This window comes from Mustela erminea, chromosome 3 (assembly GCF_009829155.1).
Source record: "Mustela erminea isolate mMusErm1 chromosome 3, mMusErm1.Pri, whole genome shotgun sequence".
Taxonomy (NCBI): Eukaryota; Metazoa; Chordata; class Mammalia; order Carnivora; family Mustelidae; genus Mustela; species Mustela erminea.
This window is the reverse complement of record NC_045616.1, coordinates 135,680,540-135,824,718: the sequence shown is the minus strand read 5'-3', so window position 1 is coordinate 135,824,718 and position 144,179 is coordinate 135,680,540. Positions and strand designations below refer to the sequence as shown.

The following is a 144,179-nucleotide window of genomic DNA, read 5'->3' as shown; positions in this document are numbered from 1 at the left end:
TGATTTTCCAAGTAATTCTTCAAAAAGTTGAAACATTTATAAGACTCACTGATGATGCATGACTGAGAGAAAATACCTACTTCTAAGCTGAAGGTTCTATTTTTTAATGCCAGCTTCACTGCACATACAAAACTTTAATTCAGTCCCTCTGTGTATATACATAAGTATTTGTAAAAGGTAACCACTACCAGTTTCTACTTCAATTGGTAAAATATTGAAATTTGTTTGAATGCAATTAAGAGTTGCACCAAAATCAATTCCCATTACATTTCTGCTCCACAGATGTCATAATTAGAACATAATTTTTATCATGGTGCTCTGCTCTGCCACAATATATATTCACAATTTCACCACAGCAACAGATAATTTCACCTTCAATGTTAAATTTTTCTTTTTTTTTTTTTAAAGATTTATTTATTTGACAAAGAGAGAGAGAAAGACAGTGAGAGAGGGAACACAAGCAGGGGGAGTGGGAGAGGGAGAACCAGGCTTCCCACTAAGCAGGGAGCCCAATGCGGGGCTCCATCCCAGGACCCTGGGATCATGACTTGAGCCAAAGGCAGACGCTTAATGACTCAGCCACCCAGGCACCCCTTCAGTGTTAAATTTTTTACTAAATAAATAAATCTGATGATCCTGACAAAAAACCGACGTTATTTAACTGTTCAAAAAATTAATTCTATTGCTAATAGAGCCAACACTTTAACATTACTCTGTAAATACACAAGAAATCCTGAAACTGAATGATTGAAATTAATTTAGAAGAACAGATAGTTGATCTAAATGAAAAGTCACACTTCAAAGACTGATATGTAAACACACCTTTCCGCAACTGCACATGTTAAATTATTTTCTTTGGACACAATCCTTTTAAAACAATTTCTAAGTTTGAAGTAAGTACTGTTGCTTCTTAAGCAGATGTGTGTCTCTGCTTTTCACGTGTTTAATGATGTCACTGAACCCCTGATGTCAACAAACATTCTGTGCAAGTTTTATATTCATCATCAACAAACTTGAGAAATGAAGGTTCACAACCTTCTTTTTCACTAAATATACTCTTTCAGCCTCTTGGGTTTTGTTTGTTTTGTTGTTGCTTTTGTTTTTTAGCTTACTGCTGCTGAATGAACTTATTGCAAGACTTTAAAAAAAAAAAAAAGACTTTTAAATAGAGTTACCAAGTAACAATATCAAATTGTTGATAGCAAGAGAGTTTACACTATTTTCTGGATATCTGTCTGTGTCAGGACTGTTCAGTCTTTATACCCAGCACATATCTTGCATATACCGAACTTACAGTTTCCTGTGTTTCCCACTGATGGACAATCTCAGGGCTTTGTGAATCTCCCTGGCCATGACACATACCTGAGCACACGGGCTGGTAGTCGCTGACCAGCAGAGGCAGTCCCTTGTCAAAGAGTAAAAGAAGTTAGCTCATGTGTGAAAGCATTTCTTGCAACTCTCTTGCATGCTATTTCTGAAAAGGAGGGGTTACTTACATTACATCTGGAAAGAGTTGGGAAAAAGAGATATGAGCTTTCATTATTTCTCTTTCAGATTAACCACATGTTAAAGCAAAAGCTCTGTTCACTGCTCTTGCATATTATGTGTGACCATGGCAGAGACTAAAAGCATGAAGCTGGGCAGGGAGAGGGAAGCACACGCTGGAAAGCTACTCCATTCGTTTTCTATGATGCATGAAAAAACTTCCTCATCCATAAAACAAAATCAATAACAAATCTACTCATGAAGTTGTTGTAAGATATAAAAGAATTAATACATATAAATATGCCTGGGTTAAGGAAACTCTTTTATCAGAATTAAGTGTTATTATTATAATTACTACCACTTTCTAGAAAACAAAACAAAACAAAACACCACTATGATTCCTTCAGTAATTCCTTGTTGTTGAAATTCTTAGAAACAATTAATAACTTGTTAGTATTTTCCAGATCCTTCACTGACATGAATGCTCTCTTAGTGTTCTATTTGCCAGTTCCTCCCTGTTATGGTTGTGTTTCTGTAGATGGTACATTTATGGCCGCAACCACACAGCAGTTGGCTTATATGGGCAGCCGTGCTATATGTTTGTTGGTTCATGTTAAATTTAAATCTAAAAATAGAAAGGAAGGAAGGGGAAGGAAGGAAAGGGAAGGAAGAGAAAGGATAGAAAGAATAGAAAGGACGGACGGATGGACGGAAGGAAGGAAAGGAGCAAGGGAGGGAGGAAGAAAGGAAGGAAGAAAGAACGAATGAACGAACGAACAAACCCACATGCACTTCACACAAACTGTTATTAGGTGATAGTTTCTCCATTTTAAACTCAAACAGCTGGTTTTATAAAGTACATTCAGAAATTCCCATCTATCACCATTTTATCTAGTCTTGTTAGCTCTATGCCTTTTGAGATCTTTCTGATTTTCTAGATCATTAGCTTTGGATTCTTTGTCATTTATATAAGTTTGGACTCAAGTAGTTCTAGGTTTAAATACCAGCTCTACCCTTCATTAATTATGTGGACTTGGGCAATTTCAACCTAAGTCTCCACTTTCTCATCTGTCAAACAAGGATAATAATAAATATTTGGTATCACAGGATCCTTGAGATGACTTTATAACATAATAGCTGGTGTATCTCTCAATAGTTTACTATAGAAATAAAATACTGCTATAATATTAGGTTATTATGACATTAACACTAATATTTTTATTTATCATTTATTATAATAATAAATTATTCTTAAGAAAAACAATTCACCAGGATAAGAATGATCTCTGTGATAGCCCAGTAGAGACCTCTTTCCATGTAGGCAAATGACTATTTAACAGCTGCAAATCGACCTATCAACAACCAATTTTAAATCCCTACAGTAAGAAATGAGATTACTTTGTTAATACAGTAAACACATATTTGGGCTGGTTTTTTATGCTCACATCTTTGTTTTTTGATGCATTATTTTTGTGCCTTATTCCCATCTTATTCTTCAATTCTTTGTGTATATCCAAATCAGCATCTCCACCCCAGAAACTAAGTTACCAGGCAGAAAACGTGTTCAGTTGAGGACCATAAAGAAGCATAGAGCATCATGGACACATGGGGGTTCAGGAAGTATTAGTTATGATGATTTTTCTGACAGCAGTTCACATTTATTAAATACCTTTTAAGAACTAGATTCTTAATAATAACAATAGCCAACACTTCCCTGTTCTTACATGCGCCAGGCAAGTCCTCAATGTCTCACATGCAGAAGCCCATCCTATCCTATTAATAGCTGATACTACTATTATCCCATTTTACAAATGCAAAAACTGAATCCCAGGAAGATTAAGTTCTTGTCCAAGTGGTAGAACCAGAACGTGTGGCACCACAGTCCATGTTTTTAACCAACAGCTATGCTGTAGCTCTGCTTGCATGAGATACTACATGACTTAATCAGTGATCTACCCAGGCACTTCCTGGAGGGAGCTTACTGGGAGAGAAATCTGCCATCACAAAGAGTGTGCATAGGAAACACATTCTAAGATAATACATCCCGAAGGCTTCAAGTCAACCAAATGCTCTTCTGATCAAAAAAGCTGCCTTTTCAACTGCACACATAGAGTGGGCATTCCCCACATGGGGAGGTAATGGTTGGTGCATGGCTTTGTTTGTAGATGTGCTCTCCTGTCCTGGTGCCTTGGGAAGATGCTCTAGGATATCCTGCATTTTTCCTCCCTCTGAGCTCACTTTCTCTCTCTTCTGTGCTTTCAAAGCATCCTATACCAAAATAAATCTCCCCCCTCTCTATCTCCCTCCCCCTCTGTCTGGGTGGACTTTGGAGAGTGGCAGGATGGAAGTTCATGGGGAGGGTTCCATTGGACCTTGCACATTACGTCTGAATTCTGAACAAAGCACAGCACTTCTCAGGGCATTTCTCCCTCCCTGTAAGCCACACTCAATCCAGCTGTCTGTTCACTATTGTCCTGGCAACCCCTGCTTGGCTTATCTTTCCCTTGCCCTATTTTTTTTTTTAACCTTTTCATCACAGCTTTTCCTTTGGAATATAACAAAGAGGGACAGAGGCGGAGAAGTGACAAGCACCATTTGTCACATGCTCCACAGGGCTAGGTGACCAGCACTTCATGAGGAGTCACCCACCCCGAGACGCCACGCTGCCTGAGTGCCCCTTCCCTACTGGCACCTGGGCCAAGTGGGACTGAGATTTAGTCAGCTAGCCCCGTTCCCCTTCCCCTTTGTTCCACTTTCCTTTCTGTCAGTGCTTTCGCCACCACCGTGCAGCATCAGGCCCTGTTCCAACAACTGCTCCTGGACACTGCCTTCTGCCAGTGAGCACAACTCCCTCGTGAATGCCAAAGTCTTCCTTAAAAAGTCTACTGGAGAAGACCGTTCCTCCAGATTCCAGCTCATATCCTTCTTCCAGAACCACAGTGATTGTTGGGCATGTGCCAAATGCCCCTGTACTCATTACTTCACCTATACTCCTTCGGGGAAAAATACTACTCACACCTTTAGGATGTGTAAACAGAGACTCTAAAAGATTAGTAATTGGAGGCAGGAAGAAAGGACCATCTTCTTCAGTGTCTGATATATGCCCCAGATCTACATGCCTTATCTCCAGGTAAGTGTTCCTAGGTCTCTCTACTGATGCTCACTGCTATCAGGCAACTTGTCCTAGACCCTGGAGCTACCTGGCCACTCCAACCCCAAAGCCCACATTCTTTCCACTAAACCAGAAAGAACACTTACCCCAGATCTCTCAGGAATAAAATTGTTCCATCCATAGCTGATTTTTATTACTTCTACACTTACTTTCCATACTGATTACTTCCATAGCTGCTTTTTCTCATCACTATTTAGGAGATAAACACAATGTCTTGCTCGTCTCTATAGTCAACTTCCTTTCTCTCATCTTGGAGTTTCTCAACAATATTTACCTAATGGAGATGTTTTAAGACATAGAATTGTCTCATATCAGGAAAGCTTTCATTAATACTCAGAATCATGTTCATACATAAAAGGGATTAGAAACAGCCTTTGTCCTTTTATGCGATTTGGTAATGGCCCCAATTAAAGAAGTTATCACAGTGTGTTACTATAATTTTTTCCTTGTCCTAGTTCCCTACTAGAGTGGGAGTTTCTCAAGGACTGGAGACCATGTAATTCACCTCTGTGATGGATGAATGGTAGGTGTTGGATAAAACGCTTCCTGAAAAAAAGAAAAATGAATGAAGATTGCACAAACTAAATTCTCCAGTTGAAATAGGAAGTGGGGTAAATTAATATTGGATATGAGGTTGTCATAGTCTAGATTTGAGGATAGTAGCATTTAAGGGACTTTTTTTTCTTTTTTTAGATTTTATTTATTTGACAGAGAGAGACACAGTGAGAGAGGGAATATGAGCAGGGGGAGTGAGAGAGGGAGAAGCAAGCTTCCCACCAAGCAGGGAGCCCAATGCAGGGCTTGATGCAGGGCTCGATCCCAGGACCCTGGGATCATGACCTGAGCCAAAGCAGACGCTTAACGACTGAGCCACCCAGCTGCCCCTTAAAGGAACTTTAGAAGTGAAGCACACTTTCTCCATTTTACCTAAGAAGCAGCCCAGGAAAACTGAGTGACTTGCCCAAAGTCACATACTTGGCCAGTGAGCTGGATATAGACTACAGGTGTTTGCAGTTCAGTAAGTCCCAACCCTCTGAGAATTTGAAACAAAAAAGAGGGAAGACAGAAATCTTCCAAAGGACCTTCCTTTCTCCTTCAGCCCAGGCTCCTCTAGAAGCCATCCTTAAGTTGCTATCCTTTCTCAGAAGCTTTATTGAGGAGTCTGAGCTGAGACGGATGAAGGAAACTCTACCAGCACTGATGTTCTGGTTCCCTTCCCCCAACTATTCCTTCCACTTCCAGGGATTTACCTTCACATGAAATGTAGACAGTTTTATATTCAAGGGACCTTCATCACAAAATTATTGAAAAGGCAAAGTTTTACTCAAAATAAATGCCCCAAATAGGGCAACAGTTAAATAAGTCATGATACTGTTATACAATGACATAATACAAACTCACTGAAAAGGCATGCCTTGATAATATAATGAATTCATGCATGTCATGAAAAAGTATTAGTTAACAGTTAATGAGTGCTTTGCATAAATCAGGTACTAGCTAAGCATTTGACATATACTATCATATTTAGTTCTGCCAGCAGTCTCTGAAGGAAGTACAACTGTCATATCCATTCTACAAATGAGGAAACTGAGGTTCACAAAGGGTAAGTAACTCACCCAAGCTAACACAACAAGCAAAAGCAGAGCTGGAAATTTTAGAAAAATGATTAGAATGACAGGTTTTAAAGATCAGATGTACAACTTCATGCATTATATTATTCCATCTATTTTATTAAAAGGAAACACCATCTAAGGGGGTTTTCTAAGGATGCTCAGTATTTTTCACGTGTTCTACAAGGAATAAATATTTCTCTTATTTGTCTTCTTCACTTATTTTAAGACACAATAAAAGTTTTTGTTTTTGTTTTAACTATTGCTCTCAGGGAAATGGCAATACATAATCAGAATTTGGTGGAGGGGCAGGAGAGAAAGGAAAGAAAAAAGAAGAAGGGAGATCCCTTTAAAAGAGCAAGGGGGAAAGTCAGAGAGTTTGAGCCCCCTTGCTGACTACACCCTGGTCCCACCTACTCCAAGCTCACTCCCCAAGCTCTAGCTCAGGTCCTGCCTTTATCAGTGATAGTCTTCCCAATTCAGGAAAGACCAAGAGGAGGGAAATAGTTGCTGCTTGCCTCATGTTACCAACCACCCAAACACCTATGTTATCCAGCTCATAATTTCCCCAGAAGCACTCTGAATGAGAAATGCTGGAGTCTCTTGTTCTATGCTGCATTTTTAATCAGAGAGTAAGAACCCAGCACCCATCTCAGATCTCTTAACTCCAAGAACTCATTCAACACCAGTACTCAGAATTTCACATATTGCACAAGAGGTTTTATGGAAGAGGCCAGGAAGGTCAGAGGTAAACACAAGAGTCCCTTTCCTGTTTTCTTCTCTGGGAAATATGTGTGAAACAACTGTTTTTAGACAGTGGACAACCAGCATCTGATAACTGTAACCCCCATGAGAAGGGAAAGAAATGAAATTATTCTGATTATGACCTCTATGATATTTTTCCCTGAAGGCATTTACCAGACTCCAGGTCATGGAAGTGGAAAACAAGCAGAGCACAGTGGTCTCACTTAGTGAAAGAGATCTTCAGTGAAGTTTACGTAAGATGAGGTGACTGAAATTTGCAGGTCAGTGAAGACAGAATTATGTGGAGATATAGCTTTAGAATTCTGCACACAGACCTCTTTGAGTATTTGACTAAATACCAACTATGCACATGCACCAGGTACTACTAACCTTGTGCATTCTTTTAGGGCAATACTGCATGAGAACAATCAAAGAAAAATAGAAACTTCACTGAATACCCAAGATTTTTTTTTTTTCCCACTGAAGATCCCATAAAAGGCAGGCCATAGAGTTAGGGCCAGACTAATCCTAGAGCAATGATATTCTGTATTTGCCCTAACAAAAGTTTAAAAACAATTCTCAAAATGATGAAGCTGATCCACAAGTAAATTAATTACATGACAGAACAAATCCATCCACTCTTCTGTTTAAGGAAGATAAAGAGCTCCACAAACTTAAATGCACTGTCCAGCATTGAATCAAAAAACACTAAATATTCAGAGAAACAAGGAAATATGACCCATAATCAGGAGAAAAGTTAATCATAGAAAAACACTCCCCCCAAAAAATGACAGAAATTATGGAATTAGTGGATGATTATGGAATTAGTGGATGATGGATTTAAAACAACTGTTTAAAATATTACAAATATGCTCAAGGATCTAGAGAAAAGCATAAACACAATGATTAGAGAAACAGAATATATAAGAACCAAATGGAACTTCTAGAGATTAAAAATACAAAACTGCAATATCCAAAATGAAAAATTTACTGAATGAGATTAATAGCTGGTGAACACTACAGAAGAAAAGGCCAGTAAACATTTTTAAAAGAGTAATAGAAACTACGCAAAATAAAGCACAAATTAAAAGGGGCTTAAAAAAATTATTGGAGCATCAGTGATATATGGAACAATATCAAGTGGTCTAATATATGTGTAATTGGAGCCCTGGAGAGAGTATAGAAGCACTATTTAAAGAAATAATGATCAAGATGTTTCAAATTTTGATGAAACTCCAAGAAACCCAACAAATCCCAACAGAATAAACAAAAAGAAAACCATGCCAAGGCACATCATAACAGAATTGCTAAAAGCCAATGATGAAGGAAGATTATAAAAGCAGCAAAAGAAGAGAAAATGTCCATTAAACACAAGAAAATAAAAATTAGCACTTATGTCTCATCATGAACAAAGCAAGCCAGAACACAATGGACCAACATCTTCAAAGGTTTAAAGTGGGCCGGGGCGTGAGGGCAACTAACCGAAAAAAAAAAAAAAAACCACCTTCAAAAATGAAGTTGAAATGAATATATCTTCAGAGAAACAACAAAAGCTAAGAGAGTTCCTTACCAGAAGAGATACATTTCAAGAAGTGTTTAAAAGTGCTTCAGGCTGGGGGTGCCTGGGTGGCTCAGTGGGTTAAAGCCTCTGCCTTTGGCTCAGATCATGATCTCAGGGTCCTGGGATCAAGCCCCACATCAGGCTCTCTGCTCAGCAGGGAGCCTTCTTCTCCCTCTCTCTCTGCCTTTCTCTCTGCCTACCTGTGATCTCCCTCTCTCTGTGTCAAATAAATAAAAATAAAATCTTAAAAAAATAATAAAAATAAATAAATAAAAGTGCTTCAGGCTGAAGGACAATAATGTCAGATGGGAACTTATACCTATACAAAATAATGAGTAATGCCGTAAGTGTAAATATACAGATAAATATAAAAGACATTTATTTTTCATTTGCTAATGTCTTTAAATGTTAATTGACCTTTAAAATAAATACACAAGTGACACAGGTTGAGATGGTGGAGGAGTAGCAGATTGAGATGACATCAGGTCACAGGAGTTTAGCTAGAGTTATCAAACCATTCCAAACACCTACAAACCCAACAGAAAATTGAAGAGAAGAAAAGCAGCAATTCTAGAAACAGAAAATGGACCACTTTCTGAAAGTTAGGATGTGCAGAGAAGTGAATCCAAAGCAACAGGAAGATAGACTGCAGAGAAAGGGGCCAGCTCCCAGCAAGCAGTGGAGCAACAAAGCACAAAATCCAAAATTTAAAGTCTGCTCCACTGAAGGGCATTGCTCCAGAGGCTAAACAGAGATGGAGCCCTCACGGGCACAGTGGTCTCAGGTCCCGCAGGGTCACAGAAAGACCGGGGGTGTCTGAGTGTAGCAGAGCTCACAGGTATCAGAGTAGGAGAGATGGAGCTGAGGAGTGAGATCTCAGCTTGGGGTTACCTTAAACTGTGATTCGTGGCACATTCAGGCCACTGCTCTTTGAGCAGGGACCTCAAAAGTGGCAGATCTGGGGAGACCCACCTTCCTTCTCTGGAGGCAGGAATCTGCTGGGTTTGGAGACTCCAAATGGGGCTGTGTGCTAGAGACAGAAACACTTGGTCACAGGCAGGGTGAGATCAGAGCATGGCTGGAGACCAGGGAGGTGGGAGTGACTGAGCGCTTTTCTCCAAGGGCACACTGAGGAGTGGGGCCTGGAGCTCCCGGCTCCTCCAGGCCAGAGACTGTGAGGCCACCATTTTCATTCCCATCCTCCAGAGCTCTATGGAAAGCATTCAGGGAAACAAAGCTCCTGAGTGAACCCAAGCAGATTACTTAGCCCATCCCCTGGCAAGGGCAGCCCAATTCTGCCTCAGGCAAAGACATTTGAGAATCACTACAACAGCCTCCTCCCCAAGAAGATCAGCAAGAACATCCAACCAAGACCAAGCTCACTAATCAAGGAAAACAGCACAATTCCAGAGGAGGGGAAAGCAAAGCATGGAATTCATGGCTTTCTCCCATGATTCTTTAGTCTTACAAAGTTAACTAAATTTTCTTAATTTTATTTTTTTCTTATTCTAATTTTTAAAAACTTTTCCTCTTTCTTCTTTTTATGTTTTTTAACTAGTTTATCTTAACAATAAATTCTTTTTAAAAAATCTTTTAAAACTTCATTATTATAGTCATATGTTATCCTCCATCATATCTAACTTTATTTTTTGTATACATATAGATTTTTTTCTTCTAAAATATTTTGGGATACAATTTCTTCTAATAGATCAAAATATACCCTAAATCTAGCACCAGGCTTTGTTCTAGTTTCTGGCCTGAACAAATTCTCTCCACTTTCTTTTTCTTTCTTTTTCCAACCAATAGATCAATTACTTTTTTAGAATTTTTTTTTAATTTTCATGTTTATAGTCATATTCCATCCCTTGTGTTTACCCTTATTTTTGTATATATATAAGTTTTTCTTTCTTTTGAAATTTGGGAGATAGTTTCCTCTAAGACACCAAAGTACACCAATGGCTCTGCTCCATTCACCAGTCTAATATATATATATATATACATATACATATGTATATATATATATATATAGCTTTATATATATTTTATATTATTATATATATATATATTTTTAAATCTTTAAAAAACATTTTAAATCTTCTTTTTACCCCTTTCTCCTCCCCCCGATTTGGGGTCTTTTCTGATTTGGTTAGCATACATTTTTCTGGGGTCTTTGCCACCCTTTTCATATTTTATTCTCTCATTCATATATTCTTTTTTTTTAATTTGTTTATTTTTTATAAATATATATTTTTATCCCCAGGGGTACAGGTCTGTGAATCGCCAGGTTTACACACTTCACAGCACTCACCAAAGTGCTGTGGGGACCCTCCCCAATGTCCATAACCCCACCCCCCTTCTCCCAACCCCCCTCCCCCCAGCAACCCTCAGTTTGTTTTGTGAGATTAAGAGTCACTTATGGTTTGTCTCCCTCCCAATCCCATCTTGTTTCATTTATTCTTCTCTCATTCATATATTCTTATCTGGATAAAATGACAAAGCAGAAAAACTCACCACAAAAAACAAAACAAAACAAAACAAACAAACAAAAAACAAGAGGCAATATCAAAAGCTAGGGACCTAATCAATATGGACATTGGTAATATGTCAGATCTAGAGTTCAGAATGGTGATTCTCAACGTGCTAGCTGGGTTTGAAAAAGGCAGGAAGATATTAGAGAAACCCTGTCTGGAGAAATAAAAGAACTAAAATTAAGCCAAGCTGAAAGCAAAAAAAGCTATTAATGAGGTGCAATAAAAAAATGGAGGCTCTGGGGCACCCGGGTGGCTCAGTTGGTTAAGCAGCTGCCTTCAGCTCAGGTCATGATTCCAGGTTCCTGGGATCGAGGCCCACATCGGGCTCCCTGCTCAACAGAGAGTCTTCTTCTCTCTCTCCCCTTCTCCCTGCGGCTCTGCTTACTTGTGCTCTCTCTCTAGCTCTCTGTCAAATAAACAAATAATTTTTTTTTTTTAATGGAGGCTTTTACTGCTAGGATAAGTGAGGCAGAAGAGAGAATTAGTGATATAGAAGACCAAATGATGGAGAATAAAGAAGCTGAGCAAAAGAGAGACAAACAACTACTGGACCACAAGGGGAGAATTCAAGAGATAAGTGATACCATAATATGAAACAATATTAGAATAGTTGGGGTTCCAGAAGAAGAAGAAAGAGAAAGGGGGGCAGAAGGTATATTGGAGAGAATTATTGTAGAGAATTTCCCTAATGGCAAAGGGAACAAGCATCAAAATCCAGAAGGCAGAGAGAATCCCCCTCGAAATCAATAAAAATAGATCCACACCCCGTCATCTAATAATAAAACTTACAAGTCTTGGTGACAAAGAGAAAATCCTGAAAGCAGCCTGGAACAAGAAGTCTGTAACATAAAATGGTAAAAGTATTAGATTGGCAGCAGACTTATGCACAGAGACCTGGCAGGCCAGAAAGAACTGGCATGATATAGTCAGAGAACTAAATGAGAAAAACATGCAGCCAAGAATACCATATCCAGTTAGGCTATCTTTGAAAATAGGAGAGAGAAAAAGCTTCCGGGACAAACAAAAACTAAAAGAATCTGCAAATACCAAACCAACCCTACAGGAAATATTAAAAGGGGTCCTCTAAGCAAAGAGAGAACCTAAAAGTAGTAGGCAGAAAGGAACAGAGACAATATACAGTAACAGTCACCTTACAAGCAATACAATGGCACTAAAGTCATATCTTTCAATAGTTACCCTGAATGTGAATGGGCTAAATGCCCCAATCAAAAGACACAGGGTATCAGAATGGATAAAAGAACAAAACCCATCAATATGCTGTCTACAAGAAACTCATTTTAGACCCAAAGACATTTCCAGATTTAAAGTAAGGGGGTGGAAAACAATTTACCATGCTAATGGACATCAAAAGAAAGCTGGGATGGCAATCCTTATATTAGATAAATTACATTTTAAGCCAAAGACTATAATAAGAAATGAAGGACACTATATCATACTCAAGGGGTCTGTCCAACAAGATCTAACAATTTTAAATATCTGTGCTCCTAACATGGGAACAGCCAACTATACAAACCAATTAATAACAAAATCAAAGAAACACATCGACAATAATACAATAATAGTAGGGGACTTTAACACCCCCCTCTGAAATGGGCAGATCATCCAAGCAAAAGATCAATAGGAAATAAAGGCCTTAAATGATACACTGTACCAGATGGACATCACAGATATATTCAGAACATTCCATCCTAAAGCAACAGAATACACATTCTTCTCTAGTGCACATGGAACATTCTCCAGAATATATCACATCCCGGGTCACAAATCAGGTCTCAACTGGTACCAAAATATTGGGGTCATTCCATATTCCATATTGTCAGACCACAATGCTCTGAAGCTAGAACTCAATCACAAGAGGAAAGTTGGAAAGAATCCAAATACATGGAGGCTAAAGAGCATGCTACTGAAGAATGAATGGGTCAACCAGGAAATTAAAGAAGAATTGAAAAAATTCATGGAAACAAATGATAATGAAAACACAACTATTCAAAATCTATGGGACACAGCAAAGGCAGTACTGAGAGGAAAATATATAGCAATAAAGCCTTTCTCAAGAAACAAGAAAGGTCTCAAATACACAATCCAACCCTACACCTAAAGGAGCTGGAGAAAGGCAAAGAAAGCCTAAACTCAGCAGAAGAGGAAATAATAAAGATCAGAGAAGAAATCAATGAAATAGAAACCAAAAAAACAGTAGAACAAATCAATGCAACTAGGACCTGGTTCTTTGAAAGAATTAATAAGATTGCTAAACCCCTGGCCAGACTTATCAAAAAGAAAGGAAGGACCCAAATAAATAAAATCATGAATGAAAGAGGAGAGATAACAACCAACACCAACAAAATACAAACAATTATAAGAACATATTATGAGCAACTATATGCCAGCAAATGTGCAATCTGGAAAAAATGTATCCATTCCTAGAGATACATAAACTACCAAAACTGAACCAGGAAGAAATAGAAAACCTGAACAGATCCATATGCAGTAAGGAGATTGAAGCAGTCATCAAAAATATCCCAACAAACAAGAGCTCAGGGTCAGATGGCTTCCCTTGATCCCAAAACCAGACAAAGACCTCATCAAAAAAGAGAATTACAAACCAATATCCTTGATGACCAGAGATGAGAAAACTCTCACCAAAATACTAGTCAAAATATCCTCTAGTACATTAAAAGGATTATCCACCACGACCAAGTGGGATTTATTCCAGGGCTGCAAGGTTGGTTCAACATCCACAAATCAATCAATGTGATATAATACATTAATAAAAGAAAGGACAAGAACCGTATGATACTCTCAATAGATGCTGAAAAAGCATTTGACAAAGTACAGCATCCTTTCTTGATCAAAACTCTTCACAGTTTAGGGATAGAGTGCACATATCTCAATATCATCAAAGCCATCTTTGAAAAACCCCAGCAAATATCATTCTCAATGGAGAAAAACTGAGACCTTTTCCACTAAGGTGGAACACAGCAGGGATGTCCATTATCACTACTGCTATTCAACATAGTACTAGAAGTCCTAGCCTCAGCAATCAGACAACAAAAAGAAATTAAAGGTTGGGGCGCCTGGGTGGCTCAGTGGGTTAAGTCGCTGCCTTCGGCTCAGGTCATGATCTCAGGGTTCTGGGATCGAGTCCCGCATCGGGCTCTCTGCTCAGCGGGGAGCCTGCTTCCCTCTCTCTCTCTCTGCCTGCCTCTCCGTCTACTTGTGATTTCTCTCTGTCAAATAAATAAATAAAATCTTTAAAAAAAAAAAAGAAAGAAATTAAAGGCATCCAAAGCAACAAAGAAGAAGTTAAACTATCACTCTTTGCAGATGATATGATACTATTTGTGGAAAAGTAAAGACTCCACTCCAAAATTGCTGGAACTCATATAGGAATTCAGCAAAGTGTCAGGATATAAAATCAATGCACAGAAATCAGTTGCATTTCTATACACCAACAACAGGACAGAAGAAAGAGAAATTAAGGAGTCAATCCCACTTACAATTGCACCAAAACCATAAGATATATAGCAATAAACCTAACTAAACAGGCTAAGAATCTAAACTCAGAAAACTATAAAGTACTCATGAAAGAAATTGAGGAAGACACAAAGAAATGGAAAAAATGTCCCATGCTCATGGATTAGAAGAACAAATACTATGAAAATGTCTATGCTACCTAAAGCAATCTACACGTTTAATGCAATCCCTATCAAAATACCATCCTGCATGTGGCTGTCCAATTTTCCCAGCACCATTTATTGAAGAGGCTGTCTTTTTTCACAGACCTGTACGCCTGGGGATAAAAACATATGTTTATAAAAAATAAAAAATTTAAAAAAAAAAACATCCTTTTTTTTTTTCAAAGAAATGGAATAAATAATCCTAAAATTTATATAGAACCAGAAAATACCTCGAATGGACAGAGGAATGTTGAAGAAGAAAGCCAAAGCTGGTGGCATCACAATTCCAGACTTCAAGCTCTGTTTCAAACTGTCATCACCAAGATAATATGGTACTGGCACAAACACAAACACATAGATCAATGGAACAGAATAGAGAGCCCAGAAATAGACCCTCAACTCTATGGTCAACTAATCTTTGACAAATCAGGAAAGAATGTCCAATGGAAAGAAGACAGTCTCTTCAACAAATGGTGTTGGGAAAATTGGACAGCCATATGCAGAAAAATGAAACTGGACCATTTCTTTATAACACACACAAAAATAGACTCAAAATGGATGAAAGACTTCAATGTGAGAAAGGAATCCATCAAAATCCTTGAGAAGAACACAGGCAGCAACCTCTTCAACCTCAGTGGCAGCAACTTCTTCCTAGAAACATTGCAGAAGGCAAGGGAAGCAAGGGCAAAAATGAACTATTGGGACTTCATCAAGATCAAAAGCTTTTGCACAGCATAGGAAACAGTTAACAAAACCAAAAGACAACTGACAGAATGGGAGAAGAGATTTGCAAATGACATATCAGATAAAGGACTAGTATCCAAAATCTATAAAGAACTTAGCAAACTCAAAACACAAAGAACGAATAATCTAATCAAGAAATGGGCAGAGGACTTGAACAGACATTTTTGCAAAGAAGACATCCAGTTGGCCAACAGACATAAAAAAGCGCTCCACATCACTCAATACCAGGGAAAAAAAATCAAAACCACAATGAGATATCACCTCACACCACTCAGAATGGCTAAAACCAACAAGTCAGAAAATGACAGATGCTGGTGAAGATGCGGAGAAAGGGGAACCCTCCTGCACTTTGGTGGAAATGCAAGCTGGTGCAGCTGCTCTGGAAAACAGCATGGAGGTTCCTCAAAAAGTTGCAAATAGAGCTACCCTATGACCCAGCAAATCACACTACTGGGCATTTACCCTAAAGTTACAAATGTAGTAACCCAAAGGGGAATATGCACCGGAATGTATATAGCAGCAATGTCCACAATAGCCAAGCTATGGAAAGAACCTAGATGCCCATCAACCAATGAATGGATAAAGAAGATGTGATATATATATATATATATATATTCCACCATATATATATATATATATATATATGGTGGAATACTATGCAGCCATCAAAAGAAATGAGATCTTGCCATTTGCAATGACATGGATGGAACTAGAGGGTATTATGCTTAGTGAAATAAGTCAATCAGAGAAAGAAAATTATCATATGATCTCCCTGATATGAGGAATTTGAGAGGCAAAGTAGAGGGGTTGGGGCTAGGGAAGGAAAAAATGAAACAAGATGGGATCAGGAGGAAAACAAACCATAAGAGACTCTTAATCTCACAAAACAAACTGAAGGTTGTTGGGAGAGGGTAGTTAGGTTATGGACATTGGGGAGGGTATGTGCTCTGGTGATTGCTGTGAAGTGTGTAAGCCTGAAGATTCACAGACCTGTACCTCTGGGGCTAATAATACATTATATGTTAATAGAAAAAAAAATTTTAAATAAAACAAATACACAAACAGAAAAAGTACTGTGAATATTATACTATACAGAGAAGTGAAATCTATCACAATAATAAATCAAAGAAAGGTTCAGGGAAAAGACATATATTGCTATAAATTTTTAAAATTTTATGGGAAGTTGCATAAAATCAACTTTATACCTCCCTATCTTACCCTTAAACTTTCTTATTCTATTAAATCCCAACAACCTTAATCTTTGTCCTCATCATGACTTCCAATCCCTATTCTTTATCTGTACTAGCATTATTTCCTTTCTTTCCCACTCAGTAGGACCCTGTGGCCACATCATAGAACCACAGATGCTATAGTGCCAGGGGTAGAACATTATTCCCTACAAAACCTTCACCTCTTTTTTTTTCTAGTTGAATTACTTGTACTTTTTAAATTTAAATTCAATTTAGTTAACATATAGTGTATTATTAGTTTCAGATATAGAACTGAGTGATTCATCAGTTGCATATAACACCAGTGCTCCTTGCATCAAGTGCCCTCCTTAATGCCCATCACAGTTACTCCATTCCCCCCACCTACGTGCCTCCAGCAACCCTCAGTTTGTTTCCTAGAGTTAAGAGTCTCTTGTGGTTTCCCTCCTTCTCTGTTTTTATCTTATTTTATTTTTTCTTTCCCTTCCCCTATGATCATCTCTTTTGTCTCTTAAACTCGACATATGAGTGAAATTATATGGTATTTGTCTTTCTCTGATTGACTTATTTTCCTTAGCATAAGACCCTCTAGTTCCATCCACGTTGCTGCAAATGGGAAAATTTTATTCTTTTTGATGCCATAATAATATTCCATTGTGTTTATATCTATAGATATCTACAGATATGTATATATATCTATAGGTATCTATATATGTCTATATCTATGTATCTATATATAGATGTTTATCTATATATGTTTATATATCTATGCATCTTTTATCTATATCTATATATAACACATCTTCCTTAGCCATTCATCTCTCAAAGGACATCAGAGCTCTTTCCACAGTTTGGCTATTATGGACATTGCTGTATAAACATTGCGGTGCAGGTGCCCCTTCAAATCACTATTTTGTACCCTTTGGATAAATTAGTGCAATTGCTGGATTATTGAGCAAAACTCTTATACAGAAGGAGAATTCAGACCTCCAACTTATTTTCCTAAAATAGTCCTCTTACCATGATCCTCTATTTCCATGACCGATGCTGTTTGCCTCACCGAGCTTCATACTATGTGAACACCTGCATTCAATTTCTCCAGCTTCATCTTTTTTCACTCATTGCTGCAACTAATTGCTTAAGAAATTCATTAAGAACATCAAGGGCCTCTAGTGCCATTTTCTGCATCCAACTTAGCCTGGCTTCCAGCATGGCTCCTCACTCCTTTGTTCATATGTGTAATTCCTTGGTAGGATTCATAACTTCAATCTCAGAGTCTTACGTTTTAGTTTTCCTATGTGTTCATTTGTCCATGGTAGACATTTGTAAAGTTTTTTTTATTTCTAATATTGGAACATCCATACACCTTCCTATGTTTGGGGAATTTCCCATTGTGGTAACAGACTTCTAAAATAGCCTTCAATATTCCTAGCCCCTGGTGTACACATACCTCCCAGTTTTTCAGATACTAATACTGCAAACTCCTAGTTATTTGAATACTGATTTCAGATGTAATTAAGTCCCCAAATCAGCTGACCTTAAAATAGTCAGATTATCCAGGTGAGCCTGACCTAATTACACCAGCCCTTTAAATCTGGGTCTGGAGATCAGAGACAGAATGTCAGAGAGATTTGAAACATAAACGAGGGATTCAATGAAAGAGAAATTCTCCATTGCTGGCTTTGAAGATGTGGGAAGGGTCATAGGGCAAGGAATGCAGATAGTCTCGTATCCCTGAGAGTGACCCTTGGCTGACAGCAAGGAAACAGAGACCTTGGTACGACAACCACAAGGAACTAGATTTTTCTACAACCTCATGAGTTTAGAGGAGGATCCTAAGCTTTAGATGAGAATGAAGTCTGACCAACACCTTGATTTGAGTTTAAGAAGACCCTAAGCAGAGAACTCAAGGCTTCTCACTTTCAGAAATATGAGCTAATAAATGAGTGTTGTTTGTGATCATTTTTAATGCATAACAAATTTGTGATTATTTGTTATGCATCAGGAAAAAAAAAAAACTTCTACGTCAATAAATGCAGGCATTTGGTTAAGGTTTTTTAAAAAACAAGACAAGAGGCCCAAAATGAAATAACCTGTGCTAAACCTCAGGTCACCCAACTGAGACTTCACTTGTTACAGTTTGGGTTCTCCTAGAAATGCAGTCTAACTCAGTCGGTCAGGAATCACCTGATGAGCCCTCCTTAGGTAATCTGCCTGACAGAATCCTGTTGCTCCTTAAAGAAAGTAACTTTGCAATAACCAGCCTGCTTTCTGGCTTCATATAACAGTAACTTTACAATAACCAGCCTCCTTTCTGGCTTCATGTAACTTCTTTTTTCCTGCTCCTTTGTGCCTCTAAAAGTCTTTCATTTTATACTGCTCCCCAAAACTCTTTTCTATCTCCTGGACGGGAGGCTGCCCAATTTAAATCAGTTTTTGTTCAAACTCTTAAAATGTTTAATATGCCTCGGTTTATCTTTCAACAGTTTTAGTATCAGAAGAGGGAACAGAGTAGACCCCAAGGGTCCCCGGGAGCCACCGAGCGACCAAACAGAAATACCTGTGGGAGCCCTTGCTTCCTCCCTGCGTCCGGAGGTGGGCTGGCTGGGACACCGGCCAGAGTCAGACTGGGTCCGACTTAGAAACTGGTCCAGGTCAAGCTGGGTCCAACTTGGGATCCAGACTGGGTTTGGGGTGAAACCGGGTCTGACTTAGAAACCAGACTGAGGGGGTGCCTGGGTGGCTCAGTGGGTTTAAGCCTCTGCCTTCGGCTCCGGTCGTGATCCCAGGGTCCTGGGATGGAGCCCTACGTCGGGCTCTCTACTCTGCAGGGAGACTGCTTCCTCCCCTCTCTCCCTCTGCCTGCCTCTCTGCCTACTTGTGATCTCTCTCTCTCTGTCAAATAAATTAAAAAAAAAAAGAAAGAAAGAAAGAAAGAAAGAAAGAAAGAAAGAAAGAAAGAAAGAAAGAAAGAAAGAAAGAAACCAGACTGAGATGCTTAGGCTAAGCCCCATGCCTTCGAACGGAGAATTCTAGTTTGTGCTCTCCGACAAGTGGAATCTTAACTCCATCAGTCAGAAATCACCTGATGAGGGCTAGTTGGGTAATCCGCCTGACAGAACCCTGCCGCTCCCGACAGGAAAGTCGCTTTGTAATAACCAACCCGCTTTCTGGCTTCATACAACTTCTTTGTTCCTGCTCCCTTCTGCCTCTAAAAGGCTTTGGTTTCGTACAGCTCCTCAGAGCTCCTTTCTGTCTGCTAGATGGGCTGCTGCCCATTCGAGCAGATTTTTGCTCAGATCTACCCTTAACATTTTTAATATGCCTCAGTTTATCTTTTAACCACCTTTCAGAGGCACTTGTGCCGTACCGTTCTGGCTCCCCCAGTGGTGTTAGTGGCTGCTGCTGAAAATCGAGTCCCCCCGTGTAGACATGGTGGCCATTCCACCGGCCCGCTGATAACGAACACTAAGAGCCAGCATTCCCTAGTCTTCATCGTGCACAATCTGTGGCACTGAAACACATGGATCCTTCTCTTCATTCAGTTGTTCAACAAATTTTCACGGACCACACCAAATACTACTTTTTCCTAAGCATTGATAATATAGTGGTTTAAAAACCGGCAGGCTCCGGGCCGTGTCCTCACAGACTGTGGGAGCTTAAAACATGCCCCCAAATTGTTCACATTTCTCCCACCCAGCCCTAGAATGAGTGGCCTTAGTAAGTCACTTCTAATGAACGGAATGCTGTCAAAATGCCCCCCGAAAAAGGCAGTGAAAAACAGCCATACAGCTCCTCCATGGCTTGCTCTGGGACCCGTGTTCTCAGAGCCCAGTCCCTGTGCTGTGAGGAAACCCAGGCCACAGGGAGAATCTCTTATAGATGTTCTGGCCGACAGCCCCAGCTGAGACTGATAGCCGCTATCAACCACCAGACACCGGGGTTTTTGAGATGATTCCAACTCCCGTCCTTGTCTGCCTACAACTGAATGAGAGACAGCGATAACCACCCAGCTGAGTCTAGTCAACCCTCAGAACCACGAAAGATAATAACAACAAAAGACCTTTCTTGCTTGTCTCATGCCACAGAGGTTGAGAAGGTTTGTTTTCCAGCTATAGGTGAATTTACAGACTAGTGAAGGAATGAGCAGATATTAAACAATGATCAAAAAATAAATAAAATTTAATTATAAGGGTACCATGAAACCCTTTCACTTGCTCACGAAAACCTTACCTTACCCTAGCTCTTCTCTCCACTCTTCATGGCTTCCCTGCCCTTCTGAATGGCATCACTGTCCCGACGAAAACCAAGGCTGAAAATCTGGGGGGCAGTCCTGACCCATTTTCTTCACACCCATACTCAGTCAGGTCTCCTATCCTGTTGATTCTGTTTCCAAAAATGCCTCCTAGCTGGCTCTGTCTTTGCAATCTCACCACGACCAGGGCCCAGGGTAGGCCCTCGAAATCTTATCCCTGATTTAGTAACATGACTTCTCCAGTTCCTCATTCACCTCCTCCCTAGTCACTGCTGTCCCATCTGTTCTTAAAGTGCATCCCCTGTTTTTCTCCATAGAGAAATCTCTACTATCTCTTCACTGCTGGAAAAATACAGTACAAATGTCTCGGGCCCTTCGTGAGCTGCTGCTATCTATCCTTTGCTCTGGCTTGGCTCCCTACACAGTTCTGTTACTGCACACTACACTCCAGATAATCTAGACTTCTCAATATACTCCCACCAAACCCCCTCTTTGATGTCACTGAGCTCTCTATCCCTCCACTGGATTTGTTTTTTTGTTTGGTTTTGATTTTGGTTTTTGGGTTTTGGGTTTTTTTTTTCCCTAACCCGTATGTCCAGAGTCTACCTCCTATGATCTTCCCAGGCTCCTACAGCAGGGATTGTCACTAGTCCTATGGCCATCTAACCATGACAGCGGTATCTAGGATGGTTTGTAGTCCACCGTCTCACACAACCGCAGTGAGGAATTATAACTGAACATAAGGCTAGCTAAACACTATTGTTCCCAGCCTTCTAATGCAGCTTGACCCAATCCCATGACTAAGTACTGGCAAATGGAATGTAACAAGAAACAGCATGTGCCACGTCTGGGTTATACCTTCAAAAGGAATATGCATGCACTCTTCAGGCCCCCTCTTCCTCTTGCTGGCAGGGATGTGGTAAGAGCAGGAGCCATGTCTTGGCCTTAGAGATGAAGTCACATGTTGAAAATGACAGAGATAGCCCTGCAGCCCCCGACCTCCAGGCTCTAGATAGAGAAATAAGCCTCTATTTTGCTATGCTGTTGAATATTTGCGGTTGTGTTCCTTGTGTTTGTTGTGTTTGTTGTTGTTGTTCTAACATCAGCTTAATCTACGCCCTATCTATAGGATAGCTAATCTTTAGAATGAAGGTTTATTGTGGGGTAGGCACAGTGCGTTACATCATTTAATCCTCACAATGATAATATGTGGGAAATAATATTAGAGATAAGGAAATTAAAGCTCAGAAAGGGTTTACCAGTTGCCCAAGGCCACCTGGTGAGTAGGTGATGGAGTTAGATCTCAAGCCTCAGTCAGTTGACTTCAGAAACGACACTTTTAATCACTACTTATCCCTTGGCTCTGATCCACAGGCTTAAGGGCACAGACAGACCCCACTGAGGTTTTCCAAGTATCCCCATAAGCACTTAGCAACATGCTTTGCGTGTAATAGGTACTCAACAAATGTTTGCTGGATGAATGATGGATTGGTTTTAGGAAAACGGGCTTTTTGAAAAGTTCCTAACTACAATAATAGGATTCAGTTAACTGTTTCTGGTTACTGGGCAGCCCAGCATATCCCTTTTTCATACAGAACACTCTCCCAGATGCTTAACACCAGAGAATTTCCTCGCTGAAGAATACCGTATATCGAGGCACTTTGGGTCCATGCCTTTACCCGTCCTACGCAGTCAGGGGAGAGCCTGTAAGAGTATAACAGGCAGCTGGGGCAGCGTTCAGCTTGTGGCAGTCCTCTGTATTTATTTACACAGCTGTTCTCCCCCTCGTTCGAGCTGAAGACTCTGGCCCAGAAATCAGAGATGGAAATAAAATTAGGGGGCTTTTTGAAGACTGCTGTGCAGTATCCTGCATCGTAGGCTCTCAGCAGGGACCTGGGGTCCAGGGACTTTCAAAGTCTTCCTTTGTGCTGGGTTAAGGGTACTAGTACAAAGTGAATAGTGCTGGGAGGTTCAGGCTGTGGGAGAGGTTATTAGAAAGTACTGACATCCTGCTGTGAGGCCTGAATGTGTCCCCTTCCTCGGGGCTGTTATCTGGAGCTCTTCGGTAGAAAAGGAATAGAACAGAATGCCTGAACTGTCCTAGAGTTGCCTCCAGCCCTCCCCTGGGAAGACTTTGAGCGATGAACACAAATCAAGAGGAAACTGCAGAATAATTTTTTAAAAGATCTTCAAACAGCCAGTCTTTATTTTTTCAAGTGGGGGTACTAAAAGACCCCAACTTTCTTTCTAATTAAGTTCCATGGACCTCCCAAAAGACAACACAGATGCTCTGATCAACATTAACAAGCTCTTAAGTGGAGTGTGTTTGAACTTGGTAGCACAAAGATAGAGAATGATTTTTAAAACTAAAAAGAAGGAAAGAAAGACATGGAAAGAAAATCACACACACACACAAAGACCATAAAAGCCTGTTGTAATCATGACTTGCATTAGTTCTTTAGGAGGTTATGCAATAAAGCTGAATTCCTTTTCATCAGCACATTCAAAAATAAATTCACTCTTCTCTTCTGATTCCAGTAATAACCTACACTTAACGATTATTCTTTCTCTTCCTGGGGGCACCTGCCATATTAAGATAGCAATACAAAAGTAAGTATTATTTTGTTTCAGAGCATATGTTTGGGAATAAAGCCCTTGACCTGGAATTCCACAGAGTCGTGTGTGCCAGGGTGGAGCGCACGAGCTGGAGGGCTAAGGGGAATCTACCATAGAGGAACGTGTGGATTAGGAGCTCCGTGTCCTTGAAGAGATAGGTTCCTCCAAGAGACGGGTCCATTTTAGCACAGCCAGATCTCATGGGGTAGTAGAACAGGTATAGGGTAAATAATTAGCCCTAGATCATTCTAACTTCAAGTTTAGCAAATCGGAAAAGTTGCTGGGTCTTCCTCCCCCAGTTTTAGGATCTATACCAATAATCCCACAGACACTGTCAAGGTCTGGAAAACAGCCCATGTAAAGGGAACTAGGTGCGCAGGTTGGCATCACTTTGGGGTTACTTAATTAGTGGTAAGAGAGTCAGACAGAGCCAAACTGGGTGCCAAGAAAGGTAGATGATGCTGACCTAGAACAAGTCCCACTGGAGAAAACTGAGCTCGGTGTAAAATGGCAGCAGGAAGCTGTTGAAGTTTGAATTGAGGATTATTTGTCTGTGAGATGATATTAAAGATCATTTCTAAATCATTTCAATGAAGGAAAAAAATAAATCAATGGAGAAATTTATCTTTATCATTTCTCTCATGTTTATGTAGGAGTTAGAGAATATTCCAAAAAAAATAAATAATGTAGGGGATCTGTCAAAGGCAAGAGAGGCTTTGCCTATGTCATCAGCCAAGCTAGAAGATGAAGGTGTCTGTATCACTTCTTAACATCTCTCTCATCTTAAAAAGGGGGATAATAATTTACTCCTACCAGCATCAAATTATTAGAAGGGAAATCTTCAGTTTCCTTTCCTATGGGGGTGGGGGTAACTTTTAAGGCCTCTTTCTAACCCCTTAATGACTCCTTCTTGTCCTCTGACAAATTTGGGAATAATAAAATTGACCTTTTTGATTCATTCCTTCCTTTTTTCCCTTTTTTTTGGAAGTGAGCAGACTATAAAGGGTCATTGGTTCCAAAATCTTGCCTGGATGGCTCCCACCTCAAAAGGTTACCTCTGACGCAAGCTATCTGCCTAGCTCTGAGGTTCAGCTCACAAGCGTATTTGGAAGTATACTTAGCTATCCAACTCAGTCTTGGTCTCTTTATTTCTCATCTGCCTAACTCTTTATCTCTTTTCTCAATTTGTTCAAAACGTGGATAGTGAACAGTAATGCTACATAATAGCTCCTGGGAAATCCCAACAAAATAATTAGATATTAGAATATTTAAGTTAATTTTAAAGTGTGCTTGGAAAGAAGCAAAAATAACTGAGACAATTATGAAAAACAAACATAGTAAAAATGAAAAGGGTTTTATATTATAAAGCTACCATAATTAAAACTGTGGTGTTGGAGATGGAATTGGGAGGGAGACAAACCATAAGTGACTCTTAATCTCACAAAACAAACTGAGAGTTGCTGGGGGGAGGGGAGTTGGGAAAAGGGGGTGGGATTATGGACATTGGGGAGGGTATGTGCTTTGGTGAGTGCTGTGAAGTGTGTAAACCTGGTAATTCACAGACCTGTACCCCTGGGGATAAAAATATATGTTTATAAAAAATAAAAAATTAAAAAAAAATTAAAAAAAAAACTGTGGTGTTGGCATATTGACTATGCAGATAGATCAATGGGTCAGACCAGAAAGGCAAGAAATATGTGTGGAAATTTAGTAGTTATAAAGATGACATTTTAAATCAATGAAGAAAAAGATCATTTAATAAGTTATGTTGGGATAGCCATATGGAAAAAAAATTAAGCTGGATCCTTTATGGAAGATAATATTAGGTAGATTAAATATTTAAATTCAAAGAATGAAATAATAAAAATACAAGAAGAAATCATTACAGTCTTCTATAATCCTGCAGTGGGGAAAAATTTTCTAAGTACCATAAAAACTTCCTGTAAGCCACAAAAAGAAAGACTGATGATTACAATTTTATAAAAACCAGAATTTATGTATAACAAAATCCATAATAACCATAATCAAGAGATAAGTGACAAACTAGTCAAAATATTAGAAATTTAAGTCACAGAAGAAAAGCCAAAATTTCCTAACACATGCCTTTTGTAAATCAACAAGAAAAGACTAACAAATCTAATGATTATTAAATATATGAAAAAATGCCCAGTATCATTAATTAAAAGAAAAATATAATAATTCTACAATAACTTATCATTGTTTTACCCATTAACTTGGCAAAATTAAAAATCTGCATAGAACAATGCATGGAGAACAAGCACTATCAATACAATATTGGTAGGAGGTAAGAACTACCTCTTACCAAGAATAATTTGATCATATAAGTTACAAATGTATATACACTTTTACCAAGAAATTCCTCTTCTAGAATTGTATTCTTTCAATATATTGCATATGTGTAAAATGACATATGCAAGGTATTCACTGCAACACTGTTTATGGGAGCAAAAGATCGAAAACCATCTAATTATCCACTAATGGGGAACTGGTTATATAAATTATGATAGATCTCATTATAATATAACCTCTGTGAGGGCAAGAATTTGTTTTGTTTATTAATATATCAGAGTTTAGAAAAGTGCTTCACATATGTTTTCAATAAATATTTGTTGAGTATATACATACAATAGAATTCTAAGAAGTAAAGGAGAATGAAGAATTTTTTAAATGCAGGTATGGAATGATGCCCAAAATATATAGTAAGAGAAAAATAGGAAGGGGGGAAGCAATGTGTATTATATACTATTTTGTGTGTGTATAGTACATGCATTTGTTTATATGTGCACAAATATTTCTATTTTGGCATAGTCAATCTTTTCCTCATTTACCATGGTTTCAGCAACTTTACTGAGATATAACTGCTATATAATAATAAATATGTGGGGCTGTTGTGGTGGCTCAGTCATCAGAAAATGTCAGTCTTGATCTCAGGGGGTGAGTTCAAGCCCCATGTTGGGAGTAGGGTGGGGGTAGGGGTAGGATTTACTCAAAAAATAAATTAAATTTAAAAAATAAGTATGTGTACAAATAAACATCTCTATAAGGATACAAAGGAAACTAATTACATTGAATGCCTCTAGAGAGGGAAATGAACAATCAAGACTGGGTATGAGTAATGAAACTTTTTAAAATAAAAAGTTTTATGTCTTTACATTTTCAACCATATGAATGTGTTGACTATTCAAAAGATTAAGTAAAATTGAAGATATGAAGACATAAGAGGTAGTTCACTATCTTGGTTGTGGTAATGGTTTCATGGGTGAATACATATGTCAAAATGTATCCAACTGTACATTTTTAATATTTAGAGTTTATTTTGTATCAATTGCTAACTCAGAAAACCTTCTAAAAATGGTACATGAAGAAAAGATTGACTCTTCAGTAAATTGTTTTGGAATATTTGGCTACCATTTTAAGAAAACAGATTAAAAAGTTAGGTCCTTATATCTATTGACCTTAAAGGTAAAATAGCCAGTTATTTTACCAGCAAAATGGATTTATTTGGGAAGAGCAGAGGAATTACAATCCAAGACCTATAAGCAATGGCAAACCACAGGCAAGTCCAGAAGAAAGTTACTTTACAGAGAAAAGGCAAAGACAGGGAGGGGATGTGTTGAATGGAAGCCCATTAGAAGAAAGCCAAATCTAAGGTGGTGACAGTTTCTCATTGGCCGAACTGTGGTATTTTCTTTTTCTTTTTCTTTTTTTTTTGAACTTTAATTTATTTTTTATTTATTTTCAGCATAACAGTATTCATTATTTTTTCACCACACCCAGTCCTCCATGCAATCTGTGCCCTCTATAATACCCACCACCTGGTACCCCAACCTCCTACCCCACGCCCCTTCAAAACCCTCAAATTGTTTTTCAGAGTCCATAGTCTCTCATGGTTCACCTCCCCTTCCAATTTCCCCCAACTCCCTTCTCCTCTCTAACTCCCCTTGTCCTCCATGTTATTTGTTATGCTCCACAAATAAGTGAAACCATATGATAATTGACTCTCTCTGCTTGACTTATTTCACTCAGCATAATCTCTTCCAGTCCCGTCCATGTTGCTACAAAAGTTGGGTATTCATCCTTTCTGATGGAGGCATAATACTCCATAGTGTATATGGACCACATCTTCCTTATCCATTCGTCTGTTGAAGGACATCTTGGTTCTTTCCACAGTTTGGCGACCGTGGCCATTGCTGCTATAAACATTGGGGTACAGATGGCCCTTCTTTTCACTACATATGTATCTTTGGGGTAAATACCCAGTAGTGCAATGGCAGGGTCATAGGGAAGTTCTATTTTTTTTTTTTTAAGATTTTATTGATTTGACAGAAAGAGATCACAAGTAGGCAGAGAGGCAGGTAGAGAGGCAGGCAGAGAGAGAGAGGAGGAAACAGGCTCTCCACAGAGCAGAGAGCCCGATGTGGGGCCCGATCCCAGGACCCTGGGATCATGACTGGAGCCGAAGGCAGAGGCTTTAACCCACTGAGCCACCCAGGTGCCCCGGAAGTTCTGTTTTTAATTTCTTGAGGAATCTCCACACTGTTCTCCAAAGAGGCTGCACCTACTTGCATTCCCACTGTGATCACCAAGACAGCATGGTACTGGCATAAAAACAGACACATAGACCAGTGGAACAGAGTAGAGAGCCCAGATATGGACCTTCAACTCAATGAGCAAATAATCTTCGACAAAACGGGAAAAAATATACAGTGGGAAAAAGACAGTCTCTTCAAAAAATGTTGTTGGGAAAACTGGACAGCTATATGTAGAAGAATGAAACTCAACCATTCTCTTACACCGTACACAAAGATAAACTCAAAATGGATAAAAGACCTCAATGTGAGACAGGAATCCATCAGAATCCTAGAGGAGAACATAGGCAGTAATCTCTTCGATATCAGCCACAGCAACTTCTTTCAAGATATGTCTCCAAAGGCAAAGGAAACAAAAGCCAAAATAAACTTTTGGGACTTCATCAAAATCAAAAGCTTCTGCACAGCAAAGGAAACAGTCTAGAAAACAAAGAGGCAACCCATGAAATGGGAGAAGATATTTGCAAATGACAGTACAGACAAAAGGTTGATATCCAGGATCTATAATGAACTCCTCAAACTCAACACACACAAAACAGACAATCATATCAAAAAATGGGCAGAAGATATGAACAGAGACTTCTCCAATGAAGACATACAAATGGCTATCAGACACATGAAAAAATGTTCATCATCACTAGCCCTCAGGGAGATTCAAATTAAAACCACATTGAGATATCACCTTACACCAGTTAGAATGGCCAAAATTAGCAAGACAGGAAACAACATGTGTTGGAGGGGATGTGGAGAAAGGGGAACCCTCTTCCACTATTGGTGGGAATGCAAGTTGGTGCAGCCTCTTTGGAGAACAGTGTGGAGATTCGTGGTATTTTCTTATTGGCTGAGCTTGTTGCTGGGGATTTTTTTTTTTTTTTTTTGACTCCTGCTGGAGTAGGAAGGAAAGTAGGCCTCTTCTTGTTGGGGTCTGCAACTGACAGCAAGTAGTAGAGTATGAGAGCTCCCTTTCTGGGCCTCCCAACTTTATATGAGGTTTCCTTTATTCCATTTCACACATCATACCAGACATAAAAACAAATTCCAATTGATTGAAGTGCTAGATTAAAAAAGCAAAACAAATACCATATAAAAATGTTAGAAAACATTGGAGAGTGAAGTACAGTACTTTTATAAAACTTTGGAGTGGGGGCGGTCTCCCCAAGAAATACTCAGAAACTGGAAGCCATGACAAAAAAAAGTAACAATAGCAGACTGTACTATCTAAAATTTAAAACCTCAGAGGAGACAAGATGTTGTGAACAAAAATAATGTCATTGACAAAATCCCCAAGGCATCCAGTAGAAGATGATTACTCTTTCTCTTAAGTCATGTGGTGCTAAGAAGTGAGAGGTGTATGGAAAGAATGCTAAGACACAGATTCAGAGACATCAGAGGTCCTCCACCTTTCTGTGCCATTGTCCCCTTTGGAGTCTAATAATGTCCCTCCTCAAAATAAAGTAAAGAGTATAAGTACCTAAATAAAATGCAAAAGATTACAAAGGGAACCAATTACATTGAAATACAATTATATGTATTTGTGCTTCTTTACCAACAATAAAAAAGACATAGTGTCAGGTTAATAACTATACAATTTTGAAATCGTGAGAAGCATAGATAACATTTTAAGATATCTGAAATCATTGTAGGGCAATGTGATATTATCTGTGATTACTATTGGTATCAAATAGGGTACAGGGTACAATTGGATTTTTTGGCCCACATTCATAATTGAAGAAACTGCTGAATTTCAATTCAAAGTTAATGAAAATAAAGATGTAATTTTTTTTTCCCATCCAAGCTCTCAGATCCCTTGTTTCTATCCCCAGAAGACCCTTTAGAAGCCTCTTCAAACCATAGGTTCAGAATTCCAGCGAAAGACCTTGACATAACTGCAAAAGATAAAGAAATGCAAAGCCTTGGTCAAGTGGTCTAGCTCCCCTGTGGTCACTGAAAGACTCCAGCTTGACTTGAATATTAGATAAAGAAACTCAGTCCCTGGGAATTGAGTTATATGATCACCCTACGCTCTACCTTATAAATTCATGAGGGAGAGACTCTAAAGAGTACCTTGGAATGGCAGTCAAGGGTTGAGAAGCCACACTGTGATGTCTGCCGTTTCAATATCATACCTGGCCAAAATTTCTGGTCAACGTGCAACGGTGATTAGCTGGAAATGTATAGCGGCAAACATAATTCCAAAATATTCCTTTGGGAAAGCAACCTTGAAATTATTTGGAGGACAAATTATTTGGATTCTATACTTGTGTTAAGTTGGTTTGTTGTTGTTGTTGTTGTTGTTGTTGTTGTTGTTGTTGTTGTTTTGGGGGAAGGGTCAGGGGGGAGAAGAGGACAGAATCTCAAGCAGACTCTATGCCCAGCACAGAGGCTGGACACAGGGCCCTATCTCGTCACCCTGAGATCATGACCTGGGCTGAAATCAAGAGTCACACACTTACAGACCGAGCCATTTAAGTGCCCTGATACACCCGTGTTAAGTTGTTGGGTTTTGGGTTTTTTTTTTTTTTTTTAAGGTTTTATCTATTTGTCAGAGAGAGAGCACAACCCAGGGGGGAGCGGCAGGCAGAGCAGGCAGAGAGAGAAGCAGGCTCCCTGCTGAGCAGGGAGCCCCATTCAGGACTCAATTCCAGGATGCTGGGATCATGACTTGAGCCAAAGGCTGATGCTAATGACTGAGCCACCTAGGCATCCCTACCTGTGTTAAGTTTTAAAAGAATTTGTGACTATGTGATACTGTAAGTATATGTAATGTTTAGTATATTTAATATATATGTAATATTTAGTATATTTGACAACACTTCTGTTTTTTCCTCTCTTACCTTGCTGTCTCTCTTCCAATTCCTCCATTTATTTTCTATCTCTAGACATTGGAGAGCCCTCAGGGCCAGTCCTTGATTATTTTTTCTCTAGTTAGTCATACCCTTGGAGCTGGCATCCATTCCTTTACTGTTGAAATGTACAATAGCTTTATACCATAGCTAGATGTTGATAATACCAAATTTAATCTCAAACCAGATCTTTCCCCTGAATTCCTTCTTTTATATCTAACAGCCTATTCAACATCTCCATTTGATTATCTCAAGTTTTGATTACTTGCCCTGACCACACCCCACACAAATCTATTTCCGAACTTCCCCAAATCAGTAATTTACAACTACAGTCTTCCAGCTTCTCAGGACAAAAACCTCGGTGTCATCCTTTTTGAAGCAATAAATGCTTATAAAATTTTGGCTAACAATATGAGGCAGAATAATAGAGATTCCATTAGATATAATTCTAGCCTTTGCAATAGTGTTCGGTGTACTAGCACATAAAATGCTAAACAAAATAACCTCAACTATTCAATTTCTAGTTATTCCATTCCATTTCAGTTATGAAACTTCTCTGTCTTCATGTGCTCTCACGCATTCCCTTGGCATGTTTATACAGAGCTGAAGCTCTTAATTACATGTGTGTGACAAGTTCGAAATAAGGAGTTCCAACTATCTCTCTCTCTTAGATGCCACTGCCACCTGGACAGCTCCATTTGGAGATCTGAGAGGATCCAAAACAGGACTCTTCAGTCACTTACACCTGCCCTGAATCTTGGGCTCTCCACCCCATTTTAGTTAAACTCTAATTACCTGCTTCCTCAAGCCTAAAACCTTAGTTCCATCCTTCACTACTCTCTTTCTTTCATACCCTTTGTCCAATTTGTCATTAAATCCTGACAGTTCTTCTGTCAAAAATGCATCTTACCACCTCTCTGGTCAGTGACCTTAATCTAAGCCACAATCATCTCTCATTGGGCTATTCCAATAGCTTTCTAACTAGTCTCCACACTGCTAACCACTCTTCATGCAGCAGCCAGATTCAGCCTTTTTAAAGGCCATTAGACTCCTCTTCATGGAGCTACCCCATACAATGGCTTCCTGTCCCACTTGGCGTGAGGTTCAAAGCCCTTTCCATAAGCAATGAGCATTTATTTGCACACGGTCTGTCTCCTCCCAACCAGAACGTAAGCTCATGAGGTCAAAACTCCTCTCCTCTTTTTTACAACTTTATAGTGCTGGGCACCAAGTAGGGACTCAATTAATGTCTGTTGCATGGAGAGTGAACACGCTTCTGAATGGGAGTGAAGGATGAGAGCGTGAGGCAGTATAGAGAAGCAACCCTAAGAACTCTGTATATTTTACTCTTTTGTGAAGAGAAGCTATTTTGAAGACCCAAGTCTTTAAACATTTCAAAGAGAAAAAAAATTATTTAAATGTGTCAAAAAGATCAAGCTAAATAGAAGACTGAAGGGGCACTAGAATGTCGGAGTCACGCCCCCAAGATGGCGCCGGTCACGACCCCAAGATGGCGCCGGAGCAGTACAGACAGCCTAAAAAACATCCGCCCTGGCCACACGTGACCTCGTGCTCATCACATGAACACCGCTTGCCACCACTGCCTACAAGCCCCAGATACCTCCTGTTCACGTAAACACCTCTGTGATTGGCTGTATACCTCCTGTTCACGTGAACACCTCTGTGATTGGCTGTTATGCCCTATATAAGGCAAGGGAACTTCCCCGCAGGGGAAGGAGAAAGACGGGGAGAGAGAAAGATCGACCAGGGAATAAACAAGAGCTTGTGCATCAACCCCTGTGTGTGTGTTGCTTCATCTCTGCGGGCAGGGAGAGCGCAACACTAGAATAAGAGGAAAATCTGTAGGGCCCATGCTGGTGGAGCTGAGGAATCTGAAAATGTTAAGTCAACCTCAAGAGAAAGATCACAAAGGAGCCTTCCTCTGGTCCACACTGCCTTTATAATGAGAAACAAAATCTCAGCTTTGGCGTAGCCTGTCTCTATCCTCTTGAAAATTATCTGTGCCCTTGTCCACTCTCTCATTTGTTCTTTTCCTCTTTCTCACCCTAATCACACAAATCACATCATGCAGTCAATGTGCATTTTTAAATCTCTAGACAGCTCGCAGCAGCTCAAGACAAGCCTATAGGAAGGACCTTCTTCCATAAAGCCCAATATCTCAAAGATTGCGTTCTCATCAGGAAGACCCAATAAAACAGTTCTAAAAGGCAGGCAAGGAAGCAATGAATTCTCTATGATAAGAAGTTGGGAAAACCAGATGCTCCTGGTGGGTAAAAAGGAATGCCAGAAGGGTAGCGCCAGGATTGACAATAAATGCCTCATGGAGTAGGGCTAGTCCCAGGAGTGGGATTTGCTAGTGCTGGGCTAGGGTGAGGAACCTGAAGTAAAAAGTGCAAACAGTTGTTATCCCGGGGTAAATTTACCCCTCAACATGCCTCCTTCCCCTAATCCCATCCCCACATATTTTAATCATGAGGCTGGAATTAGATTAGGACCACATTTTAGTCACTAAACTACTCCAGAACAACAGGCTTCACCTGGTGGCTCCAATGTTCTAGAATAATTTGAACACAGAACCAACAGTAAAAATTCTGAGTCCTGTTGGATTTAATGGAGGCAAGATGCAAGTATACGCAGCCCTAGAGGAAGGGGAAAAGCCAGCCACCCTGTCAAGGGCATGAGGAGTGAATGCTCTCTTAAATATTACATTTGAAAAACATAGCAGACATCTAAAAAGGGACTCCAAAGGATTACCTGATAAAATTATTCGTTCTCTTCTACATCTGGTGAAAGCTGCTTTTTTCTAATCTTTTCTGTCTGCCACGTAAATGGTAGCAATGGTTATTCCCAGGTGAATCCACTGCCACCAAGACACATCTTCCTCTAATGGAATAGAAAACCAAGATTTTGACCAGATGCGGACTGTGGGGAGAGTGGGGGATTAGAAGGCATTCTGTTTCTGCTGATGGAGATCCTGGAATACAGAAGAATGTTGGCCACCAGGGGGTCACTCACATGGTGTCTTCGTTACATATGGTTATATTCTTTTTCTTTTTTTTTAAGATTTTATTTATTTATTTGACAGACAGAGATTACAAGTAGGCAGAAAAGCAGGCAGAGAGAGAGGAAGGGAAGCAGGCCCCCTGCTGAGCTGAGAGCCCGATGCGGGATTCGATCCCAGGATCCTGAGATCATGACCCGAGCCGAAGGCAGCGGCTTAACCCACTGAGCCACCCTTTGGCCCATGAAGATTGGGTAGTTTTTGGAAGGTCTTAGGGACCGATTTTATTGGTCGTATTGGTATTGCTTGTTATGCCAGATTCTAGAAAAAAAAGACTTAGCATTCTATAAAGTGTATTAGTACAGAACTATCTTTGATTTTGCAAAAGTCACACCTAAGACTCCTTTTCAACCCAAGAAATGCTCCGACTGCATCCGTAAAGGACACCCAGTATGCAAGTTGTCTCTACTTTCAACCCACCTTTCCGCTTCTCCAAAACATGGTAATCCCTATCTTTTGGTCTTTTCTTTGTCCTTTAACCATGTATTAAGAGCCCATCTGGAGTCGTTGTTGGTCCCCTCACACCACCGTGCGTCTTTGTTCCTGCCCATTCCTCCACCTGGAATGACTCTCCCGAACTATTCCTACCTGTGGGAGAAACTTCCTCGTCTTCACAGTTTCTTCTGAAATGCTGTCTCTTCCATGAAACTCTTTTTCCCCACAACTGGAATTAATCCCCCTTCTGTCTAAAGAATTTCATTTTAAATCTCTCATCAGGTTTTATTTTGTCATGTATTTCATCCCGCATTTGTTTTCCCCTACTGTATTGTAATATCCTTGAGGACTGCAACCATTTTGGCCCTCTCTGTGTGTTCCACCTTCCCTCCAGTGCCTTTAAACCTGGTGGGAATTTGTAGAATTCTGAGGGCATTATTTTCATTGAGAATGTTAGTTCCTGCAAAAAGGAGCTGTGTGGCCTTCAAGTGCCTGAGCTTTGAACGTGAGTGGGTTGGGGTGGAATCCCAGTCCAACCACTTAACTAGCTTGTGACCTTGGTTGGTTGCTAATTCTCTCTGAACCTCAATTTCTTCATTGGTAAAGTGGGAATAATAAAACTTAGCAACACTAGGGTTGTTGTGACAAATAAATAAAGCAAATGTAAAGCATCTGGCACAGTGCATGGCACATAGAAAAGACTCAACTAATGGTAGCTATTTTTATTAGTAGTAGTATTACCACTAGCAGAGACCAAATATTTTCACCTTACACTAATCTATTTAAATAAACTGGGAGATAATGGGCTAGCGAAGAGATTCTGCCAGCTCTGCCAATTCCAAGGACTCCTCTACAAAGAACAAGAACTCCTCTATAAAGAATAACCATTTTAGGGGCGCCTGCGTGGCTCAGTGGGTTAAAGCCTCTCTCTGCCTTCGGCTCAGTTTATGATCCTGAGGTCCTAGGATTGAGCCCCACATCAGGCTCTCTGCCCGGCAGGGAGCCTGCTTCCTTCTCTCTCTCTCTACCTGTCTCTCTGCCTACTTGTGATCTATGTCTGTCAAATAAATAAATAAAATCTTAAAAAAAAAAAAAAGAATAACCATTTTACAACAATGCTGCCTAATAGACATAGAATGTGAGTCACATATGTAATTTAAAATTTCGTGTTAGTCACATTAAAAGGAAAAAAAACAGATAAATTGATTTTAATGTTTAATATAATTTATTTAGCTGAATACCTAAAATATTATCATTACAGTGTATAGTCAATATAATTATTAATGAGATACTTTATTATTTTTTGGATCAAGTTTTCAAAACTCAGTGCATCATTTATCCTCATAGCACATCTCAATTTGCTCCAGCTGCATTCAAGTCCTCAACAGCTATATGTCGCTGGTGGATACCATATTGGAAAACACAGACTTACAATATTAGATTTTAAAACAGTGGCCTCATGAATGAATCAAATCACACAAAGCTTTCACTGAATGTAATTGGGATTATAGGACAACATGTTTCTCTGAAAATAATTAGAACCCAGTGAACACTGGGTTCTGGTCTTGGCTCTGATATTCATTTGGTTGATATGGGGCAAACCATTGGTTTTGCTGTGCTTCATTTCTCACATCTGTCTCAGGGCTTAGCTAGGTCACAAGGCCATAAAAAATATGACCAGTCCCTCAGTCCAGTCTGTCTCATCACCACCCAACTCCCTAGACCTAAGCCTGAGACCTGAAACACGTATGCCCACACATCTTACCCATCATGGAATTTACTAGAATGAGTCAGCCTCTGTAAGATTTATTAATTGAGGCATCACTAAAACTTGGGTTCTTAGAGTTTACTTTATGCATTTTGTCTTTTTCTCAGAGGTTATGCCAGCTTATGAGAGTGTTATTCTTAGAATTTGAGTACTTTGAGTTACCTGATTCGGTTGTTTTCCTATCTGACCTTGGGGAACCCACTCAGGGTCCAGATACTGGCAGTGGAGACAATGAAAGGGAAAGGCAAAGGGGAAGCCAGAGGAAGGACAAACCTAGTGGCTTATCCTTGATGTGCCCCACGGCTGTTGGTTTCGTCACTGAGATTTTATTCAAATAAAAGGGTTAAAAAAATTGAAACCCAGCCCTTATCTGACCTTTCATTTGGAGGGGAGGGCCACAATATTTGCCAAGATTCACACACTCCCACCCCAGTTTTAGTGTATTTTTCTCCAATGCCATATTATCTCCCTTCATTTCACCTATTGATATTAAGGGTTTTTTGTTTTGGTTTGGTTTTTTGTTTTTCGGGTTTTTTTTTTTAAGAATTGACCGGACTTAATGCAGTTCTAATAGAAACACCTTTCCACAACTGAGACCTGATGACAAGAACAAACTGGTCACCCTCAGTTCATTTCACTTCAGCATGTGTGATCTTGTGTGGGGAAGCAGCTGGGGGAAGAAGGAGACCTGCCTTTGCCTCTTCTGCGACCCACAGGTGGACCCCTCACCAGGCGACAGCAGTTCCCCTGCCCGGCCGTGGAACACAGGATCCATGAGCATTCTGGTGGCTTTCTTCCCTGGTCTTTGTACTCAGAATCAATTCATTGACACGACATTAGCAGAAGATAGACGTTGACCCAGGCACACAGCACTAATCTTGAATGTATGTTTTAAAGCATAAAACAACTTACTCTGACCTTACCCCAGATTGCTATAACAGCATCCAATGACCAAAAATGATTTCAGCAGCAAAGGTTGATTTGTGTTCAAGGCCCAGACAGTTTCCACCATTCACCCTGTTTTCTCAACTCAAAGCTGCATTTTCTCTTGCTTAAAAAATTTGCATATTTTCTCAGTGCCTGTTTCTGACTCACAATAAACAATGCCCAGACCTCCTGCCAAAAAAATGTCCAAATGCGAAATAGTTGCTATAATAGTCGTTTTTGTGATGGCAACTTTAAGCTGTGTGCTTTTAAATTATAATTACTTTTTTTTCCCTACAAAAGATGTGTATCTCTCTTGATTGCTGTAATTATGATTCTATACCAGCAAACAGTTATAAAAGATTCATGTCATCGCTGCGCTTCATAAAATCCATGCCCTTCAATGAGTTTCCTTGGGGGACTGTTTATGTGTTTGTGTTTAATTTGTGGCAGAGAAATCTAATGAGAAGCCATTAATCATTGAGAGCATATAAAAATTTGTGTCTTTAACTGAATAGGCAGAAGTGGATAAGCCAAGCCCATTATTGGCATGACACGATCTAGAATCATAGAATGTTAATAGGGGAAGCAACTTGAGAAAAATAATGTAGGCCAACCTCATCCTGCAGATGACATTCAAAACTGGGAAGGGAAAAACATGTGGTTTAGTGACTGAAAACACATGGGAACAAGAGCGGGGGACCCAAGATCTAAACCTGGACCTAGCCCCAAGGAGCGAGGACAGAGGCCAACCTGACTTCATCATTCATCCTTGTTTTCAAGGACGATGGATGGAATCCTTGGATCGATGAGGTGCCTCAGGGCCTACCTGAGGAAGAAAAAGGGAAACACTGAAATAGACCATGACATCCACCTCCCACCCATCTAGTTAGAGCAGCCCCGCTTGGGTCTATTTCATATTGTCAGGACTGAAAAAGAAATTGATTGGCTCCCCCCTCCCATTTTTAAAGTTTGATGTTTATTAATGTCCTTTCTCCAAGTCTTAGGATTATAGAAGGATCAATGTAATCTCTTAAATGTGTGGCCATGTTGTCCATTTCTTCATGCAGCAACTCTTCACTGAAGACCTTCTGTGCTGGTTACTGAGTATGCGGTATACATAGACTCTGCTCTCAAAGAGCCCACAGTCTAGAAAGGGAAAGTTGCAGAACAGAATGGTAATCACTCTAGAGAGGTAAGCCCAGGGAGTCCTGGGAGCAGATCAGAGGTGCAATCAATCCCTGTCAGGGATTGGAGGATGAGAAGGAACGTGAAGAGGACGTGGAGGAGGAGGAGGTTTTTAGATTAACTTTCCAGAAGAAATAACAGGTGGTAGGCCTTCCTTTTAATGTCCTTTACTTTCTTTTCTATCTATCTCTCATACAAGCTACCGGGGACTTCTTTTGGGGAAAAAAAAAAAAATGAGAAACTAAAGTTCTTTTTTTTTCTTTTTAAAAATATTTTATTTATTTTTTTAAAGTAGGCTTCACACCCAACATGGGCTCAAACTCACAACCGCAAGGTCAAGAGTTGCATGTTCTACCAACTAAGCCAGCTGGGCACCCCAAGAGACTGAAGTTCTTGGAATTGTTGTGAACTCTTGTCACTCACTGACTGTAATCCTGGGCATACTGCTTAATCCCTAGGAAACTCCATATCAACATCTGGATATACAGGACTAGTAATAATAGAATGTACCTTAAAGCATTGTCACAAAGATTAAATTAGATAACACACGTAAAAGTCCTTATATATAACTAAGAAGCACTATATAAACGTTTGCTATTATTGCTAGCCCTCAGCCGAAGGCTTTAATTCCAATTAACTTACATGATTTTTCTCAACTAAAACGAGATTCTGGTCCTTCAGAGGTTTGGCAACTGGGAGAAACTGGGAAAAAAGCCATTTCACAATATGTCACCATTAATAGCAACAGCAATTGTGAAATCATCACTAAAAAGTGGATCATCTTTAGTTTTAGTATGAAGAAGATGTATTCCATTTCTTTAAACCACCATTATATCCAATTCTTAGCTAACCTATGATCAAATGGCTGGTATGATTTCTCACGATGAATGAGTCTCTTAGAGGACTCCCCTTTTTCTTCTTCCCCCTTACGTTGGGATTCTCTAGCCTTCTGCCATTGCTCAAACCACTTCCAAAGGTCAAAACACGAGAGTATATAAAAGGAAACTAAAACTAAAGTGGGCAGGCCAGGAGTGTGGGGAGTACACACCTCGTCTAATGTAGGAGGTCTCACTCAATGCCAGTCTATCCCTTGAAGAGCCTCAATATTGTGAGATGGTCTATATTTTTAAAGTGGGTGTGAACTCTCCCAAATTGGTAAATGCTTCTCTTCCCCTCTACTTCCTAACTCAAGTCTTCTTCACTTCAAGGATTTGCATCAACCCCAAATTTAAAATCACTCCTGCACTTAAATCTTGTGCCTCTGTCTTACCTGGGAGTAGAGTTCAAGTTCTTTAATTTGGTGTTTTGGATCCTCTGTCAATGTGAAGCCAGACACAGCTCCATCAGAGTCCTGGTAAACAGGCCCTAACACAGAGTTCCCATAACTCCCTTGGGGTTCTCCCCTTGCCCACTGCATAATAGTTACAGTTGTGTGTTCGTGGGCTCCTTGAGGAAAGGGACTGCATTTGCAGCACAACAATTTCTCAAGGTTTGTTGAATGAATGAGTGAATGAATGATTATGGAAAAGGTTAATTATAATCCATTCCTAGAGCTGGATTTTTCAGGCTTCGTCTAGGTTTAAATTAAGTCCAATCGAGTTAAAAATTCCCACTAACCAGAATTCACCACAGATTTTTTTGTTGTTGTTGTTTTGCTTTTTACCTTCAAGTCTTAGAAAGAAAAAATTCAAGATAAAATGAAAGACCACCTATCACAAGTTCTACTTCTACTCTAACTACAGCTCTAGCATTTCTGCCCAGGTTAAATCAGTTCCCGCTTGTGTCTTCACATTCTATAATTCCCAATTATAGGAGATCCTAAAACGTAAGCTATTTGAATCAAGAATGACAAACTCTCTCGTGAAACATGAAATTAAAAATAAAAGTAGAAAACATTTGGTAAAGGTTAAAAATATTTTCTAATCCATTTTCTTCTTCTCATTCCAGAATGCCCTTATCTTGAGTGCTGAAATTTGATTGTTCTGTACTATGTTAACAGCACTTACTCGTTAATCATGAACCTTCATACTTCAGACCAATGAATGGAAACAGTCCATTTAAAATACGTTAGACTTGGTGGTTGTTACAGTGACATTTTTTTTCCTCAAAAAAATAAAAAAGAATGTACGTATGGCATAGAATGTTCACAGAAGATTCTTGGAAGATTTTTCAAAAGAAGCAGTATTTTGTCCCATGAGATTTTTTTTTTTTTCCACTCTGGAACACCAGAATTAATATGATTCCCTGGCTCGGTGACTCCTACCCAGAGTAGCTTTAAATGAAATCTGGCCTATAGAGACTTGTTCATAATTTCTTGATCTTTCACTTATTTCATATTTCTATGAAGGAAAAAATGTTTTGACACTTAAGGGTCTTATTTATGAAGTAAGGGAAAAGGTAAGTAGAAATGTGTGTTGCGTAAACCTAGGCTGCCCCAAGGGCATTACAGTTAACAGCTTTCCTAAAGAGAAAGTGGTGCTTAAAAGAAGTAATTCCCAATAGTTCCCCCCAGACTAAAACCTTGTAATTCAGATGAACTCTTTGCATCTCATTTAGTCATTAGATTTTTATTACAGCCAACAAAACTTTCAGTGGTGAATTACTTCCCTTCTCAAGGGGACGCCAGACTCCAATAATGCCTGCGCAAACTAAAATAATGAAATGGTTTTTAACCAAGCCTTAGGGATTAGAAAAAAGGAAAAAAGAAAGGGCAGTAGGGCCTTCTCATCTCTACGCAAACCAAAGTGTGTTTTTTCTAGTCCTTTTTCTTGTCTATGAAAAAAAAAACAGAATTTAAAAACGGAAATGCCACTTGGCTTGGAGCTCCATTTAAAATCATTTAAAGATTTCTTTCTTAAGCTTTCTTAAAATACGTGTCACCTCCACAAGAAATATGGACAAATTAGTCTTAAACCCATAGCTCAGATAGGACTTAGGGCAGTAAATAAGTGCTTTTGAATGTATTCATGGTGTTAAGAAACGACATCTGCTCCATGCACCTAGGCCAGAAGCACACCATAAAAACCAATAATTTTGTTTTAACACAGAGGGTTGAAAAGCATTTTTGTTTCATACTGTTACACTATGCCACCCATTTATAAGAGCTATTTAATGTTTCCTACATATGAGGCATAGGACTGGTTCTTGCCCTCAAAGAACTTATAATTCAGTTGAGAAGCCAAAGCTTAAAATGGTTTTAAAAAGACAAGATTAGCAGAAGACAGGGTGTGATTAAGTGTTAAACAATGTGGCCCAGATGCTAAGCGACCTAGGAGATCACAGGAAGCGGAAGATCCCTGAGGGCTGGGACTGTCCAGACTATATATTTTCAATAAACCCTTAAAATTATGCCAAGTTTAAAAGTCGTTATGATTTGTTAAACAAATGATGCTCATTTGTAATTTTAAATCATTTACGCAATTGGCCAGTGCTTCCCAACCAGTTCGGAAGGGCATACACAAAACGGTTGAAGCTGACAGGAGACATTATCATTAGACTCTCCCTGGGTTTGCTAATGAGGGGAAAAACACACCTTCCTGTGGGATGACAGACACAAGAACTAAGCAGATTTTGCATGGAGAATACAAGATTTAACGATGAGGAATACAGAACTCTGGCTGTAATTTTTGGTATGGGTTTTTGTTTCAAACTTTGTGCTTCATGCTAAACAAGTTCTAAGCTTTGGAGCTGAGTCAGGGTTTAAAAAACTTTTTTTTTTTTTTTCATTTTTAAAAATCTATTTCCACTACCTATTTTCCTTTCTAAGAAAAGTGGGCTAAAAGTGCAATGAGAATTTTCTAATTCCTAGAACCAAGGGGGAGGTGTGCTTTGTGGGGAGGAGACACTGAGCATCCTTTAATACTGAAGCATCTATCTGTAAAGCAACTTATCTTTTGAAATCACAAAACTTTCAGTGCGCATTTAGGCTCCTGGTCTTAAAATGCTTTTTACTTTATAGCTCAGCAAAGATCCTGGTCTCTGTGCGTTTCTTACCTTTCTAGACTTTGTAATTCAGGCAACTGGAGCTAAATTAGATTTGTTATAAGAAGAGTTTAAACTGCTAACATAGGGACATGCCTCATCTTGTGTTTTGAGTAACTTTAGGCAAGTTTGCAGAGTTGTAGTAAGCATTTCTCTCTCTCCATGCTTGTCAAGCTCTGGGTCTTCCCAAGAAACGTCATTTATTTCTCCCAATTCTAAAAAGAAGGGCTCTTTATACTAGCTGTACAACCAGGCAAAAGAGCACACACTCCCGTGCTTCCTTCAGGGGAGGAAACCTGCACTAATGTGAGATAATTACATGTGGTCTTAGCAAAGTCTCCTTTGGAACGTTCTAATCAAGACTTCCAGCTTTCTGAGCGTGTGTGAGCTTTATTTTGCCATGCTTCCCGGTTTTGCATTCCTAATGAAAGTGAACTGACAAAGCGTGAAGTGGTCTAAGAAGCAAAACAAAGCCAGCAAGCATGCCTCTGGTGAGCCAAAATTAATCAATATTCCAGAACCCTCGGGTTTGCTCCCCTCCTTCGCGGCGGTGTTTTCATTTCTCCCCACTCCCCCTCTCCCGGGCGCAGACTCCTCCCCTTTTCTTAAGTTGCGCTGATAGTAACTCGCAGCCCCAGAGCGCGTGTCTGCCCTGCTCCCGGCGCTCGCTGCTCCGCCGGACCCGCTGCGGGATCCGCCGGGTCACTGCCGCCCGCGGTCCCTTCCGCGCTACAGAACCAGGAAAGGTAAGTCTGACGTCCCGCGTTCCTGCCGGGCTTCGCTCCTCGCTGCCCTTCCCCGCCAGTGCATTTCGCAGGCGGAGTAGCGAGAGTCAGCAACTAGCCATTTTGGTAGATAAAGTCCACGTTGGTCCTTTAATGTAAGGAGCGCGTGATGTCTGTGCCGTGTCCCCTCCGAATTTGAGTTTGAGTCATTCGGGCCGGATTGGGGGTAGATTGTGGTTCCAGAGCTAGGAAAAAAAAAAAAAAAAAAATCAAGGCTGCGCTGGTCTGCTTCAAAAATGACTGGAAAGGGAACCAGAGATGAGTGAAAAGAGGAAAAAAAAAAAAAAAAATCTGGCCACCCCTCCTTCCCTTCTCCCTAAACTTCTAATGTGCTGTGAAATCTCAAGCAAGCTGCGGGTCGTATGATTAGTGACCCCAACCTGCAATTTTATTAAAATGTCAGAACTGTTCAGGCGAGTCTTTTTTTCCACACTTGGATTTGCCAAAGGCTTCGGAGGAGTCTGCTAGAGCTTCCCAGTGACCTCCCCCACAGCCCCACACGCTGGCTGCTGGCGTTGACTTTGACACACGTCCACAGGCACCACTGATTTTTACTCGGATTGATCACGGGAAAGATTATGGATCACAAATCTTAGGAAACAGGAGGAACCCTTTGATTTCTTCAAAACAACTGATTTCCACCCAGGAGAGATGGACTTAGATATATTTGAATAACCTAGGAGCACTTTAAAGAAACTAGAAACCACATGCTGTAATGTTTGGCATGAAAATTGGATTCATCTCCTCTGTTGTAGAAATCCTAAATTTTGAAATACCCAGAAGTCGCTGATGGTTTCCTCAGGAGACTGCAGATATGATTGCCACAAAGACAGACACTACTCTCTGCTTGTAATAAAAAAGAAAATGAATGACGATTTCAGATCATGCATAGACGGGCTCCGTGATCTTTGCTTATTTCAGGGAAAAACAATTTAAAAATGACCCTGTAAAATTGTCAAATATATTTCTGAAGGCCTGTGCATATATTCTGTTTTTTCCTTAATGAGGAAAAGCGTTACTTTATTATATATAACAGAAAGCTCTGACGGTGAAATACCAATATTTTCATTCATTTTATTGACCTGGTTATGCCTTCACCATGTACAGGACACAAGCCATCAAGTAATTATTGAGTGCTTCCTGTGCATTCAATTCAATTAGACATTTATTGAGGGTGAACATTGTGCAAAAAGCACTTGACTAGTTTGGGGAGAGAAGAGGGGTTGGGGATCACTCAGTCACACTCAGGGATCTGATGAACCCTTTTATAGCCTCCTTGGAATGGGAAGGGCTGATTTTTTTTTTTTAATAGAACACACAATTCTCCTATCTTCTTTTTGTTTGTTTGTTTAATTGCTTGTATATTCTGAACTTACACATATTTCTCACACGTGGTCCAGTGAAATATGCATATCCCAGCCCAGCAACCTGGCATTGTGGCTCTCTCTAGTCTTTGATTCCTCTTAGATGATGCAGTGTACCATCAGCTTGCCCTGTGTGGGGCCGCACTGATTTCTCACCCTGCAGGCTGTAACTCTTGTCTCTTCTCTTCTGGTTCTAGTTGTGTTCTTAACACCAAAGAGGTCTGGCTTTCCGGGCGTGATTCCGAAACACTGAAGTGTAAAGAAGAGACTCTCCTAGAGAAGTAAAATATGACTAAAAGCAATGGTGAAGAGCCCAGGCTGGGAGGCAGAATGGAGAGCTTCCAGCGAGGGGTTCGTAAGCGCACACTCTTGGCCAAAAGGAAAGTGCAGAACATCACAAAGGAGGATGTTAAAAGTTACCTATTTCGGAATGCTTTTGTGCTGCTCACTGTCACTGCAGTCATTGTGGGTAAGTTATTTGATAACAACCAAAAAAAAAAAAAGAAAAGGATCTCGTTTCTCTGGGGCATCTGGCTACCTGAGCATATTATCAGATGGACTGATTGTAGGTATTCAAAATAATAGTCCAGGCTTGCGTCTGAACTGGAAGACTTTTTTTTTCTCCCATTAAATGACAGTCTGTTGGCATGTTTGGAGCAATGTATGGTAAACACATGGGAATCTGAAAGAAGCGTCATTAGGCATTATGCAAATCAATCAATTGTGTGGAGAAGGGAAACAAATGTTTTCCCATCTCGTGTAAGGATGAAAGAGTGATAATTTAATCATTAGGCCTGAGCAGTTAAATAACAAAACAAACAGGCATGCTAGATTTGGCCACAATGTAATCATTCTATGATGTCACTTTCACATTAGTTTAGTTTAGTTTAGTTTCACATTAGTTTCATTCGTTTAAAATTAGTTTCAAACTAATTTATACAATTAGTACACCCAAAATGAGGTACGGGTTCCTAACAGTAATTCTCTTCTAACTGGTGCTGACTTGAAGCTGAGTATTGTGCCTAGAGGTAGAGGCTGAGTCCTTTCCATGTTTGCACTCCCCCATCCAGTGACTGGAAAGAGTAAATTGAGAAAAATCTTGACCCAGGTCGTTTTCATTCGTATCTTGCCATAAATAGCCATCCCTTTTCTGAAACTTTTCAGCCTCTCACAAATGTAGCATTGTTGAGAGCAGTCTGTACTAATAAAACATTGTTCTGTTTGACTTATTGATATCTGAAATTATCACTTATTGCTTATGGTGGCATCGATCCTAAGATAGAGCTGAAGAAACAACTTACTTGGACTCTTTGACTGAACCAATATAGAAATCCCTAGGCTGGTAAATACATAAACCAATGCCATTGTTGTAAAAACTATCTAACATAAATTTCTACTATGTGGCCCAAAAGGGGAAAGGGGGATTGTGTACAGTTTTAATCTCTACCTTGGAGTTTGCCAAGATCTCCATCAAATATAAAGAGGTAATGACAATAAAAACTAAGAAAGTTTCGTAGCATGTAAAAATAAGTAGAACTTTATCCCCAAAATTAGGATTCTTAAATTGGACAAACAGGAAGACAACAGAAGAATAGTTTGTCACAAGACTTTAGATATATTCCATTTCAGCTTCTTTGGCTCCTTTTAGTAATTGTTGGGGATTAATGACCGTTCAACTAATTTTGGAGATGTTCAAAGAGAAAAGGTCCTGATTGACTCAGGGAAGCAATGGCTTGCTTTATTTAGTAGGTTCCCAGGTTTGTTGTGGGTTTTGTTTTGTATTGTTTTATTTTAAGATTTTATATATTTATTTGAGAGAGAGAGAGCACAAGAGGGGAGAGGAGCAGAGGGAGAAGCAGGCTCCCCACTGAGCAGAAAGCGCAGACTCAAGGCCCTATCCCAGGACCCTGGGATCATGACCTAAGCCAAAGGCAGATGTTTAACTGACTGGGCCATCCAGGTGCCCCAGATTCCCAGATTTAAGCACATTCCTAGGGAAAGTATTTCAGCCCCGTGTCATTGTCTTGGAAGTTAAATGGTTAATGGTTGAATGATAAATGTTAAATGGTTGAATGATAGTCATCAAGCCAAACAGTAGCTGCCAAATAATAATAGCAAATGTTTATATATTATTCCAACCACTTTCTAGTTGTTTTGCCTGTATTAGCTTACTTAATCCTCAAACAAGTCTGTGAGTGAGCAGGTGGGTATGATTAGTATGGTCTTTGTTTTATAGATGAGAATAGTGAGCCTGGAGAGATCAAGCAACTTGCCCATAGTCATGCAGATAGTAAATGCTAGAGCTGAAAGTCAGGCTCAGGCTATCCAGGCCAGCCATCCTGCCTTCCTGTTCTGTGAACTAGTTGGTGTTTTGTGAGAGATGCCGGAAGAGAAACGTTGGGAAGTCTTCGTAGAGGCCCATTAGCAAACAATGCTAGATGCATTCCCATACCATTGTCTTTTACTATATGATTTATCCAGTTAAATCCGCAGAAAACTTATAATTCTCCTATACATGATTAAGCCGCATCCCTCTCGTTCATTGAACAAATACTCATTTATCCTGCAATCCTACACCCTTAATAACAGAGCTCAGCGATACTGAAGTATGTTCGGAAAAGATGCAGAAACACTTGTTCAAAACGGCGTTCTAAACACAAGAGTTCGATTTCTAGAACAGGAATGTTTCAGTTAAAGAATAGAGGAAGGGAAAGTAATAAAACCCGCACATGGGAGGCAGATTGGTGGAGAAGCAATTTCCTAAGCGATTACAAAGACAAATCTCTAATAGTAGGAAGATAATGCCAGGATTTAATAGTCCATTTTCTCTACGAGTTCTGGGATCCTTTCCTAGCCCAGTGAGGACCTAACATTTGTGAGAACCGCAGTGAGTTGGCTGGGCCAGGGTAGATAACTTGGCAGGATGTCCTCATGGTTGGCTTTACTAATGGAAACTGAAGAGGTAGAAGTAACAAGAAGGCACAAACAAAGAAGCACATAAAAAGAGCTCATTGACAGTCAGAGAGACCACTGAGTCTACACCAAAGACTTGGAAAGGCAAATAGACAACTTAGTAGCAAACAGACTAAGGAAAGAAGGAAGACTCCTTCGGTTATCTCTTGGTGTGTCTTCCATTGAGGGCCCAGTGGAAACAAAGGCACCATTTAGCTTGTCACTGGGTACCATGTCTACATCAGCCCTAAAAGAATAAAAAGAACATGTCTGGACTTCAACTCTGTAATCTGTTTGCTGCAGCAATAGGAAAAAAACTGGGTAGATGCTAGCAAGGAAGAAGAAAAGTTATTTTCCCCAAAGAGGAGATGAGAAGAACCAAATTCTTAGGTTTGAATCATTTTTAATTAAAAAAAAAAAAAAAAGACCTGCTGTCTAATGTCATCTCTAAGTGATGTCAAAGTCTGAATGTGCCATGCTCTTACAGAGCAACGTAACAGGGCACAAATTAGCAACCTAAGAGAAGGCATTGCCAAGTGCTAAGTCCCTTTAAGAGGGTTCATTATTAAAGCATTAGATAAAGTGTCTCCTAGGGCTGTTGCAGACATCTGTCTGACAAAAACCACACTGACGAGAGTGGTTACTATCTTTCGCTCTCCAAGAAGCACTTTCTCATTTCATACTGTGGTAAGTGGGATGAGAGTGGCTTCAGACACCTCACTAAAAAAAAGGGAAAGTCCTTTGTTGTGCTCAAGTCACACAGAATGCCCATCTTTCCATGTCCAGGGAACGAATCGCACAGTAAAAAATGAAATCTCAGGCTAAAAATTTTTGCAGAAATGGGTCATAAGACCAGCTGCAAGGGGAAGGAAATTAAACAGCATCGCATAGACTTGGAGGGTGGTTTTACTTGAGGGAATTCCCGAACACAGAAACTAGCACCTTTCTTTGTGGTTTGTCTCTCTCTCTCTCTCTCTCTCTCTCTCTCACACACACACACACACACACACACACACACCTTTTTCGTTTGGGTCGTCCTTTATATGGGTTGGAGAAAAATTGGTGATTTTTCAGAAAAGAAAACATACTGACTCAATGTGTATAAAGCATTTCCCACCATTCCCTAATACTCTTCAGCAATGAATGTCAGTTGCACTATAATTCAGTGACGTCAGTGATATCGCTGAAGGATATACAAGAAACCGGCCATGTGGCTGCCTCTGGGATGTGGGAGCTGGGTGTTTGGTAATGGAATAGAAGGAATATTACTTTCCTCTAAATAAGTCCTTGTATGATTTGAATGCTTTTGCCACATTTGTGTATTGTATACTCTTATCTTTTGTCTGCTAAATAAATGTGTGGTTTTGTTTAAAGATTCAGGGCTATTCAGCAGTTTAACAAATACTGAATATTGGGTATCTGGCCTATGCTATGCCTTGGGGAGTCTCTGCCCTTAGGTCTTTTAGTAGGAGAGATGGATAAAATGAGATGACAAAGGAATGGACAAGGTTCAGAGGTAGTAACAGGGAGTTTTAAAATTAAAATTTAAAAATTTAAATTTTTAAATCTCTAAACATTTTTTAAGTGAGATCATATTATCCATATTGTTCCATGTAATATATGCTTTTTGTGTTGATGCTTTAGAGGTTCTGCTTTCTTATTAACACCCATGTCGGGGGGTGGGCACCTGGGTGGCTCAACCAGTTAAGCGTATGCCTTTGGCTCGGGTCCTGGTCCCAAGGTCCTGAGGTGGTTGCTCAGCAGGGTGCCTGCTTCTCTCTCTCCTCTCCACCTGCCCCCCAACTCATGCACTCTCTCTCACTCTCTATTTCAAATAAATGAATAAAATCTTAAAAAAAAAAAAAAAAAGAAAGAAAGAAAGAAACACGTGGGTCCTAGATGTATCCTGTGGTGGGAAAGAGTGTGGGTGTGGCTTTTGATGAAAGATATGCCAGCTGTACGATTTAATAGCCGTATGATCCTAGAGCAGGCGTTGAGCTGCTCTGAGCCTCGGTCTCCTCATCTACCATTACACCTATTATAGGCATCGCAGACCCTTACACCGTGTGCCAAGCACTGTTGTAAGTATTGTTCACACAGGAGCTCGGTTTAATTCTCAGAACAAGCCAGGGAGGGAGGTATTCTTATTCTCCTGTCCCAGATAAGGAAGCGGCTCAGAAACTTCTCCTGCTACTGATGCATATTGACTGGGACTCAAATCGACCAATTGTGGTCCTCCGTTTAGACTCTTATCCACTCTTCCCAGAGCTGGTCCCTGCCCTCGGGACATGTCCCTTCCTACGACATCAGTTAGCTAAGGGTGTGTTCTGACCCAAGGACAAGAGTGAGGGAAAGGAGGGGAGACATTGGGACCGCAGTGCCCGAGGCAGCCCTGCGTTCGGTGGCGGCCTGCTCCCGAGCATTAGCGAAAGAGTGGGACAGCAAGCTCTGTTCACGTTTCTGACTTGGTGACTGCGGGTGCCAGTGCTACCAGTGGGGGTAGAATACAGGAAGAAGACTGTGGCAAGAATGGGAAGGGTGACGTGTTGATTTTAAGATGCGAATGCCCCAGCAGAGGTAGAGTTCAACAGGCTCGCTCTGCAGGGAAATTTTGGAGGATATGGAGACTGAACCAGGGTCTGTCTTCTAGTAGGTTCTGTCTTTGAGTTTTAAACGAATGATGATCGTGAAGCAGGATGTGCTCCTGCTTAAGCTACTCTGTAAGTGAGACTCTTCTCAGAACCCTGTTAACTCCAGGGCCCTTCTCTGTGAATCTCCCAGAAATGCCATAATGGTACTGTGTGCCTTGTACACATACACATTATCTAGCCGAGTCAGTTAGTTCAGTCAGACAGCTTTAGTGATGTGGTTAGCCATCAGCGGCCGCCCTGAAATGATGCGAAATGGGACCAAAGGGGCCGATGGCCAGAGTTAAGGGTGCGGGCCCCATGTGGCCCCCATGTGGGTAGCCTCTCTGCTTACCAAGAGACAGGCATCTCCACACAGTTGAACAATCCAAAGAATGGTGAAAGATTTCCAGGCTGGGATTTGTGGTCTCTTCAACACTCCCGGAAATGAGAAGAGAGAGCGGGAGCTTCTGGGGTAGGCCATCCCCTGGTGCTGTAGAGCTCAGCTCCTGGGGCCAGAGGGCTGGGAGGGAAGGGGTTAGGCCTCATGAACTGAGAAGCCATGGATCCACCATGCCCTGCTCTGGAGAAGGGACACCAAGGTAGAGTGTAGGGACTAGTGATTTTCTTCGGCATTGTTTTCTCCTCCAGGGAGGAGAAATACAGGAAAAAAATGGTCAGGGACAGCAATAATAAATACCTGACATGTGCTCACGGCCCACGTGGATCCTGGCCCTCAATTTCATTCTCGAATAGCATTTCAGGGAGCTGCCTTCTGTCGTGGGGGTGTCGTCCAGGACGGTGTCGGGGAGTGGATCAGAGCTGTGGGATCTGCAGTCTGACAGTTTAGGTTTATGTCCTCAGTTGTGGAACTGAGCCTCCTTCCGTGTAAAATAGAATAACTGTAACACCTCTCTGCCAAGATTTATATTCCAGTCCCACCACTTACAACCATGTAACCTTTAATAATTTCCTTGAGGGCTTGGCAGGTGGAATATCCATAGAAACTATAGACCCCTCATCTTTCGCTTGCATCTTCGCTGGGACACCAGGTGAACATACACACTGATTTGACGTTGCAGTCTGCTAGAGACCTGAGAGCCCATGGGGTGGGGAAGACAGGCCAGCAAGGGGAGAAGATGGCCCCCTGGTTGAGGTCTAGGAGAAGTGGCTTCTATTTCCTTGGCTAGAGAAGAGGGCCAAGAAGACTTGTAGGAAGAGATTTAGTGGTTGTAAAGGGCTTTGAAAGGCTGAGATGAAAGGCTGTAGTAAGTGATACTGTCATTATCTGTCCCTCACCCACCTGGCCTCCTGAGCCAAGCAGAAAGTAATCCCCCAGGGACAGCGCTCATCACAATACTGGCTACTCAATGGAGGGCGTGTGGGACAGTAGACCCTTCCCTCTGGCTAGGAGAGCTGCTGAGAAAATGTTTTCAATAATTTTTTTTTTTTTAAAGTACACAATTTTTGTTCCTACCAATCTGATAGTTCCCCACCTCCCTGGTTTCTCCCTTTTCTCCAGTGTTTTGGGGTCTACTGCGCATTACCTGCCACCCCTGTCGAGTCGAGAGGTTCTGGAAATCTGGGAGGAGTGTTGCTCGTTCCTAAGAGAATTGGTACAGGGGTGGAGGACTTGATGTCACTCAAAGATTATCTCTGGATTTTACTTTGCTGTTTTCTTCCTGTTCGTTCAGATGAGGAGCAAACCAAACAGGGAACTTCAAGTTTGTTTCTCTTTTAAGTAGTTTATCCAATAAGTAGGTGTGTTTGGAACACTTACCTGCAGTAATAAAACCTTGCATCGTTGAGGTGCTCCAGTTTACAAAGAGTTTGCCCCGTGCACTGTCTAGCAGAGCAAGTCCAGGGCCAGTCAGTCCTCCTGAGCAGTGGCTGCTGTTGTCCAGAATGCCCGCGAGAAAGCACCGAGAGTCTGAAGGTCCTGATTTTCGACCCATCTCTGCCATCAACTCACTCACTTTATGATTCCGGACAAACCTGCGGGCCACAGACTTCCTCGTCAGCAACTCATGTTTCAACTAATGTCTGCTTCCAACTCCAAAATTCTATCATTTAAAGTCTGATTTGCCTTTCTCTAAAGCAGAACGTATGGAGTCAAACACACCCATGTTTTCTTTCCACTCCTTGACGCTGTACGATTGCAGGGAACTTTATCCTAAACCTTGATCTTCTGACTCGTCTAGTCAGTCTGTCCCATGCACAAGCAGCCACCTTCTCTCCCGTTAAATTCTTGAGGACCGTCGTGTTCCTGCACTCTGGGTGGGGTAACCAGTGTGGGAGCCCACAGATGAGGCGTGCCCCTGCCGAAGGCACTTCTCTCCGGCAGTCTTCTGCCTATCCCTCATAAATCAGAGGAGAAAAGCTGCGAGCCTCTGTTTTTGCTATAGAGCCAACAAGGCAGGAAAGAGCCTATGCTTCCTGGAAAAGGCAACTGAAATTGAAGCCCCATCCTCTCCTAGCCGTGCATTCCAGGCGTTGGAACACTTGCTATTTATGGAACACTGGGTGCTACCATTCTTCAGCTGTTTGGTCTGGCAGGTGAGAGATGGCTCATTACTGTGAGATGAGGAAACACAACACCGAGGGCACAGAAGTTTAGACATTGTGTTCGCCCAGTATAAAAATGAAGAGTTTGGGTCCAGCTTCCGTGCTAACAAAGTTGCCCAGCGCTTACTCCCTAACCCAAGAATATGCCCATCACTATGCCCAGTCGAGAGAGGTCCTCAAGTGGTTTTGAAGCCAAAAAGAGGAGAATAAAATCCCCAAAACCAGATAAAGGAAGATATTCCCTGGATGAATTAAGACAAGAGTGGGAAAGTACTCCTTTTTCACTATCAAAGATTCTATCCTATCAAAGATTCAAAAGTAAATGGAGGAGCAGCAAGTTAACAGGCACCCTTAAGTTTTGAATTTCAAGACTGAGTCCCCCGTCTCCAGAAAGGGCACCTCCATTCTTCTTGTACCCCAAAGAGACTTCTCCAGTTCTCCAACAACGATTCCAGGCCACAGCCCGCTTCTGCTTCCCAGAGAGAAAACAATGGGCTATTAGTGAGAGACTTTCCATTCAGAATCTTGTAAGATGAAGCTCATTTGTCCCTAATGAGAGACGGACAATCGCTGCCCTTCTCGTCCTTTGAGACAAATGCATCCCTGGAAATTTCATCTTTAAAGCAAGTAAGGCCAAACCCCAGGGATCCATGTGCTTGCCGCTGCCTTCAACTTGTTGAATGTGAATGGTGAAAGACGGATGGAGAAGGAACTTGTGAGTCTTTTAACAGACTGCCTATAACCACGGCTGTCTTCTTTCTTTCTTTTTGTCCTCTTGGATTTGCTTTTTTTTAAGGCAAATGAAATAGCCATATAAAAAAGCTGAGATTCCGGGGACACTTGGGTGGCTCAGTCAGTTAAGGATCCGCCTTCAACTCAGGTCATGATCCTAGGGTCCTGGGATCGAGTCCCACATCCGGCTTCCTGCTCCGCGGTGGTCTGCTTCTGCCTCTGCCTGCCACTCCCCCTGCTTGTACAGCCTCTTTCTTTCACTTTCTCTCTTTCTGACAAATAAGTAAATAAAATCTTTAAAAAAAAAAAAGCTGAGATTCCATAGACTTCCCAGGGCTTTTGTCAGTTTTGCCATTGCAGTGCTTTGCACAGTAGGACGGATGATGAAAGAGCATGTTACCTTTGCCTAGTGGTTTACAAGGTGAATTTGCAGCTTTGGTGCGTTGTTACTGCAAGGGCTAATGCGTGGAAGCCGACGTAATCCTATGATGATTGAGTGCAAAGTTTTTTCAGATTCGCTTCCTTGTCTCCAGAAAAAAGAGAACTGTTTGGTCAGAAAGTGATCTACTCACTAGAAATCCGAGCACAGCTAGTGACTTTCCTCTCCATGGCCCAAATTAAGTAAACTCATTGTTAAAGCAAATCAAAGCGAGGTTGAGGAGAAACTGACCCAGACCCAAAGGGACTTTTTTAGAAAGATCCAACCATCTAGCAGAAATAATATAGATTGGAATTCAGTCAAATTTTTTTTTTGGTCAAGTTTCGTTTTCATTTATTTAACTAATCTCTACACCCAACGTGGGGCTCAAACTCATGACCCAGAGATCAAGAGTCACATGGTCCTCAGATGGAGCCAGGCAAACAGCCTGAATTCAGTCAGATTTTTTTTTTTTTAAGCAAGCCAATTTTTTTGCTTATTTATTTTGTCATTTTATTTATGAAATATATTTACATTGCCCAAAATAAAAAGTTCAAAAGGATATAAAAACCTTGTTATCAGTTTCTCGTGTGCCTTTAGAATTATGTTATGAGTATAAAAATGAGTACGTATCTGTGCCTTTTTTGCCTTTTGTATACAAATGCTGGCATAATGTATATAGCCTGCTTTACATCTTGCTTTTTTAAAGATTTTTTTTTTTTTTTGGACGGAGAGTTTACAAGCAGGCAGAGAACCAGACAGAGAGAGAGCCGAGCAGAGAGCCCAGATGCAGGGCTCAGTCTCAGGACCCTGAGATCATGACCTGAGCCGAAGGCAGAGGCTTAACCCGCTGAGCCACCCAGGCGCCCCTACACCTTCCTTTTTTAACTATACAATACACCTTGGACATGGTGCCTTATTTGCACATAAAGAGCCTCATCTCTCTCTCCTGGGGGTGTGTTAGATGGGTGTACCATCATCTCTTTAAGCAATTCCCAATTGACAGGCACTTAGATTGTTTCCAACCTTAGATATATGTGTTAAAAGGTACAATGAGTAATACTGTACAAAAGTTATTTTCCCCAGGTAAAGTATATCTGTGGGATACGTCCCCAGAATTGTAACCACATTTACAGTTTCTACTCACTCATAACACCATTTTATTTTTTACCAGAAAGGAATGCAACAGATGCTAATGATCTTAGTAGAATAATTTTTAAATGACAATGGATTGGACATTAAAAAGAACTGCAAGATTATCTGCAAATTTAAGTGCCATTTCACATAGCCTGTGTTAGTGCCATTTTAGGGAGAAAGCCACAGGCTTTCAGAACTCCTGGGGCTCTTCTGACAGCGTTGTCTTCTCCGAGTTGCTTGCCATGTAGACGCGTCTGCATCAGTGACCCAGGGCTGGTTCCTCTGGGCACCACTGGTAGAACAAGGCTGGAGCAGGTATTTCCCACCTCCACCAACAGGAAATACCAAAGCACAAAAGAATGAGCCAAGCCCGGCCCAAATCGCTGAAGGATGTGGGAACAGGGGAGTGGGGGAGGGTTGAAAGGTTGCCTCCCACAGAGTAGCTTCTCTCCAGGAAATGCCTGGAAGTTTGGGGTGAAATCAAAGACCGGGAGCAGCAGACCCCTTGGGCAGGTAAATTCACCATTACGCCCTTGCGCTTCTTGTAAAAGTAAAGTAAAGGAATTTTATGTCACCGGCTTCAAGAGCTTGAATGAGACAGACTCATGACTGCTCCAGCTTGGACTACAAGCTAGCCAAGATCTTAAATAGAAACTTCTATTTGATTCCTCGAATCATTATTGCCTAACTGCCATGCTAACTGTGACGGCCAAGTTGACAAAGCACTTTTTGACGTATTAAACAATGCCTTTCTATGCCTTATCAAGGACCTTAGAATTAATGAGAAGAAACAAGATTCATAATAAAACAGCTAAGATTTATTTTATATTGTATATAGATAGATAGATAGATGTATATATATGGTTCTTTTAAACTGAAAACCTTTCACCAAGAATATTAAAGTTCAAGAGGATTTTAGATACTGCCTATTCTGATTTATGCTTCCCATTTTGTGGACCCCCCAAAAAAACACAAAAGAGCTCCAAGGAAATGACGTGATTTCAAGAGGTGGGCTGTGGAAATGGACAGACCTCGGTTTGCAACCCCATTCTGCCAACATCAGGCACTGGCCCTGTCATCTAGACCAAGCGGCTTCCTCTTTCAAGAGTTCAGCCTCCTCCTCTGTGAGAGGGTGGTATTAAATCCTGCAGGTTTGATATGACGATTCAGTCCTTAAAGGCAGGTACCTACCAGCATCATTTGCTGGCAGCGTCAGACCCAGAGCCTCATCTCTGAAATCTCAGTCCGTGATCTTTCTATAGCCTCACAGCTGCTCTCCTTCATATTCAACACAAAAACAAAAACAAAAACAAGACTTGTGGGAGAAGCAGGAATCAGGAGCTTTCAGTCCTCCTTTGTCAATCAAAAACCTATGCAATAGAGAAATCGTGGTTCTCATAAAAACTGGATTGAGACCCAGTTTCACAAATCATGAGAAAGAAATTACGGATTGGAGAAAGGGGGGTTCCTGCGGGTGGGCTACTGGGCTCACAGAACACGGTGGGGAACGGGATTTACTGTGAAGCAGGAGCTACAGGAGTCCTCCAAACTCCTCCCTTCGGTAAATGCGCGCAGCTGCCAGACAGGAGCGGGGTGGGGGGGCTGGTGTTGGATGGGGCCAGCACTGTAGGCTCCGTCATCTGAAAGAGAACGGAGCCACGCTGTCTGCTCATCAGCAGTATACTGAGCACCTACTATGTGTCAGGCACTTTTTCAGGGGCTTAAAATATGTCGGTGAACAAAAACAAATACTTCAGGAAAGAAAAACCTGGATCTCTTGGAACTTACTTTTGAGGAGGCTGAGACAAGAGAAAGCAAGCACACAAAATTAGAAAATTATATTGTGTTTTGGAAGGTGATAAGACCTCCTCAAACAAAGTCACCAGAGTGAGAAGAAAGTTCAGGGTGAGTGGCAGTAAGAGGATACTGGGACGACGTCCGGAAGTAAACCTGGGAACTTCTTCAAAGAGTGTCCCCGGCAGGAAGCAGAGCCAGTACCAGGCTCAAAGCAGGATCGTGTCTGATGGGGAGCAACCATGAGGAGGCAAAGGTTGAAACAGGGCGGGGAGGGAGAGAGTTCTGAATATGGTAAAGCTGGGGAAGCAGGCTGGGTGCAGCCATCACATGGCTTTGGGCTTTTACCCCATGTGATGTAGGGAGCCATGAGCAGACAGAGAGAAACAATGCTCTGACTTGGGTTTTGAAATACTTGGGTTTTGTATGGGGGTGGGGGTGGGGGTATTTGCTCTAGAACAGCAGTGGAAGCAGGGAGACGAGTTGGAAGGCTATGTAATAGGCCGGGACAAAAAGGAGTATGATGTTTGAATCTTGGAGCATTCTTCCTTTATAAATTGGTGGTGTTGGGGGGGGCGGTTGCAGAAATGAAGCCTAGGAAAGATCACATGAAGAGTTAAAGGCAGTGTTAGGACTACAATCCCAACATCATTCATTCGCCAGACAACCACAGAGCATCTTCTCTATACATGTGTCTACACCACACCAGAAGCAGCTTGACAAAGAGACTGAAAGACCTCTGCCTGTTGGACAGTCCCCAACCACCCAGGGCAGCCCACCTGTTGCATGTGGGAGGGACCCGTGACTTGCTTCTAACCAATAGAACCTGGCAAGGTGGCGGATTCAGTCCTGTGCTTTTGTTGTTGTTGTTATTGTTGCTTCATAAATGAAAAGATAAGTGGGGGTATAGTTCAGGAGTAGAACATTTGACTGCATAAATGAAAAGATCCTACCCGGGAAATAGTAGTATTTTGTCGCATGAAACCAGTGTGCACTATCAACAGAAATGTTGAAATCATTTTTTCCTTGAGCCATCTTGCATGCGAGTGGACAGCATGGTACCCTTTGTGGCTAAAGATCAGCAGGCCGAGTTTATTCTGGGTAGGAGCCTGAATGTCCGCTGACTGGTTTGCAGATCAATGTTAGAAGCGCAAGTTGGCTCACCCCCGGTGGACGTTTGGTAGTTTTCATAGGGCAGCCCCAAAATGCGAAGTCTTCCTCTCAAGATCAGTGCCACTGTTACTTTTAGATTCCCTTTGGATCTGAGTTTTTTGGGGGCAACTAGTCTTCTTCTGGAGAATTTTGTATGGTGAGCAGTAATTCTAGAAGGAATTGTTTCGATTTCTTGCCAATCTGTTCGTGACAGTTTGGAAATACGGTAGGGGAACTTGAGTAAAATTTTACTATTTTGAACTCCAACATTTATCAAAAGTTAAAAGTTGAATTGGTCCAAATTTTATTTCAAATTATGTCTCATTTTTTCTGCTCTTACATATTTTCTGGCTTCTTCATATTTTCATTCATTTTATCAGATTAAATATGGGCCAAATTCTTTAAAGACGTCTTTAGCTTTTGACTTGCTGTTGTGTGTCTGGCTTTCAAAAGGAAGCCTGCAGTGGTATGTTCTTTCTGAGGCTCTAGTGTGTACTTGGTGTCTTAGTTTAGAAAAGCGAAGTGATATTTAATCTTCCAAAGAAGTGTTTGTTGTGCAGACTCTCTAGGGAAAACATCGAACCCCTGAAGGACTCCCTTCTTGAGGTTTTTTTTTGTATTAGGAGAACGTCTTTAAACAAAAACGCATCTTTGTTTATCGCAGTCAACCAGCACGGTTCATTTTGATCACCCTCAATGTTCCAGTTATGATATTTCCTAGATTCCAAAAATATGATAAAATACCAAAACAGGAATGAGAGAAGACTGTTGACTGAGAATGAGCAGTCCGCGTGGAATCGTGACATCTGTGTGTTACATAATGCCACAAGATGCAAACTGCAAAGTTGACTTCAGCTCTAACTAAGCCCGTGGGAAGGCTATTCTGATTTTTCTCATCACTTTTGCAGAGTAATCAATACTAAAGGATCTGTTCTTTTGCATTAAAGATCGGGCCATCAAGGTTTTTATTAGCTCTGGGAACCTCAATCAATGCACTTCAAGGACGTGCAGAGTCCTCTGCTCTGCAGAGGCCGTGAGAGCAGCTTCACCACAGTGAGGAAGGCCACCCCCACCCTGGGACCTCTAGTTCGTGGGAAGGGCAGAGAGTAGAGGGCTTTGAGAAGTCTGAGCACCAGGATGTGAGGATGTTTCTGGAAGACTTGTTTCATCGCTGGGCTGTGTCATCAGGAACCTGAACTGCTTACCCCCTCCAAAACCAGTCTTCGCCTTCAAAGCGGTTGCTCCTCTTGATAGGACGCTGACGGCCGGCTGAACTTACCACCAGGGCTTCCCCTCTCATGTCTGGTAGAGCAAAAGCCAGAAAACAAAAATGTCTTTTGTTTATTCATTCAACAAATGAAGTGAAAAAAGCTGGATGTTGACTTCATTAAGTAACACCAACAAAACCTTTGCTCACCTCAGGCCCTGTTATTAGTTAAACTAATTCGAAATGGAACAAAAAGGGAGGCACGATAGTGTGTCCTAAACTTAGGCGCTTTAAGTTAGTACCATGGCTGTTGAGAGGCGAGGAGTACAGCATAGCGGGTGAGAGTCCGGGCTCTGGAGCTGGACAGCCTGGGCGTGAAGCCCACCTCAGCCATTCACCTGGCAATGGGGAGGCAGCTGGACCGCTCTCTGCATGGATTGAGGCCCCACCCCCGTTCCAGCGGTGAGGTTGGCAGTTGACCCTCTCAGTGACTCCAGTTCTTTGTCTGTGAGGCGTGGGTAATACTCGTCCTAGCCTCAATGATTCTGTGAGGTAGTGTTTTTGTGAGCGCTGGGTATCCTGCGTATAGTCGATGACGGCTAGCGATTGTCCTTAAACATGGGAACCCGAAGCATGTTTTCACTTAATGTCCTTTCTGGCTTTGTTACTGATGGTTTCCAAGGATTACGATGTGCGAAGTGGGCTGAAGTGGCAAGCTATTTTAATTAATAAACTTTATGCAAATTGGGTTCAATCATTCCATCAAAAGGGATTCAGTGGAACCATTTTCAACAGTGACTTAGTGCTATGGTAACCGAATTGTAAGATCCTCAACAAGTAAAAGGACCTGTGATGGGTTTCAGCATGTGCTGGGTGTCTCTGGGACATCTCTAGCAGATCCAAAATCATTACTAAAGGGCTTCCAGAGTTCAGGGGTTGGAAATGCTGAAGACCCAGGAGCAGACTGTCCTCAGGCCCAGGCTACAAGGATATGTCTGTGTTCAAGAGGCATTAGAGTATAGTAGAAAGTGCTCTGGCTTTTCTTTAAAATTCCCAAGTCAAGCCCTTACTAATTCTGTTAGCCTTGAGCAGGTTAACGAGCTTCTGAGCATCAGTCGGTATATTCATTTTTTAAGAATAGACATGATAATAGCTACCTCATAAAGTCGTAATGAGAATCCGGCCACCATGGAGCCCATTAAGGGCTCAATAAATGTTCCCCTTCCCAATATAATCTCTTCTTTCTTAGGAGTAGAAATGGCTCACTCAGTAAACCCAGAGATAGTAAACAGAGCAAAGCTTAGTCAGGGGCAAAACTGATTCAAGGAGTATTTGCAATGTGTTGTCACTCTAAATAACTCTTCTCTTCAAAGCTTTTGACCTGAAACTATCCCTTATGAAGAAAGAAATGGGGACTCCTATCTGCTGTCCCTACTATAAAGAAGAGCTTTAAGAAAACGGGGGTTCCATACTGGAGAATGTAAAGAAACTGAGACATTCTAGAGTAGGTGATGCCAGGACTGCACTTCCAAACAAGAAGATTGTTGACTGGAAAAACAGAAGAAAAATATCATCACCTCTTGAGACTTTGCCCCCCACCCTGGCTGTTTTCCTGCTGCTCGGTTAGACATCTACCTGGTGGACTGGAGTTGAGAGACATCATTCACCACTGCCCAGGACTCATTCACTGAGTGGGCCTGCTTTCCCTCCTAGCACCTAGATGAAAATTGGCGTCACTGGATGAATGTGGGATTGGGTGGGGGGAGAGGAGAGATCATACACAGAGCTCCCAGGGAGAGAGTCTGGATATGGGTGTAGAGAGCAGAATACAAGGCTAGACTTTGGGAAATGGGATGTAATGCACCTAGTATTTAGAAATTTAATCCCCTTCCTTCATCAACATTGGCTTGTCCCTTGCTCCTAAAACCTGTATCATTGGGTGAGCAGCTAGTCTACCATTTTCTTTTTCTAAATGATAACTTAAATAATTTAATTAATAAACAACTTCTGGACTAGTCAGGATCCTACCCATCCTTGGAAACAGTGTTGTATTTGAGTAAGTACATTTCTAATAACAAATAGCCAACTTAGAAATGAACTTGTAAAACCAGGCCTGGTCTTAAATTGTTATTTGGAAGATATCTAAAATTCCTAGTATCTTGATATGGTCAAATTCCAGATGACCAAAATGAGTTTCTTGTATTTATTGTGCACATTTTACATCATTATCATTGAATGACAAGTGTGTAAGTGCATTTAAATAAAGATCAGAAAACAGTCAATTCCAGTGAAATTACATTTAATTGGAAATAAAGTAAGGTTCGTAAATATTTTTTAACTACTTATTATAAGATGAAGCAGCTATTTCAGTGTGACTTGGTCTTTGTTTGAACAGGCGGGAAAGAACTAGATACTACCAGCACCTTTTGTAATACCTATGTGCTGTTGATAGTACTGTGTGGAATAATGCACACTGAAGATTAGAATTAAATGTCTTACCCCAAACCAAGTTCAAGGAAGATTAAAGTTTCAGTATTTTAAAACAAAGCTAACAAACAATCAAAGAAGGAAAAATGAATTAAAAGATTCATCTAAATTGGGAGGAGGAGGAAATTAAAGTTTATAACTCTTGAAGAAATCACCTAATATAAAAGGTGTGCAAACCTTATTTAATAAAAATGCAAAACACCTGGATATTTTAGAGTAATATATGGCCAGTAAATTAGACAAGTAGAGCAAATATCTTACATATAGACAAAGAGTAATTATCTTTATTATGCAAAGAATTTATAACCAAATATGCAGGCGTGCACACACACACACACACACACACACACGTAAAGTCTTCAACTATTAAGATGTAGTAAATGCTTGGAGAATATACAATTATGAGAAATTGTTGACCTCATTAGATGTTAAGTAAATTGAAAAGAAATAAAAGATGCATACTATTTACTCATCAAATTTGCAAATTTTGTCTAACAGTTTTTTATGATAAATCTCTAAGCTCCTAGAGGTAGATAATACTAAAGCCTTTTCATTCACTAACAAAGCATTAAACTGAGGGGCCAACCCACTGGGAAAACAATTTGATAACATTGATCAAGGTCATCATAGTCTTTAATATGCTGGTTTCCTTTCTCTAAACTGCACTAAAGAAATGTTCCTAGTTATAAAACAGCCTTCATACATTCATCATGGTGTTCTTCATAAAAGTGAAAAAATGCTAACCAACCTAACTATTCAACAGCAAAGGAAGTATTGAGTATATTTGGTACAATCATTGGATCTGATACCAGGAGGCTAAAAGCAATGCTTATGGCGACTGTATATGGAAAAGTATATTCTGTGTGATTTCCGTACATTTAGCTCTGCTGAGAAGATTCTAGGAAGAAACTCACAGAAGCACTAACAGTGGTTGTTTGGCTCTACTGGAGAGGTTGGAAGTCTGTGAGGTGGTCAAGAATGTGAGCTTTGAGTCCAAATGCCTGGGTTTAAATCCAAGCTCTGTCACTTGAGTCACTTTTTGACTTTGGTATCGAATAGCTATTGGAATCTGGCAAGTTCGAAGTTCACAGTGATTCAGTTTCTCCATCAGTGCAATGGTGGTAAGATAGTTCCCACCCCTGGGGAGTTTTGTGATGGTTAATTATACCAACACAAGTAGCGCATTGACAATACTTGGCATATGGCAAGAGCTCAGTGAGCATTAACTATTTGCTGTTTAAGTGATAGAACCAATAGGGGCAGGCTTTTGCCTCTCTTTTCTGTGTTTTCCAGATCACCTTTTCTCTCTTGAACATATTATTGTTGCATTAGGAAAACACGATAAATATTTTTCCTAAATGCCCTGAAAACCGGATCAGCCAGATTTCCTAGTCACATAGATTCAGACTCTTACTTGGAATATCATCACAGCACATAATCAAAGAATGGATAGATACTTCATGGTTGCTGATGCCCAAGAAATGAAACTGGAATTGCTGTGACAACTGAAATGAACTTTGTGCATTTCCTTAAAGAAGAAGCCCATTTCATAAGAAGTTAGGGTGATTCAGTTTCCTTTAAAGAACTGCTTGCTTCCCTTGGAAAAACATGTCTGCTCAGTATTCTCTCCCCCTTCCCCAGACTCTAACTTCTAGATAAATCAGTATTTCTCTATAACTCACATGTTTTAGTAATGACAGGACAGGAGTTTTTAAAATATTTACAATATTGGAATAAATACATTTTCTTTGGCAAGGAAAGTAAATTAGGGAAAGGTGGGGAAGAGAGTAAATTTCCTCAATGTATTTGTTGATTTCCGAACAGTTCAAAAGTTATGGCGCATCATTTAATTTACAGATCAAGTTATTTTTTAAATATATTTTAAAGTTCCAGGAGCAGAAGGAAAATTAAGGGGAAAGTTGTATTCTCCTTCTCTTACTCCCCCTAAAGTTTTCAGGGAAATTTTTTGGAAAAAAATGCCTCTGCTCATTTTGGAGTCTTCTTTTGCCAGCAACTAACGAGTCTGTACAATACAGTTGCCAAGGTAATACCAAGACCATGTAGACAGAAAGCATGGTGTGCAGACAGGGAGATGATGAAAATGGATTAGCAATGTGAACAAGAGGAATTTCTTTACTTGGAAAAAAAATTAAATTACACCACCCTTTATAAGTGATTATACTAGCAGTCCTAACATCTGTTGTTACAAAGGAAATTCATTATGAGGGGTTTTTTTCTATATTGCTTAGTTCGTGGATACATGATTTGTCTCCTAGTTATGCCCCTATCTTTGTAACTCTGTCCTGAGCCATGTCAAAGTGGATTCCGCTGCATTCAAGTTAGACAAAGAAATTTTTCATTTGCTGAAGCCAGTAACATTTTTTCTCCAAGTCCTGCTGACAGCCCTGGTTTCAGCCAGACCCTTCGAGACTACAACCCAAGAGACAGGCAGACCCCTTGCTCTTAAAGCAGCACAAATATTTGCTGCTTAAATACATGTACTCCCGTCAGACAGGAGTGACCACCAGCCAAATCGTCCCTCTTTTCCCCGGATCGTTCCTCATCTCCCTAGGAATATGACTAAACTTCAGTTTTTAAAAAAACTCAATTTTTCTCCGTTTTCCCCCTACTTCAGGTACCATCCTTGGATTTACCCTCCGACCCTACAAAATGAGCTACCGGGAAGTCAAGTACTTCTCTTTTCCTGGGGAACTTCTGATGCGAATGTTACAGATGCTGGTGTTACCGCTTATCATCTCCAGTCTTGTCACAGGTACCATGTGCAGTGTGGTTCTTTTTTAAGTGTGCTTATTGCAAAAGATCGCTTAGAAAAGCAAACGCTTTAGGTTTCTGCTGGATGCATGCTCTGTTCTAGAAAAAAAAAAAAAAAGTCCCTTCAGAATGATGGAAAAGAGGCCTTAGTAATGCATGAATGATTATAACTCGTATTTTACCAATCACAAGAGGAAACAGATTTAAACAACCACGTAATCTGGTCTGCCTCGCTACAAAAGAGGCACCCTGCTAAACACGACACAGCCAGCCTTCTCTGACCACAGCGATCTAGTTGACAACAGCGTACAACAGGTCTGTTTTCTCACCCTCTTATCCCACCCAGATAACATCTGGTTGGACAGCCTATTAGCTATTGATGCAAGAATGCTTGTTCTCAGAGCCACCAGGACTTGAGCGGGAGCCTTCTTGGAAGCCTCATCAAGAGGTAATGCCCACACCACACTCACCAACTCTGCTGCCACCAACACTTTTATCTTTTCCTGGTGAACCCGCATGATATCATTTCCTTCTCTGGTTGTCCCCACCCCCGTTACCTTTTACGCTGGTGGGAGAACAGGGAGGGGGAGGGAGATTTCTCCATCTAGATATTTTGTCCACTGACACTTGGATTTTCAACGAGTGGAAGATCTGTGGGGTAGGAGCTATTTTCTGTGGCAGGAAGTTAGCAATTGACTCCTGCATGGGAAATGCTTCAAGAGTCATTTGTGTCTTGTGACTGGTGAATGCCAACGGAGCCAAGAAGTTGCAAAAAAAAGTTACTATACATTCCTTCCTGCCCACTCTTCTCTTTCCCCACAGCACATCTCTGACATGAAGAAAGAATGTCTATAGACAGTGTCCCAGCAGGATGGTTTCTGGGTTTGTAGCTAAAGCCCAAAACTCAGGTACTACTGACCCTGGTCTATTTTCTACCCTTGGCTCACTGTCCCTCCTTGGCCATGTTACTCCCCCTCTATATGAGCTGGCTCTGAGCATCTTTTCCCTTCCCCTCCCAGGGAGTTCTCAAGGATATTTATAATCTCTTTTTAAGATCTCTGTGTAGTAAGAACTTCATAGCACAACTAAAAAGTCAAGGGGCAAGATTCTGAGTACTACATGCCTGGGAGGGCTGGCCTTCCTTGGACAGGAGCTATGTCAACCTTTCCCCCAATGCCTCGTGGATCTCTACTGGCTTCCACTTGTTCAGGTCTTTAAACAAGTGATTGCCTGTCCACGAGTCTCCCATGGAGGAAGTGCCCATAAAACAATCATGGAGGCAAGATGATGGGGGGTGTTGTTACCAAAGTGCCCTGGCCCATTGCTGACCAGGGATAACCATAGCAGCCCCAGCTTTTATCACAGAGGCTAGATTGATGTTAATGTGAGCTCACATTCTCATTTTATTATCCACATAGTGACATTTTTCTGGGAAGCAAGTTCTTGCAACAGCACTGAGAGGACAGAATGTACTCACATGCACCATTTTATTTAGTGGATCAGGCTGTCCCTCTTCCCCATCCCTCCTGGCTGGCATCTGACTTGAGTCACTGTGATCATCCTGGACACAAACTTGAGGGGTTCTGAATTCCTTTTTACTGTCTCTTCGAGGGTGGGGCAGGGTTCAGAGGTTTCTGCTTTCTGGTAATTGTGCTAAAAACCCACTGTGTCACTCTAAGAGAAAAGCCCTCTTTTGGTACAATTAGAGAAAATACTACTTCCCCTTAGTAGCAATCTTACTTGACAGTTACCTCAAAGTGGATTTTCCTGATGTTTCCTAATACTTAGTATACCAACTTTATTGAAGGAATACAAGCTTTCATTGAATAATTTGTCAGGAAAAAAACCCCACTATGATGCAATCCCTTTGCATGGTGAAAAAGAAATTTCTGGGTAAACCGTGGAAAAACTAACAACATTTATAATACTGAAAGAAATTATAAACTGCAAGCAACCAATATTAAATGAACTTTTAAAATGTGACCTAATTGCAAGTTGGGGAAGCTGCCACTTGGGACCATGAAAAGATTCTCAGCCCTTTTCTGGGACTGTGTTAAGGCAAGGGACATAATTTAGTTTGCCAAAGATCTTTTTAACATGTTAACCTCAAAGCAGTAATTTCCAAGCTGCATAGTATTTTGAATACTTGTGATCAATTACAATGAACAATTGATTCAATAAGACTTTCCTTCAGGGTTTTAAATACAGTGATTCCAAACCAAAAGGAGGTTGAGGGATATGACCCAATGGGAACGAGGAGGGGGGAACTTCTGAAAATTGCATGCACCCCTGGAGGACCCCCATGTATGCTAGGAGATGCTAGAGAATGTGGAGAAAGTGTCGGAGAATGTGTTGCCTAGGGAGGGAACCAAGTCAGAACTGTTATTTTAGAATGGAAAAGCAAACTCAAATGCTTCCCATGGCCAAGCAGGGGATGATTAACTATGAAGCTGCCCTTCAAGGCTACTTTTTGTGTTCTTACTGTGATAGAGGCATTGATACAGAGAAATAGTTTGCTTTGACAGGAGAAGTAACAGGCACAAGCATGATGATAAGTGGAAAGGGGTCCAGCCACAGAATAGTATAGACAAGAGACAACATTTTTGCCACGTGTCAACGCGGCCCAAATCTGCTGACTTTTCAAGAGAGTCCAGAAGCCTAAAAATTTTTAAGAACCTCCAGATTTTCCAACCTTGATACAATTAACAGAACAAAACACTGCAAGCCAAACAAAGCTCATTAACAAAGAGTTGGCCCAAACCAACTCTTGGGCTACCAGTATAGGCACTCGGGCTTGAATGTCAGTGCTATTCATTGTAACGGGTGCCTGCTAACTGGATGTACCCATAGATCACTGGGTTTCCCTTATGGCCCTCTTCAACTGTTGACGGTTCCATGCAAAGCTCCACTCGACATGTTACTAAATACCACATTTATTGCCACCTAAGCAAATAGTGATTAGAAAATGTCTCCTCTCTATCTTCTGGGTATAACCATGTTGTGTCAGAGCTGTGCTGATCTTTCCCACACTTGGCAGGAACACCAGAATCAGAACTCAGGGTTCATGCTCCCTTAGAAATACTGCCCAGGAGGAAAATATTTGACACACTCAATGCTTTCAAGTCAAAAGTCCCAGAGTTTCTGCAGACGGAAGTTGAAATGCACAAAGCCCTTATTGCATTTGTTGGATTAGGTATTTTGTTTTGAAAGATTCTGCACATTTAATCATATTAAAGTCCTATTTAAACTCAGAAATCTCAGTTAGATTTTCGTACTTGAAACATCCACATTTGTGAATTGAAGCTCTAAAGCTCCAATAAGCCATGTTCTCCTCCTCCCAAATTTGAAATTCCAGTCTTTCCAAATATCCCCAGTGTGTGTTAACATTCCAGAGCTGCCAGAGAAGCTGGGAGCAAGCCGATGGCTGGATTTGTACTCAAGTACCTGTGTTTTTAAACAAGAAGAGTAAGTCGGTGCCAACACACCACTCAATAAAATAGAGGTTTGGCGCCGATTTCTATTGATTTGGTCAGCACAGGCAGCCAAACTAGGTATTTCATGCCAGAAATATGAGTTGGTTTGGCTGGCTTAGCCTGATTGAATTTACTAGATAATAATTAAACTCCATTTCAGGTTGTGCCATGTAGACATAACCACCACCTCCTCCTTCATCTTTTTAGAAAACCTAGTACTGTCTTCTTGCCTCATCTAAATGTGCATTCCTCCTCAATTTCTTACCTCAGCCTGTGTCTCTGGCCTTCAGGAAGTGGGCAGCATCTCTGTGGAGTTGGGTATAATGAAAGTAAAAGGGGACGGGTGGGGGAAGGCCAACAGCAGTAGAGTGGGTCCAGTGTCTGTGGCCCATGGCAGGGCGCTCTGGACTTGAGGTTATAAGATGGACAGAGGTTATCTTTCAACATTCATTCATTCATTCATTAACAGCTATTTTCTGAGCTCTTACAATGTCAGACACTAAGCTAGGCACAAGAGAGATATGAACACAAAGATACAATCCCCAAGAGGAAGTGTGTTGGTTAGACAGGGAGAGCTGCCCAGAAATCACACGATATTTTAAGCAAATCTGAATTCCAGCCATGAGGGAGTAAGGCTGGCCCTCTGTTAGGGGACATCTGTTAGGTGACCACAGGCTGAACTCCTCTGAGCTACTGGTTTGTTGCAGTTGATACAACAGTTGGCCCAGACCCAGCCAGTGTGAGCAAAGTATAGGGTCCAGGTCGGTGTCCCTACCCCATCATGTGACATCTGGAGTACCGGGTTCAATTCTAGGAGTGGGGTATAAGGGAGGGCAACCAGGGCAACAAGAAAGACATTTGATTTTAGGAACATGATCCCAGATCTGACACTCTGAGTCATGGCATCTCCATCCCAAAGTTATATGGCTAATGCCCCTATTCTCATTTCCTTATAATGTTCTTGAAATCAACATACTTTTGTTCCAGTGCTTTAAATCATTACAGAAATTTCCTGTTACTTGTCTTGTGAGGGAGATAATAAATTACAATATAATAAAATTCTGGATTGCTACTATTGCCTGCCAAAGGTTTTGAGAACCTGACACCTGTGCTCTCATTGTTTAAAAAGGTGCCTGGTGGGGAGAGGGGGTGGTGTTGATGAGGTGTTAAATGCATTTAGTACCACAATAAGACTAGTCACTCCTATAACACAGGAACTGAAAGAGAATTGAAAAGAATGACTTTCTTACTATGTGATTTACTGTTCATTAAAGAGGGGTTTCTGTCCCACCAGAATAAATGAATACCACTGTATTTACTCCACTTTGGAAACACTATGCGATCCAACCAGCCTTGTAGTATCTCCTCCAAGTCATTGTCCAGCTTCTACCTAAACATTCCCAAAGGCAAAAGAACTTTGGAGCCCTTTTGCCCTTGGAAAACTAATAACTCTATTTATATCCAAAATCAAACAAGTATTTTTAAGTCCAGAAAAACAGAACATTACCTGCCTGCCTGTACTTCCTCCTCCGTGTGTCAGGCTCTGTGGCGTGTCACTTATTCCTTAGGCAGCGTACTCCCCAACCTATTGACCAATGTAATTGGTGAAACATAGAACAAACTTAACCATCGTTAAGGCCAACAAGCTGCCATCACTGACAAGGGCACTTTTGCCTTTAAAATAAAAGAATAGTAAGTGTTGTACCTCAAAGTATATCCCTCTGGCTTCGGAAGAATAGCAGTTACAATAAGAATAATCTAAAGGTTTATCATTTCTTTGAACATGAGGGGGCAAAAAATGAGCTGGACAATTCCTAATTGATTACTTGGACATGTGAAGGGTTTGTGAAGGGCTTCAAAAATGAAAGCCAAATTTATCCTAAAGATAAAAACGTAGTGATCCAAAGGGGGACGTGCACCCGAATGTTTATAGCAGCAATGTCCACAATAGCCAAACTATGGAAAGAACCTACATGTCCATCAACAGATGAATGGATCAAGAAGATGTGGTATATATACACAATGGAATACTATGCAGCCATCAAAAGAAATGAAATCTTGCCATTTGCGACAACATGGATGGAACTAGAGCATATCATGCTTAGTGAAATAAGTCAAGCAGAGAAAGACAACTATCATATGATCTCCCTGGTATGAGGAAGTGGTGATGCAACATGGGGGCTTAAGTGGGTAGGAGAAGAATCAATGAAACAAGATGGGATTGGGAGGGAGACAAACCATGAGTGACTCTTAATCTCACAAAACAAACTGAGGGTTGCTGGGGGGAGGGGGGTTGGGAAAAGGGGGGGTGGGGTTATGGACATTGGGGAGGGTATGTGCTTTGGTGAGTGCTGTGAAGTGTGTAAACCTGGCGATTCACAGAGCTGTACCCCTGGGGATAAAAATACATGTTTATAAAAAAATAAAAAATTTTAAAAAAAACAAGAAAGCCAAAATCACGTAAGAAAAATGTAATATTTTAAACTATTGATTGTCATGGCCCTGGGGTATAACTAAGGCCTATTTGAAATACTCCAGGTGTTTACTTATGAGAAAAGAGACTGTAGATTTCTCCACTTCTCCCCACGCATACATTTTATAGAAGGAACAAAAGTGTCGGTCTTAGGTGGGGAGGAGATGCTTTGGGCCTCCCTTTCATTCTCTGTAAAATGGAGAGATAACAGCACCTTTGTCATGGGTACATCCTATGGTGTGAGGATTTATGACTGGCACATAGCATGTGCTCAGTTAGCGGGAGCTTTTGGCCGTCACAGTAACATCAATAAGAGCCGTCCTGGTGGTCCGCTTTGTGTAAATGCAAGTTCTAGAGCAAGAGGACACAGTTTCCATTCAGAAGCATGGCACAAAGCCTCCAGACTGTACATGTCTCCTCGCCGCGATCACTTTCCCATTAAAGGTAAATTTAAGAAACCATGAAGTTAATCAAGTAATAACATGGGAGCCAGAGAGAATTCCTTCCTCACCACTGGAGGGGATTGGTTTCTGCCCTCCAGCCTGGGATGTGATTGACTTTTCCCAGCTGCAGAATTCTAAATATTTTCATTGGTTATACAACTCCACAGTCTTTCCTGAGAAACTCAGGCCCAGTGTGTGTCACCCCGGAATCCATAGGACCCCGGGTTCCACACACTGTGAGCAGAGCCTTCCCCGCAAACCAAAACTCGAGACAAACTGAGTCTCTGTCTCAACACGCATCCAATCTTCGTGGTGGCCTGGAAACAAGCCCTGCCTTATTTTCTGCTCAAAAACATGGGAAGGGAGGCAAGGAATGTTCGTCTAGAGAAGGAGAGGCTGGGATAAAATGGGAAGACTATCTGCGGGGTAGAGATCGCCTGGCTTTTTTTTTTTTTTTTTGCTTTTTTGCGTCATGTTGAAAGGAATTTGGATAATTATTTTTTAAATTTTATTTTAAAAATTTTTAGTGGATTTGGGGTTTTGTTGAGATGTAGACAGAATCATGTAAGTCTAGCTATCGCAGAAAAAGTCTACCTTTCTATTACAGACAACTTCATTCGGTAAACATTTGTAGAGACTTTTCACATACCAGCTACTTTTCTAGGACCTGAGGATACCACAGTGAGGAAGACAAGGCCCCACCTCAAGGAGTTCCAAGTCTGGTTGGGAGATAGGCCTGGGACTGCGCTATGACAGGGTAGTGGTGACTGAGGTAGGGTGAGCCCAGTGGGAAACAAAGGACACAAGGAGCAATGTGACCATCCTCTTCCGGATTCTCCTGCGTTCAGGAAATTCCTGCTCCCTAGCAGGAAACAGCTCTGTCAGCAGGAGATGGAGCATGTGCTGTGGTGTTCCTCCTCATTTTCCTCACACCTGACTCTCCCCATTCAATGCAGTAAGAGCCAGGGATGGGCCCTGAGAGTTTCCCAGCAAAAATCACCTCCCCTCCCCCACCTTGGAAATGTGGCCTTTTGGATGTGAATTCTGAGAGAAGAGCCTCCTGACTGGGTTTCAATCATAGAAACTGTCGCTTTCAAGATGGGGAGCCAGGACGAGACTTGAGGCTCTCTTAGCTGGAAGTCACACAGAGGTAATGGGGTGCAGCCTGGCACTCACAGCGGGAACTCTCCACACACACCCCTGGAAGGTGGCTGTCAGCTGCCCCCTGAACATTCCACTCTCAGACGGTTGGAACTGTCGAGAAGTCTGTCTCCTATAAGTTCCTCCCAGTGTTCCTATTTGTGCCATATGGAGCAGTGGAGAATGACAGTTTTTCCAATGATCCAAAGGACACCTAAACATAAGCTAAGTGTCCCCGGTCTTCTGGGCCCTTCACGACCCTAATTGCCACCCCTTGTACCCCCCCATTCCCAAAACTGAACCCAGGGCTCCAGATGTCACATGATGGGGTAGGACACCTTCCTGGACCCAACCCTCTGCTCACACTGGCTGGGTTTGGACAAGCTGTTGTAGCAGCAGCAATAAACCACTGGCCCAAAGGAGTTCAGCCTGTGGTCACCTAACCCCCCAGAACTGAATGTTTCTGGAAACATGTTTGTGGTTAAAATGGAACAGTTCTTGAGTTGAAAGATCAGAGGCCACAGGCTCAAGACTCTCTGTCAGATGCAACTTTCCAGAAGGCTTGGGCATGAGTCGGGAACTCTTATCTGTAAATTGCAGAAGCTTCAAATTAGCCTGTGCTTTCCATCAGTTCTGCTTTGTAGGAAATTTCTTGAAAGCTTCCTCAAAAAAATTAAAAAGAAATTTTAAAAGCTTCCTGTAAAATTAAATCACTTTTTAAGAAAATTAAATGTTTCCCCCTCATATTACCAATTTGGTAATTTCCTTCAAAGCACTGTGGAACTGTAGATCTGTGGAGGTTGCTGGGAATAGACGGTTTTGTTCTATTGGTGCCATCATGGCTTCCCGGAGAATAAGTTACCTGATGAATTCTGACTGGAGATTATGCTCAAGGACTGGAAGGCCCCTGAGTGGGGCCTGAGGGCTGGGCTGCTTCCACAGTGAGCTTCTACAACCTTATGCACCACTCACTTCTGGAGGCCATGTTTTGAGAATCTGTACTGTCCCATTCAGGATAATTACACTATAAGGTTCCCAGACATAGCCTCCCCTCCCCCAACCCCCAACCCCCCAAATTCTTCGTTAATTGATCTAAAATAGGGCATGGGAGTTGATGTGGCTCTATAGCTCTCCAGGTGATTTTATGGTGCACAAGGGTTAAGAACCACCACTTCACAGTTTTTCTAGAATCATTCTTTGGGGCTATGATCACTTAGGTCAGGTCCTTATGAGTTCAGATACTCCCTCTTCCAGGAAGCATTCTCTGGCTTTTCCCTTGCCCCTACTAATGCATGCTCCCAAAGACAGCATTATTTTCCCCACATGATTTTAGTTAAAAATCATTTATGTAAAATGAATGTTTACCATTTGCATGAGCAAAACAATATAGAAATACATAGAGCAAAACATGAAAGTACTCCCAAACACACAGAGACACCCAGTCTATTGATTGTGATTTGAATGGACTTCTCCTAGGAGAACCAGGTATCCTGAAAATGTTTGGGAACCTGTGTCTGTTAAAAAAACACTTGTCTGGGGATGCCTGAGTGACTCTGCTGGTTAAGCGTCAGACTCTTGATTTTGGCTCAGGTCATGATTTCAGGGTTGGGAAATCAAGCCCTGTGTGGGGTCTGCACTGGGCATGGAGTCTGCTTATCCCTCTCCCTCTGCTCCCCCCAACCAATGAAGAAATAAAATTTTAAAACAAACAAATAAAAGACTTGTCTGTGTCCCAGAAAGCCAAGAAAAAAGATGCCAGAGTGTCTACCAACAGAAAGACATATACGTGCATATACGCACACATATACACAGAGTTAGAAGGAGAAAGTTTCTATAGCTAGACAAGGCTTTCTGTGACAGTGTCATGGATTGTATGACTGTGGCCATGCTAAGTACCCCCCCCCCATCATCCCTCTGTTCCGTGTTTAGAGAGCATCTCATGATAATCAGAAAGAAAGTTTTGGGATGGTATTACTTTCTGCTGGAGGATTGATCTGCTGGAATAATCCAGCCAGTTTTGAATCTGGGTAGAATCTAGGTTTTTAGGTTTTAAACTTCTTTTTAGTGTCCTCATGAAGACAATGTTTGCCTCATTATGTCATATCCCCAGGCTGCAAGCCAGTGCATGACCCATGATCACTTGCTTTAGGAACCCATCAATTTCTACAGTACCAGTGTAACACTGTTTTCAAATGTCCGCTTCCTGAACTTCCTCCTGTGGGGAAAGATGTTTTGCCATTTGTGTATTTATTTATTTTCAACAATTGCTTGGGTTTCTACCCGAGTTTTCTTCAGAGGAAAGAAAATTCCCCTGAATTACTAAGGGGGTTTCCTTTCACAGGGTGTTGGAGGAAAGGTGGCTGGTGTCTGAGTTCTATGATTCTGGAGACAAGCAACAAGTCGGAAGGAGCTGTTGGCTAATGTTTTAGAAAGTATTCCATAAGATCAAGATGACTTTAAGTCTCCTAGATCCAGCCTGCTAAAACAACATCCACATTACCAGAACTTATCAGTACTTTCCAGCAAAAATATCTGTACGTATACACACATAGTCTTATTTCATCTGTAGTATCCCTGGGCCGCCTCCCTGACCTACACTCGGTCCCACTACTGGATTATTTTGAAGCAAATCCCAGGTATTTCATTACACTTCTAAAAGCAGAGGGCACATAAGATGGGTATAATATTTTAAGATGATTTTAACATATTTTATGTTTCTTTAATGACCTATGCCACCTGCCAACACATACATGCATACCCTAAGAGCTGTCAATGAAGAAGATTTTGCCAAGCAAGCATTTTACTTTCTTTCCATTTGGGTACAATCTTTCTACCAGTGCTCTACATTAACTACCAAAACTCTTCTGCAAACAGAGCATGAATGTCTTTAGTAGGGGATGATCTCGTAAATGTTTTCGTTATGAAATTTGGGGGCACAATTTTCATTACAGCATAATATGAGCGTGTGAATGTGCACACAGAGCTTTGTATGTTTTCTCTGTTTTCCCAAGGTCCTTCTAACTCAAAGTCTGTCAGTGCCTCATCTGTTGATAACTCTTTTAATGTACAACTTTTCTAGAATTTGTTTCTGTACTAGATTATTTCTAGTTAAGCTGTAATAGAACTGCAGTGTTCTCAAGGGTGTTTGTGCTAAGAGGCAAAGTTTCATTATTTTAAGGCTGTCTACCAAAAGGTATGTCACAAACGTTTCCCAAATTATAATATAGGGATGCATAGAAGAAAAAAAAATCCTTAATATCAGGACACCTAACCTATACACTAAGTATTTAAGAAAAAATGGAAACATTAGTGCTTCTCTACTGGAATCTTGTCATGTCTTCTTTAATTTTAGAATTGAGTTTGGGAGTCTTATCTTGGGACGTAGGCTTAATGACATGTCTGCAAGCATCCCTTTTTGACAAGGATCCCAAACACAGTTTTAGAGCCAGGCAGTGTAGTAGTTTTTAATCATATTTAGAAATAACAAAATGAAAATTCATAACACTTATATGGGTCCATTAAAAAATGTTTATATATTAAATTCTGTATGATATAGGAGCACATTTGCTATAAGACAATATGGCTCTCATGCAGTATAAGGGCAAAACTATAAACATATTTCCATGTATAAGCTGTTAACCTAAGCATGATTGACAATTTTAAGTTCTCTAATACCATTTAGGTATAGTATTACATAGCTTTCAAACCCTTTTATCTGCTACCATTCAGATCAGCAGAAGTCAAGAAAGCCTTAAGAAAAATTTATGGTGGGGGCACCTGGGTTCCTTAGTTATGCGTCCAATTCTTGATTTTGTCTTGGGTCATGATTTCAGGGTCATAAGATAGAACCCATGGGACTCCATGCTGGGCATGGAGCCTGCCTAAGATTCTCTCTCCCTCTCCCTCTGACCCTACCCAACCCTGGATGACTCTCTTTAAAAAAAAAAAAAGAAAGAAAGAAAAGAAAAAAAAGGAAGGGAGGGAGAGAGGAAGAAAGGAAGGAAAAGAAAAGTTTGTGGTGGAAAATTTTTAAATTGAGAGAATTCAATCCATTGACTTTATTCATTGCTTTTCCCTCTGAATTGAGCACCCAGTGTCACTTGCTTTTAGTAGAAAACATTTGGGTTTAGCTTAAGAGAGCACAGATGTTCAATGGGAACATAGCTTGAGAGTCTCTATATAACTTCCTATTAAATAAACATCTGAACAGTAACTTAACAACTACCAAGTGAGGTCAAGTGCTTGAAAAGTGCTGCATACATCACATAAGCATGCTTCCCTTATGTGAAAGAGTGTTACATAACAGCATGTATCAGACTTTAAACTGCTAGAAACTCTTGCTGCAGCACTTTGCCATCCTCTGCTAATCTCCCCTTATTGCTGAGAATTATAGAAGCCTGGCTGGCTCAGTTGGAGGAGTGTAAGACTCTTGATCTTCGGGTCATGAGTTTGAGCCCCACATTGGGTGTAGCAATTCATGGATGGATGAACGGATGGATAGATAGATAAAATGATAGGAGCTCTTTTACTATAGAGGGGGAGGTTCTTTTATTCCTATGAAGCCTCTAAAATTATTCACTGGTATTGATAGATTTAGGTTTCCCTAGTTCAAGATAGCATTTTTTTTTTTTAAGATTTTACTTTTAAGTAATTTGTACTCCCAGCATGGGGCTCAAACTCATAGTCCCAAGATGAACAGTTGCATGCTTTACTGACTGAGCCAGCCAGGTGCCCCATAAATATGGTTTGTTTGGATTTACTGGTTTGTTTTTGTTTTTGTTTTTAAGTAAATTTTATACCCAACGTGGGGCTTGAACTCATGACTCCAGGATCAAGAGTTGCAGGCTCTACCAACTGAGCCACCCTTTAAAAAGGCACTTAATTGAGATATAATTCACATGCATGCAATTTACCCAAATTATGTGCATAATTCAATGGCTTTTAGTACATTCAGAGTTGGGCATCCATCACCGCAATGCACACATTCCCTAATTACCCCATTTCCCCAGCCCCAGGAAACACCAATATATTTTCTTTCTCTATAGATCTGTCTATTCAAGAAATTTCATATGCCTGGAATTTTACAGGATATGGTCCTTTGTGATGGGCTTCTCTCACTTGGCATGTTTTCAGGGTTCATCCATGCTGTCACACGTCTTAGTATTTCATTCCGTTTTATGGCCACATGATATTTCATTGTGTGGACGTACCCACGTGGTGTCCACTTATCAGTTGGTGGACATTTGGGTTGTTCACTTTTTTTTTTTTTTTTGCTATAATGAATAATTTTGCATGAACATTTATGGGCATGTGTTTTTATTTCTTTTGGGTATATGCCTTGAAGCAGAATTGCTGAATCATATGGTAACTTGGCTTAATCTTTTGAAGAGCTACCAGACTATTTCCCAAAGTAGTTGCGCTATTTTACATCCCCACCAGCAGTATATGTAGATGTAACATACAGACTAATTATAAGTCATTCCTTTGTGTTCATTAAAGAAAACCTCCAAAGACTCTTTGATATAAGCTGAATAGAAACCACTGAACATGTCTTTAAAAAAAAAATCTTTATTATTAAGGGAAAACTAAAGCTGGTTAGGTCTTTCGAAGTTACTATCAAGGAAGACAGCCTTAGGGATGCTGCCAGACACAGGATGGATTTTGTTCTGACCAAGGAACTCAGGAATTATGAAGAACACAGAGTATTACATGAACTATCCTTGATAACAAGGACTGGATTTTTTTTTTTCACTAGCAGTTGGTTTCCTCTGTTTATTTTGCTGTTTCAGATTATCCTTTCTGTGTTGAAATCCACAAAAGGGGCATAAGATTAAAATCCTCAATAAATAAACAAACAAACAAATGTTAGACATTGTTCAGTAATGTCTGCCCCGTGGTCGGACAGAACCACACTCTGGTATGTGTCGACTTTATTCTCCAGCCCAGTGATTTGCTGTTGGTGGCTCAGGGCCAGAGTGTCCTGTCCAAACGCAAGCTGCCTGAAGGCAGACCGCGTGTCTCCTCTCTGATTAAGCTGGGCACCCAGGCTTCTCAGGAGGTGTCCCCAAGTCAGGCTGTGTAGCAGTTTGCCCGCATTGACAAAGACCATTTAACCTCCCTACTGGGACAGGGGAGTTGGATGTTAGAAGGAAAACAATTTGTGGCATCATATTTGTGGCATCATATCTGTTTAAGGAGAAAATACCACTGCATGGTTCCTAAGTCTTTGAAAACTTTGTATTTCCTTATTTCTTATTAAGAGAAATCAAAAATTATATTATTCACAAATAATGCTCTAAAAGGAATTTTTGAGGAAGAAAAGAAAGACTCCTTGAAACTTTGCAGGTACAAATAATTCCTTCCTCAGTGCAGTACAAATAGTGTCTATGGGGGAAGCAGAGACCCCATGTTTATTGTGCTATTGGGATATAAGTGTTAGGGATAGAATTGATCCCATGGGATGTTTCTCATTGAAATCATCTCTGTCCAAAGCCCAAAGTGCATCTATTCTAATGAAATATACATCCCACATGACACCACGTTATAGAATACATATTTGTAATAGTTGTCATAGATTAGACTGTGCCTACATCAGACTCACAAAGGAGATGCAAAGAAAGCTTCACGATTCTGCATGGCTAAGCTTTAATTTGCATTCGTTGTCTTCAGTTACCCTGTTGGAAATGGGTAGCTCTTCCTTGGTCGTTTCAAGTAAGAATCTAATTTGATCATTTTCCTCTTAAAATATTTTAGGAGTCCTGTGAGTACTCAACAAACACTCACTGTTAACCAATTTCTATTTTCAGCCACATGCCAGTCATAATACAACTTATTAAGAGGACTTGAATGAAATAATGTAATTATTTTTAATGTACAAAAGGCAAAATTAGCTGCCATGAATTTCTCTGGAGCAAAGCATACTCGATCCTTCCAAATAAATGTTTTCATTTTTGACATTCAATCACAATACACTCAAATTCAAATGTATCTTTGTTAAGTAAACATTTTCTTTGGCATTCACAACTCCCAACTTCGCACAGAAAAGAGTGAGAGAGAGGAACAGAGATCAAATATATTAGAGCAAATTTAATCAATTTTACCTTGGTACATTATTCCTGCCAATCTACTCATTGGTCTACTTAGCACAAAAGAGTACATATAAAAGTTAAGATTAAATCAACGATTCTTTCACGGAAGGAGATTTTTGTCAGCACCAGAAGAGGCAGATGGTGGTCAAATTTTGACTGAGAGGCTATTTTCTTAACAAATATCCAGACTCCAATCATCCATTTCATTTTATTTTTACAAAGGAAATCAGTTTTTGAGAAAAGGCAGCAGTGACAACCACTACTGTGTTTTAAAAGAGAGGAATTTCTTTTTTATCACAATTTATCAGTAATTTCATGGCTTTTTTTCTTTCTTGTTTTTAATTTATCCCAACCCCTACATGGAGGAGGCTAAACTGGGCTCTGAGAACTATGGGTTTGTAGAGAGTGTTTAGAGTACTGTTATCTGAATCACTATTATTTTCTATAGCATTATAGAATTAGGATTAATGTAAACTATTCTGCATTTCTGTGTGATCACTTAGAATTTTCTTTTTTTTTTTTTTAAGATTTTATTTATCCATTTGACAGACAGAAATCACAAGCAGGCAGAGAGGCAGGCAGAGAGAGAGGAAGGGAAGCAGGTTCCCTGCCAAGCAGAGAGCCTGATGCAGGGCTGCTCCATCCCAGGACCCTGGGATCGTGACCTGAGCCAAAGGCAGAGGCTTTAACCCACTGAGCCACCCAGGCACCCCTAGAATTTTCTTTTAATTAGGCATTAATCAACTTCTGACTTACCATTTGGTTTGTATTTATCCTTTTTATTTCAAGGACTAAACACAGATGTGCAAGAAATAGTACTTTATTCTTCTAAATACCTTCCCATTATTAAGCTCTTAAAAATTTTTGCACTGTCTCCATGTTGAGATGAAAATTTAAGAGATCTGCATGTTTAATTTTTTTATCTTCATGTAAGACAATGACACTCTGAGCAACAAATGTAAGTTTCAAAAATTTAACTTAGAAACTTTTCAAGGGATTTGAGGTTTGTGTCAATAAGATGTTTTCTAATATAATTTAGAACACAGTTCTTAAATTAATTTGAGCCTACAGAATCTACCATTTGTGTCCCCATAATTAATCAGATCTTCGAACACTCTCCAAATGTACTCTGAACCATATTTCATACTGTCTCTCCCTCCCCTCCCCCCCATCCAGGGCAGTCTGAGAGATTGGCTTTTACAACCTTTGGTTACCCTTGTAAGGTATTCATGGTTTCTATGGGCTTTGTTCACAATCACCGTGTTCTTGTAGGCTAAACCCTTTGTCCTTCTTGTGACACGGAGCTACGGATACCAGCTTCCTACACGTACAGATAGTTGAAATCCACATTCGAGAATGGCAGCCTCGTTAAGAGAGGGGCTTGAAGAGAACTTCTTGAAGCATGAGCAGGCCCAGAATGTTACTGGTCTTTACAGATGGTGATTCTCTCTCTTGCTCCTTTCAACCCCGTACATCTTCGAAAGACTCAATGTCAGAAGTGCAGGATTTGATCTCTCATGACTCCAACTGCATAAATGACCTGTGGTTCAAAGGTTACTAAGATTTCAGTAGAAGAAAAAATATGAAAACAAAAAACCATTCAAAAGAAACACCATAAGTATACACTTTTATGCCATGTATAATGAACAGCCCTAATTGTACAGTTCAGTTATTATAGTCTTTATGTATGTTTAATTATAAAAGTCACCAAGTCAATCCTGACTGAATGAGTTTATCTGATTCACTCGTGGGTAAAGGATACTCTGTATTTTATCTCTATCATGGAAAAATGGACAACTGGCTTAAATTCCTATTTGAGGGATACACAAAGAAAAAAAAAATCCTATCTCTTCTGTTAGTTCATAAGATCAAGATTGAAAAGTGGCATAAAGAGCAAGGCTCTGGCCTTAATGTAGCTTGTTATTTGTTAAAAAGAAAGATATGCTCCTATCTCTTTCAGGAACTTCATTCCAACAGATCTGTTCTAAAACATTTTCTGACTGTTGAAAGATCAGCAGTATAGTTAAAGGTATAGTTCACCTTGAGAAGATAGCCTAAAGGAATGTCCCAGATCAAAAGTTCTCAAAACTTTTCCAGTCCCAACATACTTGAGGGATTAAAAAACACTCTTTTTAGTAACTAATAGCAGCTAATATAGTCTCTGTGTTTGGTTTTGGGGAGGGGGGTGTTTTTTGGTTTTTGGCCTTTCTTGGTATGGGAAGAGTGGAAGGAGTCATGTAAACTTGTGTAGTTTAAAAGGACCATAAAGATTTTTCTGATACCCTGATACTCATATCTCCCCCATCCCAACCCTTGAGAAAGATGTGCCTTCCCAATTAAGAATAACTGGGCATTTTCCGGAACTAATGAATTGGAAAATGCTTCACCATGGATTGCTTTAGTGCATTTAAAATTTAACTCAAATATTTAGAATCATTGATTTCGCTTTCAGTTACTTTTCAGGAATACCCTGCTGGGCAAACATGAATTTGAGTCTGGGAGTATCAGTGTACCTTTCTGTTTTTGTCTGGGGCAACGCAACTCTTAGGGTAGAGGCAGGTGGGGAAATATGATTAAATGTGAGGTGAACTTGTTCGCTCTTTCTACCTTGACCTTGAGCTCTGGGCTGACAGTGAAAGCCTTCTCTCCTTGATACAGGATCAGGACTTTCTGTGGTGTGAGAGCAAGTCTGGTTTCTGTTGAAGCCATTTATGTCTAAAAACAGAATTCTTTTCCCTAAACATGGCCATAATGCCCATTATTGTTTGTTTAAAAATTAACAGTAATCTCTTAATAATATCATCCAGTTGGTTTTCAAATATCCCCACTTCTTTTCTCCCTCTCTTTTTGTAATTTGTTCGTTTGAACCAAGCTACATCTTAGGTTGGATTTGTTTTGTATTTTTTAATCTCTTAATCTATAGGTCCACTCTCTCTCTCTCTCTGTCTCTCTCTCTCTCCACCCCCCAACCTTTTCTTTGGCAGTTTGTTTGTTGAAGAGACTAGATTGCTTATCATGTAAAATTAGCTTTCCACGATGTGAATTTTGCCGATATCTCTCTAGTGTTGTGTGACATCTTTCGCCTTCCCTCTGACCATGGTTTCAGGTCCAGAGATTCACAGATACCAGCACTCAAAGTCTGTAGGAGAAAAAGGCCTTGAAGGGCCTTAGTAACTACAGCTTTTAGGAGCTGATAAAACTCAATTGGCTGGAGAGTATCAAGTTAGCCAGGACTAGCCTTTGGGGATGCGATTCTTCATTCCTCTCAAAATGGACAAGAGCTACAGAATGAGTCACCAGATAGAAGCATAACTAGAACTGTATGCAAAATAAGCTTAAAGGCCCAGGAAAGACTTCATAATTCTAAGCTCTCCTTCTGGCTATAAAAGGGCCCACTGGTCCCTTCCAAGTTACTCGTTTTTTTGGTTTTTTGTTTTTTTGTGAGAGAGAAAGAGAGAGTGAGCATGGAGGTGGGGGGCAAAGGGAGAGGGAGAGAGAGACTCCCAAGCAGGTTCCGTGCCCCACATGGAGCCCAACTCAGGGCTTGATCCCACAACCCCAAAGTCATGACCTAAGCGGAAATCAAGAGTCAGATGTTCAACTGACTGAGCCACCCAAGCATCCCAAGTTACTAAGATTTTGAAGAGCTGGTTCATTATTACGAAGATAGTGAGCTCCTATAGAATAAATGTATCCCTGGCGAAAGAATATAAACATGGAGGGGGACTTAGCAATTTTCAATTTAGAAAGAGTAGCAAAACTATTAAAAAGGGGTGTTGTTGTTTTATCAAAACGAAATGTAGACACCAGAAGCTAAGCCAGAAGCTGAGTCTCCTCCTCTGGCTCCTCCCCAACCCCATCCTATTGATTCTACTTCCTTAACTCTGACTTCTGACCAATACCTCCGGCCCCAACCTGGTCAAACAGTCTTGATCCTAATTTCTAACAATTTCCCTGCTTACTTCCCCTGTCTCCTTTTTCACATGAAGACTATAGAGTCTAACTAAAACTCAACTCTGCGCTTACACCTTGCATTGCTTTGGGGATAAAGGTCAGACTTGTGGGCATGTCTTGTATGACTCCTGCTTACCATCTCCATCCCATTTTGCAAGGCCTGCACCTGCCTTGACTCTTCTCCAGCCTCTTCACATTTCCCCCACCCCTTATCCTCAGGTCCTTCCTGGAATGTCACTTCCTCCAGGAACCCTTTCCTACTCTTGCAGTGTCAACCAGGTGGCCACACTGTCATTCCCCACTTCCTCCGCCCAACTGTCAGTTTGATGAAAGCAAGGCATCATTTTGTTTGGTACTCCAACCCCACGTGACAGCAACAATCATTTTGTGAGATCCCAGAGTGTTTTCAGTTATTTTAGAAGGTCTCAGGGAAGCCTCTGTTTTCATGTAAAACAGGGTTATACACTACATAACATTTTTTGGAGATGTGCACACAGGAGGGACGAAAGGTCAGAATTCCAAGGTGACATCGTTGTTCCTGAAACTTACTACACGGCTTCCTTGAGCAGTGTCGGAACAGAAGAGCCAACATTTGGCCTCTTGACAGAGAAATATTGCACCCTACTGCCAATTTATGCGGTTGGCTTTTTTCTTGCTTGTTTGCTTTTGAAACAGGCACAGTGCTTCGCCACGCTATTCCTGGAAAGATTCACTGATTCAGTCTTTCAGTTCTCATTTAGCGGAATCCTGCTAAAGGCATGACATGCAAGCATTTCTGCCCCAGGACATGAGCGTGTGTCCAGGTTAAAACAGTGAGCATAACATGAGAGCTTTCTGGTTGCCAGCTCGTTCGCTTCCCTGATAGGCATTTCCGGAGGTGAGGAAAGATGTATTTTGGCACCACCAGCTCCTACTGGTATGCACCCACATGCTTACACAAACACATACACACACACACACAAACACACACACACACATTCTATCCCTCGGTACTTAAGATCATCTGTCTTCAAAGTTGGGAAATTAAGTTTCACTACAACAGAATACTGGCTCTTCGTAACTTTCAAGGGGAGAAAAGGCACCTTTCCCGCCCCTGGAACTGAGTACAACGGCTTAAAAATAGAACAATGTGTGTTTGGTGTTTTCTTTTCGTCCTCGGCCTCAATAACAGGTGTACAGTTACAAACACAAAGAGCTAGATTCACGGCTGCTGCACGCCTCTGGAGAATTCCCAGAGTTACCCAGGGAGCAGAACTGCGCCTAAAATGATCAGTAAAAGGAAAGTAACCCAATATAGCTGAGTGTTACTAACACTGCTGTGTCACATGGCTTGATTATTCACCTCCCATGGTGGCTCCATGAGGAAATGCACGATAGAAGAAAACGTCACCAAAAACAATTCTTAGGAACCTGCCAACAAAATACTTAAACCTGCTAAAAGTTGAATTAGAGAAACTGACGCAGCTACTGTAAATTGCAGGCTTCAAAATGGACAGGGTGAGGGTCCTGAAAATTGCAACGGGTCCGCCGCAGAGCATAGGGTCAGCTTCCTAAGCCAAATGATGAGTCAGACTGGTGTGCTAGTTTGCTTTTTAGTGCATTTTCTAAGAGGTACTTCTTAAATTGTTTTATGACCTCTTAGAAGCATTGACTTCACATGTGCTTTGGGGCAAATGCGTTGTCCGTTTGCGCCATGTCCGTGATCAGTGGTATTAATGAATAAGGTCACACATAAATTTAAGGCATGAACGTGGCAACCCCAGCAGGCAACACGTCTTGGCAGCTGCTTACAATTCTTTCACGTTCCCTCCCTGAGGAAATAGTTCCTAATAGATTTGAACAGATGCTAGGTGTTTGGCAGCATTGCGAGGGTACTAGTTGTCCAAAATTCGGGTTATTTCATGTCTCATAATTAGAATTTCAACAGCCTGGAGGCCTTCGATGTGTTCCAGTGTTCACATAAATACCTAACCTCTGACTCCACGTTTACCCCTCACCAGTTCTCCTAACCCGTTTATTGGTTCTGACAGCATCACTACTAAATCCTTGGCTCTCAGAGTCCAATCTGGTAAACGTGCACGGGCAGATCTGATTTGGCACTAAGTTGCTCCTTCTCTCTAAATGTGCTTTTCAAGTTCTCCCTGACAGCAAAGTTAAGTGTTGCCAGAAGTCTGGCTGATGGGTTCTTACCACTCCTCAAATCTCTTCCCCAGGGCCCCTCTCTTCTTCTGCCACACACCCATCCCTTCTTTCAGCACCCTCCTCCCCTGTCGAAGGCTCCACCTTCTCCCCCCACCCAGACCCTCGCCCCCCAACCCCCGCCTGCCCTGTGAGCCCTGAGAACAAGCACGAGGTTGTATTTCCATTTGTAGTTCCGGGCCTGGCATACAATAAGCGTTCAATAAATTTATCTCAGGCAAGCCTAAGGAAAGGAAAATGTTCTTACTTTCTTACCAGCCTGCTTCAAGGTCAGCCTCCACTTCTGAGGGGGTTCGGATGCCCCTGCAGGGACCGCTAGGGAGCATGCAGAAAACTGTGCATACAGGAAAACCACAGTGGGTCGGAGGAGCCAGCGGAAATGTCCTCAGGCTTCAAAACCCCAGTGGCGGAAGAGGGCACGTGTCTGTATCTTGGGGACTGATTCCCCCGGGGGCAGTTTATCCTGTGTGCCTCGCGTCTTTGCAGAGTTTATCTCCCTTCTTGAAATACTTTACGTTTCTACTCATTGGAGTATCCAGGAAGCATGTACCTGTGCGGCGGGCTCCCATATACCTTGGGCGGGGTGGATGGGAACAGGCACAGACTGCCCCGTGTCCTTCATTCCCACAGTCAAGGTCAAGCCTCGAAGAGCGCAAACACAAAGTAGTCCTGACGGCATCTGCCATCTGTTCTCACGCTTCATTCCCTCGCGGGTCCTGATGGCGTCTGGGGTCTGCGTCGTGCACAGCGGCTCTTGTGCGGTTGAGGCTGATCATTCGTTCAGGACCGAGCTCCCTCCGTGGGCCGTGGTAGGTGCCGAGGAAGGAAGCCACCGAGCCGTCCCACGCGGCCGCCAGAGCCTGGATCCCCTCCACGAGGTTGTAATGTTTACCTCTTGAAGAGGAGCCCACTGAGGAGTGCAGAGCCTCTGAAGAAGAGGAGGCTCCGTTGGGCTCTATTTGTGCCGATCCCCGTTCGGTTCTTAGCGGCACAAGCTTCGGGGCGACCGGACTAGTTTCTACGCGCGGTGCTGGGACGGACGAGCTGCTGCGGGGGGCGCTGCTCTGGCCTTCGGGGCTCATTTACTGAGCGGAAATAGTAGTGGCGATAGTAATCGAAGTACTGGCTGTCCGTGCCCCTCGGGGGACCGCGAGCAGAGCTCAGCCGAGGCGGTGGCTGTGAGCGTGCTTCGCGGGGACGGTAGGCGCGCGGCCCAAGTTAGCGAATACTGCCGCTCGGATTCCGCTTCAGCGCCATGAACGTCGGCTCAGGAGGCCACTTCGGCTTCCTTGCCGGTGAGGGTCAAGGTCAAGGCCCTTCCTTGCTTGCGCATGTAGCGGCTGTCCAGAAAGGATCGTTTCCTCGGTGTTGGCCCGGGCCATCCGAGGCATCCTCATCGACCCCGCCTCGCCTTTGTCACCGAGTGGTAGCCACCTAGCGCTCCCGTCGCATGTAACCTCACCTCCCTTCCGCGGGCTTGCTGCTTCCTACATCATGCCCACTGAGGCTTTTGCGCGTTTCTGAACGAGGAGACTGCTTGTGCATGAACCTGAGTAAGCAACTGAAGTCAGTGCATTTTCTACGTTAGAATGAAAAACCCACTTGGCAAGAAGTTCCCAACCTTCCAAGATTGGGAAAATGTGACTTGTTAGAAACTTAGTTTCATGTCGGGGTGCTATACCGAAGCTTTTAAGCTGTGTTGCATTAAGAGGAGATCTGGTGAAGCTTTCGTTCCGCTTTAGCCTCACCACTAGTCCGTGGTGTCATTTTGTACATCACATGGACAAATCTTGGTTTCTTGGCCTCACTCTCCAAATCTGGAGGTTCTCAGCCATGACTTGGCCCCGGTTGCGGCCACTTAATTTTGGCTTTTTGATAATAGACTTGGTTTCCAAGGTGGTTCGCAGACTCCCTGTGAGGTTGTGTTCTCTACAATCAAGTTTCCAGAGCACTAAGATGTGTGCAAATTAGAGGCACTGCTTCATGGTTTACTTAGCCTAGGACAGAGCCTGGCACGTGGTAACTAGTCAGTAATTAGCTAAATAATTTGTGGTTTACATCTGAAGCAGCAAATCTATGAGGCCATTGGCATCGTCATTCAAATCATGTTTACTCTCATCTTGAAGTGATAAATCATCTGGATTGCAGATTTATTTATTCTTTGGTCAATGACTTTTTTTTTATTTTGCCCGCCATAATAATGGCTAGCAGTTATTGAGTATAAAAGACATGCCAGCCATTGAACACACATACTTGTTATCCCTTCTGCAAAATCGTGGTATTATCATCTCCATTATACAGATAAGGAAACGTCCCCAAGGTTACCTTTCTGGCAAGGAGCTGAAACTCATGGATGTTTCAAACTCACATCCGTTTGTTATCCAGGCTCCCTCCCTGTAGTGCCATGCAGCCCCGGATGTAGTGTGGCTTCTAGATCGTAGTGGGTCAATTTATAATGCTGAAGTGCGTCTGTTGTTGCCTTAATGTTACTGCTTGTGGTAATGTCTTCTCTCCATGTGAACCAAATATTTTCCACAATTTTCCCATTCCTGTGCACTTAACTTCTTCCATCATGTGTGATTGAACATTTATTTGGTGAAGCTATGACTTGTCTGCTCCACAAGAGATCTCCGTGGGAGTAGGAACCACTGTTTGGCCATCTGCATCCCATCACTGGTTGCAGCGATGAGCTTGTGTTGGAGTAGATGTTATGTAAATAACTCATTGATCTGTGGGCTGACAACATTTGCTTAGTCTGACCTGCTGAATTTGCAGGCTATGTCAGTCATCATTCATTCAACCAATATCTGTTCAATCCGTACTCTGATAGCCACTGGGCATATAATCATCTATATGGGTCTTCGTGTATATTTATAACTGAAGGACTATAACCTGGAAAATCACAAGTTGATGTGTTATCATGGAAGGAGTAAAAACAAAGAGGAATTAAAGGCATACATCCAGTAAGGAACTTTTTGATGACCAGTAGAGCACATTCAGAATTTCTTTCCAGTGAACTATCCAATAAACTTTCCTGAAGCTTAAGATAATTATTGTTATTTCTTTCTCATATGAATGACTTACATTTATATTAATCTTGATGTGTTTATATCTTTACTCAAATGATACTACATTCCCACTTAGTAGAAAAAGATACTTCTCGGTGTATACCTTTCTAGATTGATACCACTGATTCATTTAGGAAAAGAGAGTTGTTTGCTAAAGTTACAAAGCGAGGCTTACTGTATTCCCACAAAACAGCTTGTCTCAGGTACTACAAGGAATCTTTATATTGTGAAAATACTCCCTTCCTATAATAACATTTAGCTGTCGAATTCCTGTTACTATTGGTTTTGGTCATTCTCAAAAGTTTTGAGTCTTCTGTGATAGGTTTGACAATAAAATAAGACCTAATAAAATAGCAGGGTTGATTTTAAATTAGCTGAATGATTATACCTAGAGTGTTTAAGGCCCCATATCAAGCCGGAAAGACACCTAGTGAGGCTCTTGTGTTACACTTTTTTAAAAGCTCTGTCCTGTTCATATTTTTATCAAAAATTTGAAGTCCTGCAAGGCACCTACACTGGGTTTTCAGATGACATAAGCCCCTAAAGAATAGCTTCTGCCTAAGATTGCGATTCAAAATCACTTCAATTGGCTGCAGTGCTGGATGGAAACCAACCAAATGAAGTTGAGCGGGGAATAAATGTATATTTATGCTTTTAGATTCAGAAGGCATTTGTGCAATTACAGGATGGGGAAAGACTGAGCTTGGCACCAGTTCATGTGACTGAAAGCTTAATGTGAACCAGCAGTGGGATGTGGTGGCTAAAAAAGAATGAATCTAGTCAGCTATAATTATTAATAGTTCACCGTACTCTGCACTGGTCACACTACATTGGGAGTGATTTGTTCATTCTGAGCACATTCAAGAGTGACTTTGACAAAGCAGAGTAGCTGCTAAGAGGGTGTCAAAACCAATCCAAGACACATTTATTGGGCTCCTGTTTGGGGCAGGCAACATGCTAACTGATGTGGAAAATAAAGATATGAAGAGACGTTGCCAATCTATAGCCTCAAGGAGTTGAAAAAGTAAAGGAAAGCGAGACAGGTACACACATGACTATAAAACAAAGCAGAGTAAGAAGTCAGGAAGCACAAAAAAAGGGCTGTGGGAATTCAGGGGCTGGACCAAGAGTAAGATTTCCACAGGAAAGAAGGATGAGGGCAGAGGAAGCCTTAAAAGCAAAGATGTAGAGACAGGAAAACTCAAGGCTCGGCTAGGGAATCCTGGGTATACTACGTTGCCTAGAAGAATGGGATAAGTCTTAGCAGGCAAGAAAGCTGGGCAAACAAGGTTTGTAGCGGAGCATGAGGGCACTGACTGGTAGGCAGTGGGAGGGATTACAGGTTGGTGAACATCTGGAAGTCATGATACATGAGGATCCACTGGAGAAATGTTGAGTCTTCAGTCTGGAGAAAAGAAGTCCAAGGTCCCTCTGGTCAATGTGAACCAGACTCACTTTGTGTTCTTCCAGAAGGAAAATTTTATCTCGGGAGAAAAAGGTTATAAGGAACCAGATTTTGCTTCTTTCTGAGCTTCTTTCTGTTTTAAAATTCAAAGCTACCCAACAATGAAGAGCTGGCCAAGGAGATGGTGGGCGCCACTGTGGTTAGGCTCAGAGAAAGTTTAATAACAGATACTCTAAAGGAAGTGGGGGTGGGGGTGGAGAGAAATGCTGCAGCTTCACCAAGAGACATGGGAGCTCTAGGAATTACCCAAGGCTTTTGAAGTGTGTAATTATCCATGGTTGAGTGTTCTTTCTTTCTTTCTTTGGTTTAAGATCTCCAGTAGTATATCAACTTCTGAATAAAGCCTGAATGTTAGAACCCCTCCCCCCAGTTCAGTAAGATGTCAGACTAATTCTAGCACAGGCTGCCCAGTGCTTTGACAGCCGCCACTCATCATCAATGCTTCGTGTGATCCTGAGCAAGTGATTTAACCTCCCTGTTTCCTGATCTGTCAATGGGGATTGACCATTGTTATCCCAACCTCGCAGGTTGTCTGGGAGGATTTAATGAGATAAAGCCCTTGGCCTGTGCCTAGCAGGGTGGAGTCTGAATTTAGGAACTGAGTTCTCACATTTTATAAATGTGTTCCAAGGACCCCATCAGAGTTAAAAATATTTTTATAAAACAAAAACAAACATATCATCATAGAGGGGCTAACTTATCTGTACCAAATATTATACTAAGGCCTCACATTTAATCCTCAGAACAACCCCATGAAGTAAACCGTTATCCTTCATTTACTGAGACACCGAGCGGCGACGTATCTTGACTTGTCACAAGCTAGTAAGTGAGAGAGCCAGGACTCAAACCAAGCAAACTCTAGAGTATTACAACTATTTCCTTCCAGTACAGACCCACAGATTTCCCTGTTTTCCTCCAATTCCATTCCAAATCACTCTGCTGGATAATTTCATGCATTGTATTTGTTCAGGGCTGTTTCAAAAAAGCATATTTTGAAATCTTACTTCTTATACTAAATACATGAGGGCGGCCCCATCAATCATGTCTTTGGCGGGACCGTTGAGAAGTTCCTTCATAAAAGCTGAGTGAATGCATGAATCAGTGAAACAGTTTTAATTGTAGAAACTGGACTATAGCCACTTTTAAAAGAAGCTAGTTACCCTTAATATACCTTTGCTGCCTTACTCCCTCTTCCCGTGATTTGCAAAGGGGCTATGGTGGCTGTTCGAACCATTCATTTGAAATCATTCATTTGAGGGGTGCCTGGGTGACTCAGTCGGTTGAACATCTACCTTTGCTCTCTCTCACTGTCTCTCTCTCTCAAATAAATAAATAAAATCTTTAAAAAAAAAAAAAAAAAGAACATCTACCTTTGGCTCAGGTCATGATCCCGAAGTCCTGGATTCAAGCCCTGCGTTGTGCTCCCGGCTCAGTGAGGAGCCTGCTTCTCCCTTTCTCGGTCCCCCTGCTTGTGCTCTCTCTCTATCAAACAAATCTTTTTTTTTTTTTAAGATCATGCATTTAAATTCAATTTTGCACCCCACTTTCATTTCCTCATTTATAAATCTTTTATCTCATATCTTTTTAACAACAATGTCCACAGTTCACTCCCCTCTCTCTCTTTTTCTCTCTCTTTTGCCTTTGGGGGATTTTTTGTCTTGTGTTTTTGCCATCTAATGTTACCAGATTTTACTCAAGATGCATCCAGTAGTGTTTTTTCCATGTCCCGGTGATTGCATTGTTATCCACCCTATCCCCATTTTTCAAGTTAAAGAATCTTTATTAAGAATTTTTTTCACAATTCAATCCAAGCAACATCAGTCTCGATTCAGCTGAACACCATTTCCACTTCCTGTCTCTGCCACCTTCCTGGATCTCTGAAGTCTATTCAGGAGAAGTGGAGTTGGATAGAAGGGGCTTCCCATTGTTTTCTTTGGAGAATTTACAGGAATTTCTAAATACGCTTTGAAAAAAGCATCAAAATATGAAACTGAGAAGTGCATAGAAATTCCATATATAGGTGTTAACAAAACTGAGGTAGAATAGGCAGAAGCAGCTCCCTAGGCTGGGCGGGGGGAGGGGAAAACTGGAACAGTCTTGCACCACTCCTGATGGACTGTGTTGGGAATAACTCAGTTCCATTGTCGCCCTTGGCGCAGGGGGCAAAAATGCAGCTTTTCCTGTTTCAAGGAGAGAATGTTCTCTTACTACACTTCAGGCAGGGGTAAGGAAAGCCAACCAAGTCTAGAATTTGCCACAGTCTTTTTCACTCGGCGGAGTGATACTGCTTTATTGTTTGGGTCAGGTAGCTGGGACCATAATCTCCCACTCCTTGGGTGCGACTATTCCTTTATAGATTAGATAAGAACAACTGATGAAGTTTTAAATGCTGAGAAAATTAATCAGAACTGAAAAGGGGTGTGTTGGCCACAGCCCAAGAAATATGCTGACTGAGATAAAAGCACCCACTGAACTTTTTCTTCATTCCATGCTTCTGTGCTGGGTAGTCTGCCTCCCTTGTCTTTCCCTCGTCTCCCTCCTTCTGTCATTCTCTCAACCCCAGCTCTGTCCCCAGAGACTTCATTGGCACGCTCTCTTAACTGGCCAGAACGTGGAGTCAAATTTTTTTAAAAATTCTTCTTGTGTATTGTATCTGAGATCCTATGTCCTGGATTTAATTTAGAGAATAGCCAAAGGGAATGCATTTTTTCTCAATCATTTCTTTTTTTTTTTTTATGAAATATATCTTTTGAAAATATGTTAATTTCAGTTTCAAGCCACAGACTCGACCTCAGTCCCTTTCCAGGTTCTCAGATTGGCTTATGGTTCCAGAATCTTTTGATGGCAAAGAATGGGGTGGATGTTGGGTTGGAACGGCGGGCATGGCTCCTTTGGCCCCAGGAATCTCTGCTGCTTCCCAGCCTCATTTTAGGGCATGCAGACACACTCCTGTCTCAGCCGCTCTTCTGGGAATCAGGGCCAGGTCGAATTGGCTTTTAATGTCCATGTGTTGCTTTCAGTTTCTCTGAGGCTTTCAGTTCCTTTTCTCCTGTGAGGGACAGGCCTTCCTTGGGAAGAAAGGGAACCCCTTGAGTCTGACATGTTCTGCAGTCAGCTTGAGATGCCTTTTGATTAACTTTGGACAAGTCTGGCCCTGTTGTGGAATTCAGTCCTGCTCAGCATTCTGCCAGCCAGGAAACGTGCTGTCTTGACCATCATCTTCCTAAGAAAGTCGTGTGGGACCCAGAACGTACAGGCCTTTTCCACAGCAAGTAATTCAACCCAAAGTGAAGAGGGCTGCTTTGGAAACCGCAAACCACTCAAACAGTGGTTGGTTGTAAATCATGATTCTTTGGGGAAAGGGGGTGGGGGCTGGAGCTCTGGCCCTCAAAGAACTTCCTCTCATTAAACTAAAGCAATTTGCTGCTCTCCACACACTCTTTCTGCTGTAAGTGAAGTCACCTACTTTCCCCAGTCACATCAGTGGTCCTGGTGGGGGCTGGTTGATGGCCGGTTGATGGCCGGTTGTTGCCACATCTTTGCACATGACGGAGGTCTCTTCCCAAAGCCAGGCTTCACAGGTTAATCAAGAGTTGGTCTGATCAGCCCCTTGTCTCTATGGCCCAACCCATGCTTTTTCTTTTAGCCGCTATTTTCTGCAGTCCTGGGTTTCTAAATCTTGGCCAGAGGACAGTCATTCCTTTGTGCTCGGCTGTTACAATGAGGTAACCAAAGAAAGGGTCTTGGTCTGAGGCTGTCAGCTGTTACTAATCACTACTCCCCAGCTCATCATGGGTCCAGCTCGCCTCTCCCTCTTGCTCTGCTTAGCACACATAAAGAAGATGAATTACTCCCTGGTTGCTCTTCAGAAAAGCATATTGTGCAGCACATTCCAATACCGTGAGCGAAGGATGGGCTAATGTGAAGGGTGAATGGGTATCTAAATCACCTCTCAGTGGGTCTTGTGCCGGCAGCTGTGTGCCTGTGAGAAGTGGATCTCAGAGCTGGCTCTTCCGAGGTTTTCTTGAGACCTTGCTGAGAGAGAGAGGGAGTCCCCATGGTGGGTCCCTTGGCAGGGCTCTGCTAGGCAGTAATGAGAGTCTGTTAGATGGTTAAGACTAGTGTAGAGAAAAGCAAACTTGACCACTCAGAGGACCTCATCAAGCTGGTAACCCAGGAGAATCATTCTCCTTGCCAAATGTCAAGGAAGCCACTGGTGCTCTTTGATATTGAAGGTAGCAGCAGTTAAAGTTGGACCTCAGTTTCCCATCACTGCTTCCCGGTATGAAAGTTCATTTTTCAGAGGACAATAATAGCGAGAGAAAAGGGATTGTCTGCTGAGGATAAAGGGTGATTTATGTGAATTTTTATGCCACTAATAATATTGTCATCTCCCCTGGGATTTTTTTCTATTTAACAATCTTTCGAAACACTGTTTCCCTTTTGCCTTTCCACACTTCATTTTACTAGTGAACAGTGGGAACTCGAAGAAAGACTTTTGTTGACAGTTTTAAGGGTCAAATTAAAAAATCAATTTGCCCGACAAATTATATGCTATCACAAGCAATAAATTTGCAGAGAAGCTTCCTTGTCATTCTCATGCAGTATAACCCCATAAAACTAAGTAATATTATAGGCGAATGAAATATCAAGTTTTGTGACATTATACACAGCTATATGGTTAGGAAATTTTGGCCAGGGGGAAAACCCCTGTGAAGGTACTTGTGATTTAATTGACCGTGAATTCCACAAAATTGTTCTCAGCTGCTTATGGAGATGGTTTAACTCTTCTTCACTAAGAATTACCGATTAAAGTAAATGCCTCTTTGCTCAAAACTGCATAAGGTTAATCTATTCTCAAACTTTCCCCCTTGTTACAATGTCTACAGAATTTCTGTTCAGCTCAACTGACCAGATATTAGACATCAGCACGCTTATTTCCTTGGTCTCCACTAACCAGGTGAAATAAATTCTTGGGTGCTGTGGGCAGCCCAAGTTGTAAGAAGCAAGAGTCACAGGAAGGAGAGACCACAGCTCATGGTTCCTTTTTAAAGCCTCTACTGTTAACTGAATGTGGGTATCTACTGGTGTTTGCAAACTACTTTCTTTTTTTACCAGAACCTACAAATAAAATATAAATGTATTCATAGCTGGGTGTCCCCTCCAAAAAAAAGGAAAAAAGAAAAAAAAAAAAAAAAGGCAGGGGACACAAATGTATTTTACACTGTGACCCAGCCACACACAATACATACACACAACTGAAAAAAGTTTCACAAACTAATACTTACCTTTACCATAGGCGATAGATACCCTTTGGTATTTTCTATTCTGCACTCTTCCATTAATGGAAAACAATACTAGTCGTAACTCACTGAACAGATTTCATGACTTGCATTGTAAGCACGTGTTAGACCCCATCCATCTCTTCCATTGCCTTCTGTGTGTTTACTTTTTCACTTCTTCACTCAGTGTTCTGTTAACATAGGGACAGAGAGGACTTCAGCAGTTACTTCTATGGGCTCCTCTTCGAGAGTGCGTCATGGTAGAAAACGAGGGAAAATAATACAGAAGTGGGAGAGAGAGAAGGAAGGGAAAGACGGAGGGTGCTCCTGGTGGTGAGGGGTAGAGGTGTGCCAGCCTTCTGCCTTCCTGACCATCCCGGGGACACCTTGCTGTGAGTGACACCTCCTCCCCCTACCCCCTCCCCCAACCCCCAGCTCTGGAAATGAAGCTCCAGGTGATGCGCAGTCACTCTGACCCACCAGAGCTGTCTCTCATTCTCCAAGATGGAATGAACCTATTTTGGATAAACTGGGGGAAGAGCAACTAAAACTGACGAATCCGAGTTTCAGAGTATTTTAAAGAATAAAAGCAGGGGCGCCTGGGTGGCTCAGTGGGTTAAGCCGCTGCCTTCGGCTCAGGTCATGATCTCGGGGTCCTGGGATCGAGTCCCGCATTGGGCTCTCTGCTCAGCAGGGGGCCTGCTTCCCTCTCTCTCTCTCTGCCTGCCTCTCTGTCTATTTGTGATCTCCCTCTGTCAAATAAATAAAAATAAAATCTTTAAAAAAAAAAAAAAAAGAATAAAAGCAACTTGAGTACTTGTAATTCACAGTAACCTAACCTAAATGTTAAAAAAAGAAAAAAAAAAAAGTGTGTGTGTGTGTGTCCTCTCCCCGGCATAACAACAACGGTGATAAGAATGACTATTCAACACACGTTGATGGGGGGCCTTCCTGCGCCGGCGCAGTTCTAGCCACTGAGGCTGCATCAGTGAGTAAAACTAATGGTTCGGCTCTTTGGGCACTAAAATTCTCATAGAGAGAGACAGAATGATCATAACTAGCATTTATCAAGAATCTGCTTTGTCGGGGCGCCTGGGTGGCTCAGTGGGTTAAAGCCTCTGCCTTTAGCTCAGGTCATGATCCCGGGGTCCTGGGATCAAACCCCGCATTGGGCTCTCTGCTCATCAGAGAGCCTGCTTCCCCCTCTCTCTGCCTGCCTCTCTGACTGCTTGTGATTTCTCTCTTTGTGTGTCAAATAAATAAATAAAATCTTTAGAAAGCAACAAAAAAAAAAAATCTGCTTTGTCTAGAGTTATGTAAGTTTCCCCTAAGCTTGCAGTATAAATATTATTAGCTTCTTGTGTAGACGAAAAGGTGGCTTAGAGAAGGCAAATACTACTTAGTAAATACCTTGTTTGTTATTTTTCTGCTTACTTAATAATAACAGCTAACATTTGTTGAATCCTTACTATGTGCCAAGCACTATGCTAAGTGCTTTCTCACTGAAAGTAGTCCCTTTAATGCCCGTGAAAAGCCAGTGAGAGAGCAGTCAGTGTTCCCATACTGCAGATGAGGAGACAGAGGCTGACAGAGTTGACAGAGGTCAGAAGGTCCCAGAGCCAGAAGCGGAATCCAGGTATTCTTATCTCAGAGCCTAAGCTCTTCATTAATGAACTCTAACTTAAAAAAAAAAAAAGACTGAAAGCAAGAAAAAATGCCTGAGGTTGGCCTTAGTTTGAAATATTGTCTTTTAGATTAAGTTCTGAGGCTATATCCTGCGTATTAATTGTGACTCAGAATTGTGATACAATCCATAGCTATCATTTCTGACCTCTTAAAGATTCTTCTGGTCCAGAACCCAGAGAATCTTGGAATTTGACTTTTTACAATGGAGTCTATAAAGGGGCCAGAAGAAACTGTTTTAGTGAAGAAGAGCATAATATAGTTAAGACAGATTTAAAATGATATTTTATGCTCTTTCCCTCTGCCTCCCCCCTCCTTCCCTCTCCTCTGAGCTTTTGGACCCTCTTGCTCACTCTCCTCTCTGAGGGGTCCCGTGTGCCTGAGCTCCGGCAGTGAGCAGTTGTTTTAGGATACAAGAGTTCATTTCTCAATCTGTAAATAGGAAGTATGTTGTATTTTTAGAAGTTAACTTTCCTTAAAAAAAAAAAAAATCACCTTGTAGTCAAATGAATATGGCGCATGCTGGAGCCCATCCTTGACTTCCTTGTTGTCAGTTGGGCCATCTTGAAATTCTAGGATGGAGAACACGTGGCTTTCATTACATGAGTATCTGAGTAGCCTGTTGAGGCGAAGGAGGGCCTCTAAAATAAAACAAAACCTGAAACAGACAGTATTCTTGAATCAGGAGTTACCATCCCCCCTTTTCTCTTCTTTCTGGGCCTGATCTAGTCCCTAGAAGAACAATGAAATGCCACAAGAATGAGTAGAAAGACAATTCATCACAGAAGGCTTCTTCCTTACGTTTTGGTTTTCAAAATCAGAGACAGGAATTGTTGGGGGAAGTAGAGTAAGCCACATGAATGGATAAGACATAGATTTTTAGCAGAGGGGAGAGTAAAATCCATGCAAATAGTAGAAACTTAAGAACTTGACATTATTTATATGTTATCCTTTTATACTTGGCTGAATGCATATTTCATTTATCCAACGATTTACCAAATTCTTATATCAAATATTATACCAAAAGAAATCTAGTTGACAATACAGACTTACAGAGTTCCACATACATATTTACGAGACCCTCCCTCCCTACTCCAACCCTGCAATAAACATGAATGTGGTCCATATTTGTTAATGCCAAACTGATGACCAAAAGACTGTTTCTATAAATAAAGAAGTAAATGTGTATTTACCTATTTGCATTAAGAAACTCTCTTGTCTTCCTTCCTCTCTCTCCAAAGTGACTGCTGCCTAAAATACCCAGCTTTCTGAAGCTAAGTCTTAATCTTTTACGTTCAAAAAATGTCTATTTAATCCCTCTTAGATGCTTAACTCATAGGTTTGCAGAAATGACGAATGGATTGCTTTCTTGATGACTGGTTCTTCTTGAAGGGTTGGTTTTTAGAAAGGAGAATATGATTCATGTACTCACAGCCAGCAAGTATCAATGATCCTCCATGCTCCATTAGAACATGCTCTTGGCTGTTTTTCTAGAAATGATGAGAAATTTGTACTAATCGATGAGTTCTCTAGCTAGTCCTTCTGGTGACCAGCGTAATACACTGCCTCTCAAGGTAGGGAATGTTGAATAATGTGCTAGAGTTTTTCCAGTTAGCTACTGCCAATGGAATTCTCCTCCAGCTTGTCCATTAAAAGCGAGGTATAGGGGAAAGAGTGATTCCTTGAGAGGGCAGGTTCAAACTCTGTCACTGCCATCTGCTAGCTGTGCAACCCTGGACAAATTACTTAACTTCTGTGATCTTCTGTATGTTCACCTTTGAAATGATATCAGTGACACCTACAACCTACAGTTGTGATGAAATTAGATGAATATATGACATTGGTTGGGGGTGGGATTTTGTGAGTGAATTAGGGAATTGGCACAAAAGTTAACTCAAAATATGTAAAATATGTAAGCACAACAAGCACATCGTTATAATTGGAAAACCAGTCATGGTACCTGTGGCAACTGTGCAATATAGTATTCCTTGGGTTTCAAGAGAGTCTTAATTCTGATGGCAGATTGTTTTCATAATAAAGATGTCAAGATGTCTTGAATGAATCTGGTTTAGCTAAACCCATTTCAAATGATGAAAAAGAGACCAGCCGAGATTATTATCTTTACTACTTGCTCTGGAATGTGTTTCTCAAATGTATGTTTAGACAAACACATAGTTGTTGTAACACACTCCCATTAGTACCTACACACCCAAGTGACCTCCTGTCTCCCTTGCCCCGGTGTCCTTTTCTTCCACGTATTTTGAAGTGACAAGGCTCAATTAAAATTTTCCCTTCCCAAACATTTAGGGCACTTCCTGCCCTAAGTTCCCTTTTCCACAAAGTGATTTAGTACTTTACCCTTGCCCCCAGACACTCTGATGTTTGTGTGTAGTCTCTGGTATAGAGCTTTGTCTCAAATTTCATGAGACTAAGGAACAGAGATGATCACTGAGTTTGAGTAAGGGAGAGGAAGAGAGAACTGCTCACGTGACATTTTGTCTTCTAGAGCTCATCCTAATCTTTTCCTGGTATTACCAGTATCAGGACCATTCTCTTTCAGGCCCTGTGTCTGGCAGATTGTCTTCATCCATCCTGCCCTTGCCCTCACAATAGTGTGTGACCTTGTTCATGGTGGTCCCTTTAGTTTTAAGAGCCTGTGTCAGAGAAAAGGGGAGTGGTCAGAGTTGGGGGGGGATGGAGAACCAGGAGCGGAGGTAGGCAAGCAACCTGTGGGGGACTCCGGGCCCCCTCTCAGAAAAGGACCTACATGGGGAACTGGTTCATGAAGATCCTCTGCTCTACCCCCACACACTCCTCCTTCCTTGGCTGAAATAATAACAGCTGTTGCTTTATTCTCTTGCAAAGGAAAAGGGTCAACATATAGAGGTTGGTGAGCCTCTCCTTTGACGATCAGTTCTCCTTCTAGACTCACTGCTAAAAACATGCCTTGGTGGTTGTCTTCAGCTATTTCAGAATTTTAAAAGTATGGAGAAAATACTTTCATACTGGTTTTCATTTGTTAAATTTTAAAAATCCTATAAATAAGAATTCTTTTTTTCTTCAAGTTTATAGCCTTGTAGCTGTGGACCCTGGGAGAGCTCCCCCCATCCCTAGCCCCATGGTGGGAAGGATGGTTTAAGGATGGTTTAAGCCTCCTCTTTTGTTTGCCACTTTGGTTTCCAGTACTCTGCCTTGACCACTTAGCGTTCTCTCTGAATAGCTATAGGTCGGAGTAGTGGGCAGGAACGTCAGAGAAGAGTTGGCGTGAGAACGGAACAGCACCACAGAATAGAAGGCAAGAGGGAAAGAAAGCATCTTGGAAGAAGAAAATACTGCTGCCTGGTACCCCCTAGCAGAGATATCCGGCCTATTGTGCCCACGCCACTTGCTGCTGAAGAATTTCAGGCTTCAGTGGTGACAAGCTCAGGCAATAATGGGAAAGAGAGTGAGCCCCTTCTGCGAGAAATTACTGCAAGCACAGAAAGCCAAGATATTTGAGATGTGATTCAGACTTGAGGATGAAACATTGAGGATGGGACATTTGACTGAAAACAGAGCAGCCCATTTTTAAGGTTGGCAAATAAATGGCACCATCCCAGTATTGGATAGTTAGCCCTGGGTTTCTTGAAACCCAGGGCAAGGGTAGGAGAAGCTAAGTTCACGCATTAAAGCCAAAGCCGCCTTGTTTGTGAGAGCTCCAGTTGGTCTCCTCAGTGGCAGAAAGTATATGATAATTAGTGTCATAAGAACAAAGTTCAAGTTCCCACTCCATTTTACTTGGTATTGACTAAGACCTTAGTCATTTAAGTGTTTTTTAATCTGCATTATGGGTTGTTGTTAAAAATAACATATCAGGTACTAAGTAAGTGCTTATTTTGAAAATTATGAATGATGTTATTCAAATACAAATGAAATTATAAATTGAAAGCCCTGGTGTCAATTCTCATGGGACTTACCATTATATCACATTTTGGGGGCAAACCCAGCCCAATCATGGATACTGTTTTTTTCAATACTTCACCTTACTCTAAATATGTTGGTATGAACAAAGTTACTACCTAAAAATTAAATCACTGGTAGAATCTGATACTGGTCATTGGAGTACAGTATAACCTTTTAATACATTTATAAAAAGGCAATTCTTAAGTAGTAAAGAAAATAAAATTTTAATTAGTAAAGAAAACCATGTTATGATTGGATTATACTATAATTGGATTTTAGTGTTTTATGAGATTAGGAGGGGAAAGAAAGAAGAAAAGTGAAGAAATAGCTAATGAAACAGAACAGCCCATATTATTATCATCTGATCTTTTGAGGGGTTTGTGTCATGTCCAGTTTTTTACTATCCCAAGAGACATTAAGATATGTTCCGTTTGCTAGAGCAGGAAGGGAAATCTTGAAAGTCACACCTCCTTTTTCACCTAGGATAACACCTCGCCTGAGGTAGACTTTGAAGATGTCCTGAAAACAAGGGGGCGAAGATGTTTAACATGAGATAAGGTACTCCATGCCCAGGGGAGGAGGTAGAAACATGAGAAGAACCCCACCAAACAGAGAATTTTTTTTTTTTTTAACTTTGATGAGATGAGATGAAATGAAACCCCAGAGAAACTATTTGAGAACTTTGGCTTTATAACCCAATGTCTAATTTGAATGCAAATTGATGATAAGTTGTTAGGTGATCAGAATAATGGCTTCTATTTTGCATAAAAACATGGAAAAAAGGCTCCCAAGTGCGCATATAAAATCATAAGTCTTTTCAAAACTGTTAATGCTAGTTTACCGGTGTGAGTCACCACAGTGACTTGAGATAGGCTCAGGTTATCCTGCCAGAAATTTTTTTTGAGTAGCTCTTCATACACACACACTACTCACTATTTACACTCATAGCTTCCTCAACCAGTAATAACCTAGGAAAGAATTTGATTGCCCTTTTAAATCATTAGAGAGCCACATGAAATCAACTCCTGAGGCAGGAAATGGGTGATCAGGTGTTTGCTGCCACAGCTGATGACTGGCCATTCTTTGGCTTTTTTCTTTCACCTTTTATGATGCCCTGATGGAATTTGATGCCAAGTTCTCATAACTTGTATAAAATCCCATTGCCGGGTTGGAATGAGGGTAAGGGGGGTGTTGAAGGAATGACTGTCCCCTACCTTCCTCTGGAAAATTCTTTGGACTTACTTCCTGAAAATCTCCTTCTGTTTGCCTTCACCAGGAATGGCGGCCCTAGATAGTAAGGCATCAGGGAAGATGGGAATGCGAGCGGTAGTCTATTACATGACTACAACCATCATTGCCGTGGTAATTGGCATAGTCATTGTCATCATCATCCATCCTGGGAAGGGCACAAAGGAAAACATGCACAGAGAAGGCAAAATTGTTCAAGTGACAGCTGCAGACGCCTTCCTGGACTTGATCAGGTACGTCCTTGCAAGCCCACCCCTCTGGGTATATTCTGACTGCCCAACCCCTCTTTTGGGGGAGCTAGTCAAACTGCAGGTCAGGTGTCTAACTGAACCAGCCTTGCTGGCTTGAAGTGAAGGTCACATCTTCATTTCTTTCTAACAGAAGTTACAGCTTTTGTTTTCTGATCTAATGGGAAAGAGATGAGAAGAGCAAAGAGGGGATAAAGATTTTGAGTCCCTTGCTTTTAGGATTCAGGATCTGATCACTCACTTCTCTTCTCAGCCGTGCAGCTTACCTTGGAATATGAGTAAGTCTTACCTTATTGTCTTGCTGTTTAAGGCTAGTTTTTATTCAACTGTAGCCTGTTGATTGGACTCTTCTAATGTAGAACTTGTCACCGGTATTATCATCCATTAGGCACAACAATTTCTGTCCAGAAAGGCCTTTCAGGATCATCTGGTTATACCTGTTCTAACATCTTCCTTTTACACTATTGCCAAAGAAAGGATTTGGCAGACCAGCAACGAAAGAGTAAAAGATGGCTTCTTTAGCATTGTTTTGTGTACAAACTACACACTGATTGCAACGAGTCTTATCTAGTACTTGAAACAGATTTGATGGTAGAGTCACCTCACACAGAACTATGAAAAAAACCCGAGTTTAATCCTGGCACCTTCCTCATTGCTGTCTCTACACACCAGCCTTTGTGTCAGTCAGATCCTGGCAGGAAGCATATTGCATATCAAAAGGATGAGTGAAAGGGCTTTGGAAAAGTACAGGCAGGGTTAAGGGAACCTACAAGGCATGGTGAGGCACCACCAGCAATAGGAAGCTTTAAGGCTTTTCACCATTTTTTCCATGACATTTACCATTGGGTAGGTTAGGTTAGGAGTATTGTATTATATTCTCTTTCTATAGGATTTCTACTCCTTGTTTGAAGAATTGGGAGCTTGTCGTTCCAAGTCTGGTTGATTCATCAGAGTACTGTGTGTTTCTGCCTCTCCTTGCCCCAGCGGTAGGTGTATGAGTAGCCCATCCCCACCAGTCACTTGGCTCGAGCATTTTTCCTGAAATCTCCTGAACTCACATTTCTTTCAAGATTTATATAGATAGACCCACTGAGCATAGATAGGAAGGAGAAGGAAACAGGATGGTCTAGGCGGTAAGAAGAAAGGGACAAGAGTTGATGACCTTAAAACATGACTTTGATAACCTACAACTGCTGGAATGTCAGGCTCTGCAACTTCCTGGGCCATGTCTCCTTCTCCCATAGTTTCTCTCTTTCTTTTTTTTTTTAACGAACTCTATCAATTTTAATTACTGAAAATGTTTCAATGTAAATCATATCTTCTCTATCACACAATACATCTTCTACTACTAGGAGTACCAGATCATTAAAGATTCCAGTTTATATTTCCATGCTAAATAGAATTTCATTGACTTTAAAAATAAGCATTTTTCATTTTTTCCATGGAATACCTGTTAAAAAATGTCACAAGTAACTGGTGCAAATGAAGCTTTCGAGTGGAGTACACAATCAATAAACACTTGCAGATTTCCACAAGAAACCCAGCACTATGTTCATTTCCGTATTCCTCTTTTCCAGTCTACATTTTTTTGGCCCAGTAAAGGCTTCACCCGGCCCAGACCCTCCCCCACACACCCACCATTGTACTCCTTACATACACGGGAAATAATGAACTGCTCTCATGGCCAAATGCAGGCAGAAAAAGAGGCAGAAAGGCACTTGAACAATTTTCGAGTGCGAATATCACCTAGGGGTAATGCAGAACGATCTTCCTCTTTTAAGACTCCCAAGTTCTCCAACTAAAACCCTTTAAATAAAAGTACCAGCCTACCCCACTCCCCCTCCTCTGGAAACTACAGGAAGAAATGGTTTCTGTTTAGATACCGACTTTTCCCACTCTGACTTCTCCGGCCTCCAAGGTTGCAGATGCCCCTATCCCCACGCCAAATACCTCCTCTACCTCCTTGTCCCATAGTCTTAAACCTTGGAGCCCTGATGATAGTTTATTCCAATATCCTCTTCAACAGATGAATCAGCAGAGAACTACATGGGTGTAGTGCCTTGGCCAAGTTCACCCAGCTGGTTAGGAACTCCCCAGCTAGATGGTGGCCCCTTGAACTCCACCATGAACCCAGACCTGCTCTGAGAAAGTGCCAAACCTTGCCACATGGACCACAAGTTTAAATTTTGTGAGCCATCTCCCCATTGGTCACCAAAGAGCCTCAAAAGCTCCAGCAATTCAGAATCAAGAGCCCATCCCCGAGCTGGCCTTTGGGAGGACTTTGTGGAAGATAAAATTCCAGTCTGACCATGACATTTGATTCAGAACAGGTCCATGGACACATGGCATAGTATCAAAATGTGTATTATTAAATAAGAACTCAGTTAACCAGAGTGTTTGTAACCAAAGGTTTTTCCATGCTCACTTTGGTTCTTCCCGGGAGCAATATTTGATGATATAATGGCCAAATTTTTTAAATCCCATTGTCTGACGAAAGGACAGATGAGTTGAATTTGAGACTTCCCTGAAAAATCTGAACTACATGGGCCCCACACAGGGATGACCATATGTCCCATGTCAAGTCAAAAAATCCACCAAAACCTTTCTTCTTATCCATTTGCTGCTTAGTTTAATATAGTCTTTAACTTAGACACAATGAAAAAATATTTAAGAAGCAAACTTATTATTTGAGAAATTTTTCAAATGACCATTATTTTCTTTGCAGGAATATGTTCCCTCCAAATCTGGTGGAAGCCTGCTTTAAACAGGTAAACACTCTATAGCCACTAATTCACTTTTGAAATTCCTCTTGGCATACCACACAGAGCGGGATCCTCTTGTTTATTTTATTTTACTTTTTCCACTTCTTTGCAATAAGAAACACTTTTTTGCCAACCAGCTGGAAAGCACTAGGGTTTTCTGAGGAATTTGCAGGGGATGGGGAGGTCTTACTTTGTTTTAAAGGCTTAGTGGTTGCCAGATACTCTAAGTCTTGCATACAAGTACCTCATTGAGTCTCTGTTAATTATTAAGAAGGCCAATCAGGACACTCCCTTCTTCTCTCTGCCCACCACCCCCCAACATTCCACACACAAAAGCCCACCAAGCAAACAAACAGTATAAGACATATTTACAACTCAGCTTTAAAGATTAGGGAGATTATTCAAGTTTCTGGTTTAATTAAAAAAATCAGTGGGTTGGCTTTTGAAAGTCTACTAAGGGCCTTATGGATTCTGAAGGAGGAATCATATCAGAAATGGCATCATCATTTCTTAAATGCCTGCTGTGTTGTAGTTGGTCCTCACATGAATGGGATGGCTATCATTGTCTTTATTTTCAGTGATGAGACAACTCATCTATGATAATGCAGAAGGATTATTTAATAGTCACAAGATCTCACAAGTTATAAATGGTAGATCCAGAATTCAGATCCATCACATTGACTCCAAATTCTATCCTCTTTCTGCTCCTACATTCTGTGAAGTCCAGCTCCTTTTAGCCCGGATACACAAAATGCTTGGCTCTCTGTGTTATGGATACAAATACATTTTACTGTTTGGGGGTGAAGTTTATTCTAACTTCACCTGAATAAAAAAATTTGTTACCCAAAATATTAAAAGGAATACAATTAGACATTATGGGTTGAATAATAGTTCCTGAACATTTCTCCAGATGGTGTCACTTCACCTTAGTTGTAATTCCCTAACCCTTCTGCTTAGGATCTCTAAAGCAAACTAAATAAAACTCCAGCCCAATGGAGGACTAACTTGTACACATTCAAGTCATTCTTTGGTTCCCCTCCCTTTTTTTAAAAATTCTTACTGACTATTTTTAATAGGTAATGCATGCACACACTGCAAAATTCAAACAATCCTTTCTTTTAAAAGAAAGTCTAAGAAGTCAAAATCAAACTTTATTCAAAACCTGCAATAATCATAAATAATAACCCCCTTTCAATCTAACCAGCCCACCCCAGCACAATGGGGCTGACCATTCTAGTTAGTCAGCTGGCACTGGGCAACATCAAAAATGCTGATTTCTAGCAGCACTGGGAAAAGTGCTGACTCGAGCAGATTTATTATATTTGGTTTTGGATTGCATTTCCAGGATTTTCAAAGGGAAGCAAATGTATCTTCCCAGATCTATTTGTCTTAGACCAAAATGCAAATGAGGTTGCAATTTCTGTAGGCTACAAACTGTGTCTAAGGGGAAAGAGTCGGAGCCATATGAAAGGCTAATCAAGATTGGAAATCTACCCTAGACAATCCATAAAATGCAGAAGCATCCCAGCGAAGTAGAGATTTGAACATTGATTGGAAGAGGAGACTTAAATGGGCCAGTTTCCTTGTTACTTAGGATTACCAGCAGTATCAATGATTGGTCAGAGATGTGTCCGTAGTATTAACAGCTGGTTATGCCCTTGTTTGAGAGTAGTGGTTTCCCACTGGACACAAAAGTCTCCCCTTCACTCTTGGTAGCAAAATGGCCCAACACTTCATGTACAACTAAGCGTTCTTCCCTTAGACTGTAGATCCAGGCAACACCCATTCATAATTACTCTCTGATCCTTTACTACCATCAACATAAAGACCAGGCATTCTACTCTCATTAAAATCATAGATGGGTGGGCTTAATTTTTTTATGTGGTCGTAGTCAAATACTGAGTCTTCTGTCTGGGACATCTATGTAGAAGCTGTTGAGAAAAGACTAATTTGAATAAGAAGAGAAATTCCTTTATAAACTTGAGAACTGGGTTGTCATCCTCAACTATTAATCAAGTATCTATTCTTAAGAATTGATATTATCAGAAATGCCTTGAAGATCATTGTTTGGGGATTTTTAAATTTTTTTAAATTTCACTAAGGCTTCTTTTATTCTAGTATAGTTAACATACAGTATTATATTAGTTTTGGGTATGTCATATATTGATTTGACAGTTCTATACATTATTCAGCGCTCATCATGATAAGTGTACTCTAATTCCCATCACCTATTGTCCCCATCTCCTATCCCCCCAACCCCCTCCTCTGATAACCATCTATTTGTTATCTGTAGCTAAGAATCTGTTTCTTGGTTTGTCTCTCTGTCTCTCTTTTTTTTTTTTCTTTGTTTTGTTTCTTAAATTCCACATATGAGTGAAATCACAGGGTATCTGTCTGCCTCTGACCAACTCATTTTGCTTAGCGTTATACTCTCTAGATCCTTCCATGTCATTGCAAATGGCAAGATTTCATTCTTTTTATGGCTGAATACTATTCCATTATGTATATATTTATCTTCTTTGTTGATATGTATATGTATATCTTCATGTGTGTGTGTGTGTGTGTGTGTCTGTGTGTGTGTATCTCACATCTTCTTTAACCATTCATCTATTGATGGACACTTGGGTTGCTTCCATAATTTGGCTCTTGTAGATAATGCTGCTATAAACATAGGGGTGCATAGGGGATTTTTAGATTTTTAATATTAGCTGAAATCTACCTCACTAAGTCTAATCCCCAAAGGACTTTGTTACTGAGCACCATTAGCCAACATTAGCTGTCTTTAAAATTTACAGTGCATTCTCATATATTCTGCTTAATTTGATCACAACAACACCGTGAGGTAGAACCACTGTGGTTATTTCTGTTTCACAGATGTCAAAAAGACCAAAATGATATCTGGTTGATTTGTCTATGATCCCATAGCATGACAGATAGTAAAGGGACTATATGAATATTTAGATTTACCGTTTTTTAAAAGCCCATTTTTAGCGATTTTACTAGGGTTTCAGAAGAAAGCAAAAGCACATGTATATTTCAGACTCTTCAGCCAGATACATCTTTCCTGCTATGATTTGTCTTGTGTTTGAGTATGTGTGTATCTGTGCTGGAGAAGTAGTAGAGGTTTGTCACAGATTAGACAAATGCTAGCTGGATACCTTCTATAACAGTATTCTCTGAATGCGAGGTTAATGTATGTCATTAGAGAAAATTGGGACAACAGGCAAGTAAAAAGAAGAAAACAAAAACCACCTCTAATCCCTGTTTTGCCTTTTCTTTTTTAAGTTTAAAACCAGCTATGAGAAGAGAAGCTTTAAAGTGCCTGTTCAGTCCAATGAAACGCTCGTCGGCGCCGTGATAAACAATGTGTCAGAGGCCATGGAGACTCTTACAAGGATCAGAGAGGAGTTGGTCCCAGTCCCAGGGTCTGTGAATGGGGTCAATGCTCTGGGACTAGTTGTCTTCTCCATGTGCTTTGGATTTGTGATTGGCAACATGAAAGAGCAGGGTCAAGCCCTGAAAGAGTTCTTTGATTCTCTTAATGAAGCCATCATGAGATTGGTAGCGGTGATAATGTGGTACGTATTTCCACTTACTGTATATGTCATATACAGATGTTTATTGCCATCAGCATGGGTTCAGTACCAAGGAAGTTGCCACCAGGCGGGATGGCCGATGGCAACAATCTCACTTGGGTAAGCACATGAAAATCAACAATTTTGGGGGCCTATAGTGGCCTTGGAGCCCATCTGCAAACCCCTCTTAATAAGTTTGCTTCCTTGTTTTTGAAAGGTGTCTACTGCTTTTCTGGCTGGTGGGATCCCATTCCTCATTCCTTCATTTTTTATCTATTTGGTATTCAGTTATATATTTCAATATATATTTATTGAGTGTCTACTATATACCAAGCATACAATGCCACACACTCTGGCCATAGAAATGAAGAAAACAGACAAGGATGTCCCAGAACTTCTATTCTTTTAAGGGATATAGAAAAATAAACAAATCAACCAAATGCTTTAGTAACAAATGCTGTGAAAAAATAAATAAATAAAACGCCAGATTTTTTTTTATGTGATGTGAAAAAAAGTGTCTGGGGAGGAATCACAAAATTTATCCTGGATTTTAGCCTCTGAGGAGGTGACTTTTTTCGCTGAGATCTGAATAACTAGGAGAAAGTAGCCACACAAAGTGCCAAGAGAAGAGCATTCACAGTAGAGGGCAAAGCAAACATAGAACACCCTTGACCATCAGAAAAAGTGAGATCTCCTCTCCTCCGTTTTTATCCCTAAGAAAGAAATGTAAAGTCATGGCAGTCCAGCTGCCTGCCCAAGGGACTCATGGGGAGGGTTAGAGAATGCCAGTCCACTGTTCATAACAAAACTTCTTCAAAAAAAGTTGAGAGTAGAACACAAAGGAAATGACTAAATCCGCGGAGGAACATTGACCTTGGAAAGTAAATTCTCGCCAGCTGGGAGAGAGCACTTTGGTTTAGGCCTCATGTGGGGGTTGCTTTGCCTTTATCCTTTACTTCTAATCCAGACTCCTTCTTGGCACTGGAAGGAGGAAGGCATCCATTTCTAAGAAAAACACTCACCAACATGATTAAAAATACCCTTTGTCTTTATGGCCATGAAAGCCCAGAGAAATCCATTTCTCAGGAGCTTGTACGAGGTGGATATGAACTTGGGCACGAAGGCTGATCAGAATGTGATCTCCACAGGAGCCCTTGGTTGAAATCGTGGAGCCCCTCCTTTGAAATCCTGGCAGAGCTGAAAGTGGACATTTATCTTCATATTATTAAAATGCCTCCACCTTTCACCTCTTTTATGAAAGAAACCCATTCAAGGCTGCTGAATGAACCTCACATGTAGCTTTTCAAGCTGTACATTCGCCCGCACATTCAACATTGAGTTATTACTTTTCTGAAAACAGGTACTCTTATAATTTCCTGGCCTGGGTTTTGAAAGGAGTTTTAAAAAGAAGCATTGTATTTTCAACTTGAAATAAGACCTCCACAGTTCTCAGCAGACTCTTCTCCTTAGGGGTGATTGGCCCCTCTGTGTTTGGTAACTGTGAGTTTGGTTGCGTCTTACCACGCACATCAGACAAAGGAGCTGAAAGAGGGGCAGAGGGACATTTATGCAACAAAGGTTGTTAGACGTGCAAGTTATTTTGTGTCTCACTTGTTCTTTCTTGAAATGTGTGGGGGGAAGATCTCAAAAGCCAGTGGCAGCCTATGGGTGATAATTACTTAATTAGAACACCTATAACCCGATCATGGTAGTGCGTACATGCACATTATTAATTTTAGTAGCTTTGAATTTATTATACAATTGCCTTTGATCTGTGGCAAATGGTACTAGTCTTCCGTTTGCACTAAAACGTCAGATGTATTCTTTTTTTTTTTTTTTTTTTTTTAATTTCTTAAGTGAGTAAGGGAGAGTGACAGAGAAGGAGCAGGGGGAGAGGCAGACTCCCCGCTGAGATGCGGGCTCCATCTGATCCCAGGACTCAGGGATGGTGACCTGAGCCAAAGGCAGATGCTTAACCGACTGAGCCACCCAGGCACCATAAAATTTATTCTTAGAATAAATTTATTTAAGAGTTGATTTGAAGGGACACCTGGGTGACTCAGTCGGTTAAGCGGCTGCCTTTGGCTCAGGTCATGATCCCAGAGTCCTGGGATGGGGTCCCGCATCGGGCTCCTTGCTCAGTGGGAAGCCTGCTTCTCCCTCTGCCTTTGCCTGGCACTCTGCCTGCTTGTGCTCTCTCTCTCTGACAAATAAATAATTTTTTTAAAAAAATCTTTAAAAAAACGTTAATTTCAAGACCAATACTAAGTAATATTGTAAGTGGTGTATAATGTGGGAGGAAAATAATAAAAACAGACTTTGATGAAGAGAGATGACTGCAAATCTAAAACACTGAAATGGCACTGTGCGCATCTTGCTTTAACTTGGAAATCAGGCTCTGCTGTGGGAAGTGCTCCCAAAAGTCTGGATATTGGTTCAGTGGATTCTGGCTCTTCAGAGTACTTAGAAAGAGAACAAAAGGCAGGGGCAGTTGGGTGGCATCTGAGGACCACAGAAGTGATCCAGGTGGGGTGAAAGGGGAGTGATCTAGAAAAAGAGGTGAGTTTAAAAACCTCTGTACTGGCCCTTTTTCATAGCCTCAGGAGGAAAAAAAATGTGACCTAGAGAAATTCTGAGTGAGAGGAAAGCCTTTTTATGTACCATTTGTGTGTGTGTGTATATATATATATATATGATTTTATTTACTTATTTGACAGACAGAAATCACAAGTAGGCAGAGAGGCAGGCAGAGAGAGCGGAGGAAGCAGGCTCCCTGCCGAGCAGAGAGCCTGATGTGGGATTTGATCCCAGGACCCTGGGATCATGACCTGAGCGGAAGGCAGAGACTTTAACCCACTGAGCCACCCAGGCGCCGCACCATTTACATTTTTAAAAGAAAAAAAAAAAAAAAAGAACTTCACAGTTTCTGCAAGTTCTAATAGTATCCTGGGCACAAAAGTTTGGGCAATCAACTCTGTCATATTTTCTTGCCACTTGGTAGTTTCTGTGGAATAGCTCGTTGGGAATCAGACTTCCAACCGTGCGTGTGTTGCTTCTACATAGGTACGCCCCTCTGGGCATCCTCTTCCTGATTGCAGGGAAAATTGTTGAGATGGAAGACATGGGAGTGATTGGGGGGCAGCTTGCCATGTACACGGTGACCGTCATCGTCGGCCTGCTCATTCACGCCGTCATCGTCTTGCCCCTCCTCTACTTCTTGGTAACGCGGAAAAACCCTTGGGTTTTTATCGGAGGGTTGCTGCAAGCCCTCATCACAGCTCTCGGAACCTCCTCCAGGTATGGATGTCCATTGTGTGGCTCACTTCCGTCAGAAAAAGTGTCTCAGACTTAACTTTGATCCAGAATCCTGGTAGTAGTCGTGAGGGGCTGGTGGGGGTGGGGAGAGCTGAGCGGTGGTTCTGGGTTTTAAACTTCCAGACATTCGATTTGGCATTTTCATGCAGGTGCTAATCAGACCTAGTTGGGATGCAGGGAATGATGGTCGGTATACCCTTTGGGGAGACAGATGGAAATCAGCTCTTCCTTTCCTGCCCACTGTCATCTCTCTCTTCCAGTTGGCCTGTGCCCGAGGAAAAGATGGCAGAGTCACTCAGCACAGGTGTGGGGAGAGGGGAGTAATCACACGTCTTCCCAGATGAACCCAGGAGCGAGAGAGCTGCCAAATAACCCAGGGAGGCAACCCATGCTCTCCTGGCCCTGTTCCCCTATTTATACAAGTTCCCTTTAAATTAGGACTTAGGAGAGGAAGGAACTAGGTCCAAAATATCAAACACATAGTCATGATCTAACAGATCTGGACGGTCAGCTGACACACCCTTTTTTTTATTTTTTCCCCATGCTCAGTTCTGCTACCCTACCCATCACCTTTAAGTGCTTAGAAGAGAACAATGGCGTGGATAAACGTGTCACCAGATTCGTGCTCCCAGTGGGGGCCACCATTAACATGGATGGGACCGCACTCTATGAGGCTTTGGCTGCCATTTTCATTGCTCAAGTTAACAACTTTGAGCTGAACTTTGGACAGATCATTACAATCAGGTATGAGGAAGGTTCTATACAACATTTTCTTAAGAATGACTTTAAATGCTGAGGCGGTGATCAAGGATTGGATGAAGAACCTGGTTGGAAAAGGGATCAAACCTAAACAAAAGCTTGGGGGTTTGTGGCAATAGATTTATTTTTTATATTTAGATATTTTATTCATTTTTTTAAAAAATTACAGATGTACACATTTATTAATAATGAAATTCTAATAATATAGAAATGTAGAAGTTAAAAAAATGTAACTTCCCTGCCACCATCACCACCCCCATCTTTCTACAAGTCACTTCTGTTAATGTTTGGGGTATAAAGACCTTTTCTTACACCTAGACACAAACACTTTTTAGTAATTAATGGAACCATGCCATACATACTGCATGTCACTGGATTAATTTATTTATCTATATATCAATATCAATTTCAATATCAATGTATCAATAAAACAGCTAGCACTTTCCTTTAAAATCTACAGAATACATAGTAAGGGTAATTCCTTCTAAAAAATGTCAGATTATACTTCAGTTTTAAAAGACATTAAAATATGTTAGCTTTTATTGCCAGTACTGAAAAATTACACTGAAAAACTGGTTTAACATTTTCTCTTGGGTTAATTTTTAGACAGTATAAAATAGATGAGAGACCCCATTGACAACAGGTTGAGAATTTTGTTTCTATAGACTATTTTTTTCACTACTATATTTGAGGTATCTAGTGAAAGGTAATTTTACTTTCTATACCCTCCCCTAATTTTTTAGTTTCCTTCTCATGAGGCAGCCACTGTTGCTTGCTAATTTCTTTTATAGTCTTCTGAGGATAGCCCATGAATATACATGTGTATATGTGATTATAATCCCATTTTTTGCTTACTGAAAGTCAGTTATACACAACAGACCAGTAAGTAAGTGTAAGGGAGACTTTAAGCCTCACAAGCCAGATCAGACTCTTTTCTTCTGTGTGTATGTGTGTGTTTTTTTAATTATTAGCAATTTATCTTGGATATCAAAATAAGTCAGATTTTTTTCATATCTCATATATGTATGTCTGTGTGTTTGTGTATTATAAAAATTATCTTACAAACAGGAAAGTTGAATTAATATTACAACAAACATCTACCTAGATCCAACAATTGTTACCATTTTACCATTTTGCTTTCTTTCTCTGCTTTCATTACATTTTACATATACATAGTCCAACATGCATCTCCTGAGAATAAGAACCATTTTTTACAAAACCACAATAGTAAGATTCTTTAAAATACTTCCAGAATATCCAACCTATATCCAGATTTCCCTAGTTGCCCCAAAAATGTCTTTTATAACTTATTCCCTTAGACCAAGGTAAAATTCAGATTTATGGCTTGCGTTTGGTGTTCATGTCACTTTAGTCTAGTTTTAATCTGCCAATTCCCCCGACTTGTTTGTGTACATAATATGTCCATCTAGAAGTTAATTATGTTAGAGTCTGTATATATATTTGAGCTATTGAAAAATAATAGCTGTAGGATATGTTAGGATATTAAAAAAAAAAAAAAAAGAAAGAAAGAAAGAAAGAAAGAGACTGGTCACAGCCAGATGTGACTGGCCCGAGGGTTCTGGGACCCCTGAGCACAGTCTAGCTACACTGGGGCTGGGAGAGCAATATCTCAGCTCCCCATAACCCGTTCTTGGGCATACCTTGGCATACTGGTTGAAAAGCCCTGAGTTCCTAAAAAGGCTCAGTTGCATGTGACAGAGTAAAATATTATAGTAACAATAAGAGTGACTTTCTCTTGTGGAGGAGCTGTACTCCGCAAAACCCTCAAGACTAGTAGGTGTCTTACACAGTGTAAGGGACGCAGGCTTTGATTCCATCATCCCTGTGGTATTACCCTCATCCAAAAGGTCCAGATGGCTCATCACCACCTTCAAATCTTAGCCAGTGGGCAACAGAGGAGGGCACAGCCCACAAGAACTTGATCACTTTCATCCATATCTCAGTGGCTTAAAACTTAGTCTGAGCTCCAAGGGAGGCTGGGAAATGTAGTCTTTATTCTGGGCAGTCATAGACCTGCCAAACATTCTAGTACCATAGAAGAGGAACCATATAAGATATAAGAGAACCAGAACAGTCTCTTCTACAGACTCACTTTTATTAATTCCACCTTATATCTAAGTAATATTTTACTCTTTATAAAACATTCTCACATCAGCCATCTCAAATAGTTATTTAATGGAGTTCTAGACAAGGTTGTATGCCTTACAAATCAGGTCTATACTACCTCCATAAAAAATATTTATAGTGGTACAGAACTTTATTCATAAATCATTTTGCTTTGGAATTAATAAATTTGATTTTTTATGATTTTTTTATTTATCTATTTGACAGAGAGAGAAAGAGACAGTGAGAGAGGGAACACAAGCAGGGGGTGTGGGAGAGGGAGATGCAGGCTTCCCCATGAGCAAGGAGTCCAATGCGGGGCTTGATGCCAAGACCCTGAGACCATGACCTGAACCATAGATAGCCACTTAACAACTGAGCTACCCAGGCACCCCAATAAATTGGATTTTTTTTCTGACCACATTAGTCATACATGTTCAGTATCTTTACAGTCCTCTAGTTGCATAGAGGAATTATAGAAAACAAATCGTGATTGTAACTATACAGTATTTTAGACCTTATAAAATATTTTCATATTTTATATGTGAAAAAGTCTCTCAGCACCAATGTCTTCCTTTAAAAATGGGTATAATACTAAGACCAACTTCCTAAGTGTTGTGGGGAGGATCAGATGAGGTAAGCCATGCTTAGCATATCAAATAGCACTAATAAGCCCTTGATAAATATTAGTTAATATTATTGTTAGCTCAGTGGATCTTTTTTTACCATCTCCTTTAAATTTTTCTAAAGTATATTTTCTGCTAACCCAGCAGCTCGGACGCTGCCACCGCCACCGCGCGTGGTTTGCGGGGCATTCTCTCTGTTCGGGGGGACACGTACAAATGTCTTATGTTTGGGAACTTCTTTTAACAGCATCACAGCCACAGCTGCCAGCATCGGGGCAGCTGGGATTCCTCAGGCAGGTCTGGTCACCATGGTCATCGTGCTGACGTCTGTGGGTCTGCCCACCGATGACATCACCCTCATCATTGCCGTGGACTGGTTCCTGTGAGTATGCTCGGCCTGCCTTCTGGCTGGCTGTCACAGGGCCCCCCCTCCGTTATTCTGGGGTACCAGGCAGCTTGGCCCACCTGCCAAGAGGGCTCCACCAAGAGGGGCAGCAGGGCCTGTGAGTAACTTGTCCCCACCCCCTGGGCCCTGCCCTTATCTAGAGACCAGTCCCAGACGCCAGGCGCACTCACACCCTTATCAGCCCCCCACCCCGGACCCCATGTGGCAACTACAGTTCTCACTCCATAAAGCCAGTCAGCGATTGGGAAACTGGCTGTCTGCAAAGGCATTTTCTGAATTGCACAACACATCCCGGCGGTGGCCAGAGCCCAAGGACAGGCCTCACACGCAGGCTCGGTCCCTCCTCCTTGTGCTTCCCATTGCAATGGCGTGATGCAGTGCAGATGTTCCCGTGGGAACCCAGCAGGCAGGGGGCGGTCATGCAGTGGGAAAAGCACTAGAGTCATTAAGTAGAATAGACCTTGGCTCTGTGGAAGGTCCCAAGGAAGGTACCCTCCATCCCCTCAGACCCTAATCTCAGGGGGCCTATCCCTCTTCCATGCTCCCCGTGCCCTTCTAGCTGACATCTTTTCTCTCGTAAATTCCCTTTCACTTGCAAAAACATTTTATCACAGTCTGCCCAAAATGAACGCCTGGAAGGATACAGTAGGTGCTGGGGTCAACTGTAAGTTGCCTCCACTGGAAGGATTATGAAGAGCTAATGGGTGTGTTCAAGGCACGATAAGCAGGAGGAGGGTAATCAGTTGAGAGCATGAGTGCCACAGTCACTTGGATCTGTGTTTGCGTCCCACCCCTGTGCGACACTGGGCTGGTTCTCAGCTGTCCTAGTTTCCTCTTCTGTAACATGGAGAGGATAATGCCATCTACCTCCCCATGATGCCTGAGGATTACGTGTCGCGAGGCCTGGCTTTCAGCCCACGGTTGAGCCCACGGTTGGCACTTAACTGCCATGAGGACTGTTAGAGGATAAAGCTGTGGTTCTCAAAGCTTTTATCCTCAGGACCCCTTTACACTTAAAAATTACCGAGGACCCAAAAAGCTTTTATCTATGTGGGTTATAGCTATCAATATTTATCATATTAGGAAAACAGAAATGTTTTAAATGTTAAATTCATTTAAAGTTTACAATAACCAATTCATTACATCGTGACATGAATAACATTTTTGAGGGAGAAAAAAATAGCATTACAAACCAGAAATTGAGGGAAAAGAGTGATACCATTTTACATTTTTGGAAATCTTCTTAGTGTCTGGCTTAATACAAGACAGTTGGCAGACTACTTCTGCATTGAATTTGTTGGGGTATCTCTTGTGCTGTGTTGTGGTCTTTGCAAAACCCCACCTAGGTATTCATCAGAATGAAAAGGGCCAAAACCATCTTGGCATTATTATGAAAATAGTTTTGACCTCCGGGGCCCTGGGGATCTCTGGATCACACTCTGAGAATGACTGGTAAAAAGGAAGGCGAATTGTAGGAAAGAGAGGCAAAGAGAAATTTTAAATAGAAGGAGTAAGGGAGGGTTCTTGCCCTAGAGTACTGTTGGTACTCTAACATTACATTTATACATAGTAACTGAACATTGGTCAGCGAATGGATAAGGAAGATGTGGTCCATATATACAATGGAGTATTACGCCTCCATCAGAAAGGATGAATACCCAACTTTTGTATCAACATGGATGGGACTGGAGGAGATTATGCTGAGTGAAATAAGTCAAGCAGAGAGAGTCAATTATCCTATGGTTTCACTTACTGGTGGAGCGTAAGGAATAACATGGAGGACATTAGGAGAAGGAAAGGAAAAATGAATTGGGGTAAAGTGGAGGGGGAGACAAAACATGAGAGACTGTGGACTCTGAGAAACAAACTGAGGGTTTTGGAGGGGAAGGGGGTGGGTGGTTGGGAGGACATGGTGGTGGGTATTATGGAGGGGGCATGTATTGCATGGAACACTGGGTGTGGTGCATAAACAATCAATCTTGGAACACTGAAAAAATAAATTTAAAAAAAAGTAAAATGAACATTGGTCACCTATGTGCCCTTTTAACTCAGTAACTACTGTTTAAACATTCTGTGTCTGTTATGTAAGGTCGCGGTTGGTGGATTACACCAAGCAGAATTTTAAAAGATGCCTCTAAAGATTTAGCAGCCAGTTCAAAATATGAGCTGAAATCATGTGATGTTCACAGGAGCCCCGTTTTTTCTACCCCAGGGACCGCCTCCGCACCACCACCAACGTGCTGGGAGACTCCCTTGGAGCGGGCATTGTGGAGCACTTGTCGCGACACGAACTGAAGAACCGAGACATGGAAATGGGTAATTCCGTGATCGAGGAGAATGAAATGAAGAAACCATATCAGCTGATTGCCCAGGAAAGCGAGACTGAGAAACCCACTGACAGTGAAACCAAGATGTAGACTAACACACAAAAAAATGTTTTCTTGAGCAGCAGGTGTTTGCAAACCATTGTAAAATGTTTCCATCTGTTACAACTCATTCTCTCCAGGAAGCCCCTTACCTCCCTTTTCCTGCATACTCTGATAGGATTGGAAAACAAGGGAGGATCTTGCGAGTCAGATCAGGTCTTACAAGTTTATGTGGCACACAAAACTGTAAATGTGATTTTTTTATAAGCTAAAGAGTCAAACAAATAGTGGACTAAAACATGCTTTTAAATCAACTTTCAAAAGTTAAAAACCCTTCAGAATACAATTCAGTTTTAGTATCAAAACAACTTGATAAACTACAATCAGCTATCAATAGGAGAATAGAAAGGGTTTTTTTTTCCCCCTTTCTCTTCTGATTTGTGTCCTGATTTTATTACTATCAGGGCAGTATGAATACACAGCTAGCACAGCTGTAAGGAGTCACATAAAGTGAAATTTCCATGTGGCCATGGACAAGTTACATCTCTTCTCCAGGCCTCAGTGTTCTCATCTGTAAAATGAGTGAGTTCCCTGGATGCCTTAATGGTCTCTTTTAGCCCAAACATCCTGTGACGTCATGGAAGAGCTTACTCTCTATTCCCCCTTGGAACATCCTGTAGCAAGTATCATTCCATGGAACATGGGACTTTCAGGAAGGACACTTACTGGAAACGAACCTTTCTAAGTAGGGGAGGGTTGGCTGTACGGTTTACCAGGTCCTGTGTCCAAAAGGTCAGCTATGCAAGTCACCAGGCTGGAGGCCATTCTAGGAGTGGACTAATCCGTGAAACCCTGCGCAGTTCTTCCCAACAGGGGAAGTAGTCCCTTCTTTCCTACTCTTCCCAAACGGAAGGGACTGCTCTGGGAGGGATGTCTCCTACCACTCCTCAACTGACTGTAGACTTTTAGAAAGTAAAATGTAAGACTAGCAACTAGCAAGGCTGCCCATGGTCTTACTACAGAACACTAAAGAGCCAGGTAGGAAAGAATGGAGCATGGTTGACATTATAGGGAGGATTTTAAAGCACCGAGATTATAGATCATCTTTAAGGAAGAATTTAAAACAGAGAGGTTCATTTTTTTTTTTAACCTGAAATCCTTTTTCTCTTCAGTTCAAAATCATCCCCAAAGGAAGTCTGCCTATCAACAGAGAAGGTCACTTCTCATATATTTTTTAAAGAAGTCAAATGAATGAGCTCTCTCTCTAATAGAGAGTCCGTGAGCTGGCTGGGTGGTCTCTGATTTGAAAGGTTTTTGACTATAATCAAAAGTTCGTAGAATGAGAGAAACAAGATATGTCTTTGTGCTGCAATTCCACTTATCAAATCATTCAAAACCTTCAGCTGGAGTGAGGTTTGGTTTTATTTTGTTTGTGTCCCTGAGAGAAATGGTAGCAGATGAATCAGTATGAAGACACTGCCGATGCGTTCTAAGAAAAAAGCAGAACGGGCATCAGCTGCAGGTGAGGCAGCTCCCAGGTTTAGAGGAGATTGATTTTTTAGCCCCTAAGGAGTTCAAAGACAGGAGAAGGAGCTATCAGACAATACCAGCTGTGTTTGAGTTTCTGACCGAAAATGGTAGAGAGTGGACTTAATCATGCTAACAGACTGAAAACCTAGACACCCTCCGACATACAATTAGAGAGATTTTTTTGTATAGCTCGTGAGCGTTCTCTGTGTACAAAAGTTAACATTAGGCGGTGGTCGAGTAAACGTTTAATGCCGAGGCTCTTTTTTGGGAACTACACTACAAAAGTTAATATCCGTGGTTGTCATCTCGTGACACCGGTAGAGGAAAACATTAATCATGTCAAATTAATTCTGTTACACAGTGTGATCTTTTTTCATACTAACCATTTCTTACGGAAAGCAAGTCCTCTAGGATGTTCCTCTCGCCAGCCCATCACAGGCTCCGCATCTGGGTGTACCCAGTGGGGACTGAGAAGCATTACTTTGTAGATGTATTTTCAATAAAGAAAAAAATTAGTTTTACATTATAATTTTGTATGTTGTTGTTATTCTTCTGCCTGAAGAAAAATCCATGTTCCTTCCACAGACGTATTGTAGTGAGCTCAGGGCAGTGCTGGGAAAGGCTACCATGCAGTTTTTCTAGATGATACTAGGTAACATCATGGAAGGACCAGCTGAGGCAGCCAGTTGTAAGAAAATAAGAGAGGACAAGGGCCCTCCCTGCCCAACTCCTAGAACCAGAGCCAGAAAGGAGAGTTGGTAAAGGAAGCACTTTGCTGTATAGGCCTGCACTTACTTGTCCACATAAATTTCTCAGATAAATTAAATCATTTCCATGTTGGGATTGGAAAAGTGTAATGCCACCATTGGCTCTTCCAAAAAAGTAATTTCCTGTCTGGCCTTCAAATTAGGTAGATGTATCTATGTGATTAATGCTGCCAATTGTGAAAAGAGCAGAGTGAGATCTCAAGGGATGTTCAGAAGCAGTCCCTGTCCTAGTGAAACCCTTCTGTTCATAAAGAACAACTTTTGGACTACCACTTTTTCCCCTCAAGCTTTTTAATAAAGAATTGGCAGACGATAATATGGAATGCCCATGTTGAAGTTGTGTCTGAAGTTGTGACCCTCTCTTCCTATAGGTAACAGAGGAGAGGCTCTTAAGTAGGGTCTGTAAACCCTTAGGTCATCCATGAGAAGACTTCAGTTGAGTGTGCGTAGCCCTTGAAATTGTAGGGAAGGTTTTGTGTATTTGCTTTTTTCCGGGGTAGACATTTTGATTTCCATCTATTTCTCTGAATAATTTTATTTTTAACTGAAAATAATATAAAAATTTATTGCCAAGACTATGAGAAACCTCAGTGAATGGAGAGATATGCAATAGTCTTGGATAGAAAGATTTCATATCATAATGAAGTTAATGCTCACCAAAATGATCTTTAGACTCGTTTACTTTTCAGACTCCAAAAATATTGTCCAGAGAAACACGCAAAGGGAAAACAACGAGGAAGAGGCAAGTTAACACAAATGTCAGGGTAGTCTGAAGGATCATTCGACCAAAAAATTTACAAATCACGGTTTGACCAGTACATCCTAACTTTTTTCAAGGCATCTATGAGCTTCAAATTGTTGATGGCAGAAGTGGAAGGAGACTGCTCACAGCCTGAGGGAACCGAACCAGCTCTGGCCACCTTGAGGGGACCCATATCTGTAACCTGCAGGACATTCGGGACATAAAAGCATTCAGGAAAGTGCCACAAAAGATCAGCCCGCTGCCAGAAAGTGCTTCTTCCAGCAGTCAACAGCCTTTTTCTCACTTCTGTGGCCGAAGCTGGATTTTGCCCTCCACGCCTAACCCCTCCACAGTGCAAGCCTGGGAAGTCGGTCATCTGCCTGTGGGAGGTCTGTGGAGATGCCCTTAGAGTTCAGGGAGAGAGCAGCTCTGTCAAGGTGTGAATGTAGGACCTGTTTTGAGGTGCGTGTAGGTGGGGTGCAGAAGATGATGAGGAAGGAACAACTGAACATCTTTCAGGCTAACTTTTTAAAAATGTTTCTGATGAGTAAATACATTTCTAACGAAACTTTTAAATCCTACACTTGGAGAGGTTGGGAGTCTGTGTGTTGTTCCCTTTCTCGTATTTATCCCTTCAGCACCACTGTCTCACCCCCAGCAGGATTCCCTTTCCCAAGTTAAATAGTTTCACTCTCCAAATAAAACCCTTTCTCGTTGTCTTTATTCAGACACACCATGTGGAAAACAGAGATTTTAGTGCTGTTAATTGCGCGGGTCTGAAGGGAGCTTAGAGGAAGGGCTCCGTTCCCTCTGCATGCGAGCCCAGGGAAGAGCATCCTGCGGGGGAGGGCCGGGGCGGGGGCAGGGGGCCCTCTTTCCGGGCTGCCGCTGGGCACTTGACCGAGGCTGCTGTCAATCATCCGGCCTCCGCGGCGGCGCGCAGCCTCTGCTCCCACCCGGGTGGTCCCCGAACTGGGGCAACAATGACCTGCTCTGTGTGGCCTGTTCCCGGGGGACAGAACAGTTGGGAGGTGTCACGCCGAAAGCAGGCTCCGAATGAATAAGCCGATGGGAAAAAAAGCAAGGCAGCCAGAGCGAAGGAAGCTGAGGGGCAGCGTCTAAGAGGGAAAGTGGGAGATGAGGAATCTCTGGGAGAAAGGAAGCTGGGGCTGGTTGGGGCGATACCCAGGACAGCCAGCAGGGGGAGCCTTGCGGGGCGGCGGGGGTTGGGGGCAAGGCCTAAACGTCCTCTTGAAAAGAATTCGCTTGATAAGCACAGAAGCAATTCCAAGGTCTGCAGAGCAGAAGGAGGATAAATAGGACAAAGCCATCAAGCTGTTAAAATTTTTTCAGTCCACCCATTTCCCTTTTCTCTCTAGTCATCCTGCTTCTCCAGTAGTCTCTCCCAGGAACCCCTTCCTTGCTGGGTGTTACTCGCTCTCCCTTTGTCTCCTTGTGACCTGCCGCGCTCCCCTCCCTGCGCTTTTTTGCTACCCTGTTCTAAATTCGCCTCTTCAACACTTATTTTTCCCAGGCACATACAAGAGCCTCGGAAGCGGGATGGTAACATTTTCCCACCGGATTTCCCTCAACACAACCGCAAAACTCTTGTCTCAGCCTTCAGCCTGGAAAGTCACATTTTACCGAATCTGCACATACAAGTAGGGTGGTCAGAAATAATTCAAGACATCCAGTTAGATTTGAATTTCGGATAAGTAACAGTGTTTCAGTGTCAGTATTAAATAATGATGTTTTAGTGTAAGTTCATCCTGAAATATTGCATGGGGCAACCAGTATTTTTGTTAATCTAACAACCCTACATATAAGGGAAATGAAGAATTCTAGACAATTGATGTTTGCCTCCATGAAGTGATGCTGTAGAGAAAGTTTGTGTGATTTTATTAAAAATGATCATCCTAACTTTGAAGTTCTCTCTACAAACAAAAATACTGCTTTAAAAGGCAGTCCAGATCTGGGACATTCATTTCCCATTGTTTATTTGCTCTGAGGACATTATCACTTATTATGTGTTTGTGAATCTTGTGGTTCCCTTTCAAAAGCCTGATCGATCACCTTTAAGAATTCACAGACCAGTCTTGGGACGCCTGGGTGGCTCAGTCAGTTGAATGTCCTACTCTTGATTTCAGCTCAGGTCATGAACTCAGGGTCATAGATGGAGCCCCTTATTGGGCTCCCCGATCAGCAGGGAATCTGCCTGGGATTCTCTTCCTCTGCCCCTGCATCTCCCACTCCACAATCTTTCTTTAAAAAAAAAAAAAGACTTCACAGAACCATCTTAAATATATTAAAATATATTAAATACCATTTCAGATATCTATGCTTAGAATATTTTAAGATTCACATCTGTTTTTCTTTTCTCCTCATTCCTTTTTTTTTTTTCTTTTTTCTTTTTCTTACTCCTTCCTCTTGCCCCAACATAGAATATTTTCTGTAATCCATTACAGGGCTGAAAATTTTTTTCCACTGGTGGACACATTTTTTTCATTTGGGGTGCTCCTTTTAGGAAAGTGCCCATATTTTTTTCACACTGAGCTATTCAAAGACCATCACTTTCTAGTCATTGTAAATTTGGGAATGAGGCATTTTTCAAAGCTTCTTCAGGGCACTCCAGCTTCCAAGGATAGGCATCATTCCCATGAAAGCCCCTTCTTTAAACCACAGGCTGAGGCTTATGAAAAGCAGGACCCCATGGATACTGCAGAAGGACAAAACATGCCCCTAAAAACCATAAACTCTTTCCCAGTCATCGCATAGGCACATGTTAAAGATAGCACTGAGTCTCCAGGAAGATGGGGTCAGATGACAATTTGTGAATTTCTTTTTCAACTCTGTAGGTTCAGGGGATCATGAAAGGCCTGAAGGCAGCCAGCCAGGAGCCTGCAGACATGGCAGGAGAAAATAAAGACCATCCAGGGATCGGCTTAGCCATGAAAGGAACTGATGATGGGTCTGCCCTGGGGAGAACTTAGCACTCACAGGCTCTGTCAACAACGCCAGTCTGAAAAGTGTCACCAAATTCCACTACCTTGGCACTGTGGGACCTCTGGGAAGCATTGTGTCATTTAAGTTGATGGTGAGCTATTAGCCAAAGAAGTGGAAAACAAACTCGAGAAAGTCCACATGCGAGTCAGAAAACTAACACAACTAGACTAAAAATAGCTTCATGCGCCCTAAAACCTGAAGGCCTTCCGCTTCAGAGCGGCGGTTCCCTGCAGACTTGTACACAGTGCTGGGCTGAATCAACACTTGCTACAGCTGAACCCTCCAGCATTTTCACCAGGGAGCATGGGTCATCTCCGTTAACCCGGGAACATCATCTATTAACTTCGTGGTAATGGTGGTTTTAGAACAGGTTCACCGGGCAGGTGGAGAGAAGAGCAGAGTTAGACAAGAGAAAGGAATTTTAGTCTCTCACTTGCTTTCAACCAACTGTGGGACCTTGATCTTGACTTGTGCCCTTGGCTGTACATGTGGGGAGTTGGATGAAACCCACAATCTTCAAAGTAATGTCGCTCTCAAGTTTCTGTATATTGGCATAATATAAGTGTCATAATGGGGTTCTGTGGTCAGTTAAGCTTGACAAATTATAGATTAAACTTCAGCTTCCTCGTTGTCAATGAATATAATGATACCTTCTTCATGACAATGTAATGAGAATTAAACAGATAATAATAGAACACCGCCAGCGTGGTTTCGGGCACTTAGATTCTTAAGATGTTAGGACAAAACTGGCTCAGTGAAGGAGGAAGAGGGTTGGGGGAGGGGGTGGCGCAGGAGAAGGGGAGACTGTTTCCCAGCTCCATCTGGGCCCACTGGGAGCAGGATGGAACTCCCCCGGGAGGCCAAGAGGCCAGGAGGCCCTAGACCTACATCGTCTGGGAGGGGAGTTGTGGGGAGGCCCGTCACCCCTGGAAACTGGCACCGGGAGGAACCCGCAGGCCTCCTCACAGAGGGGTCTGGGCCTCTGCGCCGGGGCGGACCCGCAGGCCTGCCAGCCTCCTCCGCGGGCTTTTGTCCGGCCCCGCTCTCCCAGCAGCACCACACTGCATGGTGGTTTTGTGAAGGGCACAATTCAACACTCTGAGGAGACCACCCAGCTTCCTCCTGAGTCTCCCGGAGAACAAAAGTGCCCCTCTGTGTGCCAGTGATGTCCCCTTCGGCCAGGCCTCCTTCCATCCTCCGCCTCCCTGCCAAGGGGAAATGGAGAGGCGGTCAGGCCCTCACTCTGTGGGAACCCAGGGGATGGCTTGCTAATGAGCCGTCCCCGGCCGGGCCGGGACAAACATGGTACCTGGGATGCTGCTGCCACCCTGTGGCAAAGGTCTTTCTGTGAGCTCCTCGTGACTGCTCCTGACCAGACTGTGTGTGGAAACGGCATGGACCTGAAACTCATCCCTGACTGATTCAAGCAAAGGCCATAGAACGAGTAAATAGTTCAGAAGTCTGAAGCAAAAACTTGAAGCATTCTGTGTCTCCAGAGTCATCCTCCAAGTGTGGTCCCCAGACCAGAAGTGACTAGAGCTTACTAGAAATGCAAATTCTCAGATTCCCACCCTAGATCTATCTAATCAGAAACTCGGAGGCTGGAGTCCTGCCGCCTGTCTTAACAAGCCATCGGGGTGGCTCTGATGTACACCAGAGGTTGAGAACCACTCGTCTAGAGTCCAAAAAAGAAACGGACTTTGGCATTGACAGACTGTCTTAATCCTGGCTTTGCTTATGAGCTATATGACCTTGGCCAACACGTTTAACCCTCCATGCTTCATTTTGTTCAATAATCATTCCTATTTTCAAGGATTATTGAAGATTAGGTAAGAAACAAAGGTTAAGTCACTGATATTGGGGCGCCTGGGTGGCTCAGCCAGTTAAGGGACTGTCTTAGGCTCAGGTCATGATCCCAGAGTCCTGGGATTGAGCCATGCCTGGGGCTCCCTGCTCAGCAGGGAGCCTGCTTCTCTCTCTCTCCCCCTACCTGCCCCTCCCCCTGCGTGTGCTCTCTCTCTCAAATAAATAAATAAAATCTTTAATAAATAAATAAAGTCACTGACATATACACATGCTCAATAAATAGTTTGGGATATTATTATAATGGGGTCATAAATTTGTTTGCACTACACTAGATTATCCAGAGAAAATGAAGTTCTCTCCTTTATTTAACATTTATAGGGAGCCAACATAGTGAGGGGTAATACAGACCCAAGGATGTATAAATAAATTCCAATAAACACGCACTGTAACGGATTAGACCGTGTACTCTCCAAAAGTCATATGTGGAAACCCTAACTTCCAATGTGACTGTATTTGAAGAGGGGGCTTTTAGGAGGTAATTAAGGTTAAATGAGGTGATGAGAGTAGATCCTTAATTCGACAGGATCAGTGGTCCTCTCTCCGTGCACACACACCGAGGAAAGGCCCCATGGAGCCCCAGGGTAAGGCTGCCATCTGCAAGCCAGGAAGAGAGCCCTCACCAGGACCCGAGCACGTGGGCACCCTGAGATCGCACCTCCGACCTCCAGAACCGTGATAAAAAAAGATGTCTGTCGTTTAAGTCACTCCGTCCGTGGCATCTTGTTCTGGCAGCCCAGGCCGACTAAGACAATGGGTGAAGTTGCAATCACTGTAATAAAGAACAAAAAAGCTGGAAAGAGCCCAGAGAGCTCTCAGAGCACTATTTAAATGGGGTGCTCAGGGAAGGCTTCCCGAGGAGGCTTTCTTTTAGGAAAGACCTGAATGGAGTGGAAGATCAAGCCCATCACACTGATGACCTCAGTGTGTAGAGCAAACTGTGTGGAAGGAACGACCTGGAGGCCAGGAGGACAGGACAAAAGGGAGGGTGAGAGAGGGTTGACGGAGAGCCCCCTGGCAGGGTCTTGCAGCCCTCTGTGAGGACTGTGGGTTTTATTCTAGGTGTGATGGGATGCCACTGGGGGTTTGAGAGGCCAGAGATCCTTTATTTTATTTGTAATGTATCTCTTTGCCCTTCGGGATTAACAATCCTGGCGCTTGCCCATCTAAATAGTCTCCTTTAGGTAACTCAGCTACCTTCTAGTTAAATGCTTGGCATCTTTCAGGACAGTCCTCTGGATTTCCCATTCCCTTCCCTCCTCTCCACACTCTGCCCCCAACTCTAGAACTCATTCCCATGAAGGCAGGGTCCCTGTCAGACCTGCTGGCTCCCAACCTGATATCCACACCACACAGAAAACGAGAGGGTTCTCAGCCATGCAAACTCTACCCTCTTTGGGGGCAGAGCCGCCCAAAGCAGGGAAGGAGAGGGGTGAGAGCTTTCTCCCACCATGTGCTCCTCAGCTTATAGAACACCTGCTCTTGGGTCTCCCTTCTTTTCCAGGCCCCCTATGGAGGGAAGAAGGGTTTTTGCCACCCACTTCTCTTCCTGCATGAGCCTCACAAAGGAAAACCCTATGGTCTTTTTCACTGGTCTGGATCTCAATAAGCTAAGGAACGAGATGAGGGAACTTAGAAAAGCTCTCTTCACAATGCCTGTTGTCAACTCTATTGCTTTGAAATAAGACTCTATTTTGAAAATCACAACCCAAATGCTATCTATTTCTTCCTGTAGTAATTTCCCTAATTTCTTGAGACAGATGAGGACCCTTGGCTGAGTCCTCATCTATATAGAAATCTATTTAGAAAATCAAGTGAGAAAAATCACATCAATTTTTCCCCATCAAAATATTAGATAGTTATTATTATTATTATTATTACAAAAATTAAGCCCAGGGGCAGGGAAATCTTCACTGGGGTTCTTTATCATTTGATTGATTTTTCCTGTGTCTCTTGAAAGACTAATTTTTTTTTAACTTGTACTTAAGAAATCCTTATTTCTCTCTCTCAGATTTATTCATTCATGAAGTTACAACTACTTTAGGCCTTTATGCCTGGCCTAGGTTTTTTTCCCATTTTCCCCTCTCTTTCCACCATTTGTCTCTCTCATGAGGTTGTGACTTGCCCCAGGTCACACTTCAGGGTCATCCTGGACCTCTTCACTGCATTTTAGAGGCCCCATGAAGCCCCATGGGGGAAAGACTAAGGTACGGTGCTTGGAAAAAAAGTTGAGGAGTTCTAGAACTCAGACACCATCCAGGAACCCACCTCATGGCTTCTAGCCCCTGTGGAGTCAGACATTTCCCCCAGGCAAGAGCCCTCTTGAAGTGGAAAGAAGACTTGAAGTAAAAATGAGGGAAATGTTTTTCAAATTAACTCCTCTCACTCCCCACCCCCCAAAATCAAGGAAAACCCTAACATAGGAACAAGGTCACCATTTATTAAGTGTTTCCTGCCTCAGGGAAATCCGAGACTGGGAAGACCATACGACCCCTCAGAGGCCTTTGCTGGATGACATCAAGGAGTCACTCCTAGCAGACCAGAAAAGACTCCCCTACGCACCTGTCTCAAACTCTCAAGATTCCAAGCAGACATGGCCTTGCTCCAACCTTGTCGCCTTGTCGCAGCGGCGCACTTAGGAGACAGTGAGCCACCTGGGAGCGCTTCCAGCAACCTCCAGTTCAAACCACGCTCCTCCACTTATGTACTGTGTATCCTTGGGACAGTAATTTCACTTCTCTAAACCTAAGGTCTCCTCCTCTGGTGAAGTACCCGCCACATTGGGGAGTTTTATGGGGATTTAATTAAGTAATAATACTTAGCTGACGCCCAGCACATACATGTGCTCGATACACTGTAGCAATTTCTGGGGCCGAAAATCAGCACAGCAGGACAGACCAACCGCTGGACCAACCGCTCTTCGCTGCTGTGTCCCTTCTGATTAGTTGGCATCCGTGCTTTAGCGATGGTAAAGGAGCTTCACCATCACCTTTGGCTACTGTTACACTGATGTTACTACTACATTTGTTTCACACAGTGTGTGTAGGCTGGCTTTATCTGGAGAGGGAGAGAGAGAGAGAGAGAGAGAGAGAAGGATCCTGCCACAGGATGGCAGCAAATAACCTCCGAAGTCGTTTCCAGCTCCAAAATATCTCGTCTGAGAAAACGCTCTCTAGCTGGAATCCAGTTGGGCCGAACAGGATTGGGTTGTCACAGAAGCCCATTATTGGAGCCAGAAGCATCGTTCTCTGCTCATTCCCATCCAGGCAGGAATCCGCAGGAGTCTGGGTCTCTGTTCCTGCAGCTCAGACGATTTGTCCACATCCCTGCTTTCCTTCTCTTTAATCTTCTGCTCCCCCTTGATTGCATGCAATCGCGGTCTGCTCCCCCTTGATTGCATGCAATCGCGGTCTTTCTCTGTGCTCGGAAGCAATGCCCCCCACAGGCCAGGCTCGGGATCCTGGAACGTTCTCTTCCAACCTGGACTTGGCAAATTCAGGCTCCCGCTTGTCTGCAGAGAATCAGACCACCAAGTCCTGGGTCTGTCGACTAACCGGCCGCACATAGGTATGTATTGAGTACAAGCACATCCAGGTGGTGAAGAAGGGAGGTGCCATGAGCGCCGTGGAGATGGACCACACCTCCCTCGTACAGAGTTCGAATCCTGGCTCTGTTATTTCCTCACTGTTTGACCTTGGGGAAGTTTGGCCCCCTCTCTGGGCGTCATTCCTGTCATCTGTAAAATGGAGAAATACCAGCATCTACCTTGCCGTGCAGGCTGCAAGCTAGGGGATCATGCAGACATACAGCAGCTACTCGCCAAACAATAGGCATTATCATAAAACAGAGTCAAGGAATTTATGATCTCATGGGAGAGGAGAGCTAAAAATACATCACGAGAAAACAATGCCAGTGGTAGTATGGATTCTTAAGCCAGGGGTTCTGGGTCCCTTCCTCAGGTAACATAGCTATGAGGCTCTCACAGACTTAAAAAAAAAATCTATCTAAGCAACTCCATTAAAAAACAAATCACAGAACCCCAGTGATGAGTATCTGTTCCTTTGAATATCAAAAACCCCGTCTTGCCAGCTCCTCCCTCAGTATGTCCAGGGGATCGTAGCTAGAGTTCTCCCGATGGGATGTCTGACCCTTAGTCCCATGCTCATCCGTAATTGTGCAGTAATTCAGGAATATTTGGGGCAACTACTGTTTACCAGTCAAGCACAGTTCCTAGTGAGGAAAATCATTAAACGAGTCATAATATCCATGTAATCAGTACGAGGAGAGGCTCAGACAGAGGAATTCCAAGGAACGTATCCCTGTAAAGTGGACACGTCTTCCTCTCCTGGAACCTCCAAGAGGTTTCCCTCACTCTGACTCTGAATGCAATGATGCCTGAACTCAGGGTTACTCTATCGGTAAATCACTGTTCTTAGCATGAATCCCCCTTCCGCAGCAGAATGCCCTCATTTAGTTTAACCATAAAGTTCTCTACCCACGTGGAATATAAAACCCTTCAAGTATAGAAGGGGAAGGCATATCTTGAAAATCTCTTATGTACCAGGCACCTCACAAACAGTCCTGTGAGACAGAATTATTACAACCATTTTATATAGGAGAAAGGGGAGCTTTCAGAAAATAAACAACTTTTTTTTTTTTTTTTTGAAAGAGAAGGGTGGAGGGGAGGGGCAGAAGGAGAGGGAGAGAAAGAATCTTAAGCAGGCTCCACGCCCAGTGCAGAGCCCATCACGGGACTTCAGCTCACAACCCTGAGATCATGACCTGAGCTAAAATCAAGAGACAGGTGCTTAACCGACTGAGCCACCCAGGTGCCCCAGCAAATATGTAACTTAAAGCAAAGTTGCAGCTGGAGTCCAGGTCCATATCAAAAGCAGTGACTTTCTCCCTTAGAGTATTCTAACCCTAGAAATTAACTCTGGTCAAGCATTGCAAACCCGGGGCTTCATCTGAAACATACTGGGGGATAATCTCCTAGGTCACTGTTTTTCAAACTGTGGGCCATCAGTTTGGTGGATACCAGCTAGCTTATTTATTTATTTATTTATTTTTAATTTTTCCAGTGTTCCAAGCATTTTTTTTAATGGAAGGATAGAAGAGAGTTGTTTCAGGAAGGTTTTATTTGAATCATGTGCAGATACAGGCTTGCATCCTGCATAAATTACAGTTCATGATTTAAAAGTTTAAAGGTACATTTCTAAGACTTTGCTGATCAATAACCAATCAATACCTTTGTACTTCATGAACTCAAGGCTTTAAGTGCCTTTTGGTTTCTACAACTGACCACCCTTCAGGAACATTTATTTTCCATATGGAAATGTTTCCTTAGGAAGTGATGATGTGGACTTTTATGTTAAAGATCCAAGCGCTCTACCACTACCCAGTTTCCAAATTCAGTTCTGGGCTCTGTTAAAACACGTTCCTCTGACCTAGCCCTCTAAAGTCTCTCAACATGTGGATGTATTTGAGGATGGATTCCACAATCAGGTTAAATTTCTCCTGGAGAGTCATATTTGATGGTGCTTCTTGCCCAAATGATAAATGAAGTCCAGTCTGGCACTTAGCTCCGGGCACACAATGAAGGGACGAAAGTCGTTGTTAGCACTGACATCTGGTGGTCATCCAGGGGCCAGCACCGCAGTATCTTGAACTGAAAAGTGTTAACCTGGGAACCAGGTAACAATCCTAACTGTAGCAGAATTAATTCCTCATATTCCACATCTCCCCCCCCCCCACACACACACACCCGCATCACTTCCCTTCTTGTAGCTGGACACAGCAGGGAGGAGGAAACAACAGGAACTTAGAGGCAAACATAAGCAACGGTCTCTCGCCCATCACCAGATCCTGGGTAAAAGTCTCAACCTCATCTGCAAAATTGGGATAAGAAAACAACCCCCCACAGTGGACATGGGGTGCTTATTTTATTCAATGCTCAAAACAACTCTTTTGGTGGTAAGTCCCAGTACTTATTAAACATTCCAAAAAAAAATGGGTTCCCTTGCCCCTTTCATCATTTTATATAAGGCACTCACCAATTGTCCTATAAAATCTAGATTCCTATTTCCTTTCTATCATTGCTTGCTGCTTCCTCCGTACTCCATTAAAAGAACAGCAAAGCTTTATGGACAGCTTGCCTTGTGCCAGGCATTGTTCTAAGATTTAGGTGGTTAAATCGAGTCCTGTCAGCCCCTCTGAAAGGGAAACTATTATCCCCCCATTTTACTGATGAGGTAAATGGGGTGTGGTGAATTTAAGTAGGTTTCCCAAGGCCAGAAGCTGTGGGACTAACATGTTTGTTTGCTCGCTTGCTTGTTTGAAAGGGGGGAAGAGCAGAGGGAGAGGAAGAAAGAAGCCCTAAGCAGACTCCCTGCTGAGTCCAACAGGGCCCTAGCTCAGGACCCTGAGGTCATGATCTGAGCAGAAACCAAAAGTCAGACACTTACCCAGCAGCCACCCAGGCACCCCCTGGAATTAAAATTTTTAATTCAACAGTGTGGGTCCTGCAACATACTCTTAACCTTTCAGCCAAATTTGGCTCTTCGCCGCCCTTACAATAATAGCTAATTAGTGAGCGCTTACTATGCGCTGAGCTCTTCATATAGATGGTCTCATCAAATCCTTATTAAAACTCTGTAAGATAATTATTATCATTACCCCCCATTCTACAGATGAGAAAACTAGGTCAAATAACTCGCGTGAGGTCGCAAAACTAACCAAAGGTGAAGTTGGTTATTCCAATAAGATGATGCGATTCTAGAGCCTTGGGTCTCAACCACACTTCTCCTTTAGGGCTTCATGTTTTCCAGCCTCCCAAACTGCTTGTGAGCTCCCAGGCAGAGCAATCTCCGCCTGCGGAAGATACTCCCTCACCAGGTGGTCATGATGGGGTTAGTGATCATGGCCAAGTGGGTAACGGGAGTCTGGTCCAGCCTTCATGACTGCAGAGTAGCGCAGCCACAGGAGAGAGAAATACAGAAAGCCCAGGTGACTGTCAGGGTGTGTCCAGTCCAGTGTCTGAAGGCAGAGTGACAGCAGAACTGAGACTAAACAAGTCCGCAATTCACCAGCATCATCTTCCCCTTGATGGATTCCAAATGGCCCGTGTTAGCCCCTGTCTGAGAACTATCCTCTTGCTCTTTTAGTGTGTCTCCCTCGATGGGTTACTGTCATTCTTGGTGAGGCAATTCCACAGAGACTGCCCTGAGACCTATGGACTTCGGGCATCCTGGATTCCTAACTAACTATTGCTTTTCCCCCCACCCTCGACCTTCTCCACCACCCCTCCCCATCCACCCCCCCCCATCCCCATTGCTGTGGCAATCAAAAATGCCCTTCCACATTTCTAAATGTCCCTTGAGAAGAACCTTTCCTTGGTCAAGAACCAGTGTAGCTGAAAGGTGGTTTTACTCTAGATGGAATATAATTTCCCTGAATCAGGCATTCCCAATGTTTTTGGAATTTTGATATCCCATCTCTAACATCCTTGCTTGTCAGTTACCTGTCATCGTAATCTCCTCCCAGCCTGGCACTGTGTTCCGTCTTGTAAGATACATGATCTTGTAGAAGATCCTATTTTCCTTCATGAAATCACAGAAACCAGACCATTAATTTTGTACTGCCTTCTGGGTCTTTCAGCAGTGCAGTTGATTCGGTGTGTCTATATTTGTATGCAAATTATATATATATATATATATATATGTATATGTATATATATAATTGTTTTTGTGTTGTACATATTTATATATATATGTACAACATGTTTATATATATACATATATATGTACATGTTTATATATATATAAATAAAATAATATATATATAAAATAAATATATATAATATATTTATATTATATAAATATATATATAATATATATATAATAAAATAAAATATATAAATAAACATGTACAACACAAAAACAATTCAATGACTTTTTTAAAAATTGAGAACTTCATGATACTTTTGATATAAGAGGTCCCCCTTACCAGGGTGTTATGTAGAAAAAAGGACGGGTTGGAAGGAATCATTGGCCCCAATGCATGGGGACAGCCATCGGACAACCCAGTCCTTGGGTAGTTGTTTTCTCTTTGTTAATAAACTGTATTACTTTCTTTTTGCTGCTGCAAAAATTTACTATAAATTTAATGGCTTAAAACAATTCAAATTTATTCTCTTACAGTTCTAGAGATGAGAAGTCTAAAATCAAGGTGTTAACTGGACTGCATTCCTTCTGCAATTTATGTTCTTGCCTTTTTCAGTTTCTAGATGCCATCTGCATTCCCTGGCTGGTGCTCCTTCCTGGCATCTCTCCAATCTCTTACTTCCATTGACATATCACCTGCTGCTCACTCTAATCTTGCCTTCCTCTTGGAAGGACACCTGTGATTATACTGGGTCTACCCAGACAATCCGGCATGATTTCGTCATCTCAAGATCATTAACAAAGTTCCTTTTACCACATCAGGTGACACGTTCATAGGGTCCTGGGATTGGATGTGGACTTCCTTGGGTGACCATGACTCAGCCTGCCGTAGACGCCAAGACCAGGTTTCCTCCCGTGAGAGGTTTTCCAGCTTAAGGCTCTTCTTCTCTAACAGAATGTTACTTGGAAGCTCCATAAAGCCCAGGCTCCATATCTATGAAACAAACCTTTATTCTCTATAGTCAAGCAGGATGGCATAATGTTTTAGGATCAAAGGACAGGACTTCTGAGCTGGCCTTTGTCACCTTTTATCCACTGGATCATAGACAACTTATTGCACCTCACTAAGCTTCAGTTTCCTTTTGTGTGAAATGGAAACACCACCTGCTCTCAGATTTGACATGAGGATTGGAGATCAGCTCTGAAAAGGGCCTGGAACATGGTAGGACCTCCAGGAGACCCTCTTGGGGGAAGTGCACCGGAGCTACCCAGCAATAGCACTGTCATGAGTCTGCCCATGGTAGGGATAAAGGGTGAGGCAAGGAGGAAGAACCCAGAGAAAATAAAATGTTGGTCACAGGACAAGAATGAGGTCAACCTATCCTTCTTTTTCTACTTGATCCACCTTGTAATGACAATAAAAATCTCTTTCTGCTTTTACATTACCCTTGTTAACATCAAATATATAAGCACTAGACATCAGGTCTGTGTTGGAAGCAAATTGCTAGCCTCAAGGGGAATGTCTTCCATGCTTTGAAGATGGTGCTGGGATTTAGGAAACTTAGAAGTTAGGTTGAATATTCAACATTGCTCATACCCAATTGGACTGAAAAAGCAGAAATCCTTAACTGATTCGTGGTCTCAGTTGTCTTCTCTGTAATTGAGGATTTGGGGGAAAAATGCCTCTTTAACTGGATGGAACACAGAGGAACCTCAAAAAATTTCATTAATGAATATGCCTTTCATCTTTATATTTTGAGGGATAATCATGTCTTTAACTCGGGACTTGCGTCTAAGAAATTGGTGTCAGCACATGAAAGAGTTAAGTATGGGATTCTGTTACGAAAAAGACTTGTGAAACTCTACTCTTGTTTCTTTTACATTCTTAGGCACCGATCATTTTAATCAGTGATAAGATACCTTGTTTAAAACCATTAGCTTTGGCAAAACATGGATATGCAGAACATTCAATTTGAAAAGTGGTAGTTTTCTTCTTCCCTGCCACACATCTGAGATAATGGAGATAAGAAAAGTAGGTGGAAGATGATGCTACGTAATTTCAGGGCATTATTACAGAGTGAGGCTGGTGAGTTTTTTGTCCTTTTGACAAATTGAAAGAAGCCGGCAGAACAAATCTTGTTTCAGGAGTGCATTTTCACTTAGCTGTCCTCTAAGTGGAAATGCATTACCCCTAGAAAGAAAAATCAAAGTTCTTCAACTGACGGAGATAAAATGGCAAATTTGGCTCCCAGCAATACATGCTTGACAGCCACTTGAGTTCCAGGAAAAGAAAACAAAAAAATTAAATTTGACAGAAATGAAGAGGAGGAAAAAAGAATTTTTTTTCCATTTAGTGTCTCAATGCCTTTGAAGAGATTTTAGGGCAATTCAATAACAGGCCACTTAGATGTCTCCCCCATTTTCTCCTATAGACATGAGTGCTATTTCAATGAAGCTGCCCCCTCCATATACAACAGGTAGTGTCTGCACGTGTAGCCCATGGATTGGTTCCATGATGACTTGCTCAAGAACAACTGTGAGCAATGACCTGTCTGGAAATGAATTGTACAGCTTTCCATCAGCCCTCATTTCTGGACTCGAGAATGCACTTCTTCAGAATTCTTGCAAAAGTCTGTTCTCCAGTCTGAGCTTCAGATTGAGGAGTTTGTTCTATGTTTAGAGAACTGGGCTATCCAGTATGGTAGTGGTTACTTAATTTTAAATTGATTAAAGTAAGTTATTTAAGTCAATTATGTAAATTAATTAGCTGATTTTACTTAAAATTAAATGAAATCAAAAATTCAATTCTTCTGTTACATTAGCCACATTTTGAGTATTCAGTAGTCCCATGTGGCTAGTGGCTACCATGTTGGACAGCACAGATACAGGACATGGCCATCAGGGCAGAAAGTCTTATTCATTAAGTTATCTCTGAGCTCGGGACACCATAGGTTGATAGTGAAGCGGGGGAGTGGGAGAGGTGGTGTGAAATGAAAAAAGTTGGAGAGGAAGGATTGTCATGGACTCCTATAAGCAACCAGAGGGGAATTCAAGTCAAGAAATTATCGCTGAGTGCCTGCTCCATGAGCACCAAACATGAGAGAAACAAAGATTAATAATGAGATGTAGTTCCTATCCTCAGGAAATTAAAAGTCAGACCAAAGAAACAAATATGCATTACGAAACCACTTTAACACAAGTTATGGTGCCAAAAGGAACATATCATGAAAGAGCTATGGGGGCACTCAGAGTGTTATCAATGGAAATTAAAGATGAGAGTATTTAAGTGACTGAAGAGTGAAAGAAAAAGGAGGCTACAGCATAGGAGAGGACCCTCAAAAGGAGATAACAGGAATTGGAGAGAAATGTCAAAGTGGAATCGCTGACGAATACAAGCCTGGTATGGAGCCAGGCTAGTAGAAGGTGTGTAGATTCCTAACATCACCAGACGCCATTTTGTATTACCCATCACTATGTTTCAAAAGATGTTTATCATTATTACCTGTGTTTTTTTCTTGAAGCAATTCCTACTTTATCCTTGTACTATGTTTTGGGTTGCTGAACTCCTTCTGGATCAAAAGTTTCATAATATTATCATTAAGAAGGAGCCATTAGACATAGTCATTCATCCAATAAATATTTACTGGGGATCTTTTCTGAACTAGGGGAATACAGTGGTGGATTAATCATATGGTGCTACCTTCTCTTGTTACTGACATAGAGATTCCAAAAACTCTCCTTTGAAAGGGCATTTGGGAGGGGATATTGGGATGGAGCTAGATGGAAGGAAGATGGGGAGAGGATGGGAAGACGGACAGAAAACCATACTGTTGTAGTGTTGTGAAATTTGGCTATGAAAAGGCTTGTGATAAGATCATTCATGGAAGTAGCAGGAACAAGAAAAGATTCATTTCAACATGAGAAGAGCCTGTAAATTCAATTAAGAAGTATTTCAAACACCTACCATGGCCCGGCACAGGGCTTACATTCCACAAGAGCATGTGTCCCTTATGTTCACTCAACAAAGGTGCAATGAGTTCCTTTACACTTGGTTGGACACCATGGAGGGTACAATTGTCTGTAAAATAACCATGGCCCATATATGAGCACAACTACTGTGTTCAAAGGCAAAAGCTAGGGGGAAATCAAGTGAGAAGAGTTGATCAAAAGGACCAGTTCCAGGGAGGTACTGGTACGATGGCTTATGTGCCCCGTTGGGAAGATTTGTTTGGGACCAGTGAGGGGAGACAGCTCTTCTTTTCCTAGGAGGTTATGCCCAGTTGGTAGAAATTTTTTATAAAGTAATTGGGGAAAATATATCAAAAGGCTTAAAAATCGAGGCGCCTGGGTGGCTCAGTGGGTTAAGCGGCTGCCTTCGGCTCAGGTCGTGGTCTCAGGGTCCGGGGATCGAGTCCGGTATCAGGCTCTCTGCTCAGCAGGGGGCCTGCTTCTCTCTCTCTCTCTCTCTCTCTCTCTCTCTCTGCCTGCCTCTCTGTCTACTTGTGATCTCTCTCTGTCAAATAAATAAATAAAATATTTAAAAAAAAAAAAAAAAGCCTTAAAAATGTCCATAACCATTGACTCAGTAATTCTACTTCAAGAAATCTTCTAGAGAAAATCATCAGTACAGGGTCAAAGATGAGAAGCCGGGACGCCTGGGTGGCTCAGTTGGTTAAGCAGCTGCCTTCAGCTCAGATCATGAGCCCCGCGTCCTGGGATAGAGTCCCACATCGGGCTCCTTGCTCCGCAGGGAGCCTGCTCCTCCCTCTGACCCTGCCTGCCATTCTGTCTGCCTGTACTCGCTCTCACTCGCTCTCTCTCTGACAAATAAATAAATAAAATCTTAAAAAAAAAAAAAAGATGAGAAGCCTATAGTGGTGATTCTAGAATACGGACTTTAAGTTCAAATGCTGGCCATTCCACTTTACCAATAAAATAACCTTGAGCAAATTCCTTAACTTCATGTTCCACAGTTTAAAATAGGGAAAGAATAAAATTTTTTAAATAAAATAAAATAGGAAAAGGAGGGTATGTGCTATGGTGAGTGCTGTGAAGTATATAAACCTGGCAATTCACAGACCTGTACCCCTGGGGCTAATAATACATTAAATGTTAATAAAAAAATAAAAATTTTTTTAAATTAAAAAAATAGGAAAATAATGTTTGTCTATAAGATTATTATGAGGCTTAAATGAACTAATATGTAAAACACTTGACACTTGGTAAGCACAAAAAATGTTAAAGACTTATTAAAGCAAATGAAAACGGAAATATCAAAAGTCCCTAACAACAGCATGTGGCTTCTAAAAGCAGTATGTAGCCATACAAAGAGTGGCAGAAACTGCCTGCTGGCCCTCAATACCTGTCTTCTCTTTCTAAGGAAGGAGAAATGAAAGAAATGGAAACACTGGTTTTAACTGGACAGATGGTCACCTGGAATAAACACATTTCCCTCCCTTCTTTGAAGGAAGGAGTCATGTGAGAGCCACATGACTGGTCTGGCCAATGGGATGTGAGCAGAAGTGAGAGGCATACTTTCTGGATTGCGTCATTAAAGCTTAGGGCTACATCTTGCCTATATTCTTTCCCTTTTTTCTCATTTTCACATAAAGGTGGTGGTGAGACATCTTGGATCCTACAGATGGGAGCCACCTCTGGGGATGGCAAAACACTCCAATAAAGGAACCTGAGCTTCTGGGCACAGAGACAGGAATTCCCATCTTATATAAACCATTCTTATTTTGTGTCTCTTTCACAACAGTCAAACCTGTTTCCTATTTGCACACAGAAATATTATGCAACATTTTAAATGATGCTTTAAGAAGCAGTTTGAATGTCACAAAAGTATGTTTATGATACAGTAGGTAGAAAAAAACTGGATACTAAATTGTATATATAATACGATCTCAGCCATTCTTTAAAAAAATTCAGGGTTAAAAACACTGGAACAAACTATGCCAAAAGAGAATTAAGCTTGAATATTTTCCTTCTACTTGTCTATACTTTTTCAAATTTTCTGCGGCATACATCCAAATGTTGGTAATCAAGAAAAGATAAAGATTCTAGCCCCCTGTATTTCTGACAAAGCTGCCCCAACTACCAGAAATACCCCTTTCTCGGGGTGCCTGGGTGGCTCAGTGGGTTAAGCCTCTGCCTTCGGCTCAGGTTGTGATCTCAGGGTCCTGGGATCAAGTCCCAGCTCAGGTTGTGATCTCAGGGTCCTGGGATCAAGTCTCAGCAGAGAGCCTGCTTTCCCCTCTTTCTCTGCCTGCCTCTCTGCCTACTTGTGATTTCTCTCTCTGTGTCAAATAAATAAATTCTTTAAAAAAAAACAAAAACAAACAAACAAAAAAGAAATACCCCTTTCTCTTCCGCGCTCGTGGGCCATTTCATTCCTGTCCCAGTGATATTGTCAGCAAGCACCATGTCTTATGTAACTTTGTGTTGCATAGAATTTCACCTCCAGCAGACAAGAATTTGATGGATAAATCACAATTAGAAAGGCTGAGATGTTTATAAATAAAACTGACTTAAAGCAGTATCTTGGTTGGGATGCCTGGGTGGCTCGGTCAGTTAAGCACCTGACTTGATTTCTCCTCAGGTCATGATCTCAGGGTCGTGAGATGGAGCCCCTTGTGGGGCTCTGCACTGACCTTGGAGCCTCCTTAAGATTTTCTCTCTCCCTCTGCCCTTCCCCTCTGCTCTCATGCTCAGTCTCTCACTGTATCTCCAAGAAGAAAAAAAAAAAAGGCAATAATTTGGCTGCTTTATTTTTACATTACCTATGTTACAAGCAAATTAGTCACAGGTTGGCTGGGGATGCCTGGGTGGCTCAGTCTGTTAAGGCTTTAACTCTTGATTTCAGTTCAGGTCATGACCTCAGGGTTCTGGTATAGAGTATGGAGCCCCTCACAGGGCTCTGTGCTCAGTAAGGAGTCTGCTTGAGGACTCTCTCTCACACTCCTCTTGCTCTCCCTCTGCCCTTCCCCCAACTTACTTTCTTTCTCAAATAAACAAATCTTTTTTTAAAAAAACAAGAAAAAAAATTAGTCACAATCCTTTGTATTTAGGGTATCTTCCAATATTAAACTTAAGAACAACACAAAATTTATTGTAGCTGCATTTTAATTTTTACACATCTTTCTTTTAAATATTTACAACCACCCTATTAAACATGTGTTACTATCCCCATTTACAGATTTAAAACTGAGGCTCAAAGAGGTTATTTGCCCCAGATCACACAACAAGCAAGGGATGGGGTTGAGACTGTAACATAGATCTTTCTGACTTTAGCATATTGTCCTACATAACATCTTTATATCTAAGCACTTTATTTATATACATGCATGCTTTTAACCTTTTAACCTCATAATCGCAGTACTAGTAGTAGATAATACCCATGCAGTACATAGTAAATTTTAAATAATGTCCTGAATAATATTCGTATATTTATATACACACACATATATACTCTTTTAATCCTCACAATAACCTCCAGAAGTATTTTTATTATACTAATAATTTATTTCCTTTTTTATTAGCTGGTTCGTAACTGCAAAAGGAAAACATGCCCCACTCTAATCATGAGGAAAACATCAGATAAATCCCAATTAGGAGATATTATACTGACTAGGAGCCAGTCCTGACTAGTACTTATAAAACTGTCAAGGTCATCAGCAACACAGAAAGTCTGAGAAACTACCACAGCCAAGAGGAACCCAAGGGGACAGGACAACTAAATGTATTGTAAGATATTGGATGGGATCTTGGAACAGAAAAATGACATTAGGTAAAAACTAAGCAAATTCAAATAAAGTATGTAAACAGTGTATCAGTATTTGTTCATTGGGATAAATTGTGAAAAATGTACCATACTAATAATATAAGATGCTAAAAATAGGGGAAACTGGATGGAGATAGATGGAAACAGTCTGTACTCTATTTGTAATTTTTCTGTAAATCTAAAATCTCCTAAATTCAAAAGTTTTTCTATATACTTTCTGTATGTACGTATTTATTGATTTACTTATTTAGTTACAATTCCGGTATGGTTAACAGAGTATTAGACTAGTTTCAGGTGTACCATATAGGGATTCAACAGTTCTGGACATTGCTCAGTGCCCATCATGATAAGTGTAATCTTCATCCCCTTCACCTCTTTCACCAGCCCCCCACCTCCCACCACCTCCCCTCTGGTAACCATCTGTTTGTTTTCTATATATAGTTAAGAGTCTGGTTTTTGTTTGTTTCTTTTCTCCCATTTGGTTGTTTGTTTTGTTTCTTAAGTTTCACGTATGAGTAAAATCATATGGTAGTTGTCTTTCTGTGACTTATTTCACTTACCATAATACCCTCTAAGTCCATCCGCGTTGCTGCAAATGGCAAGACTTCTCACTTTTTATGGCTGAGTAATATTCCATTGTATATACATGTACCACATCTTCTTTATCCACTCGTCTATTGATGGACACTTGGGCTGCTTCCATAATCTGACTATTGTAAATAATGCTGCAATAAACACGGGGATGCATGTATCCTTATAAACTAGTGTTCTCATTTTCTCTGGGTAAACACCCAGTAGTGCCATTGCTAGATCATACGGTAATTCTATTTTTAACTTTTTGAGGACCCTCCATATTGTTTTCCACAGTGGCTGAACCAGTTTGCATTCTCACCAACAATGCATGAGAGTGATTTTTCTCCACGTCCTCCCCAACACTTGTTGTTTCTTGTGTTTTTGATTTTAGTCATTCTGACAGCTGTGAGGTGACACCTCACTGTGGTTTTGATTTGCATTTCCCTGATGATGGGTGATGTTGAACATCTTTCCATGTGTCTATTGGCCATCTGGATGGCTTCTCTGGAGAAATGTCTGTTCCTGCCTCTGCCCATTTTTAGTTGGACTATTTGGTTTTTTGGTGTTGAGTTGTCTAAGTTCTCACAGAACTTGGATACTAACCCTTTATTGGATATGTCATTTGCAAATATCTTCTCCCATTCAGCAGGTTCTCTTTAGTTTTGTTGATTGTTTCCTTTGCTGTGCAGAAGCTTTTTATTTCAATGTCGTCCCAACAGTTTAGTTTTGCTCTTGTTTCCCTTACCTAAGGAAACACATCTAGAAAAATGTTGCTACAGCCAATGTCAGAATAATTACTGCCTGTGCTCTCTTCTAGGATTTTTATGGTTTCAGGTCTCACTTTTAGGTCCTTAATCCATTTTGAGTTTGTTTTTGCATATGGTGTAAGAAAGTGGTCCATTTTTCCCAACACCATTTGTTGAAGAGACTGTCTTTTTTGCATTGCATATTCTTGCCTCCTTTGTCAAAGATTAATTGACCATATAATTGTGGGTTTATTTCTGGGCTTTCTATTCTGTTCCATCGATCTATGTGTCTATAAAAAGTTTATTTTTTTAAAAAAGGAATACATGCATTTGAAAAAAAATGTCAAACAGAACCAGAATATATAAAATGCAACAGTAAATTTGCCTCTTATTTTAGACTCTATTCTCTTGGTTCATTCCCCTTCCCAGAAGCAAGCATGGCTGCCAACTTCTTGTGTCTCCCTCTCTACAAGCACATATTGGTTTTGATATATCTTTGATAGAAAGATCTATATTTATGACTTAAGAATCTAACTCACTAGGTTCAAGTTAGGTAAGGTATTAGGTTTCTATGATTGCTGGAACAAATTGCCACAAACTTGGTGGCTTTAAACAACAAAATGTATTCTCCCACAGTTCCAGAGGCAAGAGATCTGAAATCAGTATTGCTGGGTGAAAATCAATGTGTCATCAGGGCCATGCTCCTTCTTAGGCTCAAGAGCAGATGCTGTTCCTTGCCTCTTCCAGCTTCCGGTAGCTGCCAGCATTATTTGGATTGTAGCTACATCCCTCCAATCCCTGTCTTCATGGTTACATTGCTTTCTCTTCTTCCTTTGTGTATGTTACAACTCCCTCTGTTTCCTTCCAAAAAGGAGTGTGCTCTAATTATGTAAGGTCCACTGGATAATCCGGGATTCTCTCTCCTTCTTCAAGATCCCTAACTCAACCACACCTGGGAAGAAAATCTTTCAGAATAAGAAACTGTCACAGGTTCCAAGAATTAGGACCAATTATCTTTGGGGTCTTTTATTCAGCCCATTACAGTAAGTTATGGATTTTTTAATATTAAAGCCTTCATTCACAAATTAATGACAACAAGAATCCAACTATCTTCCAGCTCTTGTTCAGGTTAACAAAACTAAGAAAGGCTAATCTTCTGATGAATCTCTAACATCCCTATCACTTACCCTCTGAAGGATTTAACTATATTCCCCTGAAGCTTGTCTTAAAAGATGTAGGATGGTCTCTGGTAATATGCAGCAGGTAATTTAAATTCAGTGCCTCGAGACACTGTTTTCAACTTCCTTTCCCACCTCCTCTCTTGCAAGGGTAACTTATCTCCCAGGGCTACCAGCCCCTTCCGGCCTGTTGCATCAGTTTCCAGCTGTGGTTGTTGCAGCCTCGTTGTTACAGAAACCTGATGAA

At 41.5% G+C, this 144,179-nt stretch overlaps 1 protein-coding gene across 1 annotated transcript; it reads left to right on the top strand.

Annotated features, from left to right (window-relative positions):
* Positions 1-43,062: 43,062 nt before the first annotated feature.
* Positions 43,063-119,854, top strand: SLC1A3 (solute carrier family 1 member 3). The gene is made up of 10 exons (XM_032337588.1): positions 43,063-43,201; positions 44,802-45,073; positions 64,311-64,448; positions 101,934-102,138; positions 104,879-104,921; positions 108,201-108,493; positions 111,554-111,787; positions 112,355-112,549; positions 115,562-115,696; positions 117,933-119,854. The coding sequence occupies exons 2-10, from the start codon at positions 44,893-44,895 to the stop codon at positions 118,135-118,137; spliced, it is 1,629 nt and encodes a 542-aa protein (XP_032193479.1). The 5' UTR covers positions 43,063-43,201; positions 44,802-44,892; the 3' UTR covers positions 118,138-119,854.
* The last annotated feature ends 24,325 nt before the right edge of the window (positions 119,855-144,179 follow it).

Bases quoted from the DNA above. Each gene is read 5' to 3' on its own strand.
- SLC1A3 (XM_032337588.1), top strand. From the start codon at position 44,893: ATGACTAAAAGCAATGGTGAAGAGCCCAGGCTGGGAGGCAGAATGGAG. The intron at 102,139-104,878 runs GTACGTCCTTGC...TTTTCTTTGCAG, and splicing joins GCCTTCCTGGACTTGATCAG to GAATATGTTCCCTCCAAATC. The intron at 111,788-112,354 runs GTATGGATGTCC...CCCCATGCTCAG, and splicing joins GCTCTCGGAACCTCCTCCAG to TTCTGCTACCCTACCCATCA.